Below are 144,179 nucleotides of genomic sequence, written 5' to 3'. Positions count from 1 at the left end.
GACTAGAAAAAAGGAAAGGCTTAATCCTCATAAAGAGACTTTTTCGGTCCCACTTTGTTTGGGGACCATAGATGTTAATTAGCCTTAATTCTTGTCCCTTCATGAGAACATCTAAAATCAGGCACCTCCCCATTTCTAATTCTATCATCCGTCAGCATTTTACCGGTGCGGTGAAAAGAACCGCCACACCGCTATATGGCTCAGCCGCAAGAGACCAGTAGGAGGGTCCACGTCACCAATCGCTCCTGGCTTTTACGACATCTGCCAAAAGTGACAGTCTGGTCTCTTGCAAAATCAAAACGTCAGCTTCAACTCGGCTGAGAAAATCAAAGGCTGCAAATTTAGCCATATCTGACTTAATGCTGGCGACATTAATGGAAGCCAGCGTCAACGGTGCGGGTACCGCCATCCTGGATGATAAAATTAGACGGCTTTCTTCTTCCCTCCCCTGTCATGATCTGAAGAGGACCCTCCAGACCCTTTCTCTTTAGTTCTTTTTTTGGAGGTAGTGGAGTCCATCTCCTCCTGGTGGACCTCCCCCCGCTCACTCACACTCCCATCCTGGTCCCCTTGTCCCAGGTTGACCCCTGCCCCAGAGGCCTTTGTACCTCTCGGGGGAAGGGGCCCAGCATCCCCTGAGACCCCTACCTCACCCTCCTCACTTTGCTGAGGAGCTGGAAGATCCATGAGGGCTTGGTAGCGGTTGGGGGAGAGCACCAAAGGGGTGCAGATTTTTCCTTTCATGGCTGAGGCTTGGCCAGATGACTTTGGCCCCCTCAAGATCTTATCCTGTGTCCCAGATGTTTTTTTAGGCTGTACCCTCTCTTCCTCACCAACATTTTCATATTGGTAGGATTGAGAGTCCTCAGCCACTTGCTCCCTCTGGATCATCCTGACCTCCTCATCCAGTTCAGCATCCCCAAGGGCATCCGTCTCCAGGGCAAGCTCCGGGTTCGGGCCAGAGGTCCCCCCAGTTACCTGGGATTCCCTCAGCTCCCTCTCCTTTTGCCTCTTCTCCAGCCTTCGATGGTAGGAAGGCTGGAGCCCTTTCCTTGATGACTTCACTTGCCCTTTTGCCCCGCCATCTCCGCATGCCTCCTCACCCACAGGAGCCAGCCCACTCTCTTCTCCTGCAGGCTTGGCGACCGCATTGACCACGGAGCGAGGACACCTACTGAATGGGTGACCTAAGTCACCACACAGGTGATACCTAATCTGGCCACACGATGTAGCTAGATGACCTACCCCCCACAATGAGCGCATTTCTGCACCGTGCAGGCCGCGCTCAAGTGTGAGGGGTCGCCACACCGGTGACACAGCATCGGCAGTCCCTGGTAGAAGACCAGGATGCGATCCCTGCCAAGGAAAGCAGAGGATGAAATGTGGGACACAGTTTGCCCCAGACGCTTAAGTTTCACCATAAACGTCCAGGCCCCCGACCAGATGCCAAACTCATCCAGATTTTTCCTGGGCATCTCCACTACCTCGCCAAACCGACTTAACCAGGTCATGATTTCAACACAAGAAAGTGACTCGTTACGGGTGAGAACGGTCACCTTCTTGAGACCATTCTGGCGGGATATCGCTTGTGCAGCAAAATCCCGCCAGCCGGGCTCGTCCTTCACCAGCTCATAATTCGCCTAGAAGACCTCCAGGCCTCCTGGTTGAACAAAGCTGATGTCAAACTCAGCTGAGCCATGAGGGTGTATCAGGGCAAAGATGTCACGTGCCCTGAAGCCCATCCCCAGCAGCAGCTCCACTACCGTCTTTCTGGGGGGACAGATCTCATTGCTGCGCCACCGGAGACGGACCACATTCCTCCTGACCACAGCCTGCCCGGTTGTCGGGAGTGACCACTGATCCACTCTTTTCTCTCGGAAGGCTTCCAACCCGTACCTGTCTGTCCAGAAAGATAGGTCCCTCTGCACACCCCCTACAGTTAGGGACTGCTTCCCCTCCCTTAAGGCCTGCAGGAGCCGCTGTTGCAAGTGACCTTCCCCAGGGCCAGAGGATGAGGATGGGTGGACTGGTGGTCCTCCCCCCACTATCCCAGCATAAGTCCTGCTTGGGGCACTGGGAAGAGGAGCACCAGGCCGCCCCACATCACCAGCTGATACATTCACCCGTGATCCTACCATTCTCTTGGCCAAGCCAGGTTCTTTATTTTTTTTATTTTCCGTTACCTTTCCTGCCCTGACACCAACCCCCACCTCTGCATCATCAGGTGCAGCTATGGAGGGGCCACCAGCTGACATAAGCGGCACCCCCACGCAACCCTCCGCGTCATCGGTGTCCATATCACTTGCCAGGGCAGGAAAAGACACTCCTTTATCTGCAATAATATTTTTTCCCATATCTTTATTTTTACTTTTACTTTCTTCATTAACTTTATCAGCGATTTTCCCTTTTGCAGGGCTGCTTTGCAGCGGCCGTTCTGCACTTATTCTTGCCAGGCCACTCCCCTCCTCCCCTCCAAAGTGGCTGGCTCCGCCCCTTGCAGAGACTCTGACTCCGCCCTTATCCGAGGCATCGGGTGCCTACAGACCTATCACGCTGGCCGGTCTCGGTGTGACAAGACCGGCCACGTTACAGGCACCCGACCCACGGGAACACGCTGCAGCCGACTTCCAGTCCGCCCCTCCTCCGATGAACGGCTCACACCGCTCACCGGTCTCCGGGGCTTGCCGTCCGCCGTGTCTGGGACCACGCCCCCTGCTGCACTCCGGCTGCCAGCGCCGCCCACTTCACAGTGAGCGGCGTCCGGCGCCATCTTGCCCGTCCTCACTTCAATCTTCCCGCTCTCCCGCCCCGACTCCACTGCAGAAGCCGGGGCTGGGGGTTTGCGGGACCTGCACTCTGGACCAGAATCTCTTCTGACCCGGAGTGCAGGGGAGACTCATGAACATATACGAGCCTCACCTCTTGTTTTAGCCATCTCTCCTCCCTCTCCTTCTGTCTCAGCTTCTTCCTCCTTCGCTTCTCTGCTGCCGCACCTCGCACTTCCTCCTCTGGGGGCAGATCCGAGCCAAAACTGAAGTTCTCCAAAGACACGGGGGACTCCTGATCCCGGATCCATGTTAGAATCCTGGGGGGATGCTCCCCCTCCGACCCGGAACTGGACTCTTTCAGGTGTGCCATGTTGGGAGAGATCTCCTCCCTCACCGTGAGCTCCCCTGACTCGCACGGTGCCTCTGAGTCTGATTCACTGTCATGGACGGGCACCGGCACGTCAAGGGTTTCTCCCACGGTGCTCTCCATGCTTGTCTCCATGCTGGTCTCAGCTGCCTCCTCCTGCTGCTTTCCCCCTCTCTGGCTTGCGTCAGCCATTGCCTGGAATCTGTCTTCATTCCTCAGTTTTTCGGCGAAGACTCTCCCTAGGGCCATTATCGTTACCCTCCACTCCTCCACCTCTTTCACTTCCCTTAGCAGGGCACGAACCTGTGCAGTGAACTTCGCCCGCCTGCTGCCTGATGACTTGGCTGCCCTCTGCCGGGCCACGGTCAGGTCACCGCGGATTTGCTGTAGGGACCTCCCCAGATCTTTGTACTCCTCCATGTGGGCCACCAGGTGGGAGCCAAATGTGGCGGCGTCTTCTCCTGGCCTCAGTGACCCCCACTCAGACGGGTCCCTGCAGCCTTGTTGATCCATTCCCGGTTGTCCTTCTCCTCCTCTCCTCGCGGCATGCTGCAATGCCCCAACCCTGGGAGAGGACGAGGCCACGCTGTTACTGCCTCGAAATGTCCTTCTCTCCCCCAGGGCTGGCTCCACTTTCCAAACCGGCTGGGATTTCCCTCCACCCCCCACCGGCCTTCTCCGGAGGGTGGAGGACCGGGACTCCATCTCCAGATGGAGCCCCCCCTCGGGGCACTCTGCTAGCCCAGGCATGTGTAGTAAACCTGGGCAGATGATAAAGCAGAGTCCCCGGGACAGCATATGCTCCAAGCACAGTGCACCACACCCAAAACACTCCTCTCTCCTCAGAGATCAAGCTCGTTCTGCCACTTGTCTTAGCCTGAATCCATTGCTACTGTCTACATTGCCTCAGGTACGCTTTCTGAACTATAGACATTGCATTGTACCTGTTTGGCCACCTGCTATCCCGCTACGCAGTACGGCCCAGTGGGTTCACACCCTGCACCGTGACAGTAATAGTCCCGTAATGAGACAAAATATTTATATTCAGTAAAGTTCTCATTTCTAAAAACTAACGGCACCCAAAAAAAAATACAATAAACACATGTCTTTTAATACACCTTATTAAACCCTTCTCGACATCTGCCGCAGATATGTCTGTGGCGGAAGTTGCTTGGGGAAGCAGGGAGTGGCTCACGGGCCGAGCCCGCTCCATAGAGCAAGTTTGTCAGCTCTATGTAAAGAAAAATCTGTAAAAACTACACATATTTGTTATCGCCGGGTCCATAACGACCCCAACTATAAAACTATTACATTATTTAACCCACACGGTGAACACTGTAAAAAATTCAATTAAAAACAATGCCAGAATTGTTTTTTATTTTGTTCATTGAGCCTTTCAAAAAATACGATAAAAAGCCATCAAAAAGTCGTATGTACACCAAAATTATAACAATAAAAACTACAAGTCATCCCACAAAAAAATAAGCCCTCATACAGCTACATCGGTGGACAAATAAAAAAATTTTACTCTTACAATTTAGTGACATAAAAACACATAATTTTGGAAAGAAAATGTTTTTATTGAGCAATAGTATTAAAACCTTAAGAACTATATACATTTGGTATTGCTGCAGTTGTAACTACCCGCTGAATAAAGTTATTATGTTATTTATACCACATGGTGAACGGCGAGAACTTAGGACTCAAAATAAATATGGCAACATTTCGCTTTTTTCCAATACCCCACAAAAATAGTTAATAAAGTTAATCAATAAATTATATATACCCCAAAATGGTACCATTAAAAAATACAACTTGCCCTGCAAAAAAACAAATTCTTATACAGCTATGTCGACAGAAAAAATAAAAAAGTTATAGCTCTTTGAATGCGACGATGGAAAAACAAAAAATAGTATTTGGTCATTAAGGCCTAAAATAGGTTAGTCAATATGGGGTTAATTAATCTGTAAAACGACACACAAAACTAATTTTGATTTACCTTTCCTATGCTGTGTTATTACGGAAAGATACATTAGCATGTGTACTTACTGTGCTGATTCTTTATTTACTGACAGTAGCAAATAAAAGTGAACCCGTGATAATTAAAAGCTGACAAGAGAGGTATAAAAAGACTGAACATTCTCGGCTTTAATATAGAGTGAAAAGAGAAATACTATACATTGTTTGTACTAAGCGAGATGTCTATTGTGTTAGTAATGCAGATCCAGCAATGGACATGGTATATAAAGACAGCTGTGTGTTTCATTCCACATCACTGAGGCCACATCACAGATTCTCTAAGCAAAATGGGCAAGGTAAAGTTTTGTTCATTTTCCACACAAAACAGTTTATTGTACTGGTCTATATTTTGTCTATATTTTTCCAGACAATCTGCATTCAAGGAGCAATGCTTTATTTTTACATTTTAAAAACGGCATGAACCGTTATAGAGCTAACCAGTACAGCAAATATCTTTATTCTTTAGATTTTATTCTACCATTTAAAATTAGGATTTTAGACTAAACCTAATATCGTCTAAATATAATGCATACATGTTAAAGACTACTGATTTATAAAAAACGGCTCAAGAAAATACATTGTTTTCATCAAAATTGAGGTACATTTGCTGAAAATGTGTACATAGAACCAAACTTAAGTGTCATTATAAAACAACACTTTTGTTCTTTTATTGTTGTGACATTTCTTTCTTTTCTTTTATTCCTTCTGCACAATTCCTATTGTTTTCATTAGCACATTTATACATTTTTTTCATGTTCTAGATCACTTTCTATGAGGATAGGAACTTCCAGGGCCGCTCTCATGAGTGCAGCTCTGACTGTTCTGACCTGAACTCATATTTCAGTCGCTGCAACTCTATCCGAGTAGAGAATGGAAACTGGATGCTGTATGAACGTCCCAACTATACTGGACTTCAGTACTTCTTGAGGAGGGGAGAATATCCTGACTTCCAGCAGTGGATGGGATTAAATGACTCCATAAGGTCTTGTCGCATTATTCCTCAGGTAGTTATTCTATCTTTTTAATTAGAAAATGAAGCCAAGGGGTCTCATGCTCAAAAATGTTTCTTAGCAGTCCGATTACAGCTTTGAGGCATGGTGAATGTTGTAAAAAAAAAAAAAATTGAAAAATGGCAGAATTGTTGCTTTTTGGTCACATTAGCCCCCACAAAAAAAATTGAATAAAAAGTTATCAAAAAGTTGCATGTTCCCCAACTTAGAACAAATAAAAACAACAGCTCACCGTGCTAAAAACAAGACCCCCACACCACTAAATCTACAAACAAATAAAAGGGTTACATAAAAAAAAACGATATTATTTTATTTTATTACATCACCGTAATCTTATCAACTCTCAGAATAAAGTTATAATTTTTCCCGCACAGTGATGAAAACAATGGAGGAATTGCTGTTTTTTTTCCAATTCCACCCTACGAAGATTTTACGTTTCCCAGTACATTATATGGTACATTAAATGGTGCCATTGAAAACTACAACTCGTTTTGAAAAAAAAAGTCCTCATATGGCTACATCAACAAAAAAATTAAAAAGTTATGGCTTGTGGAAGACAGAGAAGAAAAAAAACATAATAGAACAAATAAATTTTGCGGCGTCAAGGGATTAAGCTTCATTATTACTTTCTAAGGCTATGTTCACACGGAGTATTTTGGGGGAGGAATATCTGCCTCAAAGCTCCAAACGGAATTTTGAGGCAGATATTCCTCCCCCAAAATACTCCGTGTGAATAGCAATTATCGCGCCGTTTTTCGCCCGCGGCCATTGAGCGCCGCGGGCAGAAAACACGCTTTCTCCTGCCTCCCATTGAAGTCAATGGGAGGTCGGAGGCGGAAGCGCCCGAAGATAGGGCATGTCGCTTCTTTTCCCCGCGAGGCAGTTTTACTGCTCGCGGGAAAAAGACGCCGACGCCTCCCATTGAAATCAATGGGAGGCGTTCTCGGGCCGTTTCTGCCGAGTTTTGCGACGCGGTTTCCGCGTCAAAAAACTCGGCAAAAGACCCCGTGTGAACATAGCCTATTACTAAATAAAAGTGAATACAGATGCCATATACATACAGAAGTTTGTTATCAAGTACCATTATTATGCGACATACACTGTTAAATTTGACCTTGATTCTGATTAAGTCATGAATTGTTTAATTATTTACTTATTTCTCTATAGCACCGTGGATCCTCTAGACTGAGAATCTATGAAAGGGAAGAATTCAGAGGACAGATGATGGAGTTCACTGAAGATTGCCCTCAAGTCCATGAAGAATTCAATTATCAAGACATCCACTCCTGCAATGTTCTTGAAGGACACTGGATCTTCTATGAGCAGCCCAACTACAGAGGACGTCAGTATTACCTGAGACCTGGAGAATACAGGAGATACACCGAGTGGGGAGCTGTAACCCCTAGAGTTGGTTCTTTCAGGAGAGTTCAGGAATTATTTTAAGCGTATTTTATTTAAGGCACATTTCATTTGTTAATTAAAATAAATCAGAATAAAGTTTAAAACAAATACAAAATATACAGTTTCATTATTTATAAATATCAATAAAAAAATGTGCAAATCACGAAAGGTGGGTAAATCCAATAGATTACAATCCAGAAATTTATACTTTTATATAAAAAAAAATAAAAAAATAATAATAATAGAATAAAAATGTAACGTCCTCATTTCAGCCTCATTTTGGATATTCACATTTAGTTTATGTTAACTGCAAAATATACATTTTCAATGCTGCCTGTTCTACAACCATAAATGGAGCCCAGGTAATTCCATGGTAGCTGCCATTGTCTTCAGTTATACCACTATGAATGTTTACGTTTAGGCCTGATCTTCCTACAATAATCTTTTCTTAACATTCTCCATTTACGTACCTCTCATCCTTAACCCGTTAGTGACTACCCCATAGTGTTTTTACGGCGGCCACTAATGGGCTTTATTCCGATGCAATAGCTTTTTTACGGCGCTGCATCGGAATAAATAAACAGAGCAGGGAGCTCAAACGTGTAGATCAAAATTAGTATCGATCTCACCCGTTTAACACCTGAGATGCGGCGCTTAATAGCGAGCGCCGCATCTGAGTTGTTATGGAGGGAGGGAGTTCCCTCTCATCCCACTGACACCCGGCGATAAGATCGCCAAGTGTCTGTGTCTCCGATGGCAGCCGGGGGCCTAATAAAGGCCTCCAGGTCTGCCTGTAGTGAATGCCTGCTAGGTCATGCCTCTGGCATGACCTAGCAGATGCCTGTCCGTTTTACACAGACAGGCATAATACACTGGAATACAGAAGTATTGCAGTGTATTATAAATGCGATCATATGATCGCATATTGAAGTCCCCTAGTGAGACTAGTAAAAAAGTAAAAAAAAGTTTAATAAAAAGTGAAAAAAAATATGAAAAACCCACTTTTTCCCCTTACAAACTGCTTTATTATTAAAAAAATAATAATAAAGTTAAAAAGTTACACATATTTGGTATTGCCGCATCTGTAATGACCCCAACTATAAACTTATTACATCATTTAACCCGCACGGTGAACGTCGTAAAATTAAAATAAAAAAACTTGTAATAAAAAGTGATCAAAAAGTCGCAAAAATAAATAATTTTGAAAAAAAAGTGTTTTCCCTGTGTAAAAGTAGTAAAACATACAACATCTATATAAATTTGGTATTGTTGCAATCGCAACAACCCGCTAAATAAAGTTATTATTTTATATATAACACACGGTAAACGGCGTAAATTTAGGATGCAAAAAAGTGTGGCGAAATTGCAGGTTTTTTTTGCACTCTGGCAAAAAAAATCAATCTGCACATATCATGCTTACTCACCAGCAATATTTCAGCAGTGTCATTTATTTCTTCCCAGATCAGTTGCATATATATTTTGAACCCTTTCATTATGGGCAGCTGTGTCATGTGATCTCAGTCTGACAACCAAAATAGAGCATGCTCTCATGCATAGACAGGAGGTCAAGTCTCTTCCCTGTGGCTGACTTTGTGTGAACTACAGGATTACATCCCCACCTATCAAATCCCCCCCTAGAAGCTCTCACTCACCCCCCCCCCCCCCAGCTCTACCCTTGTTATTCCTCTGTATATCCCCCATGCATATAGTGCTGCTGAAGAGATTATTTCTGACCTTTTTAAGAAAGCAGGAATGCAGCGATATAATTGGTGAGTCCGTACAATAATGAGCTGCAGAATTATGAAACTCCCCTGACTCACACTGTTTAAACTAAGGGCAAGTTTAGATATGGCGGAATTGCTGTTGAATTCTGCCACGGTCCTTAGTGGAAATCTGTAGCAGCCACTTTTTCATTGGTTTCTAAACCTTTTTAGTGTAACTTAGTTCAGACATTGCGGAAAATAACAGTGCGGAATTTAGGCTGCAGTGCAGAATTTTCACTCCACAGCATGCACATTCTGTTGTGGAGAAGCAGCAGAATTTCACTGCGGATTTCAGCCTTTGCAATGCATCGGCTGAAATCTGTGGCAAGTCTGCTGTAATATCCGCAACATCTGAATTATCTGCAAATGCTGCTGCAGATTAGTTGCGTAATTGCCGCGAGTTTATAGCACCTTTTGCAGCAAAAATTCTGCCACATTTGAACATGCCCTAACTGGGATATTACTGTGTGTGAGAGACCAGTGTTTTTCTATGTGATGCAGCTTTCCACTTCTCTCCCCTTTCCCCTGCTTGTAAGGGCTGGCATGGAGACAGGCTAAATCTGCATCACGTAGGAATACACTGAAACTCTGCAGTGTGAGGACTGCAGTTCTATGTCACTGATCTTTCACTTGCTGCATTTAGATAAAACTCAGATAAGAGCAAGTGCAGAGTGATGAGACCATAGGCATCATGGAAAATATGGGCTGCATTAGGGGAACCATTTAAAAGGGGGAAAGTAGACAAGATTTCAGACAACTTATAAATGGCATATCAAATAAAACAGGTATATACAAGGAATACACATGAGCCTCTATATTATTTTTTAACCCCTTCCCGCACCTTGGCGTAACTGTACGTCCAGATGAGCAGTAACTTCGCGCACCTGGGCGTACAGTTACGTCCGCGCTTTAACAGTTAACCGCCGCGCGGCGCTACACCGCAGCGGCGGTTAACTGTGCACGGTGTCAGCCCTGCTCTCCCCGTTGCCAATCAGCGGCCTGTCACCGCTGAAATCGGCAATTAACCCCTTCGATGCGGTGGTTGATTGCGATCACCACATCGAAGAGGTATACAGTGGATCGGCAGCCCCCCACATGTATTTGCGGGGGCTGGCGATGCTTATCATGGCAACCAGAGGCCAGACAATGACCTCCGGGTTGCCATGTATGGAAGCCTTGGAGGATCAGCCTCCGACCGGTCCTCCGATGATTCCTGTCAGTGTGACAGTTACGTCACAATGACAGTTAGAACACATTACACTATGTGTGTAGTGTAATGTATTCCAGCAGCGATCAGAGCTGCCAGTCTAAGTGTCACCTAGTGGGACAAGTGAAAAAAGTTAAAAAAAGATAATAAAAATGTTTTGAAAAAGTGTAAAAATCAAAGTTAGAAAGTGACATAAACAAAGAATGCTTTTTTTCCTATAATAAGACTTTTATTATAGGAAAAAAATTAACACGTTAAAAAAAGTACACATATTTGGTATCACCGCGTTAGTAACGACCCCAACTATAAAACTGTAATATTATTTTTCCTTCACGGTGAACACCGCGAAAAAAATAAACGAAAAACAGTGCCCGAATCACAATTTTTTTGGTTACCAACCCTCCCAAAATATACAATAAAAAGTGATTAAAAAGTTGCATGTACTCCAAAATGGTACCAATACAAACTACATCCCGTCCCGCAAAAAACAAGCCCTTACACTGCTTTTTTGACTGAAAAATAAAAACGTTATGGCTCTCAGAATATGGTGACACAAAAATTTATTTATTTTATAAATAAGTGATTTTATTGCACAAACGCTGCAAAACATAAAAAAATTATATACCTCTGATATCGCCGTAATCGTATCGACCTGCAGAATAAAGTATAATGGTCATTTATAGCCCAGGGTGAAGGCCATAAAAAAACAAATAAAAAACATTGTCAGAATTGATGGTTTTTGGTCACCTTGCTTGCCAAAAAATGGAATAAAACGTGATCAAAAAAATGTCTTGGTACCCCAAAATGGGGTAATATTTTGAGGTATTTGTCTTCAGTGGCACAAACTGGGCATAACATATAGTGCACTAAAATGGCATATGAGTGGAAAATTGTAATTTTCACTCCGCACCATGCGCTGCGCATTAACCCCTGCGCGCACCACGACATAGCATGTCGTAGTGTGGGGGGTGATGTATGGAGTGTCTCACGTAAAAAATAAAGAATTTAGAACGACAAAATCGCTGGTTTTTTGGTCACCTTGGCTCTACTTAAAAATGTAATAAAAAGTGCTCAAAAAGTTGTATGTACCAAAAAGTGGCACCAATAAAAACGACCGCTCGTCCCTCAATAAATAAGCCCTCATACCGCTCTTTTGAGTGAAAAATAAAAAAGTTGTGGCTCTTGGAACGCGGGGAGGAAAAAACTAAGAAGGAAAAGAAAAAAATGGATCACTCCAGAAAGGGTTAATTACTTTCTAATGAAAAACCATTTATGACCACACGTGGGGTATTGCCGTACTCGGGAGAAATTGCTTTACAAATGTTGGGCAGCTTTTTCCCCCTTTATCCTTTGTGAAATTGAAAAAAATGCAACATTTTAGTGGAAGAAATGTCGATATTCATTTTCACTGCCTGATTCTAATAAATCCTGCAAAAGACTTGTGGGGTCTAAATGCCCACTATATCCCTAGATAGATTCTTTAAGTGGTGTAATTTCCACTTTTGGGGGATTTTCCCTGTTTTGGCCTCTCAGGGGCTTTGCAAATGCGACATGGCATCCAAAAACCATTTCAGCTAGATTTGAGCTCCAAAAGCCAAATAGCGCTCTTTCCCTTCTAAGCCTTGCTGTGGGTCCAAACAGCAGTTTATTACTACATATGGCATATTTCCGTAATCGGGAGAAATTGTTTCACAAATGTTGGGGTGCTTTTTCTCCTTTATTCCTTGTAAAAATTTAAAATGGCTACCTTTTTTCAGAAAAAAAGTCGATTTTTACCTTTACAGAATAATTCCAATGAATTCAGCAAAACAACCGTGGGGTTAAAATGCTAACTTTACCCCTAGAAAAATTCCTTGAGGGGTGTAGTTTCCAAAATGGGGTCACTTTCCGGGGGTTTCCACTATTTTGTTCCCTCCAGTGCATTTCAAACGCGACATGGCACTGAAAACCATTCCAGCAAAATCAGAATTTCAAAATCCAGATGGTGCTCCTTTCCTTCTGAGTCCTGCTGTGGGTCCAAACAGCGGTTTATTACCACATATGGGGTATTGCTATAATCAGGAGAAATTGCTTTACATATGTTAGGGTGTTTTTTCTCTTTTATACCTTGAAAAAATTAAAAATGTCTACGTTTTTTCAGAAAAAAAGTAGATTTTCATCTTCACAAACTAATTCAAATAAATTTAGCAAAAAAACTGTGGGTTCAAAATGCTAACTATACCCCTAGATAAATTCCCTGAGAGGTGTAGTTTCCAAAATGAGGTCACTTTTGGGGGTCTTTATTGTTTTGGCCCCACAAGACCTCTTCAAACCTGACATGGTACCTAAAATATATGCTAAAAAAAGGAGGCCCCAAAATCCACTAGGTGCTCCTTTGCTTCTGAGGCCTGTGTTTCAGTCCATGACCGCACTAGGGCCACATGTGGGGTATTTCTAAAAACTGCAGAATCTGGGCAATAAATAATAAGTTACATTTCTTGGGAAAAACCTTCTGTGGTATAGAAAAAATGTATTACAAATGAATTTTGTATAAAAAAAATGAAATTTGTAACTTTCACCTCTACTTTGCTTTAATTCCTGTGAAACGCCTAAAGGGTTAATACACTTTCTGAATGCTGTTTTGAATACTTTGAGGGGTGCAGTTTTCAAAATGGGGTGATTTATTGGGACTTTCTAATATATAAGACTCTCAAAGCCATTTCAGAACTGAACTTGTCCTTGTAAAAATCGCCTTTTGAAATTTTCTTGAAAATATGAGAAATCGCTGCTAAAGTTCTAAGCCTTGTAACGTCCTAGAAAAATAAAAGAATGTTCAAAAAACGATGCCAAACTAAAGTAGACATATGGGAAATGTTAACTAGTAACTATTTTGTGTGGTATTACTATCGGTTTTACAAGCAGATACATTTAAATTTAGAAAAATGCTAATTTTTGCAATTTTTCGCTAAATTTTGGTGTTTTTCACAATTAAATACTGAATCTATCGGGCAAATTTTGCCAGTAACATAAAGTCCAATGTGTCACGAGAAAACAATCTCATAATCGCTTGGATAGGTAAAAGCATTCCGAAGTTATTACCACATAAAGTGACACATGTCAGATTTTAAAAATCGGCTTCGTCCTGAAGGCCAAAACAGGCTCAGTCCTGAAGGGGTTAATAATAGCCTATGCTGCAGTATATAAACAAAAACATTACTGGAGTACTTCTTTAAATTCAAGGGGGGGAGTGGGAATCTGGCTTATTGCCCATTACTACCTTTTCTTCTATTTTTGTAATTGCTTTGTCTTCAGAGATACTTAACATTTGTCAAACATCTGATCTATGGTATATAGTCTTACCAAAGCCTTTTCCTTGTTATTAGAAATATTGAAAATCCACCAACCTGCAAACCAACGATTACTGGCAGTGACAACTGAGTGCCAGGGAATCATACAGCAGATAAATGACAAAAATCACTTTTGTGTGACGTGTTGTATTTTTGTTGTTCGGGGTATTTTCTTTTTCTGTATTATTTTTCAGTGCTAAAATTTAAATTTATATATATTTTCTTAAATTAAAATATTAAACAAATCAAATTCTGCAATTTTTTTAGCACTTTTTTTATGTTTTAAACTTATTATAAGGGTTGTAAAGGTTAAAGATGTGTATATATATATATATATATATATATATATATATATATATATATATATATATATATATATATATATAAAATGTATTTATTTTTGTGTATATTGTGACTTTTATTTAATAAACTCAGTTTTTATAAAAAATAATCATGCTTATTCTTAATTTTTCATGAGCATGTTTTCTTATAATTAAAAATAAATGTTATTCAATTTAATAAAAAATAAAATTGTTAATCTTTTATTTTACAATTTATTTTTTTCATTATAATGCATCAGAATACCTTTGTGTTCCAACCAGCTCTGCACCATCCATGAGGCAAATGAATAAAAAAATCCCAACATATACCGTATGCCGTGTATATTTTGACAAACACCCCAAATTTGCTGCAATTTGCACAGAACGACATTGTTTCTGACATGGTTCTACGTAAATTGTTGAGGAGCCAAAGACATCTGAGGGTCAAATTCTGCAGAGAGGAGTCGTGGCGAGGAGAAGTTGTCATGGAGGACTGACCTGGATCAAGAAGAAAAGAGAACTCCAATCAAAGAAGATATCACATGTTAGATTGGTACTGGATTCACTGTATGGTCTGCAGCGAGATGATGTGTAGTACCATTCTTGTTTGTGAAGCAATAACCCCTAGCATATTCTAAGCATTGTTCAGACTATACTGGGAGTTGTAGTTTCATATGATAGAATTATGAGCATTACATACTATAGCAGGGGTAACGGTGACTTCATAATAGTTCTCTCTACTGATATTTGTTCTGCTACCATATTTATCAACTGCGCTTGGATCTGATACAGTATTTATGTATTGAGCTTAGCTCTGGTACTGTATTTATGTACTGCACTTAGTTTTGATATTGTATCAATGTACTGAGTCATTGAGTGCCACGGACAAAAAACGCAGCAAAATACGCTTTCTCTGCCTCCCATTGATTTCAATGGGAGGTCAGAGGCAAAGCCGCAGCATGAAACAGCATGCCGCTTTTTTTTTACAGCGATTGGCTAAAAACCGCCATGGAAAAAAACACCTTAGGCCCATTTCACACCGAATTTTTACGCTGATTTTGACACAGAAATCGAGTCGGAATCTGCGACAAAAAAAAAGTCTGAAACCACCACCCATTGATTTCATTGGGAGGCAGAGGCATTTTTTCCCAAGGCGGTTTTTAGCCACTTGCGGTAAAACAAAGCAGCATGGTCTTCCAAAGCGTTTTTTCACTTTTGGTCCGATTTTCCCAGAAGTTTCGGATTCACGACGCATGACGCATAATGCACGACGCTACATCATCCCTTCGGTAAATCAGCGGAGGTGATAAGTATTTATTTTTTTATTTTGTGGAATCATAAGTGCACTGATTGCCACATTTGACTCTCTGATGTATTCTAGGACAGCATCCCACTTGGATACAGTCCTAAAAGACATCAGATAGCCTGACAGGCTACACATGTCAGGAGAGCTGATGGGTCCCTCTTTAATTGTTATGTATTCCACGAGTGACTGTGTCTGATTAGTGTTGTATTCTCTTGTGTAGCCTGCAGCGTGATGACACACTGCAGACCACCATCTATCTATCTATCTATCTATCAAAGAAAATTCCAAAGCAGCACAGTGGAAAATATGTAAAAGTAACAAATTTTAGGGTGCACGCCACAGGAGTTTGGCCAGAGTCCTATGTCAATATGCTCAAATAAGATTCTGTTTAAATGGTGGTCGACACTACGGTACTCTGTTTTCTGCGTGGTGCTTGAGGAAGGGAATATATCCCTAATTGTATAGGGAATGAAAGATCCCGGCAATCACCAACACAGAGTACTAACCACTATACGATCACGCCTCTGTTCAGCCTATGTTCAAATAAGAGGCAGCACTCCAAAAAAAGAAAATAAATGGAGGGTTTATTCCATACGCTACGTTTCGGTTCCTAATCTGGAGCCATTCTCAAGCAAGTTTATTGTGCAAATGGTGAGTATGCATAGAGAAACAACAATCATGCAATGCATCAATCAATATATAACCAATTAAATAGAAAACAGTATATATGTAAAGGATCTGCCAGACACAGCTTCTGTGTCGACGCCCGTGGTTAATCAGTCTGCATCTGTGCCTAGGTCTGATAGAGTGACTCCATCTGCCACCACTCAGGCTGGGAGGCTGAGGAGTGGGAGAACCTATCACAGCCTGGCCAGACAGTTCTAGCTCCCGCCCTCGGTCTATTTATACCTTCAGTTGTTGCTTGTCCTTTGCCTGTGATTTTCTTGTTTTTCCTGGCTCTGCCGCTCCTGCTATTATTATTGACCTTGCTTCATTTCGACCCTGGCTTTACTGACTACGCTCCTGCTCTGCATTTGGTACCTCGTACACTCCTGGTTTGACTCGGCTCGTTCACTACTCCTGTTGCTCGCGGTGTTGCCGTGGGCAACTGCCCCATTTCCCTTAGCTTCTGTGTACCCTTGTCTGTTTGTCTGTCGTGCACATATTGAGCGTAGGGACTGTCGCCCAGTTGTACGCCGTCGCCTAGGACGGGCCGTGCAAGTAGGCAGGGACTGAGTGGCAGGTAGATTAGGGCTCACCTGTCTGTCTCCCTACCCCGTCATTACAATATAAGACATATTCTATAGTAGTATAAATACCACTACCATGGAATGTCTTATTTACTGTTTTCTAGCCTAGTGGCTGTGAAATTTCTTGTACCACACCATTAGTTATTCAAGGAACCCCTCAACTGGTCAGTTATGGAATGACAGAGTAAACCAGAATTGTATGATCTTTAGTTGGAAAGAAAGTTCACACGATAATTTCCTACAAATAGGGAAACCATGGATCTTCTTCAACAATGACCTTGTTGCCCCCCCCCCTTCCCCTCCTGTGGAAAAGGTTGTAAGATAGGTGGAGTAATAGCCAAAGATTTAGCAGTTAGTAGGTCATTAGTGACTTTGACGAGGACAGTATCTGTTGAATAGTTTGCTTAGGGGTTAGATCAGACAGCTGTGATTGTGGTTTAAGCCTGATCATCTAAGTTTTTTATTTAATGTATGTATATGGCAGGTTTCCAGAGTAGATAGAGTGGATAGTAGCTGAAGGCAGCAGTAGGGATTTAAATAGATTGGAAACTTGTTTGGGTTTACGAGATTGAGAGGATATGAGAGAGAAGTAGGAGTGATGATGACAAGGTATTCCTAAAATCAAGTAGGACTTGCTGGTATGTGAGAAAGTCATCTATAATCTTGGCTTTCCACCACTGTTCAGGAATTCTTGAAGCACGCTTCAGTTTAGCCAGTTGTGTATGCCAAGGTTACCTGACAGCACTACTGGTAAATATTTTTCTGGGAAATGACAGAAACCAGTGTAGACGTTATTATGCTATGCTGTCCCAGGCTCATTAACAGAGGACACAGCAAGGAGGGGTTGTAAAGTTTCATAGAGTAGCTGAATATCTTGGTTTTGGAGGGTTCATGCGCAATTGTGTTTGTTTCTGCTCAGGAGGCAATTCTGATTAGGCACAGAGAAGAATGTTACAAAGTTAAATAGTTAATGGGTTGAAAAATACCTAAATCCAAGTTCATTCTTTAGTACTTGCCATCCCTAGCTGATCTAGTGGAAGGCCAAAGCCACCATTAAATAGCAGAGACTAATTTGTAATACATTGGGGGAAAAAAAATCCTTCCAGACCCCTACTGGCAATTGCACAGATCCCTGGATCAATATTCTAAATGAATACCAGCTAACCTGTATATAGTGTTTTTGAAGGAAATTGTCTAACTCTTTCCTAAATCTATCCAAATTTTAGCCATTACCACATCTGGTGGGAGTATGTTCCGTAATGTTACAGTTTGAACAGTAAAATATTGCTTTAGAATTCCTTTATCCACGAGCAGTGACCCTGCGCTCTCTGTAGGGTCACAAAAAGTATAACTTACCGTATTTATTTTTAAACAGAATAGAAGTCATGCCTAGAAAGCCTTGTCTTTCTTAATAGATGACAATATGCTGTTAGCGTTTTATGCAGCAGCTTGCATTACATGCTATAATTTAGTTTATCGATAACTACACCTTTATCCTTTTCCATTATAGACACCTTCAATAGTGATCCACTCAGGCTATAAATACATGTAGCTTGCTTATTTATATTCCCAAAAATGTATAACCATATACTATTCATATTTACATTGAAGCTCATCTGCCATTTTTAGTGACTAGTTATCCAGTTTATCCTGTAAAATATCTATAATAATACAGAGCATTGTGCCATCTGCAAATGCAGAGAAGGTGCTATGAACTCCAACTTCTGTATCATTTATAACTAGGTTAGGCAGTAATGGTCCCAGTATAGATCCCTGGGGTATCCCACTTATAAGTTTAGTTCAATTTGAATATGATGCATTTTTGACGACTCTTTGAATATGTAATTTAGCCAATTTTTTATCCAATCACAAATTATATTATCTCAAACAATGGACCTTAACTTATACAATTAACGCTTGGGAAAACAACAGTTTCATATGCTGTAGAAAAATTGTAGTATATTACATCTACTGACAGTCCCTTGTCTAGGTTCCTGCTTACTACTTCATAAAAAGCAAATAAATGGTTTTGACAGGGCCTCTTTTACAGAAAACATGCTGGTTGTTGATTAATTATAACATTATCTAAAATATGCTGTTCAATATGATCAGTACCAGTCCGTTGCTACCTAAACAGTAGGTAGGGAATCCTAAAAGGGATTTTCCCAACAGGAAAAACTTCTGCCAGATCCACTGGTTATGCCATATATGTGTGATAGACAAGTCCAAGTACCTATTAACCAACCACCAACCGGTTGTCTCTGCAGTATGTGCATAGATTAATCTGCTGTTTGTGAATATACCCTTAACCCTTTCATGACCAAGGGTCATTGATACCCCTGTGTCCATGTCAAATTTTCAATTTCTAATATGCATTTATTTAAACAATAATATCTTTGCAACTGCTTTGAATATCCTAACTATTTTTATTTAGTTTTTTTACAAGACTTATGAGGCTTTAATTTTCTAGATTATTTTAATTAATTCCATGTTTGAAATTTTTATTTTGAGCAGACAAATCACTAAAAATGGGGAAAAAAACACTTCTGTAATTTTTTTAAATATATTTATATATTATTTATCTGTGAGTGTGTATATATATATATATATATATATATATATAGAGATATATATATATATATATATATATATATATATATATACATATATATATATATACATATATATATATATATCTATATATATATATATATATATATATATATAGAAAAACGAAAAAGATCCAGCAGCACCGGTTAAAGGATGTGGGTGCAGGCCCCAGGGAGCAGACCAAGCTCTCAATATCAACAGAGATCCAAAAAAAATAGGCAGCACACCATAGAAATTAGTGAAAAAGAGGGTACTTTATAAACCCAAGTGCGACGTTTCAGCTCTATCCACTTGAGCCTTTCTCAAGCCTATTTTTTTGGATCTCTATATATATATATATATATATATATATATATATATCAGCTCTGTAACTGTTAGCTTTCTTCACTCTCCCCTCACAGGGGATCCAGGAGAGAGAAGAAGAATAAAGAATTAAAACAAACTGTCAGTACCTTATCTGCCCAGATAACGAGCACACTGGCTCCGTTATCTCTGGGCAGAAGCCGTGGACGGAGGGAGGAGAGGGGAAGTGTCGACACACTGGGAGAGAGAAAAGTGCAGACTGCTTCATTGTGAGCAGAGATGCACTTGTAAGTTAAAGAGGCTCTGTCACCACATTATAAGTGCCCTATCCCCTACATAAGGAGATGGGCGCTGTAATGTAGGTGACAGCAGTGCTTTTTATTTGGAAAAAATATCTATTTTTACCACGTTAGGAACAATATTTAGCTTTATGCTAATGACTTTCTTAATGCCCAACTGGGCGTGTTTTTACTTTAGACCAAGTGGGCGTTGTACAGAGGAGTGTATGACGCTGACCAATCATCGTCATGCACTTCTCTCCATTCATTTAGTCAGTGCATAGTGACACTGCGTTATTCACTATGTGCTGTGGGACATTCCTTCCAGCCAGGATGGGATGACTATTTCACAATCCCGACACTTCCGTAATGTTTCTGTGGTACTTACAGCAGAGCAAAGCGTAATCTGGCTGTAACCTGTCATTTACAGCATGATCTCGCGAAATTACACTTGCTCTGCTGTAAGTACCACAGAAACGTTACCGAAGTATCGGAATTGTGAATAGAGATCCTGTCCTGGCTGGAAGGAATGTCTATTTACTGTCTAAACACTTCAGTAACGTTAATGTGTCAGTATAAGACAGTACATACTAATCTAGCAGGATCCCTATGAGCTGACTAAATGAATGGAGTGAAGTGTATGACGCTGATTGGTCAGCGTCATACACTCCACTGTGCAATGCCCACTTTGTCTAAAGTAAAAACACGCCCAGTTGGGCATTAAGAAAGTAATTAGCATAAAGCTAAAATCACTAATAACGTGGTAAAAATATTATCGTTTTCCTAAATAAAAAGCACTGCTGTCACCTACATTACAGCGCCCATCTCCTTATGTAGGAGATAGGACACTTATAATGTGGTGACAGAGCCTCTTTAAGTTTATGAAACTAAGTCAAAGAGGTGTCGGCGAACTTGTAGAGAGAGCCAACACATAGATTAGTGCAGAGCTGCTCACGCTGAAACAGCTTCTGCACTCATTAAACCCTGATGCACGCTGCAAACGTCTATATATGTGCTAACTGCACGGGGCTTCGGCAGGTGGAATGTATATAGCCGCATGGCAGTCGTGAAGGGGTTAAAGTTTTAGTCATTTATGTACAGATAAAGCAGTGTAAAAACAGGAAAATTTTACAAAAAGTAATAGTTTTGTGACAAACACAGAGTTATGATTACTAAAACGCAGATGGCTTAAAGAGCCATATTTTTTTTGCTTTTTTTTTTTAATTCTTAAAACACTGTTGTCAGAAAAAGAAAATAAGATAGCATTAAGTAAAATATTTTTGGAGAGCATTTTATTGACAGTCAAAATAGATAACATAATTGTTTGTCATTAATGCAGATCCTGAACTCTTCTGAAGGAGCCAACCCTTGGGCTCACAGCTCCCCACTCGGTGTATCTCCTGTACTCTCCAGGTCTCAGGTAATACTGACGTCCTTTATAACTGGGTGATTCATAAAAGATCCAATGTCCCTCAAGCACATTGCAGGAATGGATGTCATGATATTTAAATTCTTCATAAACTTGTGGGCAATCTTCAGTGATTTCCACCGTGTGACCCCTGAAGTCTTCTTTCTCATAAATTCTAATGCGGAAAGTTCCACGATGCTAAAAATACAAATGATAGCCTCATTACAAATGTCTATCATTGCCTTTCTAATGACTGAAGAAGTAAAAATTTTGAAATTATTAAAACATTTAAAAATACATTTTCATTGGTTTATCTGTGTTCCACTTTTTTTCCTTCTTGTGTAGATGCTGTGGCTTACATATTTAAGGGAGTGGTAAGGGGCATGACCAAACAGAACAATTTGTCAAGTTAATATGTTTACTATTAAATAATATTGCCTTATTAAATAATGAAATAGTTAAATAAGTAATTTGAAAAAATATTCATGCCCACTGAACAGTTTTGGCTTTGGATTTAAATTACTTTTCTATTTAGATTTTTTACGTTAATTTTTGATTTTACAATTAAATTTGCTTTTAAAATGTGTTTAAATCTCTTTTATTAGCAAGTATGGTAGTTTACAAATGCTTCTTTGGGGGCAGTAGGTTCTTTTAGACTCCATTTGCATAATCTAAGACAACAAAATATATTATTCCGGCCCAGTGCAAATAATATAAAATATTCCAGCATATAGGAAATGTGTGCTGGAGTCAGCATGTAGTTGATTTAAAACATTGGTGAATGTAAGGATACATCATTGAGGAATTGAAAAATAAATTGAATACAATACTTCAATAGAAAAAATAAATAGCAATGCACTAAAGTATGGTACATCGGCTGGAATGGACATTTCTATTTTTTTATTACAATGTTTTAAATAAAATGCGGAGATTATATGCTGAGGTGCTGAAAATGGAACAAACTTGTTTGAAGTCTACTGTACCAGTTTTGAACTCTTGGACTGTATCAGCTAGTATGTGTCAGTTCACAAAGTAAAGCCTTTTAGAAGAAGAACTTTAATGATAATTTGCTTAAAATGTTAAGTCAGATTTCTAGGAAAAGAAATCTCACATCAGTACCAAAGTTGTTTGTGCTTTCTATAGATGCCTTTAATTCTGGAAATAGGTGGTGGTCTGAGGTTCACTGTGCTTTTACACGTAGGTCTTGTTCATAGCAGGTTTCTACAGTACATTTAGTGTATATGTCAAAAAAAGCTCCTTTTGGCTGTGACGGATTCATCAACAGTGACATACGTCACCCATAGACTATTATGGCATTCATTTAAAGTATACATCATGAGCTTTTCATGATGTATACATTAAACCAATACTAATATAGCCTATGGTTGACAGATGCCACAGTTAGGCATTCGTTACAGACATCCATCACCCATAGGCTAATATGGCATTCGTTAAACGTATAGGTCATGAAAAGCTATTGAAAAGCCCATGACGTATACGTTTAACAGATGCCTGTGACGTTTGTCATACAGTGGCATTCGTCACCCATAGGCTCTCACGTTAAAAAATGCGGCATCCCATTGTATGTAATAGCCATGCCTTAAAAAACAGGCATACCAGCCTGACAGAAGCCAAAAGGACACTCTTTTTGGCCTCCAGTTGGCCAATAGAGCCCTATGGACATATTTGGCATGTACATCTGGAACTTTCTTGGCATGGACGCTAAACATAGGGCAAAAATGTGACGTAAATAAGGCCTTATCTATAAAACAGAAGATCACATGGCTGGATTTTGCTTTTAATGTCTTTTGATGCGCCAAATGACATATCAGACACTTATGGCAACCACTTAAAGGGGTTTTTCCACAATTAAACATTACATTTCACTCTAAGTTGATGCAAAACATACCAATTTTTGAGTTGGGATCTTTTTTTAAAATGTTTAGTAATTGCTGTTACATTCTTTACAACAATCTAATTTTCATTTGCACATATTTTTATTTTTTTTGCTAAAGTTATAACTTACCTGAGGAATGATACGACAAGAGTTGATGGAGTCATTGAATCCCATCCAGTGCTGTAAGTCAGGATATTCTCCCCTTTTTAAGAAGTACTGGTGCCCCTGATTGTTGGTACGTTCATACACCATCCAGTTTCCATTTTCCACTTTGATAGAGTTGCAGCGGCTGAAATGGGAGTGAAGATCTATGTTGTCAGAGTTGCTCTCATAGGAGCGACCTTGGAAGTTCTTGTCTTCATAGAAGATGATCTGTAAGAACAACTCTCATATTCAATACTAAAAATATGACGTTTAGCATCCAAAGACAGACAGAATACATACATTTTATTTTTAATTTTGTGAAACATATGTAAAAAATATGTTTTATGTATGTGAGAATGTGTAAGGTGATACAATAACTTGCCAACTTTTTCTCGTGTCTTAGGGTTTGTGCTTCCAATACAGAGTAAAATGCAAATAACAAAGAAATTCAATTAACAGGCATAAAACATTTTTTTATAATATATGCAGATGTTCTATTTAGAAAAAGAAAAAATAATTAACATTAACAGTACCTTTCCCATTGTGTCTGTAGTATATGTACACACTGGATCTGAGATAAAACAGTCCAGCTCCTATTTATATATGTCATTTAAACTGGTGCTGCAACTGCTTAACAAAAGACATTTAAAAAGGGTGTGCATAGCTCTTTTTACTCTATTTACAGTGGTGCTGGGTAACGTTCATTCCTTTCATAGGGCTGCGCTGCTTTGTATACTACTATCTGTAGCATTTTTTTTTCTTTTGTTTACATTTTCTACTAATAGGCTTTTTTTAGGAATGAGATATATATCTGTGTCACATATGTGAAACTCTTAAACTAAATTATAGAATATTTAACCGCAATAAAAATAAAAAAAAGTTCAGTAAAAAAATCTGTGTGAAACACAGCAGAGACGTAGGTTGGAAAAGGTGTAATGTCTGTGCATTTTGGTGTCCATATAAGGTGGAAAAGATAGCTAAATCAGGAACAACTTGTACATCTGTCACCACAGGGGAAAAAAAACTGTTAAAATATTACAATTATGAATCACTGAAATAAATAATTTCAAGGTAATATCATATGAACGGAATCATTGGTTTATCTGTGTGTTGTTTACTTTCCTCCTAAATGCATTAAAAGTTACTGGGTCTCTCTCACATTCTGGCTAAATAAAGTATAAACTATAACACTAGAAACCAAACAATACTAGACATTTAACAATATCATATTATATAGCAAGTCTGCTCTTTCATTGCATCCTCAGGGTATGTTCACAGGGAAAACAGCTCCTGATTTTCAGACGTTTCTTAATCGAAGTCGCGTTTTTCGCAGCGTTTTTAACGGATGTTTTTGGAGCTGTTTTTCTATAGAGTCTATGAAAAACGGCTCCAAAAACGGCTCAAGAAGTGCCATGTACTCCTTTTCCGCGGCCGTTTTTTTATGCGACCATTTTTCAAAGAGCATTGGGGCAGACTTGCTAAAGTTAATCATAAAGTTGAAAGGCTTTATCAAAGCGGTTAAAAATCTGTAAAATGGATGTAATGGCACATCTAGGACTAGTCATTTGTACAAGTAGTCGTCAGTGAAACTGCCGTGATGTGAGTGAAGTTCCCCACTTTTCATCCTTGCATATCAGGTGTTTACTTAATTTTTTGGATTCGTTTCTGGTATTAGAGAAGGAGGCAATGGACAAAACTGCGATATCTTATTTTTTATATGAAATAAGTTTGATAGTATTCTGTTGACTCAGGCATATGGTTCTGTATAAAGGGAGAAAATTGACAAGAAGGACTAAAGTAATCTAGGATTTATCATAAAGTAGATTGCATTAATAAGTCATTTGGAAATAAGACCACTTGCTTCAGGCAAACTAGTTCCCCCAGTTAATTACTTCTTCTGTCATCATTTTTGAGCAAGTTATGAACAATTTTAGATTTATGCTAATTAGTTCTTAATGACTAACTGGGCGGTTTTAACTTTTTACCAAGTGGGCATAGTAAAGAGGTGTATGACGCTGACCAATCAGCATCATACACTTCTCTTCATTCATGCACAGTTTGTTTCATGCACAGTGTGGACTTCCTCCAACAGGTTCTTCATCGGAGCCATGGAAGACTGAACAGACATCGCCTCCAGCCGCTGCAGATTTGGATAAACGTCCTGGCACGGCTGGAGGCGATGTCTGTTTACTCTTCCATCGCTCCGGTGAAGGACCTGTGGGAGGAAGTCCCGTCACTGTGTGATCTTGCGAGATTACACTGTGCAGTGAAACAAGCTGTGCATAAATGGAGAGAAGTGTATGATGCTGATTAGTCAGCGTAATACACTTATCTTTACAACGCCCACTTGGTGAAAAACGACCGCGTAAAAAAACGGCCGCGAAAAAGAAGTGCAGGTCACTTCTTGGGACGTTTTAGAGCCATTTATCATAGACTCTATAGAAAACAGCTCCAAAAACGGCCGTAAAAAACGCAGTGAAAAAGCAGCGAAAATCGCGAATGGCTTAAAAAAACGTCTGAAAATCAGGAGCTGTTTTCCCTTGAAAACAGCTCCGTATTTTCAGACGTTTTTGACTCAGCGTGTGAACATACTCTTTTGTGTATTCTAAGGTAGAGATTTGTGAGCAAATTAATCCTCTTTCGTAGTTGTGTTTTTCAACCGAATTTCCAAAATTATTGAATCAGGGACATCTTGGGTGTCAATGTGGAGAAAAAACTCTGAGATTAATTGGTGTATTGTTTTCATAAGGTAAGGGTTTTCTAGTAAAGTTTTGTTAAGGACCCAGGTACGGAACAATTTAGGGTAGAACTGAAGAATGATCGTTAGTGATACTGGAGCATGATCCAATGCACTAATTTTTCCATTTTTGGCACAACTTACTGTTGCGATATACATTTCTGTGATAAAACTGGTGTTTATGAAAGAAAAATGTGTAACGTTTCATTAATGGGTTCAATACACACCAAATGTGTCTGAGATGCAGAGGTCAAAGCCAACCTCAACTGTCTTACTAATTTGTGTGGGAGAGGCTGAGCTCTTTGGAAGAGTTTAGATTTCGGTCTAGAACAGAATTTATCTCTTGTCTTAGGTTGGACACTTTATACAAAACTCTTAATAACCAGGCAACCAGAAAAGAGTTAGGTTCATAAACATTATCAAAAGTGGCTAGCGTGTTGTAGAGTGTTGGTGATGGTGTCTTTAAGGAAAAGTTAATATCTATCTGGAACATGCAGAAAGTTAAGCAACTTGAAAGGTATTTGACGCTTAAAAGCAATACTCACTCCACTGGGGAACTGGCATTGGACAGGGAGAAAATAATGTAATAATAATAATGTAATAATGTAATATCAAAAGTAGGTCTCATGTACAAAGACTCCATCTGAGTGCTTTTCTGAGTAGGGAAAATATTGAAATCCTTTTTTATGTGGTGTTCAGTCCTTGCACATTACATATTGGTGGATAGTTTGTATCAAAGGTAACAAACTAAGTGATCCTTTGGCTATGCCATTGAAAGAACAATAAAGACAACTTTGTACAAAAAGTAATAAATATAAAGGTATAATACTGTATAAACAGTTTTGCTGTATGCGTTGATGTGAAGACCCATTTGGCCATATACAAAAGGGAAAATACCCATTCGATGTTGCAAAATAACCAGCATGTGTACAATAAGGTTAGTGGTAAGAACCAACTAGCCTCTCTCTAGAAGCAGATGTATAGTAAAGATTGTCACGAGCAAGCGTGGTGCCAGTATAGATTTTTAAAGGAAGGAAGAAATGATCCAAGTACTAGAGTGTGATGATCCCATGTCAAGCCATGGTTTAGGCTGAGACCATTGCAAATAAAGAACAGTTGTCAGCTTTTCTCAGGTAGTTTAAGAAGTCGCTATTAAAGAAATAGAGAGGAGTGAATTCCCCGAAATCTGTTTGGGTTTTGATTTGATCTAATCGACCATCTGCTTCAATTCGGTTTAAAAACGTGTGCCTGACTCACTGATGTCTTATAGAACGGTATCCAACCCCTTTCAATCTCTTTAACACCAATCCTGTATTAGTTATGTCACCTAACTACAATATACCCCTCATGATTGACTGTGCTAAAGGGAGGGATAACCGCAGTGCATTTTTGGAAGGACACCTGCAAGGCATTATGGAAAAGAACATCTGAGGTCATGTCTTTTTTTAATTCAGATTTTTATTCAAAGCACAATTTTTTTTATTGATTTAGACAACGAATAGACCATTTACAATGTAAACAGGTTGCATGGATGGCCTACGTAGAAGCTAATGACAAACAAGATAATCGGTGATTACGGACAAAGTATCAATATATGTGTAATGGAATCACTAGTTTAGCAATTCTCCAGAGTGCAAGTTATGGAATTGCTCTGTAAGCGATTTTCCAAAGGCAGCTGGAAACTGTCAGAAAATAAGCGTGCATATAATCCGCTACCTCAAGTCCGTCACTACTCTGATCAGCAGAGTCTATGGCTACTCTATGGTCTTCACCAGGGCCAACCACAAGGCATGTTGGATTTGGCTACATAGAACCCAGGTTGCATTAACATAATACAGTGTTGGACAGGAGGTGCAATGCAGGCAATACCAGAATGGAAAACCAGACAGCCAGAGGGTTAACAGCAAACAGAGTTCACAACCAGGAGAAAATGCAAGTCCAAATCAGAAAACAGAAGAATTCCAGGAGTTGCAGAGGTCAAAACCAGCAGAGAGCAGAATGTCCAAATCAGTAAGCAAAAGGGTTAATCTAAAGACAGAGCTGAGGTCCAGTTCCAATAATCCAAATAGTCAGGTGATACAGGGTGTAACCAGGAGCTTGATCAGAAACTGCATACATAGAAAAATTCACAAGCAACAAGGAAAGAACTCACCAAACTTAAATACTCCACCCTAGAATCTGGTAGGAGGAAAACAGAGAAATGAGATTGGCTCTGCAACTCAAACCAGAGCCACCCAGAAGCTAAGCTAGTAGTCATGACAACCTTAAAGAAACGGTTGTTTTCTAACAATATCAGTTAGGGTACAGTAACACTCAGCAGATTTTGTTACAAAAAATTTTGAGACTGAAAATCAGCTCCATTCATCTGAATGGGGTTGTTTCTGCAGCAGGTGCATGGATTTCGGCACATTCTATTCAACAATCAGCCGCGTCTGACTGCACCCACAAAGATAGTCATGAAGTAGACTCGCCACCATGTATTCATGGAATAAGAAGAATAACGCCAAAAGAACAAATCAAAACAAACAATGATCAAATAGATCAAAATATGCTATGATAACCGTTTAAGGTCTTAATAATTGAGCGATTTTGATTTTTGCCTTTCAAAAGCCATAACTTTTTTTGGTATATTAAAATTAAAATGCCACAATTTAGGGGTACTTATAATTTACTGATTAACTTGAACTTTTTTGGAGGGTAATGGTGAAAACCAGAAACATTTTCACCATTCGTTTTTGCGTCTTAAATTTACACCATTTACCATGTAATATAATTAACAAAATGACTGTTGTGCCCGCAGTCGCTGACCGCCGGCACATTATACTCACTGGCAGCCACGACCGCAGGACACTTGGAGTTTGCCGGCGTCTCCCTCCCTGGAGAAGCCAGCACATGCGGCTGCACTGCTCCACAGCGCGCCTGTAAAATGGTCCCTACCCAATCCCAATACACCTTGGTCTATAAAAAGGACCCTGCCTTCTTCCTCCTTGCCTGAGCGTTGTTGAGTCTTCCCATGTTTGTTTGCAAATGGTCCCTTAGTTGGATCTTGTATTCCCATATCCTGTATCCCGTATCACATATTCAGTAGTTGTCTTTGCTCCAGTGCGAAGTCTAGTGTTGGAGTTGAGTTCACCATCTGTGCCAGGTGCCATCTGTGCCAAGTGTTTGCTACGCCAAGTGTCTGCCAAATCTTCTATCCAGGTACTCTTGTCTGTCACTGACTATTGTTTGGCCAACTTTATTCTACAGGTCGTTATGATAATGGTGATACTAAATTTACATAATTTTTTTATGTTTTACTACTTTTTTAAAGAATTTGTTTTTGTGTCACTATATTCTAAGAGTTTTTTTTATATTTCCGTCGACATAGATGTATAAGTGACTATTTTTTGTGGGACAACTTGTAGTTTTTATTGGTACCATTTTAGGGTACATACAACTTTTTGATTTATTTTTGATGCACTCTTTGAAAGGCAGGATAAACAAAAAATTCTTGTATTGTTTTTTATTTTATTTTTTAAGGCGTTCACCGTGCGGCTTAAATAACAATATCTTTTTCACTTGGGTTATTTTTATGAAACTATTTTGTGCTTTTTAATCGCTTTATAATGCTTTGTGGTAAATCTGTATTGCAATGTATTATGCCTGTCAGGGTAAGACTGACAGGCTGTAATGTCCGTGGCTGCGGGCTGTCAGCTCTGTTCCTCCCCTGACAGCTGCAGCCACGAGTCGGCAAGCGCTGGCCCCAGCCTCCTCCTCAGGAGAAGCCAGTGCTCGTGTCTACTCACCAATGCCAGACCCCGTAGTGTGCACGCGCACGCTCGTGCCCGCTCTCAAAGGGGCAGCGCGCGCAGCGGACCTCGTTCCTGACCTTTGACCTGTGAGTACTCTGGACTATAAGAGGGGTCCAGCCCCCTAGTTCTATGCCTGAGCTTTGTTGTTGTTTCCCTAGTCTGTCTTGCAAATGGCCCCCTAGTGTTTCCTGCTCCCAGTGGTTTCCTGTTCCTGTTTCCTGATCCTGTTTCCTGTTCCTGAATCTAGTGTTATGCTTGCTGTAGTCGTGCTGTGCTATATTCCACGCCTGACCTGCCTCTCCACACCTGACATCCACCTGCTGCCAAGTTACTGCCTAGCCTGCCTCGCTACTGTCCGAGCTGCCACAGGTACCCTATATGAACTATAGACTTTGACCTGCGTCCTGTTGGCCAGCTGCCATACCGCCAAGACGGTATGGCCAAGTGGGTTCACGAACCCTTCGCGACACAGACATTCTCTTAGGACCTGCCTAAAATACCCCTGTATAGAGAAAGAAAGAAAAAGAGGAAGAAGAGAAAAAAATCCCTAAAAACAATATAAAGGGGGAATTAGGGATATGTTCTGCCACCATTCTCAAGAAGACCACTCTGTAATAGCGACAGTGGAGAGAAAAAAAAGGAGGGGGAGAACAAATTAGAGGGAAAGAAAAAAAAGAGAGCAGGAAAAGGAAGAGAAAGCAGAGCTATAAATGAAGCAAAAAAAATCCAATAACAACTGTGTGTTGTGAGGCCCTAATATAGGGAGTCACAAAAACACAGGACCTAAGTGAGGGAACGTAGAATGGTACAGCAACTATAAGGCCCGGAGATTCCAGAATATTATAGAAAGTCAGGAGGTACAGATGTAGCAATACTTATCTTGACTGATAACTTGCTGCAGAGTGATAACTTATCACTTAAGCCATACCTCCAAACAGTCCCGGATTCAGCGGGACAGTCCCGGATTCCGGGCGGTGTCCCGCTGCCCCGGGCGGCCGGGGGTATGTCCCGCTGTCAAACTAATTCTGAAGCAGGGAACGATCAGCTCCCTGCTTCAGAATTAGTTCATAGCGGAGGAGCAGAGGGATCTCCTTCGCTCGCCGAGGGCTCCCCGGGCACAGTGCTTTTGTAAGCGCTGTGCTCGGGGAAGCCATTGACGGTACTGTCCATTAATGAGCGGAATCCCCGGCCAGAGTCGTCAATGGGGATTCCGCTCATATATGGACAGTACTGTCAATGGCTTCCCCGAGCACAGCGCTTAAAGTAGTGTTGTGTCCTGGGAGCAGGGTTGCCAACTGTCTCCGACTGTTGTGACCTCAGTCAGAGACACACAGACCGTCATTGGGTCGGTGCCGGGACCAGTAACGTGTGAGTCACCTGGTCCTGACCTCATTTCCAGAGACCAGGCGGGGGGGTGCGGGTGGGGGTGGATTGAGTGTTCGACTCACTAGTCACAGCCCCGCTTGAAGCTTTCCCGTGCTAATTAGCTAATTAGCTTCTAGAGGGAGTCTCAATGGCGCTCTCTACAGGGTTGGGGTAGCGCTATCTACAGGGGGTGGCACTATCAACATGGAAACTGTGGCACTCTATAGGGGCACTATCTACATGGGCACTGTGGCCCTATCAAGAGGGCACTGGCACTTTATATATGGGCAATGGCACTAGGGGCAGCTTTTGGGGTATTATACTGTATGGAGCAGCTATGGGTCATTATACTGTATCTGGAGGCTATTGGGGCATTATGCTGTAGGGGGGCTGTACGCTGTATGGGGGCAGCTATGGGGCTTCATACTGTATAGGGCAGCTATGAGGGCATTATACTGTATGGGGCATCTGTATGGGCATTTTACTGTATGGGGCAGCTATGGGGGCATTATGCTGCATGGGGCAGCTATGGGGCATTATGCTGTATGGGGGAATTTGTTTGGCCATTATACTGCATGTAGGCGTCTGTGTGGGCGTTATACAGCATGGGAGAAGCTATGTGGACATTCTACTGTATGGGAGCATTTGTGTTGGCAGCAAGAGGGCAATACTGTATGGTGGCAGCACGAGGGCAATATAATGTGGCACTACCTACATGGGCACTGTCACTATCTACAAGGGCACTGGAACTAGGGGCAGCTAAGGGGGCATTATACTGTATGGGGCAGCTATGGGGGCATTATGCTATATGGGGGAAGCTATGGGGGCATTATGCTTTATGGGGAAATTAGTTTGGGCATTATACTGCATGGGGGCATCTGTATGGGCATTATACTGCATGGGAGAATATGTGTGGGCATTATACTGTTTGGGGCCTTCTGTGTTGGCTTTATACTGTATGGTGGCAGCTATGGGGGCATTATACTGTATGGTGGCAGCTAAAGGGCATTATACTGTGTAGGGCCAGCTATTTGGTATTATACTGTGTGGGAGACACTATGGGAGCATGATACTGTGTGAGCTGCATCGGGTGTGTATGGGCGGGGATTGGGTGGGATTAGAGGTGTGGCTTAAAAAAATTGTCCCTCTTTGTGATACTTGAAAGTTGGGAGGTATGCTTAAGCCATTGGAAGCCATTTAAAAAGTCAAGTTAAAGTTTCTTGCCACTGTGTATTTAAAGCGTTAAAAGTCAAGTTGACGATCACTATATCCCTAATAGAAAACCTGTAAATGACATATCGAACATACTAAAAGAAGCATAGCCGCCCCAGTGCCCGACCATCGCTACAGATGGTCGGGTACAGGATCGTACTCGACTCTTCCTGGTACCCCTGGTGGCGGTGGGTACTTGGGTAATAATGGGCGTTAGTGTTAGCCTCTTCATGTCGAACATTAAGCCCTGCCTTAGTAATGGATGTTGTCAATCAGCCAGCAGCCATTACTAAGGCAGTAGTAATAAAGTTTAGAAAAATACAAAGACATAGAAAAAATATTTAATTTAAATAACTATCCCACACACAACCCTCGTTATCCATTTTATTGAGTATAAAAAAAACACCATCATCAAAGTTGTCCTCGAATTCGACAAAGTCCAACAACCAAACCTGTAGAAAAACACAAACACACAAAAATAATCAGTAACACATAAAAAAACAAAACAATTCTTATACTTACCTTTCCTGGGTCCAGCGCTGGAGCCGCAATGTCAGTGATCTGGGCCCTATATCTAATCCTATCATGTGTGATACTGTCTGCTAAGCCACTGTATCTGATCCTATCCATAGCTATAGGGTCAGAGTGCTATAGATATGCTGTCTCCTAAACATACATGTACATACACGCACACACATTTTTTGGGGGGGTATTTGTATTGGGGCTATTTCCCCTGGCTGGTAGTGCTGCATTGTTGGGTCACTTAGGAGACCCAGAGATGCAGCTGAAAGCTGCGGGCCGTCAGCCATGAGAAGTTTGGGGGCCCAAGAAAAACTTTTGCATCGGGGCCCATGAGCCTTTATATACACCCCTGGTAGCCACGTTTGAGCAAAATTATATAGAATGGGTGGCCATAATGGTAGGAGTTTCCAGCCCATCTAGCAGCATGTGAGTCTGGGCCCTGATGCCAAGCGCAACGTCTCTAGGACAATAGGAGTCTTGTGATCTTTGACCTGCCGAGCAGTTCTATGGACCTATCTGCAGGGTAGTCTAATAACTTATTGAATATGGCCGTTACAGCGTCATGCAAGTCCTCTGTTGTAGTATTCTCAAGACGACCTTGCAGCTTAACAACAATACCATAACAGGCTCAGGAAGCAGAACGTCTTGAGAGCGTTGTTGTGAAGGCTGTGGGTGCAGGAACCTGCTGATAGACAGCTCATGGGACACACCCAGAGTTCCTGGTTTCCTTTCAACATTACAAACAAAGAGGAGTGAGTGAGCGACGTTACAGGCGATTGTCTGATGGTGTCCGGAGATCCAGGGAATTGCTGCCTTAAAGAGGCTCTGTAACCACATTATAAGTGCCCTGTCACGAAGCGGGTAGTGGACCCACTAGGCCATACCGCCGTAGCGGGGAGGCAGCTAGCCAAACAACAGGAAACCCCAGAAATACAATGTCCCGCACAAGGGTACCTGGATAGTCCAGACGGTGGCCGCAGCTCTGGCACAGATGGAGATTGATGCAGCAGACAGAGCCAAATGTGACAGATGACACTGGAGCCGCAAGTTGCACCAGACGTGGCGGATTCCTCCGGACGTGGCAGATGACACAGAACGTGGCGGATTCCGCCGGACGTGGCATATGACACAGGACATGACGGCTTCCTCCGGACGTGGCAGATGACACAGGACGTGGCGGATTTCTCCGGACTAAGCAGATGACACAGGACGTGGCGGATTCCTCCGGACGTGGCAGATGACACAGGACGTGGCACGAGTTTATACTAAGGAACAGCACGGGAAACAGGAACGGGGAACAAGGCACGGGTCACAGCAGGAACGGGGAACACTAAGGGACCAGGAAATCGTGGCAGTTGATGATGATGATGACTTCCTATTTGCGCGCGCTGGCCCTTTAAGGCCGGACACGAGCTTGCGCGTGCACCCTACGGGAAACAGCCGAACGGAGCGGAAGTGAGCGCTGGCGTCTCCTAGGAAGGAGATGGGGACCAGCGCTCACAGATCCATGGCTGCGGGCGTCGGGAGGTGAGTAAACCCGACGGCCCGCGGCCATGGACGCTACAGTATCCCCCCTCTTACTTTTTAATAAGAGCAGGAGCACTGAGGTTCTCCTCTGGCTTCCAGGACCTCTCTTCAGGACAAAACCCTCTCCAGTCCACCAAATAGAAAGTCCTTCCTCCTACCCTTTTGCAGTCCAGGATCTCTTTTACCTCGAATACATCAGAAGGACCGCTGGGAGCAACTGTGGAACTAGAAGTCTTGCTGTAGCGGTTCAGGACCACTGGTTTCAGGAGGGACACATGGAAGGAGTTAGGGATTCTGAGGGTAGGAGGCAGCCGCAGCTTATAGGAGACAGGGTTGATTTGTTGCAGGATCTCGAAAGAACCAAGGAACCTGGGAGCAAACTTGTATGAAGGCAACCTCAAGCGAATGTGAAACGGAGTGGAAGTGGTGGACTCACTTGTGTGGTTGTTGTATGAAAACTCGGCCTATGGAAGAAGCTTTACCCAGTTATCGTGCTGTGAAGAGATGAAGTGGCGGAGATAATTTTCCATGATCTGATTGATCCTTTCAACTTGCCCATTGGACTGGGGGTGATAGGCTGAGGAAAAGTCCAAACTCACATCCAGGAGTTTACAGAAGGCTCTCCAGAATTTAGAGGTAAACTGAACACCCCGATCTGACACGATGTGTAGAGGCAAGCCATGCAAGCGAAAGATGTGTAGAATGAAGAGACTCGCCAGACGAGGAGCAGAAGGTAGGCCGGTCAGTGGGATAAAATGAGCCATCTTAGGGAACCGGTCCACCACCACCCAGACAGTGTTGCATCCTGCTGAGGGGGGAAGGTCAGTGACAAAGTCCATCGCAATGTGCTGCCAAGGGGCACTGTGTACAGGTAGAGGTTGAAGCAGGCCGGCAGGCTTAGAGTGAGTAACTTTGTTAGAGGCACACACCGTGCAAGAAGAGACAAAGTCCAGAACATCTTTAGGTAGCGTGGGCCAACAGAAGTGACGAGCAATCAGGTCTCGGGTTTTACGGACACCAGCGTGCCCAGCAAGTTTAGAACTATGTCCCCAGCTGAGAATTCTTCTGCTGTCTGCCAACCAAACAAAATTCCTCCCAGGAGAGATGTCTCTTACCTGCAGAGTATTAGCAGTGACAATGCAGGACGGGTCTATGATAGTCTGAAGGGACTCCACCGTGTCTTCCGTCTCAAATGATTTGGACAGGGCATCGGCCCTCACATTCTTGTCCGCGGGACGGTAGTGGAGCACAAACTGGAAACGGGTGAAGAAACAGCGACCACCTGGCTTGACGGGGATTCAGTCGTTGTGCAGACTGAAGGTAGGTAAGGTTCTTGTGGTCGGTGAAGATCAGGATGGGGTGAGCAGCGCCCTCTAGAAGATGTCTCCACTCCTCCAGGGCCAATTTGATGGCCAGTAGCTCCCGATCTCCAATGGAGTAATTGCGCTCAGCAGAAGAAAACAGTCTTGAGTAGTAGCCAGATACTACTGCCTTTCCTTTTTAGCTCCTCTGGAACAGAAGTGCACCTGCACCAACAGAGGAAGCGTACACTTCTAGAGAGAACTGCCGAGATACGTCAGGATGATGGAGGATCGAGGCTGAAGTGAAGGCTTTCTTGAGGCTATTAAATGCGGACTCTGCCTCTGGAGTCCACACTTTGGCGTTCACACCTTTCTTGGTAATGGTAAAGATGGGAGCTGTCAGAGAAGAGAAGTTAGGAATAAACTGCCGGTAGAAATTGGCGAATCCCAGGAACCGCTGTATGGCCCTTAAGCCTTGAGGACGTGGCCACTCCAGGACAGCCTTCACTTTCTCAGGATCAATCTTGAGGCCTTGATCCGAGATGATGTAGCCCAGGAAGGGCAGAGAATTCCTTTCAAAGACGCACTTCTTCAGCTTGGCGTATCAATGATTCTCCCTCAATCGTAGTAGAACCTGACGGACATGCCTCCGATGAGTCGTCGGATCTGGGGAGAAAATCAAAATATCATCGAGATAAACAACAACACAGACATAGAGTAGATCCCTGAAGATATCGTTAACGAACTCCTGAAACACTGCGGGAGCGTTACACAGTCCGAAGGGCATTACTAGGTATTCGTAGTGGCCGTCACGGGTGTTTAATGCTGTTTTCCATTCATCACCCCGGCGAATCCGTACTAGATTGTGAGCCCCTCGCAGGTCTAGCTTAGAAAAATTTTTGGTTCCTCGTATGCGATCAAACAGCTCAGAAATGAGTGGCAACGGGTATTTGTTCTTGACTGTGATCAGGTTGAGGCCCCGGTAGTCAATGCAGGGACGAAGGGATCCGTCCTTCTTTTTAACGAAGAAGAATCCAGCCCCGGCTGGGGAGGAAGACTTTCATATGAAACCCCTCTCCAGATTCTCCTTGATATAGGCCGACATGGATAGAGACTAAGGCAAGGAGAGAGGATATACCCGTCCACGGGGGAGAGAGGCATTAGGAACCAGTTCAATGGGGCAGTCATAGGTCCGATGTGGAGGTAGTGTCTCAGCCTCCCTTTTGCTGAAAACATCTGCATACTGAGCAAATTGGGGAGGCAGAGGAGGCTTGACAGGATGGATCTGCAACAGACAACGACCATGGCACTTGGTGCCCCATTGGAGAACCTCTCCAGGATTCCAGTCCAGGACTGGGGCATGTAGTCGAAGCCAAGGCAGACCCAGCAGAACAGGATTGATGGCCTTGGGCAAAACAAGGAAAGAAATTAATTAAAAATGCGGGACTCCAACTTGGAGCTTCAACGGCTTGGTTTTTGAAACGATGGGATCAGGCAGAGGCAGTCCATTAACTGAGGCAACAGGGGAACTGTGGGCAACTGAAGATGATCCACTAGCTGTTTCTGGATGAAGTTAGCAGCAGAGCCAGAGTCAAGATAGGCAGAAACTTGATGCGTCCTGTCGCTGATACTAGGGTCACAGGAATAGTCAACTTGGAACAGAATGCTCCACCTAGGGTTGTCTCTCCAACCAATCCTAGGCAATGGGGTCTCTCTGGCCTCTGGGGAAACAGACGCACAATATGGCATCTGAGGCCGCAATACAGACAAAGTCCAGAAGTGCGTCTGCGTTGTTTCTCCTGGGTAGACAATTTGACATAATTACTCTGCATCGGATTCTCTGGTGGGACGACTGAGGAGGATTGCTGGAAAGTAGAATCCAGCCTAGGAAGTACTCTCTCCCGGAGAACCTCTTGGGAACGCTCCCGGACCCTCATGTCAACCCGGGAGGCGAGTAGGATAAGATCGTCCAGGGTAGATGGCAGATCGCGAGCAGCCAGCTCATCCTTGATCCCTGAAGATAGTCCCTGCCAGAAGGTAGCCACCAAAGCCTCATTGTTCCAGGTCAATTCAGCAGCCAGGATACGGAACTGGATGGCATACTCGCCCACGTAGAGGTCTCCCCGGTGTAGGATCAGCAAGGATGCAGCAGCCGAAGAAACTCTCCCAGGTTCCTCAAACATCGAGCGGAAGGTCCGCAAGAAGCACTGCAAGTCCCGGTTCTCTGGTCCCTGATGTTCCCACAGAGGATTAGCCCCTGCCAGGGCTTTGCCAGTAAGGAGAGAGAAGATTAAGGCGATCCTGACTTCATCCGAACAGAAGGACCCGGCATCTAGTCTGAAATGGATCAGGCACTGATTCAAAAATCCCCTGCAGGACCTCGGATCTCCGTCATAGCGTGGAGGTAGAAACACAGGGGGTTGGCACCGGTACATTGAGGAATTGTAGCAGGAGGAACCGCAGGAACGGGTGCGGTGACGACTGTGGTTGGAGCAAGCATCCGATGGGCTATGGCGTTCACCGACAGGAGGAGCTGGTCTTGCCGTGACTGGAGATCCTCCATCTCGATCACCATGGCTTGTGTCTTCAAAGTCTCAGGTTGATCAGCGGGGTCCATGGCCTGAGCGTACTGTCACGAAGCGGGTAGTGGACCCACTAGGCCGTACCACCGTAGCGGGGAGGCAGCTGGCCAAACAACCGGAAACCCCAGAAATACAATGTCCCGCACAAGGGTACCTGGATAGTCCAGATGGTGGCCGCAGCTCTGGCACAGATGGAGATGGATGCAGCAGACAGTGCCAAACGTGGCGGATGACAAAGGAGCCGTAAGTTGCATCAGACGTGGCGGATTCCTCCAGACGTGGCAGATGACACAGAACGTGGCGGATTCCTCCGGACGTGGCAGATGACACAGGACGTGGCGGATTCCTCCGGACGTGGCAGATGACATAGGACGTGGCGGATTCCTCCGGATGAGGCAGATGACACAGGACGTGGCGGATTCCTCCGGACGTGGCAGATGACACAGGACGTGGCGGATACCTCCGGACGTGGCAGATGACACAGGACGTGGCACGACTTGATACTAAGGAACAGCACGGGAAACAGGAACGGGGAACAAGGCACGGGTCACAGCAGGAACGTGAAACACTAAGGGACCATTTGCAAGACAGACTGGGAAAACTAGTTGATGATGATGACTTCCTCCTATTTGCGAGCGCTGGCCCTTTAAGGCCGGGCACGAGCGTGCGCACCCTACGGGACACAGCCGAACGGAGCGGAAGTGAGCGCTGGCGTCTCCTAGGAAGGAGATGGGGACCAGCGCTCACAGATCCATGGCTGCTGGCGTCGGGAGGTGAGTAAACCCGACGCCCCGCGGCCATGGACGCTACATGCCCTATCTCCTACATAATGTGATCGGCGCTGTAATGTAGATAACAGCAGTGGTTTTTATTTCGAAAAACGATCAATTTTGACCAAGTTATGACCTACTTTAGATTTATGCTAATGACTTTCTTAATAGATAACTGGGCGTGTTTTTACTTTTTGACCAAGTGGGCGTTGTAAAGAGAAGTGTATGACGCTGACCAATTAGCGTCATACACGTCTCTCAATTCATGTACTCAGACATCGTGATCTTGCGAGATCACGATTTGCTGTCACTTACTCACACATTAACTTTACTGAAGTGTCTTGAGAGTGAATAGACATCGCTTCCAGCCAGGACACGATGTCTATTCACAATCCCGACACTTCGGTAACGTTTGTGTGGGACTTACAGCACATCGAGATCACGCTGTGCTGTCATTTACTATAGCCATGCCCCCATGTGATCCTTTTTCTAATCTGTAAAATGGTGGCCAGTTGGCAACGATTGATGCGCAGCGAACACAAAAAGCTTAAGATTTCATCAAATCAGACATTTTTGGATATTCGGACTGAATTTGATTCATGCCAAATTGTTTCATTAATCTCTAGTCTTCTATCATATTTTTGGCTTTGGTTAACCTCCATTTTGCCTGGGTGCCCACGGAAGCAACTTCAGGAGGTGCACCAGACCAAAGGGATATAGTCATCTGTTGTAGAGGGTGTCCATTTGTTTTGCAAATGGGGAGGCCATTAGATCAGCTTCATTCTTTATATGGACTTTGATATGATTTTCTGGCTTTTTTTGAGACGTGCGGCTGTGTGGACGTAGTTCAGATGCCCACATATGACGTATTTGGGAGGACCAGATTCTGATGGTTTAGATCAGAGAACTCTATGAATTTGCTCTATGATGACCTCCACAACCAAAACAGTGAGAAGAAAATTATGTGCGCAGCAACAGCTGGATCCTCAGTGGCCACACCTAGGCCCCTAATGTGTATGTTTTTGAGCCTTGAAAACCATAAGGTTTCATTATTCATTACTAGACAAGCTTCACTTGCTGTAACGATAATAACCCTTTAACTGCTACTAAGTAGAAACAAACCACACTTTTTTTTAAATAATTTTGCTATCCCTCTTACCAAAAATGCCTCTGCCTCCATTGGTCGTGGTGGTCACATGACTGATCACTGCTGCCAGTGACAGCAAGAACTGCAACAAAATACGGCACATGTGAATACCCCCAAGTCTATGACAGCCCCAATAGTGACAATTGTCACTGTAACAGGACTAATTTCCCCTGTAACTAGAGATGTTATGGCAGCCCCAATTACAATGTAAAAGTATAGTTTAACAGTAGATAGTTTGATTTTGGTGGACATATAAGATAAAACGAAAAAGAGGGAGGATAAATAATAAAGTAAAATTTTGTGTCGATACCAAACCATAACAGTAACTTTGTCTCAATTACTTTTGTGATAAACAGTATTAAGTGAAAAGAAAAATCTGTTTGAAGAATTAATTTTAGCATAACTTTTTTCTTATGTGTTTTGTTTTTGCACAGTACAGTACAAGGTCAATGCATTACTTTGGTAGCATCCAAATTTGTAGGATAGCAAACAATAGTGGTGTGACAAAGTAGGAGCATACATGTAAAATGTTTACTGCTTTTATGTACAACCGACTCAACTGACTAAACCACAAAGCTCACAAGTAAAATAGTGGTGTATTGACTAACATAAAAAAAACAAACTGTGATAAAAGTCTCTGCAACAGCTATTATTGCCGTTAGAGTATAGAGCAAACACTGAGATGAACATAAAATTATTAACATTTCTCTGAAAATCTCTGAGCATGTTGACCCGTGTGCTTCCACTATGATTCCAACTGGCTACAGTGTCATAGATTAAAAGCTTTTGTCTGCTGTACCGTGGATGTATTCAGTTACGAGTTTTTGTTAACTTGCTTTGTTACAGTATCATGTGGATCTCGTGACATGCCTGTGTTATTACTTAGCTGAATGCATTCACAAGCAGCCATTGTCCTGAAATCATTTCTAGAACAGTTTAAAGAGAAATGCCATTTAATAGGGGCTTAAAAAGACAACAGCACATTAATACCCTTGCTACTTTTTAGTAATATACTGTATTTAATTATATAAGGTTAATGTAGCAGTTCTTATGCGTACACCTTCAACACAAAAAAAGGGGCAGGTTTACTAATAGTGTCTTAAATTCAGACAGATTAGAACAAGAATAGATGCGCCAAATTTATAATATGTGACGCCTACTGGATTATAAATTTGGCGCATCTTTAGACACTTTTGTCTCATTTTAAACCACCATTTGTTTGGCTTACTTTAAAACACTTTTTTGTGCCAAAATGTTTGCGTAATTTGGCGCGTCCTAAGCCATGCCCCTTTTCTACTAAGCCACACGTGTGTGTGTGTGTGTGTGTGTGTGTGTGTGTGTGTGTGTGTGTGTGTGTGTGTGTGTGTGTGTTCTATTTTGCATTCTTTTCTACTTTGATCCATTATTTATCAAGATAAATTATATTATCAGGATAAAACCTAAAGTGAAATGTAAAATATTCAAATATTGATTTGAATTTCTAAATTTTTGGGTATTTGGTTTGTCCCTTTTTGCTTTAATGGCAGGACTCCACAAGCTTGCACAAAACCTGATCACCCAAGTTATCCTCTGATATAAGAAAATTCCAATGAATGCTCGGTTTCTAGGTACCCAACTTCCTGTACTGTTTCTTCTTGAAATCCTAGATTCAGTTCTTTTTCATTATGTACACTGGCCAAAAGTCTCCTATTTTTATGGACTGTCTAGTAATTCCCGGATAGCGGCAACCTTGCTTTTCTTTCTAGCTAGTCAAGTTTTAGGCGGAAGCTGCTCACTATTTCACCTGATGTCTAAAAATTATTTATTGTTGCCCCTGTAAAACTTCATCAACATCAACTGTGACAGCTCTATGATGGTGGAAATATGCAATGAACCTTGAACATCCAAAATATTTGGTGCTGAATGTCAGGGTATTTATTAACTTGTCCCCATTTTAATTCCAACAATATTTTTGCAAATATGTACGTGTCTTTAAATTAAGTCACAGTTATGAGCTATTATCAATAAAAGAATATATGTTCAACATATATACTGTACCTCTCCACCTCTTTTATGTATAGGCACAGACCTACCATGTCTTCGTAGTGGGGTCCAAGATGTCTAATTTAATGCACAATCTCACCTTACTGCAAATTTCATCTTAAATGTTGCATAATACACAGAGGCATATGCCAATAGTGTAAATAAATTATATAATATTACATATCTTTAATTACCCCCTCTGCATATGTACTTATAGTTTAATGAATGCCCATTCGCACAATGTGCTGTGTGCTGAAGAGATTTTCCCCTACCAAAACCACCCTCTACTCCTCTCCTCCTTTCTAGAATGCTGACATAGGACCTGCATCTCTATATGTGTAAAGAGCAGGGATAAAATCATTTTTCTGACACAAATCATCAGGCACAGAAAATAGGCTATTACTATATATATATATATATATATATATATATATATATATATATACTATCGTTCAAATGTTTAGGGTCACTTAGAAATGTCCTTATTTTTGAAAGAAAAGCACAGTTTTTTTCAATGAAGATAATATTAAATTAATCAGAAATACACTCTATACATTGTTAATGTGCTAAATGACTATTCTAGCTGCAAACATCTGGTTTTAAATGCAATATCTACATAGGTGTATAGAGGCCCATTTCCAGCAACCATCACTCCAGTGTTCTAATGGTACATTGTGTTTGCTAACTGTGTTAGAAGGCTAATGGTTGATTAGAAAACACTTGAAAACCCTTGTGCAATTATGTTAGCACCGCTGTAAACAGTTTTGCTGTTTGAGGAGCTATAAAACTGACCTTCCTTTGAGCTAGTTGAGAATCTGGAGCATTACATTTGTGGGTTCGATTAAACTTCCAAAATGGTTAGAAAAATAGAGCTTTCATGTGAAACTCGACAGTCTATTCTTGTTCTTAGAAATGAAGGCTATTCCATTCGAGAAATTGCCAAGAAACTGAAGATTTCCTACTACGGTGTGTACTACTCCCTTCAGAGGACAGCACACACAGGCTCTAACCAGAGTAGAAAGAGAAGTGGGAGGCCACGCTGCACAACTGAGCAACAAGACAAGTACATTAGAGTCTCTAGTTTGAGAAATAGACGCCTCACAGGTCCTCAACTGGCAGCTTCAGTAAATAGTACCTGCAAAACGCCAGTGTCAATGTCTACAGTGAAGAGGCGACTCCGGGATGCTGGCCTTCAGGGCAGAGTGGCAAAGAAAGAGCCATATCTGAGACTGGCTAATAAAAGGGAAAGATTAACCCCTTAACGCACCATGACGTAACTGTACGTCAAGGTGAGCAGTAAGTTCGCGCACCTTGACGTACAGTTACGTCAGTGCTTTGACAGTTAACCGCCGCGCGGCGCTACACCGCAAGTGGCGGTTAACTGTGCAGGGTGTCAGCCCTGCTCTCCCCATTGCCGATCAGCGGCCTGTCGCTGCTGATATCGGCAGTTAACCCCTTAATTGCGGCGCTCGATTTTGAACGCCACAATTAAGGTCTTTAGCGCCGATCGGCAGCCCCCATGTGAAATCACGGGGGCTGGCGATGGTACCCATGGCAACCAGACGCCAGACAATGGCTTCCGGGTTGCCATGTACAGAAGCCTATGAGGACCACCCCGAGGGTGGTCGTCGTAGGCTTCCTGTCAGTGTGACTGTCACGTCACAATGACAGTTGGAATGCATTACACTACGTGTGTAGTGTAATGTATTCCAGCAGCGATCAGAGCTGCAAGTCTAAGTGTCCTCTAGTGGGACAAGTGAAAAAAGTAAAAAAAAGGATAAAAATGTTTTAAAAAAAGTGTAAAAATAAAAGTTATAAGTGATATAAACATGAACTGCTTTTTTTCCTATTATCTTTTATTATAGGAAAAAAAATGAATACGTAAAAAAACAGTACACATATTTGGTATCACCGCGTTCGTAACGACCCCAACTATAAAACTATAATATTATTTTTCCCGCACGGTAAACACCGCAAAAAAAATAAACGAAAAACAATGCCAGAATCACTATTTTTTGGTCACCACCCCTCCCAAAATATACAATAAAAAGTGATCAAAAAGTCGCATGTACGCCAAAATAGTACCGATAAAAACTACAACCCGTCCCGCAAAAAAACAAGCCCTTACACAGCTTTTTTGACTGAAAAATAAAAAAGTTACGGCTCTCAGAATATGGTGACACAGAAAATAAATTATTTTCTAAATAAGTTATTTTATTGCGCAAACGCTGCAAAACATAAAAAAACGTATATACATATGGTATCGCTGTAATTGTACCAACCCGCAGAATAAAGTATAATAGTCATTTATAGCCCAGGGTAAACGCCGTCAAAAATAAATAAAAATCATTGTCAGAATTGATGGTTTTTGGTCACCTGGCTTGCCGAAAAATTGAATAAAAAGTGATCAACAAAATCTCATGTACCCCAAAATGGTACCAATAAAAACTACGGCTCGTGCCGCAAAACATATGCCCTCACACCACTCTATTGACAGAAAAATAAAAAAGTAGTGGCTCTCGGAAAGCGGGGAGGAAAAACGAAAAAGCAAAACATGAATCAGTTCGTAAAGGGTTAATTACTTTCGAATGAAAAAACTTTTATGACCACATGTGGGGTATAGCCGTACTTGGGAGAAATTTCTTTACAAATGTTGGGGTGCATTTTCTCCTTTATCCTTTGTGAAATTGAAAAAAATCAACATTTTAGTGGAAATAATGTTGATATTAATTTTCACGCCCTAATTCTAATAAATTCTGCAAAAGACGTGTGGGGCCTAAATGCTCACTATACCCCTAGATAGATTCCTTAAGTGGTGTAGTTTCCCAAATGGGGTTACTTTTGGGGGGCTTCCACTGTTTCGGTCTCTCAGGGGCTTTGCAAATTCGACATGACACCCAAAAACTATTCCAGCTAAATTTGAGCTCCAAAAGCCAAATAGCGCTCCTTCCCTTCTAAGCCCCGGTGTGGGTCCAAACAGCAGTTTATTACCACATATGGGGTATTTACGTAATCAGGAGAAATTGTTTTACAAATGTTGCGGTGCTTTTTCTCCTTTATTCCTTGTAAAATTAAAAATGGCTACCTTTTTTCAGAAAAAAAGTAGATTTTTACCTTTACAGACTAATTCCAATGAATTCAGCAAAACAACTGTGGGGTCAAAATGCTAACTTTACCCCTAGAAAAATGCCCTGAGGGGTGTAGCTTCCAAAATGGGGTCACTATTGGGGGGTTTCCATGGTTTTCATCCCTCCAGTGCATTGCAAACGCGACACGGCACTGAAAACTATTCCAACAAAATCAGAAATCCAAAATCCAAATGGTGCTCCTTCTCTTCTGAGGCCTGCTGTGGGTCCAAACAGCAGTTTGTTACCACATATGGGGTATTGCTATAATCGGAAGAAATTGTTTTACATATGTTGGGGTGTTTTTTCTACTTTATTCCTTGTAAAAATTTAAAATTTCTACGTTTTTTCACAAAAAAAGTAGATTTTCACCTTCACATACTAATTCAAATAAATTTAGCAAAAAAACTGTGGGTTCAAAATGCTAACTATACCCATAGATAAATTCATTGAGGGGTATAGTTTCCAAAATGGGGTCACTTTTGGGGGGTTTCCACTGTTTTGGCAGCACAAGACCTCCTCAAACCTGACATGGTACCTAAAATATATTCTAAAAAAAGGAGGCCCAAAATCCACTAGGTGCTCCTTTGCTTCTGAGGCCTGTGTTTCAGTCCATTAGCATACTAGGGCCACATGTGGGATATTTCTAAAAACTGCAGAATCTGGGCAATAAATATTGAGTTGCATTTCTTGGGTAAAACCTTCTGCGGTACATAAAAAATTTATTAGAAATGAATTTTTGAAGAAAAAAATTAAATTTGTAAATTTCACCTCTACTTTGCTTTAATTCCTGTGAAACGCCTAAAGGGCTAAAACACTTTCTGAATGCTGTTTTGAATACTTTGATGGGTGCAGTTTTCAAAATGGGGTGACTTCTGAGGACTTTCTAATATATAAGGCCCTCGAAGCCACTCCAGAACTGAACTGGTCCCTGAAAAAATAGCCTTTTGAAATTTTCTTAAAAATATGAGAAATTGCTGCTAAAGTTCTAAGCCTCGTAACGTCCCAGAAAAATAAAAGAATGTTCAAAAAACGACGCAAACATAAAGTAGACATATGGGAAATATAAACTAGTAAGTATTTTGTGTGGTATTACTATCTGTTTTACAAGTAAATACATTAAAATTTAGAAAAATGCTAATTTTTGCTAATTTTCTCTAAATCTTGGCGTTTCTTACAAATAAATATTGAATTTAACGACAAAATTTTTTCAGTATCATAAAGTACAACATGTCACGAGAAAACAATCCCAGAATCGCTTGGATAGGTAAAAGCATTCTGGAGTTATTACCACATAAAGTGACACATGTCAGATTTGCAAAAATGGGGCTGGTCCTGAAGGCCAAAACAGGCTTAGACACTAAGGGGTTAATATGGGCAAGAGCACACAGATATTGGACAGAGGAAGATTGGAAAAACGTGTTATGGACAGACGAATCGATGTTTGAGGTGTTTGGATCACACAGAAGAACATATGTGAGATGCAGAACAACTGAAAAGATGCTGGAAGAGTGCCTGACGCCATCTGTCAAGAATGGTGCAGGTAATGTGATGGTCTGGGGTTGCTTTGGTGCTGGTAAAGTGGGAGATTTGTACAAGGTAAAAGGGATTTTGAATAAGGAAGGCTATCACTCCATTTTGCAACACCATGCCATACCCTGTGGACAGCGCTTGATTGGAGCCAATTTCATCCTACAACAGGACAATGACCCAAAGCACACCTCCAAATTAAGCAAGAACTATTTAGGGAAGAAGCAGGCAGCTTGTATACTATCTGTAATGGAGTGGCCAGCACAGTCACCAGATCTCAACCCCATAGAGCTGTTGTGGGAGCAGCTTGACCGAATGGTACGCAAGAAGTGCCCATCAAGCCAATCCAACTTGTGGGAGGGGCTTCTGGAAGCATGAGGTGAAATTTCTCCCGATTACCTCACCAAATTAACAGCTAGAATGCCAAAGGTCTGCAATGCTGTAATTGCTGCAAATGGAGCATTCTTTAAGGAAAGCAAAGTTTGAAGGAGAAAATTATTATTTGAAATAAAAATCATTATTTCTAACCTTGTCAATGTCTTGACTATATTTTCTAGTCATTTTGCAACTCATTTGATAAATATAAGTGTGAGTTTTCATGGAAAACGCAAAATTGTCTGGGTGACCCCAAACTTTTGAACGGTAGTGTATATATATATATATATATATATATCTATATATATACATAAACAGACCCTTCTACTCCGCTGACAGGATAGCTGGGCAATTAAAAGTATAATTTAACAATTAATAAAAATATATTAGGGAGTTCTGATACTGCTATTCCTTGTTATATGAGGCAACACAACCAATGCCCATTCAATTCATAATTTATATGGAAATATTCACTCCCGACTTCAGGCTATAGGGTTTATTGTGGCAATTTGAAGTAATTTTCAAACGTGAGGAATTAATTTACCAATTGTCTCCGTCGTAGGCTTATTCCGTCAGTGAAATAAGCAACATTTCTGTGCATTGAAGGTCAACTGCAGTAAGGGATAGGGCTAGATTGGTCTGTATGTGGATCAGGATTCTATTCCATTATTTGTAATGGTACAATATTTTAAAATGCATGTTAATCCACAGACAATGTAAAAAGTCTACTAGGATCTTTGATAAAACATCATGAAGTTTCCTTGACTATATGTAATCTTTGGTACGTGTGCACAGATTCATTCTCTGGGCCCATAAGACTACATAGGTAAATATACATTTACCAATCACTTACTTGAGACATTACTTTTAAAGGGTTAACCAATCTCTATTTCAATGTATGTTAAGTCCAGGGAAGAATCTCTGTCTCATTTCCAATAGAGCTTTTGCCAATGTTTCTGATGGCATGGTGCCAAATGTAATGTCAAGTTGACTAAACATTTAGTGGATCTGACAGTCCAGTGAAAGCTGCATTAGAGAGAAAGACAGAAGAGTAAATCATCTTACTAAACAGAAACAAACTGCCTTTTGTTCTCATTTTCTGCAGATACAGCACAGGCGCTAACAAATATAAATGCTTCCTTTCTAGCCACACATCTGAGGAGTTATATCAAGCAACGACTGTACAATGGGAAAGGTATTCGCAGCACTGATATGACTAATATAGTACCTGTTTGTATGAACAGGTTGGGTACATTACGACAAGGCAAAGTATTTCATAACCTATCTGTGATTTTGATGTTAATTTTAAATAACCCACAATTACAATATAACTAACTACCGGTAATTCAAGCAATGTTGAGTTACCGTATCATTATATATAATATTTATGTAAAAAAACATGATTGTAAATTATTTTAATTTTAGATAAAATTTTATGAGGATAGGAACTTCCAGGGTCGTTCCTATGAGTGCAGCAGTGATAATCCTGAACTGCAACCTCACTTCAATGCTTGTAATTCTGTCCGAGTGGAGAATGGCTGCTGGATGCTGTACGAACGCCCCAATTACATGGGGCACCAATATTTCCTGAAGAGGGGAGAGTATCCTGATTATCAGCAGTGGCAAGGACTCAATGACTCCATCAGATCTTGCCGATTAATCTCAGAAGTGAGTTACATACTAAATGATTTCCACTTTATTTGCTGTTTTATAATTGGATGTATTAACAAAATATTTTTCTTGATAACTTAACAAAAATGAACATTAAAAAATGTATTAACTTATATTGTACTACTTTTATGCTTCTATACAGTATGATGTATATCGCTAATAAAATGTAATCTTCAAGTTTTATTAATACTGTATACTGCATCATTTATAAGGTTAATGTGTCCCCTGCATAATGTGTCATATACATGACAGAGTATTGTGCATGGGACCTGTAGTGAGTGACACAGAGTTCTTGTGGCACTCTACTACTGAGCTGTTGGCCCTCCACGTACCTGTAAGGTACCATATAATAGAAATATTCTACTTTATAAGCAATGCTTCAAGGGGAGAATATCTCTGTAATATGTACATTTAAGTACAGACTTTTGAAACTATTTATTATTAATTTTGCACAAATGTAATTGATACAAAAATATTCTTAACTGCAATGTTTTGTACCAATGGTGTATGTAAATAATCATATTAATTTCATTGCTCTTTGCCTTCGCAGCATTTGGGAACTGGCATTCATAAAATTAAAGTTTATGAAAGAGATGACTGCAAAGGAGAAATGATGGAATTTATGGAAGATTGTCCAAATGTGTATGATCGTTTCTGCTCCCATGAAATCCATTCTTGTAATGTATTGGATGGCCATTGGATTTTCTATGAACTTCCTAACTACAGAGGCAAACAGTACTTGCTAAGACCCGGTGAATACAAGAAGTTTACTGACTGGGGCTCCTTAACTGCCAAGATTGGCTCTTTCCGACGTGTGTTAGAACTTTATTAAAAGTTCCACATATGCTCCTAACATAATAAAAGTATGAAAAACTGCTATTATAGTGATCTATATGTTACTAAGAATTAATTCAGTACTATGTTATCTGAATTAAAGTAGAGGGATATTTTGGGGAATATTTATGTAAATGGTTAACAAAATGAACCAACAATTAGAAAGTAAAAGTCTGATTTCTGCTGAATAAAGCAAGTTGGTCACTGATATTAACATGTTTTCCGGTAGTTAAAACCTTAAAGGTTATGTACACCTTTGAAATGATTTTTTTAATAATAAGGTCAGTCAGTGTGTTTGGAGAAACTTTATAAATAGTTTTTATTAAAAATTATTTTTACTTTTTGAGAAACAGCTGCTCTGTATTCTCTATACAGAGCAGCTGTATCGTTCGCTAAGACCAATTTGTCAGTCCCGCGGACCTGACGGGTTCAGTGTCAGCGTGTCCTGCGTGTCTGCAGGATCCACCTGTAATTTATCACATCTAAGTTATGATATGATGGATAACTGGTAGATCCTGCATGTCAGAGACATGCAGGACCTGCTTTCACTGAACCCGTCAGTACTGCGGCAGGATTTAGCCAACGATACATTTACTCTGTATAGGGAATACAGTGCAGTTGTATCTCAAATAGTAAAAATAATTTTTAATAAAAACTAATTATAAAGTTGCACCAATCACACTAATTGACCTGTTTATTTAAAAAATGCCATTCAAAGGTTTACATAGCCTTTAGGCAATAACACCAAAAGAACAGAACGAATATGAACAGAATAGAATACAAGACAATACTCCACATAAGTGACTCTTTCTATACAATCGGCAATGTCCTATTCTGCTTCATCATTGAGACTAGTGTTTCTGACCTACAATGCAGTGCTCCAACTGATCAAAAAAGTTCACCTCAGAAAGTGACATTTCTGTGTGCTTACAACTACAATAGTCAACACAATCTAGTATGTGGAATGCTGCAAAAAAAATGTATATGTTTTTTTTAGACTTTTAAACACATTCTATTCTCAGAAGACTGTTTGAGTAATCTTGGGACATTTTAGGGCTGATTTACTAAAACTGGCTTATTATACGCCAGTCTTAGCTATCTGCCCCGATGAAGTAAGATGCAATGGATTTATTAAAGGGAATGTGTTGCCAGAAAAACATGTTTTTTTTTTAAAAATTAAACATTTAGTGTGTGGGTGATTAAACATTGTTCAAATTTTTTTATTTTTTTTGGCACGAGCCAGGAAATATTATCAATTATTTCTAATTTATAATATTACCCATTTTTGGTCACTAGATGGGGCTGTTCCCAAAATTGCAGCATTGCAACATTGGGTTAAAAGCCCTCGCTCTAGTGAGCTCTCAGCATCCCCCCCTCCTTTATCCTGGCTAGTGCCGGGATAAACGAGGGGTTTGAAAGGTTTAACCTCCTACACTGTGTGTCGCCATTTTTTGAGGTAACCCACAGTGTAGTAGGTTTACATACAGTAGTAAACACACACAAACACTAACATACATTGAAATCTCTTACCTGCTCCTGCCGCCGCGGCTCCCTCCGGCCCGTCCGCTCCGTTTGCTGCCGCTGTTCCATGTGCACAAGTCCGGAAGCCGCGACCGGAAGTAGTAATATTACTGTCCGGCCGCGACTTCCGGTCCACAGGAAAATGGCGCCGGACGGTGCCAATTTCGAATAGGACTGTGTGGGAGCGGCGCATGCGCAGTTCCCACACAGACGCCGTACACGGCAGTCAATGGGACGGGAGCCGTTCGCAGTCCCTATGGGACTGTGGCTGCCGTATTCCATGTCTGTGTGTGTCGTTAATCGACACACACAGAAATGGAACAAAAAATGGCAGCCCCCATAGGGAAGAAAAAGTGTAAAAATAAGAAAAAGTAAAACACAAACACACAAATGAATATAAACGTTTTTATTAAAGCACTAACATCTTTAACATATAAAAAAATTATTTGCGATGACACTGTTCCTTTAAGGGGGTTTTCCCATAAATGTCAGATTTATGACACCTCTGGGACCCGCACCTATCTCTAGAACTGGGTCCCCTAAACCCCTTTTTAGTCTTTTGTGCTCACGCTGCCCCCCAGCCACTTGCTAATTACATGGTCGGGCATTACGGAAACAGCGTAACTCACTAAGCTACACTGTTTCCGTAACTCCCATAGAACTGAATAGTAATTATGGAAACAGTGGAGCTCGCATGCTACGCTGCTTCCGTAACTGCCATTCACTACTATGGGAGTTACGGAAAGAGTGTAGCTTAACTCCTGACTATGTCCCGACCATGTAATCAGGTAGTGGCCGGGAGTCAGCGTGAGCAAAAAAAGCTAGAATGGGGATTAGGGGGCCCCGTTCTAGAGATAGGTGCGGGTACCGCATCTTTTTGATATTTATGACATATTCTGTGGGGGGGCAGAGGGGGCGCTGCGTGGGGCAGGGCAAGGCAGCACTTATCTACCAGACATGCAGCAGAATAGGTGCACGTCTGCTAGAACACTCCTCCTCTCTGACGCTACACGCAGCACACACCACCAGAGAGGAGCAGAAGCAGGTCAGCAAGAGGAGCAGAGAGGCCTGTAATTTAAAAGCTGAGGGTGACAGAGGGCTGCTTACTTTACTCAGCCTCCTGCCCCCACTAATTTAAAAGTGATCGGCCGACAGGAGGTGGGGGAGGTTAATAATGCAATGGGTGGTCTAAGCATCTTGCTGACAGCAGAGGGCTCTGTGGGGGAGAATAATGCCCCCATAGAGCCCCCAGTAGTTACTATAGTGCAAATGGGGCGGGGATATGACAGAATGCAGAGGGCTCTGTCAGGGAATAATTTCCCCCTATAGAGCCTTCAGCAGTTAATTAGATACTCAGACAGGCCCCCTTGCAGTATAGTAACTACTGAGGGCTCTATCGGGGGATTATTCTTCCCCAAAGAGTCCTCTGCTGTCAGCAAGATGCTCAGATCCCCCCCTTGCAATATAATTCCCCCCAGCGTCGTCCAATCACTTTTAAATTAGTGGGGGCAGGAGGCTGAGCGCATGATAATCCTTCCCTATAAAACCCTCAGAAAGTCAGACGCTCAGGCCTCCTTGCAATATAATCTCCCGAGCACTTCTGCCACTTCGATTTATCAATCGGTGAGGTCTCAGTGCTCAGACCCTCACCGACCAAAACTTTTGACATGTCACTATGACATCTCAGAAGTTTTTTAAGAGTTTAGTTACCCTTTAAAGGGAAGGTGTTATCATTTTTATTAGGAGTCCCTGCGTTAGCTTTTTTTGGTGCACAGGACCTCCCTGATGTGCCAGAATTATTAATATCTATGTGCAACAATAGAAATTAGAATTCATTGACGTCTAGTTTCTATTGTGGCACAGGGGAGAAGAAAGAAGACAGAAGACTGCTGTGGGTGAGTATAAGTATTTTTTTTATTTTATCATATTGCTAATCTTTGTTTTGCAGATTCCCCCGGAGGGTTTGGACTACGTCGAAGATTCGTTGAACATCTTCAATGATTTATGCTTTATTCATTTATTTAAAAAAAATAAAATGGTCAAAGAGGGTTGTGCGAGGGAGTTTTTATTTCCATAAAACAAATTTTTTTATGCCTCTGTGGTTTTTTAAGTACCTTATTACCACCTTAATAATGGCAGTTGACTGTTTGACGACATCCATTACTAAGGAAGGGCTTAACATTAGCCAGTAAAAAGGCTAACACTAACCCCCCATTAATACCCCGTTACCCACCGCCACCAGGGGTACCGGGAAGTTCCGGCTATGATTCAACACCCGACCATCTGCAGTGATACTGAGTCAGGTACTGGGGCGGCCACAAGGTGGTATTATCAGGCTGGGAAGGGACAAAAACCATGTGCCTTCCCACTCTGGTAATACTAGGCTGTGGGTGCTTTATTGTATCTGGCTGGTTATGAAAAACGGGGGGGGGGGACCCACATAATTTTTTTTTTTAAATAAATAATTATTAAAAAAAATGACAAGGTGTCCCCCCATTTTTCATAACCAGCCAAATGCAATAAAGCAGAAGCAGGCTATAATTACCAGGTTGGGAAGGGCCACGGTTTTTGTACCTTCCCAGCCTGATAATACCAGCCTGCGGCCGCCCCAGTGGCCGCCAATCGCTACAGATGGTCGGGTACTGGATCCTACCCGGATCTTCCCGGTACCCATGGTGGCGATGTGTATCTGGGTAATAATGGGATGTTAGTGCTAGCCTTTTCACTGGCTAATATTAAGCCCTGCCTTAGTAATGGAACGTTGTCAATCAAACAGTGGCCATTACTAAGGCACTAATAAAGTATTAGAATAAGCACAGAGACATAAGAAAACAGTTTTTATTGAAATAAAAACTTCCTCATGCAACCCTCTTTCACCATTTTATAAAAAAAAAAAATGTAGCTCATTGATCTAGTCCAATGAATCTACGACTTAGTCCAAACGGTCCAGAGGTACCTATCAAAAAAAGAAGTTAGCAGTATGAATATTTTTATTTTTTTTACATAGTTTTAATTTTTGGGTTTTAATTTACCAGTGTGAATTATTCAATAGAGGTTGGCTATTTGGATTTCTTATGATTTTTTTACGGATGGGGGGGCGCCATTTAAATTTTCGTCTCAGGCAGCAGAAAAGCTAGAATTGGCCATGCCTTAGCCTCGCCTCATATCTCATTTTTGCATTACGTGCATATGCTGGGAAAATCACCTGACACATGCTCCAAAAATATGTTCCAACATATGCCACTTTATGCCATATAGTTGCATACTTCTTCCATTGAATCTGACTGTAAAACAAATGTATACCACGCCGTATATGGTTTTTTTTTGTGTTGAAAAGCTAAATTGACCATATATGCCAAATGGACATTCTTTTGCCTTATGATAGATAATTAAAAGCTATGGACGTTTTCTGTGCATTCCTCACATATAGGCTGAATGCAATTTAAAAACAAAAAGTAAACTAAGCCTTTAGCTAGTTACATTGAGCTAATCCACCACCTTCTATTACTTTATTTAGAGAAGAGGAGAATACTACTGATGCCAAACCTAACCCTATCTCAAGTTGTGCTAGGCTTTAACATCTATGCCCAAACAATCTGAGAGATTCAACTAAGTTACGTTAAAAATAATAAGGTGCCTAGTTGAAAACCCTGAGAAGCAACCCCAAACTATTATTTTACAGCAGACACTATGCATTGCGGTAGGTTACATTCAATTGGCATCCACCAAACCCTGTTTCGTTCATCAGACTGCCAGATTGTGAAACGTGATTTATCACTGTAGAGACCACATTTCGACTGTTGCAGAGTCGGCGACAGTGTGCACCGGGAACCGGGAGGTCAGCTGTCGCCGACAGCTGACACTCCACTCTTGCCGACCAGCGGTCCTTTGCCGCTGGTTTCAGCAAATTAACCTCTTAAATTCGGCGATCAGGTGCAATCGCCGAATTTTGGGGGTTTCTAACATATCGGCAGACCGCGGTCCGAAATCGCGGGGTTTGCCGATAGTTACTATGGCAAACGGAAGCCAAACAATGGCTTCCGGGTCTGCCATGGACAGAAGCCCATCAGGACCAACCTTCGGCTGGTCCTGATAGGCTTCCTGTCAGAGTGACAGGAAGTCACTGTGTCGTTCCCGATGGCACACTGTCGGCGACAGTGTGCATCGGGAACTTGGAGATCAGCTGTCCCTGACAGCTGACACTCCAGTGTTGCCGATCAGCGGCTCATCGCCGCTGATTTCGGCAATTAACCCGTTACATGCGGGGCTCGATTGCGATCTCCGCATGTAGCGGGTTTGTAGCGCATCAGCAGCCCCCATGCAATCGTGGGGGCTTCTGATGCTTGTGATGGCACCGGGGGGCCAGACAACGGCCCCAAGGTCTGCCATGTATGTCAGCCTATGAGGATCAGCCTCTGTGACGTCACATTGACAGTTGGAATACGTTACACTACCTAGGTAGTGTAATGTATTCTAGCAGCGATCAGAGCTGCAGGTCAAAAAAATAAAGTGTAAAAAGTAAAAGAAAAGTTAATAAACAAAAATATAAAGTGTAAAAAGTAAAAAAAAGTTAATAAAATGTTTTATAAAAGTGTAAAAATAAGTTATTTTTTTCCTATAATAAGTCATTTATTATAGGGAAAAAATGAAAACGTTAAAAAAAAAGTACACATATTTGGCATCACCGTGTTCGTAACGATCCAAACTATGAAACTATAATGTTAATTTTTCTGCACAGTGAACGCCGCAAACAAAATAAACGGAAAACTATGTCAGCATCGCTATTTCTTGGTCACCACCCCTCCCAAGATATAGAATAAAAAGTGATCAAAAAGTCGCATTTACCCCAAAATCGTACCAATAAAAACTACAACCCTTCCCGCAAAAAACAAGACCTCCCACAGCTTTTTTGCCGAAAAAATAAAAAGTTACGGCTGAGAATAGCGTGTCCCAGAAAATAAATTATTTTATAGAAACGTCATTTTATTGTGCAAACGCTGCAAAACTTTAAAAAAAACTATACACATATGGTATCGCCGTAATCGTACCAACCGGCAGAATAAAGTAAAATGTAATTTAATGCGCACGGTGAACGCTGTAAGAAATCAAGAATTGAAAGTGCCAAAATCGTTGTTTTTTGGTCACCTTATCTCTAAAAAAGATCCTGTGGGGTCAAAATGCTCACTATACCCCTAGAAAAATTCCTTGTGGGGTGTAGTTTCTAAAATGGGGTCACTTTTGGGGGTTTCCACTGTTTTGGTCTCTCCGGGGCGTTGCAAACCCGACATGGCACTAAAAACCAATAAAGGAAAATCTGCGCTCCAAAATCCAAAAGGCGCTCCCTCCCTTCTGAGCCCTGCTGTGGGTCCAAACATCAGTTTACGACCTCATATGGGGTATTGCCGTAATCGGGAGAAATTGCTTTACAAATTTTGGGGTGCTTTTTCTCCTTTATTCCTTGTAAAAATGAAAAAATTCTATGTTTCCACAGAAAAATAGGTGATTTTCATCTTCACAGACTAATTCCACTAAATTCTGCAAAAAAAACTGTGGGGTCAAAATGTTAACTATACCCCTAGTAAAATGCCTTGAGGGGTGTAGTTTCCAAAATGGGGTAACTTTTGGGGGGTTTCGACTGTTTTGGCACCACAAGACCTCCTCAAACTTGACATGGTGCCTAAAATATATTCCTAAAAAAAGGAGGCCCCAAAATCCCCTAGGTGCTCCTTTGCTTCTAAGGCCGGTGCTTCAGTCCATTAGGACAATAGGGCCACATGCGGGGTATTTCTAAAATCTGCAGAATCTGGGCAATAAATATTGTGTTGCGTTTCTCTGGTAAAACCTTCTGTGTTACAGATTTTTTTTTATTACAAATGAAGTGCGGCAAAAAAAATGAAATTTGTAAATTTCACCTCTACTTTGCCTTAATTCCTGTGAAACGCCTAAAGGGTTAAAATACTTTCTGAATGTGATTTTGAATACTTTGAGGGGTTCAGTTTTCAAAATGGGGTGATTTATTGGGGGATTCTAATATATAAGGCCCTCAAAACCACTTCAGAACTGAACTGGTTCCTGAAAAAATGGCCTATTGACATTTTCTTGAAAATATGAGAAATTGCTGCTAAAGTTCTAAGCCTTGTAACGTCCTAGAAAAATAAAAGTACGTGAAAAATGATGCAAACATAAAGTAGACATATGGAGCATGTTAACTAGTAACTATTTTGTGTGGTATTACTATCTGTTTTACAAGCAAACACATTTAAATTTAGAAAAATTGTAATTTTTGCACATTTTTGCTAAAATGTGAAGTTTTTCACAAATATATATTGAATTTATCGACCAAATTTTTTCACTAACATAAAGTACAATATGTCACGAGAAAACAATCTCAGAATCGCTTGGATAGGTAAAAGCGTTCCGGAGTTATTACCACATAAAGTGACACATGTCAGATTTGAAAAAATCGGCTGTGCCACAAGGCCAAAACAGGCTGCGTCCTAAAGGGGTTAAGCAGTAAAAAGAACATATATTGTTGTCACATCGTTGTCATTTTCAATCATAATTCATTACTAAACATAACTATTGGCGACGAGGATGAGATGCTGTGAGTAGTAAGAGTATACAGAGTTCAATTGATTAGAGAAAATATTGAATTCCGGTTACTAAACTGCTCAGCTTATACAATACTACAATTATAAAATGGCTACCATCGGTCAAATGGAGGAATGATGTCTCAAACCCATATTTATGGAATTCATATGCTGAAAGATTCATGTTTTACTTAGAAGCAAATAAAGTATCTGATGCTGTTCAGAAACAATAAGTGCTGCTGAGTGTCATAGGCCCCAAGACATTTGATATTGCCCGTTCTCTGGTGTCCCCTGCTAAACTGTCACAGCTGTGGGGCATGTGGACCCAATAGGCCGCTCCGCTGTAGCGAAGTAGCAGGTCACCTTGCAAATACTCGGCTTGGTAGACAGTAGACATAGCAGACACGTGGCGTAGCTGGCAATTGGCACCGATGACACTTGGCACAGACAACACTTGGCACAGATGCCACTTGCCACAAATGACACATGGCGTGGCAGAGGACACATGGCTCAGAGGATCAACTCGACTCCAACTCTAGACTTAGCTCAGGAGCAAACACGATTACTGGATATGGGATACAGGAAACAGAAAAACTGGGAACAGGACACAACTAAGGGACCATTTGCTTAACGAACATGGGTAGGCACAACAAGCCTCAGGCAAGGAGTGGAAGGGCAGAGCCCTTTTTATAATCCAGGGTGATCTAGGGATTGGTTAGGGTACATTTTACAGGTGTGCACGCTAGCCCTTTAAGGCCGGGGACGGGTGCGCGCACCTTAGGAAACACTGTGGAGCAGTACGGCCACGTGTGCTGACGTCTCCGGGGAAGGAGTAGCTGGCAGGAGCTCAAAGGTCTGCGGTCACAGCCGACGTATGGTGAGAGAAGCCGGTGGTCCGTGGCCGTTACAGAACCCCCCTTACGCCCCCTCTTCTTAGGTCCAGGGCGTGAGAGGAATTTTTTTAATGAGGGAAGGAGCATTAATGTTCCCTTCTGGCTCCCAAGACCTCTCCTCAGGACCAAAGACTTTCCAGTCCACTAGATAGAAAGTTTCCACCTACTCTCTTGTAGTCCAGAATTTACTACACCTCGAAGACACCAGCAGAACCACTGGGAGCAGAACCACTGCAGAACTAGGAGTTTTACAGTAGCGGTTCAGGACCACAGGCTTTAGGAGGGACACATGGAACGTGTTGGGAATCTTGAGAGTAGGAAGCAGCTGAAAGGACAGAGGAATTTGGGAGTTTATTTGTGAGAAGGAATCTAGAGACAAATGTTTCTTGAGGATAGCCAGAACTTCTCTCTTCCTATAGGCATGCCTTTTCATGCGATCAACTGCCTGAAGGATCACAGACTTGGTTTGCTGCCAGATGTGAAGGAAAGTTGCAAATTAAGAATTAGCTGCCGGTACTTGTGTCATGTCTGACACAGGAAGATGAGCTTATGGATGTTGACTGTAGACAATGTAGAATGGAGAAGAGGCAGTAGCCTCACTTATATGGTTATTATAAGAGAACTCAGCCCAAGGCAGAAGTTGCACCCAATTGTCAAATTGGGCAGAAACAAAATGATGAAGGTAATTCTCTAATATTTGATTGGTCCTCTCCACTTTACCATTAGACTGTGGTTGATAGACAGAAGAGGAAGCCAACTTCACATCTAGCAGATTGCACAGGGCTTTCCAGAGTTTGGACGTGTACTGTACACCCCGGTCCGAGACAATATGGAGAAGCAGTCCGTGAAGGCAAAAAATGTGCAGAATGAACAGATTTGCCAGATGATGAGTGGATGGAAGGCCAGTCAAAGGAACGAAATGTGCCATTTTAAAGAAACGGTCCACCACTACCCGGACAGTAGTACATCAAGCTGAAGGGGGAAGGTCTGTAATAAAGTCCATAGCGATATGTTGTCAAGGCACTGGCAGAGGTTGGAACAGACCAGCAGGCTTGGAATTGGTAGACTTGTTTAAGGCACAGTTCGTACAGGAGGAAACATGGTCCATAACATCTCTCGGCAGGGTGGGTCACCAGCAGTGATGAGATTTAAAGTCCTGTGTCTTACATACAACAAAGTGCCCAGCCAGTTTGGAATTGTGTGCCCAGAGGTGAATTCTCTTCCTGTCTGCAGGACGAACAAAAGTCTTTCCAGGGGGAATGTCTCTAATTTGCAGAGGGTTAACGGTAATAAGTCATAGTTTCAAACGACCGGTACAGGCCATTGGCCATCACATTTTTGTCTGCAGGACGGAAGTGGAGTAGGAACAGGAATCGGGCGAAAAACAGAGACCATCTGGCTTGACGAGGATTTAGTCGTTGTGTAGACTGTAGGCACATGTGGTTCTTGTGATCCATATAAATGATGATAGGATAAATAGCGCCCTCCAGCAGGTGTCTCCACTCCTTTAAGGCCAACTTTACGGCCAGTAACTCCCGATCCCCGATGGAGTAGTTGTGCTCTGCAGGAGAGAATAGTTTGGAGAAGAAGCCACAAGCCACTGTCTTACCCTTGGAGTATCTTTTAAACAGAAGTGTTCCAGCACCAACTGAAGAAGCATCAACCTCTAAAGAGAATTGTCGCGACACGTCAGGATGGTGAAGAACTAAGGCTGATTTGAAGGCGCTCTTGAGGCTGGTGAATGCCCTGCCTCCGGAGGCCAACCCTTGGCATTCGCCCACTTCTTAGTGAGAGCAGAGATTGGAGCAATCAAGGATGAGAAGTCCGGGATACACTGCCGGTAAAAATGTGCGAATCCCAGAAATCGCTACATAGTCTGAAGGCGCTGTGGAAGTGGCCAGTCTAAGATGGATTTCACCTTCTCTGGATCCATTTTGAGTCCACGATCGGAGATAAAGTAACCAAGGAAGGGCAGGGAGTTCTTCTCGAACATGCACTTTTCAAGTTTAGCATATAGGCGATTCACCCTTAAACCGCAACAGGACTTGGCAAACATGCCTCCGATGCTTCGTCAGATCTGGTGAGTAGATCATGATGTTCTCCAAATATACCACTGCACAGACATACAGAAGATCCTGGAAGATGTCATTCACAAATTCCTGAAATACAGCTGGAACGTTACACAGACCAAAGAGCATCACAAAATACTCGTAGTGACTGTCTCGGGTGTTGAATACGGTCTTCCATTCATCACCTTGACAGATCCGGATCAGGTTATAAGCCCCACATAGATCCAGCTTAGTAAAAATCTTGGCCCCACGAATTTGTTTGAAGAGGTCTGAGGTTAGCGGTAAATGGTACTCGTTTTTGACCGTGATTTGGTTCAAACATCAGTAATCGATACACGGTCGAAGAGATCAATCTTTCTTTTTAGCGAAGAAGAATCTGGCTCTGGCCGGAGAAGAAGACTTCCAGATGAACCCCCTCTCAAGGTTCTCCTTGACGTAAGCCGACATGGCTGGGGTCTCTGGCAAGGATAGACCCGTCCACCAAGGGGTGAGACGTCAGGGAGCAGTTCAATAGGACAATCGTAGGGACGATGGGGAGGAAGAAGCTCTGCCTCCTTTTTGCTAAAACCATCTGCAAAGCTGGCATAATGAGGGGGCAGGCCAGAGAGTGACTGATGCAGTGGAGGCAGAATAGGACGAACCTGTGGCAGGCAGCGGTGAAGACACTTGGATCCCCATTGGAGGACCTCTCCAGAACTCCAGTCGAGAACTGGAGCTTGTAAACTAAGCCAAGGCAGGCCCAAGAGAATAGATTTTATAGCTTTTGGCAAGACGTAGAAGGCAATCTGTTCTGAATCGAGGATTCTGACTTTTAGTCTCAGCGATTTAGTCATTAACAGAATAGGATCGGGCAGAGATTGCCTATTCACGGAGGCGACTGATAGAGGTTTCTCCAGTTGAACCGTGGGCAGGTGGAGACGATCTACTAGGTCCTGCGGAATTAAATTTGCAGCTGCCAGATAGGCAGAGACAGTGTGTGATTCCTCACCAGAGACAATGATTACTGGAATGGATAATTTGGGAGAGGATTTGGCATTTGGCGTCAATACATCTAGAGTTTTTTTTATTTTATCATTCTCAATATATAAGATTACAGAAAAAAAAATAACATAACATAGTTATATTACCCACCCACCGTAGAAGGAGAGGAGCACTAAAGAGGAGGAGGAAAAAATAACAGAAATACAAAAAAAACACATTAAATCATTTTGGTCCTGTATTCTGTTACAACTGCAGCCGCGGTCCGCCGCTGTTCTCCTTCGGCGAATGGCCGTGACCACAGCCTCCTGGCCGTTTGCCGGTATCCCCCATCCCAGAGACGCCAGGTGGCGCGGCCTTTCCGTCCTGGACTAGGGTGTGCGCTTGTCCCCAACCTTAAAGGGCCAGCGCGCACTCTCTAAAGTTTCCCTAACCTACCCCCAGATCACCCTGGACTATAAAAAGGGCTCAGCTCTTCCACTCCTTGCCTGAGCGTTGCTGTTGTCTACCCATGTTCGTAATGCAAATGCTCCCTTAGTGTTATCCTGCTCCCAGTGTTCCCATGCCCTGCTACCTGTATCCTGTATCCCGTGCTGTGTTTTGTTCCTGAGCCTCTCCAGTGTTGGAGTTGTGTTGTGTCACCTGCTGTTATACACCACGTCTGGTGTCATCCACCACATCTGGTGCTACCTGCTACATTTGCTGTTATACACCACGTCTGGTGTCATCCACCACATCTTGCGCCACCTGCTACATCTGCTGTTATACACCCCGTCTGGTGTCATCCGCCACGTCTTATGCTAACCCGCCACCCTAGCCCCATCTGTGCCAAAGCCTCTGCCACAGTCTGGACTATCTCAGATACAGAAATTGTATGTAGAAAAAACCTCCAGCTCACCTTCGGCAGAATCCCACTGCCAGCTGCGCCCGGATCCTCCACGTGTCGGCACACGGTGTATGTAGCAGGTAACAATACAGGGTAGGTTCCAGCACAGGAAATTTCGTAGAAAATAAATGGATTAAAATGGAAAATATTCCAATTTTATTTAGATAATAGTAAAACAGGGAGACATTATCCCACGGAGAGAGGTGGATGTAAATAATACACGCTGCCAACGCGTTTCAGACGGCTTCCGCGTCCTTAATCATGGCTGAAGTGAAAGTATGATAACAGAGTGAGAGTTTATATCCGGTCAGTAACAGGTGAAAATGTGATTGCGTTTCAAGGTAATCAACCTGGAACACAAAGGAAGGAACGTCAACTTCTCTCGTAACGGATGTTTGTGTACATCTGAACACCAGCCGAACACTAGGATCGTACTTGGTGAGTTTGATTTATCGTACTTGAATGCCTTTCAGTGAAGGTATCAATGTATAACAGTGTAAAGTATATTAGATTTGCTTTGTGACCAGGGACAAACCTCTTCTGGATACCGGAAGATGTACATGAAAAGCAGATACATTAATAGGAAAGCTTGAAGATATGTGATGTGTGTCTTAAAAATCTATAAAAGTTAAAAATAAACATAGACCCATATTGACATAGTTTTAAACACGATTTTTTGGGGGAGTATTGCATAATATGTAAATAGATAATGCATATTCAGAGGCATGTGACTATTATTAGGGCAAACGGAACACTTTGAAATTTGTCTTTGCACTAATGTCCTAGAAGGGACCTGATATTTATTATCAGTTTCAAGGAACTAACTTTTTAGCCTCCGGCGACCCTGTAATATTGTAGGTTTATAAATTAAAATTGTATTCAATGGGAAAACTACAGGGGTGGAGATGTCATTCTCCCGTTAATACAATAAAGTAATGGTTGTATACAAGCGAAGACGAAAAAGATGGCACTTGAAAAATATATGGATTATATGTTTATGTTACAGAGTATATTTATTTTAATAATGGAACATTAGCTCCTTTTTAAGATTTAATCCATGTGGATGTCGGGTTTTCAGGCGATAGATCCAATACGCTTCCCTTCCTAAAATCTTGTGCTTTAAATTTCCACCACGTTTTGGTACATAAACCTTTTCAATAGCATAACATTTAACCCCTTAGTGAACAGCCCATTTTAGGCCCTAATGACCAAGCTATTTTATTCGTTTTTCTATAGTCGCATTCAAACGGCTATAGCTTTTTTATTTTTTCGTCTACATAGCTGTATGAGGACTTGTTTTTTGCAGGATTAGTTGTACTTTTTAATAGCACCATTTTTGAGTACATATAATTTTTTTATTAACTTTTATTAACTTTTTTTGGGTCGATTATAAAAAAAAACTGAAATTCCGACATTGTTCTATGCGTTTTTAAATTGACGCCGTTCACTATGCGACGTAAATAACATGTTACCTTTATTCTATGGGTCGGTACGATTACGGCGATACCACATATGTAGAGGTTTTTTATGTTTTACGACTTTTGCACAATAAAAACTTTTGAACTAAAATTATTTGTTTTTGCATCATCGCTTTCCAAGAGCCGTAACTTTTTTATTTTTCCATCAATGTAGTGATTTTTTGGGCTTGTTTTCCGCGGGACGAGGCGTAGTTTTTACGGTGGTCACCTTGCGGTTTAAATTACATATTAACTTTATTAATGGAGTCATTACTGTCGCGGCGATACCATATATGTGTACTTTTATTTATTTTTTACACTTTTACTAAATAAAACCACTTTTTATGGAAAAAAATGGTTTTATTTATTTTTTTACTGTAACTTTTATTAATAATCTTTATTTCACATTTATTATTTATTTCACTAGTCCCACTAGGGGACTTTACTGTGCGATCTTTAGATCGCTGCTATAATGCTCTGGTATACTTCGTATACCAGAGCATTATTGCCTGTCAGTGTAACTCTGACAGACAATCTGTTAGGATGTGCCTCCGGCGCGTCCTAACAGGCATATGTCCAGGGCAGACCTGGGGGCTTTTATCAAGCCCCCGGCTGCCATGACACCCCATCGGAGACCCGCGATTGCATTCGCGGGCCGCCGATGGGTGACAAGAGGGAGCGCATTCCCTCTGTAAACAAAGTTAAATGCCGCGGCAGCATTTAACGGGTTAAACGGCCGCGATCGAAGTAAACTTCGATCGCGGGCGTTGGAGCAGGAGCTCAGCTATCATCAGACAGCTGAGCCCCGGCTTAGACTAGGCTCACGTGAAAAGGCGTCAGCCTAGCCTAAGGCTTAGTGACCAATGTAAAAAGGCGTATTGTGGTCACTAAGGGGTTAAAGGTATTTGTAGATCTATTGTGATGATTAATAAAGTGCTTGGCTGCACTGGATATATTGGTAATGTTAGGGTTTCTAATATAACTGAGGTGTTCTAATACCCTGATTTTAAATCTACGGCTTGTGCAGCCTATGTATTTTAAGTTGCAAGATGTACATTCCAAAATATAGACTACAGCTTCGCTATTACAATTAATGTAATTTTTGATGGCAAAGTTATTTGTGTCCATGGCATCTGTAAATACTTTTTTTGGGGAAACATAGGAACATAGGAACATATTTTGCACGGATGTGTACCGCATTTGAAAAAACCTTTTTCTTCCAGCCAAGTACTTTTACGCTTATCCGGCTGTAACATTGAAGGAGACAGGGAATTACCTATAGTTGGAGCTTTACGGGCTACAACCCTGCACCCGTCTTTTAGAATATTTTCCAAAATCCGGCCTTCCGTAAGGATTGGTAAGTGTTTGAAAATGATGTTTTTGATTTCCAAAAATTGGTTACTGTGTTGTAAAATTACCATTGGTTTATTTGTAGTGGGTAAAGTTAGATGTTTAGTATCAGAAAGCAGGTTAACTCTGCTCTTTTTTGAGGTAATTGAAATAGCTCGTTTGAGTGTCCAATCTGGATATCCCCGTTTTTGTCATCTTTTTGAGATTACTTCTTGTTCAGTTTCGTAACTAATTTAAGTATTGCAATTACGTTTTGCCCTATACATTTCACCTACCGGAATGGAATTAATTGTTGGTTTTGGATGGTTATTTTTTGCATGGAGGACAGTATTTCCCGAAATCGGTTTTCGATGTGTTTTAGTATATATTGTTTCTCCATCGATTCCCCTTAATTCCAAATCTAGGAAGATTGTATTGTTTGTATGGTAGGTGTGGGTGAAACGAAGATTATCAGGATTAGAATTTAGATGATTGATAAATGTGGGTATCTCTGAGATGTGACCTTTCCATATGAACAGAAGGTCGTCGATATAACGACTGTACCAATATATGTTTGTGTTTGATGGATTTTTATCTGAGAAGATGTATGTTTCTTCCCACCAAGCCATTACCAGGTTGGCAAAGGAAGACGAGAACTTGGGCCCCATTGAGACACTTTTGAGTTGTAAATAAAATTTGTTATTAAATTGAAAATAATTGTGCCTCATCAGAAACATAAGAACCTCTAAGATGTATGATTGGAGTTCCTGGCTATACAGACTGTGTTTTAATAAATGATATTTAAGTGCTTTGTGAGCTACATCATGTGGTATACTGGTGTACAATGAGATAACATCACAATTTAGCCAGATGTAGTGTTTAGACCACTTTTCATTTTGGAAAGATCTTAGTACATCTCGAGTGTCTCTGAGGAAGCCAGGGGTGTTCGCTGCCAGGGGCTGGAGGAGGGAGTCCAACCATTCTGAGAACTTCTCCAGAAGAGACCTTATACCCGACACGATTGGTCTCATTGGTGGAGGGTTGACACCCTTGTGTGTCTTCGGGAGGGCGTGTAGGATGGGAGTTATCAGATGTTCAACATCAATATAAATTGACTGCTTTCTGGTGAGCAAACCATTATTTAGACCTTCTTTGATTAATTTTTTGATCTGAATTTGGAAGTCCTTAGTTGGATTGTTACACAGGGTTTTATAGGTTGTTCCATCTGAGAGTAGTTTGTTGACTTCAGTTATATACATTGTTTTGTCCATGACTGTGATGCTTCCTCCCTTGTCGGACATTTTTATGATCAAGTCGTCGTTATCTTTTAATGATTGCATTGCTAAAGTTAACTTTTTGGACAGATTCCTAGGATATTTCCGTAACTTAGCACTATCCGAGAGATGTTGTAGATCTCTTTCGATTGCAGTCTGGAAGCGGTCCATGGATTCGGTTCTTGACCCTATCGGGTAAAATTTGGGGTTGGTGGTTTTGAGATCAACGGAAATGTTAACACGTTGTTCTTGAATCTCGGTATTAAGACTTTCCAGGTCTAGTATTGTTTTTTGCTCGTCAAAATGGAAGGCTCCAAGGTTCTGGACATCAAGGGGTACTGTTTTTTGTTCTTGCTTTTGTGCATCGTACTCCATATCTGGACAGTTCACGAAATGTCTTCTGACTGTAAGATTTCTTATGAATTTATTAACGTCAAGAAGGGTGTTGAAAGGGTCGAAATTGCATGTTGGGGCGAAGTTGAGGCCAAGTGAAAGAACTCTTTCTTGATCTGTAGTAAGACTGGCAGAAGAGATATTTATGATGTTAAATTGGGGTATTAGTTCTTCCGTTGTCTCAGGCGACGGCCCAGATCTTGGTCTATATGACTTGTGTTTTCGGCCGGCTCTCCGGCCCCGTTTTTTGACACATTGGATTTGCTGTTATCAGAGCCGTATTTGTGCATATATCTTGGCCTTGAATCGTCACTGTCAAAAACCTTCACAGAGTCTAGTTCTGTCGAACTGAAACTGACTCTAGAAACACAGTTTCCTTGTTTTCTTGTGCAACTACGCTTCTTTAGGATGGATTTGAATCTGTTAGGAGTTCTGTCTTCTTTAATCCATGTATAAACTTCGTTGTTTGCATAATCCCTTGAGTCGCGTAAGAATTTATTCTTTTTAACTTCCGCTATGGATTTATTTAATCTGTCAATGTACTGTGTAGTACGGGATTCCAACAGTGCAAAGTTGGGTGAGCTGGAGGCCGCCTGGATTTGCGTTTCAATTTTTTGGAGGTCTATTTCCAGGTTTAACAGCTTTTGTTCCTCCTGTTTAGTAATAAGCTCCATGAGTTTTAGGGAGCAATTAGTTAGAGTGAGGTTCCAATTGTCATAGAAATCGTCAGAATATTTGAAGGATGGGATCTTCTTAATACGTAGTCCCCTGGGGATCATTTGTTTTGAGATGTAGTTATTTAGGGTTGTCAGATCCCACCAGACTTTTGCTTCTTGTACTTTTAATTTTTCCACCTGATGGAATAAATCTTTGAGGGTGTGGTTGCCCTCTCCCAAATTTTCCGTGTTCCCAAAGACTTTGGCAGCCAATTCTGCTCCGGTATACTGAGCCTCATGCATCATAATCAAAGTGTGTTTAGTACTGTATAGGCAATTGGTGTTTGGCGTCAATATGAGTTCTTGCAGTTAAAAACACGAATTTTCAAGCCAAATTATATATCTTGAGTAATAAATATGGTAACTTTCATATCCATCCTATTATCATCTATACAGACCACAAGAACCTCATGTACCTACAGTCGGCTCAATGTTTAAATCCACGCCAAGCCAGATGGTCGTTGTTCTTCGCACGATTTCAGTTTTTGCTTCACTTCTGTCCTGCAGACAAGAATGTGAAGACTGACGCCCTTTCTAGTTCCTTCGAAACCAATGACTCTGAGGAAACTCCTCAATACCTGCCACATCTGCTGTCATACACCACATCTGGTGTCATCCGCCAATTCTGGAGCTCCCTGCTACATCTGCTGTTATACACCATGTCTGGTGTCATCCGCCATGTCTGCCGCTACCTGCCACGTCTAGCTACATTGGTGCAAAGCCTCTGCCACAGTCTGGACTATCTCAGGTACCCTTGTGCTATGAACTTTTGTATAGATCTTGCATAGACTGCGACTTGGCCAGCTGCCTCTCCGCTACGGTGGAACGGCCTAGTGGGTCCACATACCCCTAGATCGTGACATATTCGTCCTCAGTGAGAGGTTATAACTATGGATTCCAGCCAGACAACAAAAACAAAAAAACTGCTGATTTTTCTTTTTGTATATCCACCTCACTCTAAATATCACAAGATTAAATAGATCTTTCCAGGTTCCACCTAATAGAATATTATTTGACAACCAAAGTCATAGTCAAAATTTTTGCCACGAAGAAGGCATTAGTAGTAAATTTATTTTTATACACAGAGGTCCTCAATTCATAACTATCCCCGAATCTAAATAGTAGGCTGTAGAGACATCTGGTTATCTAACTTGTGCATATGTTTTAACTTTTCAATCACTTCGTTCCAATACAAACATATTTTTGAACATTTCCAAGGTATATGGTATAAATTAAACCTGTTATCAAAACCTTAGTTTATGTATCATAAGGATACATTTTAGAAAAATATAATCCTATGCATTTCTGAAAAGCATCACTCCAAGAAGCCCTTCCCTCCTCAGCCAGTTTTCGTATTTTCACTTTTGTTTTTTCCTTCCCACCTTCCAAAAGCTATAATTTTTTTATTTTTCTGTCTAAATAGCCATATGAGGGCTTGTTTTTGGCGGGACATGTTGTGGTTTTTCATAGCACCATTTATTGTACCGCATAATGTACTGGTAAGCTGAAAAGAAAATATTTGTGGCGTGAAATGGGCAAAAAACTGCGATTACGCCATTTTTTGGGGGGTTTTGTTTTTACGGCGTCCATCAGGCAGTAAAAGCTACATATTCACTTTATTATACAGGTTGATACTATTACGTTGATACCAAATTTATATGTTTTATGTTTTACAAAATTAAAAAAATAAGACTATTTGCTAAATTAAAAAAATCTTCTGTGTTGCCATATTCTGAGAGCCATAATTTTTTCATTTTTCCATCAATTAAGAGTTGTGCGGGCTTAAATTATAGCTCCTTGGGGTATATGCAACTTTTTGATCACTTTTGCTTTACGGCGTTCACCGAGCGGGTTAAGCAAAGCTATATTGTGACAGTTCAGAATTTTACGGACGCGGCGATACCAGTTATGTTAACTTTAATTTTTTTTAACATTGATTAAAGGAAAAAATTTGAAATGTGGGGTTTTTTGAACTTTTAATACTTTATTTTTTTTTGGAACATAAAAAAAACTTTATTTAACTGTTGTTTTTTTTTTTACTTTTTTTTTATTAGTCCCCCTAGTGGACTTGAACCAGCGATCGTTGGATCGCTTGCATGATATACTGCAATACTAATGTATTGCAGTATATCGTGATTCTGACAATCTCCTTTGAAGTCCTGCCGAAGGCAGAGTTTCAAAGGAGTACAAAGATGGCGGACCTGGGGGCCTTTGTTAGGCACCCAGGCTGCCATAACAACCGTTGTTACCGGCCTATCGTGCCATGAGGGGGCGAGATGGCTTGTTTGAGGGGCGCCCCCTGATTCTAACACTTTAAATGCCACAGTCGCGATTGACCACGGCATTTAAGGTGTTAAACGGGCAGAATCAAAGTTAACTTTGATTCCGCCCATTGCAGTGAGGTGTTGGCTGTATAACACAGCCATCACCCGCTGTGTATGGAGTGAACTCAGCCTGTGAGCTCGCTCCATACTTCCACTTAACCCTTATCACGTAACGTTACATGATAATGCGTTAAGGGGTTAAAAGAGGAACTATGCTTGCAGTATCAACATTTGTAGAAGAGAGTTCCTTGTGCTCCAATGTATCCTAAAGTTTCGAGGAAATTTCCTTAAAGTGTAGCTAAACGTTTGACAAACTTCTGACATGTCAGAAGTTTGGATCGATGGGGGTCTGAGCACTGAGACCCCCACCAATTGCTAAAACGAAGCAGCTGAAGCGATCGTGTGAGCGCTCAGCCGCTTTGTGTCTGTTTGGCTGTTTCCGAAAATAAATGTATCGGTGTACGGACTCAATAGAAAGACTATGAGCCCGCACTCCGATACATCGGCTTTCCGGAAAAAGCCGAACGGACACGAAGCAACTGAGCTCTCACATGAGCACTTCAATTTTAATTTGAACCCCTTAATGGCCGGCCTATTGTAGACCTTAATGACCAAGCTATTTTTTACGTTTTTCCATCGTCGCATTCCAAGAGGTATACATTTTTATTTTTGTATCGACATAGCTGTATACGGTCTTGTGTTTTGTGGGACAAGTTGTATTTTTTAATAGCATCATTTTCGGGTACATATAATTTATTGATTAACTTTTCTTATCTTTTTTTGGGGGGTAATGCAAAAAACAATAAAATTTCGCCACACTTTTTTGCATCTTAGATTTACGCCATTTACTGTGTGGTATAAATAACATAATACCTTCACTCAGTGGGTTATTACGATTGTGGCGGTACCAAATTTATATAGATTTTGTATGTTTTACTACTTTTACACAGTAAAAACACTTTTTCTTCAAAATTATTTGTTTTTGTGTTGCCATGTCTTAAGAGCCATAATTTTTTTCTTTTTCCGCCGATGCAGCTGTATGAGAGCTTGTTTTTTGTTTTTTCTAGTTTTTATTGGTACCATTTTGGAGTACATGCAACTTTTTGACCACTTTTTATCAACGTTTTTTTGAAGGCAGGATGAACAGAAAACAGCAATTCTGGCATTGTTTTTTATTTTATTTTTTACAGCGTTCACCGTGCGGGTTAAATAACATAATAGCATAATAGCTTCATACGTGGGGTCGTTACGGACACGACGATACCAAATATGTGTAATGTTTTAATATTTTTGGGGGTTTTTCATATTAAAGTATTTTATAAGGGAAAAGTGGGTTTTTCATTTTTTTTCATTTGGGATTTTTATTTATTTATTATAAACTTTATTAAACTTTTTGGTAACTTTATTTTTAGTCCCACTAGGGGACTTCACTATGTGATCTTCTGACCGCTTTTATAATACACTGCAATACTTCTGTATTACAGTGTATTTTTGCCTGTCAGTGTAAAACTGACAGGCACCTGCTCGTTCATGCCTCAGGCATTGCCTAGCAGGCATCCACTACATGCAGACCTGGGGGCCTATGTTAGGTCCCCGGCTGCCATAGAAGCCATTGGCACCCTGTGATTGCCATTGCAGGGTGCCGGTGGGGTGAGAGAGGGAGCTCCCTCCCTCCAAAACCACTTGGATGCGGCGCTCGCTATTGAGCGCCGCATCTAAGGGGTTAAACGGGTGAGATCGATATTGAAATCGATCCCGCCTGTTAGAGCAGATGCCCTGTCTTTAGACCGCCCGACACCCACTTTAGCCGGCACAGGACAAAGGCGGCGCTCTGGCATAAGTACCCTTAACGGCCGCCGTGAAAAGGCGTATTCGCGGTCGTTAAGGGGTTAAATAAAAAAAGTCGGTGTTGCATGTAACCTGTGTATTGTGAACCAATGAGATAGATTCCAAGACGCATTAAAAGTGATGTTTAAACAATTAGTCAATAATCTATCCCATGTAGTTTGTGAGATAGATCCTATATCTTTTTGCCAGTTTTCACGGGAAACAAAGAAGTGATCTATAAAGTGATGCTCTACTAGCATCTTGTAATGATGGGGGTAGGGAAACGGACAAGTGAGCCCTAATCTACCTGCCACTCTGTCCCTGCCTACTTGCAACGACCCGCCCTAGGCGATGGGGTACAACTGGGCGGCGGTCCCTACGCTCAGTAAGTGCACGAGACAAACAGACAAGGGTACACAAAGCAAAGGGAAATGGGGCAGTTGCCCACGGCAACACCGTAAGCAACAAGAGTGGTGAACGAGCCGAGTCAAACCAGGAGTGTACGAGGTACCAAACGCAGAGCAGGAGAGTAGTCAGTAAGCCAGGGTCAGTATGGAGCAGGATCAAATAGTTAGAAGCTGTAGCTGGGCCAGGAAACCACACAAGAAGAATCACAAGCAAAGGAGGAACAGGAAAGGCAGGTATAAATAGACAGAGCTAGCTCAGTCTGGCCAGGCTGCGATAGGCTCTCCCACTCCTAAGCCTGCCATCCTGAGTGGTGGAAGATGGAGTCAGTCTCAGAGACATAGACTCAGGTGCAGACTGATTACCTATGGGCGTATACACAGAAGTTGTGCCTGGCAGATCCTTTACACATCTAAAATATTTTAGATGTGACATTCTCCTTTTTACTTTTCTCCTCCACCATGTCCATGTGGCACTCCAAAATATCAAATTTTTGCAGCATAAAAATAAAATGTTTTGCTTAAGCATTTATAGCGTGTCTTAATTGAAGATATCTGAACATAGAACTGCTATAAAGGTTATATTCTAATTGTAAACTCTGAAAGGATTTTATACCTTCTGACTCCATGACCTGGACAACTCTATATATACCCTTCTTACACCAAAATTTCAACCCATCTTCAGACAACAAATGTTTAAATTGTATGTTATGTCATAAAAGTGTAAACCTTGTATATCCCTCAATTCTACATATATGCTTCACAGTTTTCCATACTTTATGTTGCATGTAATACGTGGGCAAATTCTTAAAAAGACCAAAAGATAAGAAACCCCCTTCCAATAATTAAATTATATTCATATCTATAGAGGAATGGAGCTGGTCAACCAAAAAACGATTGACTTGATTTAGTTCACAATCAAGATAATATTTCAACTGTGAAGCCAAAAAATGGAAAAATAAGTTAGGGACCTCCAAACCCCCCCTCACTTTCTTGGTTATTGTAAGTAAATAAGAGTTAGTGTAGACTTTTTACCCTGCCAAATAAGATTTATGATTAATTTATCTACAATCTTAAATACTTTTTACGGTATCCAGACCGGACTATTTGATAGAATAAAATTAAACTGTGTGTAACCATTGGTAACCATTTTTACCAATGCCAAACCAGAAGACATTGAAATTGGCAGCTTTTTACATATTTTAATCTTGGACCTTATCTTATGTATCATAGGAATAACATTTAAAGATATATATTCCTGCAACTTTCTGGGCAACATCATTCCCAGGTACCTGAAAGAGAAACCAGAATTAAGCACTCTTAAGAGGAACATCACTAGGGTGTCTGCCAGAGTCAACCAAAAAGAGAACAGATTTTTGCCAATTCATAATTAATCCAGAATATTTACCAAAAGTTTCTACTGTTTTCCTTATACTTATAGTGGCCGTCTTAGTATTACTAACATATGAGAATATCGTCTGCATATAGTGATACCTTACATTCATGCCTTCCCATACTGAAACGCACTGTCTCTTTCATTTCTCTAATAATAATAATGGCTAATGGCTCAGTAGCTAGAGCAAACAATAGAGGAGATAGGGGTGATCCCTGGCGACTCCCACTGCACAGGTAAAATGGCACAGATATTTCCCCATTTAACATCACCATAACAACTGGATTCATATAGAAAAGCAGATTCCATTAAATATATATATCCTCAAATCTGAACTTCCTCAATACCTGCCACAGATATCCCCATTCAATACAATCAAAGGCCTTAGAGGCATCTAATGAAAAGATAGAAAGGTCTCCTATATCATTTCCAGTTGCCTGAAGATTTAAGTAAAAATTTCTAAGGTTGTCCCCTACTGATTTATCAGGCATAAAACCACACCGATCTTTATTAATCAGTGTGCTAATAAAAGTATTCAACTTTGCCGACAGAACCATAGCGAGTATCTTAGCGTCACAATTTATAAGTGAGATTGGCTATCTAGGGTTGTCTCTCCAACCAACCCTAGGTGCTGGAGTTTCCCAGTTTTTTTTTACATTGACACACAAAATGGCCTTTGTGGTCGCAATACAGACACAACCCTGAAGCCCGCCTGCGCTGTTTCTTCTGGTCGGACAATTTGAGTCTGTCCACCTGCATGGGCTCATCAGGTGGAACTTTAGAAGGCAGTAGGGGTCTCTGGAACTTGGGTACCAGTCTATAGGACCTCCTGAGCATGTTCCTGGATCCTCATGTTGATCCAGGTTGCCAACAGGATAAGGGCATCCAGAATGGTTGGGAGGTCACGAGCTGCAAGCTCATCCTTGATGCGCGAAGACAGTCCTTGCCAGAAAGTAGACACAAAGGCCCCATTATTCCAAGCCAGATCCTCCCCCAGCGTACGGAAGGAGATGGGGTACTCCCCTACAGTTGACTCATCTTGTTTGAGGGTCAACAGAGAGGCAACTGCAGAGGACCCGGTTCCCCGAACACTCTACTGAAAGTCTCCAGAAACAGTGGTAGGTTAGAGTATTCCTGGCCCTCTTGTTCCAAGATGGGGTTCCCAGAGGCATAGCTAGGGGTTTAGCACAGGGGGGCTATCTGAGTGGTCCCCAACCCAGTGGGCCCTGCTAATGCATGTTTACAACTGAAGAGGCGCATTCTAATTATATACCAGCCATCATCCCTGTATATAACCCCCATCATCTCTGTATATAACCCCAATCATCCCTGAATATACCAGCCATCATCCCTGTATATATCCCCTATCATCCCTGTATATAACCCCTATCATCTCTGTATATACCAGCCTGGCTAGTATATACAGGTAAGATGGGGGTTATAAACAGGGATGATGGCTGGTATATACAGGGGTGATGGGGCTTATATAAAGGGATAATGGGGGTTATATAAGGGGATGATGGCTGGTAAACACAGGAATGATGGGGGTTAATGCAGGGATGATTATAATAGCACCATACACTATGTCCCCGCATATAGGCGCTGAATGTTCGGGCACGGAACGTTTATGCATGTAATTTTTATCTGCGTCCTATAGACACAGGTACAATTAGTGCAGGAGAGGTGGCGGCAGCTGGTTTCAGTTGCACCGCGTCCCCCTCAGACAGGCAGCAGACCACCCTGTGTGGCGTGGCCGTGGCGGGCTATGCTACTGGGGTTCATCCATGCAAGGGCTTTGCCAGCAAGGAGAGAAATAATAAATGCAACCATGGCCTCATCAGAGGGGAAGAGTACAGCACATAGCTTAAACTGGATCGTACATTGATTGATGAATCCTCTACAGGCCTTAGGAACCTTGTCGTAGTGAGGCGGTTGAGACAGCAAAATCATAGACCCAGGGCAGGCAGGAGGGGTAACAGGTAGTGGAACAACAGAAGCATCCAGAGGAGGTGCAGTATAATGATTCAAATGGGACATTATGGAGTTTACTGCCTGCAGAAGCTGAGCCGGGCGTGCATGGAGGTCACGCATGTCTGTTTGCATCATCTGGACCGCCGTCTTGGGTTGACCAGCGGGATCCATGGCCTGAGCATACTGTCACAGCTATGGGGTATGTGGACCCACTAGGCCGCTCTGCCATAGCGAAGTAGCAGCTGGCCAAACAACAGTCAGTAACAGTCTCTAGGACAAGTGTACCTGGATAGATGGTTTTGCAAACACTCAGCTTGGTAGACAGTAGACGACGCAGACACGTGGTGTAACAGGCAATTGGCACCAATGACACCTGGCACAGACGTCACTAGGCACAGATGACACTTGGCACAAATGAAATGTGGCATGGCATATGACACGGGGCACAGAGAATCCCGACTACAACTCTAGACTTAGCTCAGGAACAAACACGATTACTGGATACAACCAAAAAGAGAAGTATAGTAGTGATTACCCACCAAATACATGTAATATGTGTCAAAAAATAGTTTTGTTAGGGGGGTTGATCAAAAAAGTCAGTTTAGTATATATTTGCCTGCATCCAGACCAAATGACCAAACCAAAAACGAAAAAAAAGATGCAATGAGCAATTGTAAGGTATCAAATATAAAATATGAACTTTATTGAGGATACTAAAATAAAGCATATAAAAAAAGTCCACAGACACACTAAAAGGAGGACACACATCAAAAATTCATGCACATATAGTGATAAACAACATATGCATGGATCAGATAATGAAGTACATCATGCAAACACAGACGAGAATGTACAGATAATTGCATATAAAAACATGTTCAATAATAATCTGCATCAAACAAACAACAATGATCTGGAGAATAAATTACCATACTGACTCATAAAGTGCTAGAGCAATGGATAGACGTCCGACCCGACACGTGTTTCGGCGTACTTGCCTTCGTCTGGGGGTGGATACTGGATACTGGATACAGGATACAGGAAACTGGATACAGGAACACTGGTAACAGGATACAACAAAGGGATCATTTGCTTAACGAACGTGGGTAGACACAATAAGGCTCAGGCAAGGAGTGGAAGGGCAGAGCCCTTTTTATAGTTCAGGGTGATCTGGGGATTAGCGAATATTTTACAAGTGCGCGCTGACCTTCGGAAACACTGTGGAGCAGTACGGCCATGTGTGCTGGCATCTCCGGGGAAAGAGGTGCCGGCAGGAGCTCAAAGGTCTGCGGTCGCGGCCGCCAAATGTTGAGAGAGGCTGGTGGTCCGTGACCGTGGCCGTCACATAAACCCAGTGACTATTCTTTTGAGGAGACCATTATGGTATTGAAAAGTAATTTTGCTCCTACCCCATCTGAAACTGTGAACGTTTCCATTATAATAAAAGTAATCAGCTTCCAGGTGAAAGTATTGTGGCTTACATTGCTGAACTGCGCAGATTGTTAGAAAACTGCAGTTTTAACAACAGTTTAGAGTCCCTATTAAGAGACAGACTTGTGTGGGGTGTCAGAGATGAGGCGCTTCAGAGGAAATTACTAGCCAAGCCAAACTTAACCTTCACTATAGCTCAAGTGGAGGCACTGGTTTATGAGGCGGCATCATTCAAGAGAAATACAGACATGTTTTGGTAATGTACATAATCCAAATGTAAATATTCTGCATAATAGAGAGTGCAATGTTACATTACAGTCTGGACAAGGCAGCACATCAAGCCCACAAAAGGGTTATTGCTACAGCTGTGGTGGAAATCACAGACGCCACCAATGAAATTTTAAAAATGCTGTCTGCCACCAATGTAAATCAAGACCTTATGCAGCTATGTTGATTCAAAAATAAAGCTCTTTGAATACGATGATGGACAAAATAAAAAATAGCTTGGTTATTAAGGTTTAAAATAGGCTGGTCATTAAGGGGTTAATTGTTCAAAATACAGTGGTCCCTCAAGTTAAAATGGCCTCAGGTTACAATATTTTCAACATACAATGGTATTTCCTGGGCCATTGTAACTTGAAACCACATTCAACATACAATGCCACAAAAGGTCTGGATCTTGGGCGGGTGTGATTGGCTGAAAGATGCAGACAATCAGCATGGGTATTTTACTGGTAAAACACCTGCTGTAATGCAGAGCATGCCCTGATTGCCTGTCTAGAAGCGCATCTCTACAGTACAGTACTACATATCCTGTACTGCTCTTTACCTGCGCCAGGAGGAGTTCACTAAAACAGTGTATTAGAGTGTTTTGTGCAACTTTGAAATACATTTTTATTTAAAATTATTTTAACTTTATCAGATACAGCTTCTATGTACCCTGGATACATAGATGCTGTATCGTGGTATTCATAATGGCCGTCTTGGGTGTTAAATGCGGTTTTCCACTCGTCACCTTTGTGGATACGGATCAAGTTATAAGCTCCGCATAGATCTTTGTGAACACCTTGGCCCCACGAATTCTATTAAAAAGTTCTGAGATAAGCGGCAGGGAATACTTATTCTTAACCGTAATTTGATTCCGACCACGGTAGTCGATACATGGACGAAGAGGTCAGTCTTTCTTCACGAAGAAGAATCCGGCTCTTGCCGGAGAGGAGGACTTCCGAGGACTTCCCTCTCTCTCGGTTCTCTTTAACGTAGGCGGACATAGCTAGGGTCTCAGGCAGGGAGAGAGGATAAATTCGACCTCGAGGTGGCGAGGCTTCAGGAAGTAATTCAACAGGGCAGTCGTAGATGCGATGAGGAGCAAAAGTCTCTGCTTCCTTCTTACTGAAGACGTCTGCAAAACTAATATAATGTGACGGTAGATCGGAGAGAGACTGAGGCAGTGAAGTACATGGGGCTATACAACTTTATCCGAAAGCTACTGTATGCTGTTTAAAGTACTAGTGCCTTCTCTAACTATGCTGACGGATACATTATACAGGGGTTTCATTTGTCAAAGCAATAAATAAAATCCTCATGCTTACAAAAAGCAACTACAGTGATAGAATACAAAGAATTTTCAATCACAATCAAAATAAAACAGATAGACAAAAGCATTGGCTTAATTGCTGCAAATCAAAAAATGCAGGTTTTTTTCCAGTTCTAAAAATGCAGCAGTAGAATGATATATAAGGGATGTAAAGTTTTTCAGGACTGTTCAGGTATTCTATCCATAAGAGACACAATGGGAAAGGTAAGAGAACAAAGTTTGTTAATACGTCTTCTTGTTTTTCAATGTATTAGTGAAAGCGTCATCTTACAAGAACAATCCTTGTCCCTTGTCCTGTTAGGACATATGGATATCATAGGGAGAAGTCCCCTGCTCAGGACCCCCCACCCCTTACCTCTATGAGCCATAACAGAGGACCACTTTGTAAGAACAGAGGATGTGGCGCTACATTATGGCCGCTGAAGGGGAAATATATGGCTAGACATGGCTTCCCGAGGCGATAACATGACAGCATTTGATCGCCTAGGGTTAGTGGAGCTGAACCCACTGTAATCATCTGATCTTTGGGCCAACTTCTTTTTTAAAGGTGTTGTCTTCTAGAGTTAAATCCTTTCATTTAATAGATATGCCCCTTCCCAAACTGCCCAATATGCAGTAACTTCACAATTTGATCATAGCATGGCAGTAAAATTTAAAGGCGTCATCCAACTTGTACATATTTTTTTACAAACACCTTCAATTATTATAAAACAAAAAACAAAAACAAAAAATAATCAGTGCTTACTTCAATTTCGCCCCCAAAGATCCATTCTTGCAGTCCTCCCGGTCTTTGTTTGCCAGCATGTAACCGCTGTAGCTAAATTAGACACCTCATATTCAAGACATCACCACTCAGAGATGGAAGCAATGATTCCAGGAATATGTGACCTCTGAGGCCTATGATTGGCTACAACGGTCACATGCTGGCCACTTGCAAACAAAGATCGAGAATACCGCAGGGGCGTCAGTGCTGGATTGCCGGGGAAAGAAGATACAAATACTAATTATTTTTATGTTAAATAACATATGCAACTGTTTATAAAAATAAATGTAAAAGTTGGATAAATGCTTTAATTACAGTATTTTATAGATAGGCACTAGTGGTTGAGGTAACTAAGATTATGTTTATCAATTATGCCTTCTATCCTTCAGGACATCTGTCTGTAGTCAGATATGTATTTCAAAAAGTACTATTTTTCCCCATTAAATTAAATGGTTAACTTTTTTGGGACGAAAGATGAGTAAACTATACTCTCAATTTACCTCTTAGGGTACTTCACACATGGTGTTTTCATACAAAAACACACACAAAAAGAAGTACTACTTATGTCTACTTATCTACATATGTCTAAATTAGATAGAAATAAATTGATGTGTCATAAGTAAAACATGATGGAATACTTTCTTCATAGATCATCTTTTTTGAAGACAAGAACTTCCAGGGCCGCTCCTATGAGTGCAGCTCTGACTGTTCTGATCTTCATTCTTTCTTCAACCGCTGCAACTCGATCCGTGTAGTGAATGGAAATTGGATGCTGTATGAACGCCCCAACTTCACTGGACATCAGTACTTCTTGAGAAAGGGAGAATATCCTGACTTCCAGCAGTGGTTGGGATTTAATGACTCCATCAGGTCCTGCCGACTTATCTCATCAGTAAGTTATCTTGAATGAAACAGTACAAAACAATAGGTATTCATTTTTTTACACTTTCTTCAATTCAGCCAATCTTCTTTTAACTTCCGATGTGGGGGTACTGTGGTTGAGACTTAAGGAGGTCACTGTGGCTTGCACTTAAGGAGGCACTATTGCTGGCATTTCTACAGTAGGGGCACCGGCTGTCTCTTATGGAAGTTTCATGGGTGTCACCATTATAGGGGAACTGTGGAGAAAAAGAGCATTTTAAAAATGTACACATTGTAAATATAGGAGGCAGATTTACGTATTTTTCTATTTCAGAATGTTTAAGAGTGTGCTTTATGTGAACCTAGACCTATATGACCCCTTTGCACTACAGACTTCTTCCTCCTGGCCATCATGGCACAGTACAATACAACCCAGTAAGACAGACCTTAAACTTGACACCTTATGGAGCCACACTATTGAGTCAAAGGGGAACGATGAGATAGTCGTGTCTTCATTCACTGTTTTTACAATAGAATAAGGTGCATAAATTGAATTCTAGACTATATGTGGGGCTCTAGTCTAATGGCGAATATCACCTTATATTACCTTTTCTTAAGAAACAGAGTGATATAGAACACTTCTCCCACGAAGGGGACAATGGAATATGATTCCGTGTTAATATTGCTATGGGAATTTTTTTTGTAACTGGCTCTCTGTGTGAAAGAGTACAACCTTAATCATAGAAATACAAGCCACAGCACATTTTATAAATATATGCATCACCCTTATTCTAGTTACCCGCAAGACAATCCTTTGTTCTCCACAAAAAGATAGTGCCCACAGCTCGTGACCCAAATAATGCTCCTACATAGTAGTGCTTACTGCTGACTGTCTCCACACTGGGGCTACATAGGCCCAGCATAGTAGTTCCATCTTACAGATATTCCTCACTGTTGTGTCCATGAAGCAGTGTAGTTAACATTGTGGCAGCACACTAATAACGTCAACATAGAATTACCCACACCATTGTGCCTACTATATAGAATTAACTATGCACATGCAAAAGACGAACAACAGTCGCTTATATGTAGCTATTCCTTCCTGTACCAATCTGTGCAGTCAGAGATCAGGACTGAAGAAGTCAAGCAGAACAATCAATGTGTTGTGTTCCAGGACAGTGGCAGGAATCAGGGACTTAACATTCAGCCTATTGTGTTCTATTTGCCAGTGTAAGAACTGTAATATCTAACAATGTATTTTCATCTGGATAGCTTCTATAAAACAAAATAAAACAATAGTATCACCAAAATTATTTGAAAAATATTTTTTTCCTACAACATTTTTAAATAGAACGTAATTTTCTGATGATTCCTTTTGAATTATTAATATGCAGCACACAGCAACATGTACCAACATGTACATATAACAGGTACCAACCTAATTGGGTTTTTTTTCTTTCTAAATTTATAGTACAGAGGAACTCACAAGATCCGGATCTATGAAAGAGAAGACTTCCGAGGTGAAATGCTGGAGATCACTGAAGATTGCCCAATTCTATTTGAACAGTTCAACTATCATGAAGTTCACTCTTGCAACATCCTGGAAGGATCTTGGATTTTCTACGAGTTGCCCAACTACAGAGGAAGGCAATATTACCTCAAGCCAGGAGAATACAAAAGATTCACTGAATGGGGATCACAAAACAACAAAGTAGGGTCTCTGAGACGCATCATGGACAGTTATTAAATTGTGTGTCTGGAAAACAAACATCACTGATAATAAAAAATATAAAGATCAATGATATCATAATTATTTAAACAAGAAGACCGTATGGCAAAAGAGGGGGGGGAGAAATCCTCCAGCTCATCGTTTGTAGACTTTATCCAAATAGCGCTCAGATCACCGCACGGCCAGCAGTCACTAGCAGAGAAAAGGAAGAGACTGTGATCCAGCGCTTGTGCGTAAATAAAAGGAATCAAAGTTCCAATTTTATTGAAAATCAAGTTAAAACTATAAATATATTCATCATGGCATATGTAGATATGCCATGATGAAGGACACTGCACGTGTCTGACACTGCACGTGTCTGAAACGCGTAGGTGAAATATAATTGCGATACACCCTTCAGCACTTTGAATTTATAGTTTTAACTTGATTTTCAATGAAATTTAAACTTTGATTCCTTTTATTTATGCACAAGCGCTGGATCATAGTCTCTTATTTTTCTCATCATAATTATTTATCACTGAATTTTTGTTTGACTGTCGTAACACTTAATCAATAAATACAATAGATAATATTACTGGTAAGGCTCTGTTCACATCTGCATTGGAGGCTCCGTCGCAGATGACATCAGAGTTGACAAGAAGAATAATGTTGTATAAAATAAGTTTTTCTAGTACATCCCATAGATGCTCAATTGGATTTGGCAAATTTGGAGGCCAAGTCAACACTTTGAACACTTTGTTATGTTTCTCAAACGGTACCTGCAAAATGTTTGCTGTTTGGTAGGGCGCAGTATTCAGCTGAAAGAGGCCACTGCCATTAGTAAATACTTTTGCCATAAATGGGTGTATTTGGTCTGCAACAATGTTAAGGAATGTGGTACGCATCAAAGTAACAGCCATATAAATGCCAGAACCCAAAGTTTCCCAGCAGAATATTGCCCATAGCATCACACAGCCTCCACCTAGTTGCCTTTTTACCGTAGTGTGCATCCTGGTGCGATCTCTTCTCCAGGTAAGTGACGCACACATACACGGTTGTCCAAATGAAGTAGAAGAAAATTTAATTAATCAGATCAGTCAACCTTCTTCCATTGCTCCCTGGTCCATTTCTTTTATTTATTTTTATTTTTTCAAAATATTTTTTTGTTTTGTTTCACAAATTCTCATTTCACATATTATACCATATACAAAAATACAGCACTGAAGATTGAGTAAACTACTCCAGAACTGTCAAGAGATATATTACAAAAAAACATTACTTAAATCTAACCCCCCCCCCCCCCCCCCCCAACCCCTGAAACCCGACCAAGAGGAATGCTAAATAAAATTGTTAAAAAAATTTAATTTAAGAGGTATATTTGACAATTTCCCCCAAGTGTTATCCCACTTCTTCATCTTCCCCTTATTCCTATACTGGATGTGTTAATATTCTTTACATTTATTGCTCAAGTTCATCCATTCCTTGATGTCGGGAGGATCCGGGGATATCCACTTCCTTACAATAATCAATCTGGCAAAAAATAGAAGCCTTGCAATCACACCCTTAAGCTCATTAGAGCTTTCCATATCTTCTGTACACCCCAATATTGCATACAGTGATGCATAGGGTACTACAATACCTAACCTCCTTTCCATAATCTGATATATAATTTTTGTCAGCTCCAAACAGTATGCAGTAAATCTGCCTTACCATAGGAGCACCTGTTACATACGGCATTAGCTCTGAGGCCCTTCTTTTCTAAGAGATCTGGGGTATAATATAGTCTATAAACTAAATTAACTTCTTCATTTTTTTCAGCCTAACCATGGTCTGTTTCACTTGCATTGAGAGCTCCTTTGACCTCATGTTGTGGGTTCACAGCAACAGCTTCCAAATACAAATGCCACACTTGGAATCAACTCCAGACCTTTTACCTGCTTAATTGATGATGAATTAACGAGGGAATAGCCCATGCAGCTCATTAAATAGCTTTTGAGATAATTGTGCAATTAACTTTGGTCCCTTGAAAAAGAGACAGCTACATATTAAAAAGCTGGAATTCCTAAACCCTTTCTCAAAATTAGGATGTGAATACCCTCAAATTAAAGCTGAGAGTCTGCTCTTTAAGCCCATATTGATTATATAACTGTATATTCAATATGTTTTGGTAAACAGCTAAAATGCCAAAACTTGTGTCACTGTCCAAATAATTCTGGACCTAACTGTATACCCACCAAGCCAGCTCACAACACATCACTTCCTTCATGGGCTACACGCTGCTGACATTGAAAGTAGGAGGTGGTCATAATAATGTGACTCGACTGTGTATATCTTTCTTCCTTGTCGATAGCAGAAGATACTTTCTTAAAACCAATATTTTTATGCATCAAAACACTTATTTCTCTGGCATAAGTAGAGTAATCTGAGTGGTATTCCTGGCCAGACCATTTTTTTTAACCCATCCTAACTTCTCCCGTGTCAAATGAATTTCATTAAGGGCAATTATCGCCGGAAGATGTAAGATGTTTGTTCACTAGATCAAATACTATACATCATTTTGCTTTATCCCCTAGTCCTCTCACATTCCAAGTTAGAACTTTCACTTCCATTTATCTTGGAAAAAAACCTAAATCCCCTCTCTTGGCCAGTATATCCCTCCCGCCTTAGCCCTCTACATGACCTGAAAGGCATATCTTGCATGCAGCTCTCTTCCAATTCAAGCCACTCCCTCCCCCACCTACAACCCCCTTACAGAATCACACCCATAACTCTAATCATCTATTCTATTGCATATTAGTGACTTAATCAAATCCCCTTTGCATCCAGACATTCCACCGCCTGTTCTGGGGAGGAAAAGAAACTAGTGTGATCTTAGTAAATAGCAATTTTGATGGAAAAAGTAGTGCATAGCTAATATTGTCCGGTGCCAGTCTTCTTTTGATCTCCATAAAGTCTCGACTTTCTTTATGTGTAACTGTCACGATCTGTGGGTATGTGGACCCACTGGGTGTACCGCCATAGCAGGATAGCAGCTGTCCAAACACTGGGAATAGGAAAACACTAAGGGACCATTTGCTAGGCTGACACGGGAAAACACAACAACGCTCAGGCAACGAGTGAAGGGGCAGGGCCCTTCTTATTGTCCAGGGTGATTAGACAATTCTAAACATGTGTATGCGCTGGTCCTTTAAGGCCAGGACTGAGCTCGCGCGCGCACCCTTGTGGTCACTGTAGGCCAGGATGGCCGCATGTGCTGGCATCTCCAGGAAGGGAGGCGTCGGCAGGATGAGAGGCGTCTGCGGTCTGTGGCCGTAGACGTTACATTAACTTTGAATATCAGAAGTAACGAAGAAAAAAGCGGATATTTCTCTTGCGCAGCCGGTTTGTGGAAGATCCACGGTTAGAATTGTCCGTTCATCCCAGTCACGTAGACAAGGTAAGTAGAAAAAGGTTTTTATTTCGTACAAAGAACAACAACAAAGTGTTTAGAAACCGAGGAAGAAACCAGTTCGGTTCAAATATAGAGGCTTCTTCCAGTTCTCGAATCGGATGTCAGGCTGCTCCCAGACCAAAGTGACAACATCCCAGAGGAATACTGGAATTGACTACACTGGATGTTATGCTCCCATCATAACTTCACAAGGTTAGCACAACTTGAACCCAGTACACACGAAATTTGTTTATCGTTTCATGCACTATGCGCGGTTTGTTGCTTTTTTTCTTTGTCTAGTTACAGTAACTTTGGAATAGTCAGGATAAATTGAGATTTTCGCATTTTCATTTACTAAATTATGTTTGTACGTAACTGACAATCGACCTCACAGGAGTCATGCAGACCAAAATGCAGAAAATATGAATGTAAAAATACCTTTTATTAAATATATTTTAAAAATAAACATTGTATCATACCAATAGGCAGCCAAATAAAGGCATGAATCCTCACATGAAAAAAGTGCTTAGCAATATAAAGCAAGTATCATTTACTGGCATTTATAAGAGGGTCATTATGTAAACAGAGGTTAGCTCATCTAGATATAAATCCAAATGGTGTGATCTGCCGCCTCGACACGCGTTTCTCATTAGTATTCCTAAGGATAGTTAAAGGTAGGGGGCAGGAGTTTAATAAAGGGAACTACAGCCAATAGCATTGTACAGAGACCATCATGTGATGTAACTAACTATTTACTCTAAGTGATCTCATATGGAGAGAAAGGTGTCAGGTGGTCAATCACATGATTACAAATTGACCACATCTCCCCAGTTGTACAATAGCGAAAGCGAGTGTTACTTGGTTGCCTAAACGTCAATATCTCTCCTCCAATCATGTGACCGAGCATGACGCAAAGGCGCATGCCCGGATGCCCCCGCTATGATGGGAATGACGAATCCCTGTTCCGCCAACCAGTGTGTGCTACGCTAAAATCACAGCAGAGGGGGCATCACCAACTGACATACCTCTATGTGGCGGAACAGCGAAATGCTAAAGGAAGGAACACACCAAGCATGCACACAACCATGCCCGGCAAGGCGACCACAGGAGAGGCAGAAGCAAAGTCTCCACTTAGAGTAAATAGTTAGTTATATCACATGATGGTCTATGTACAATGCTATTGGCTGTAGTTCCCTTTATTAACCTCCTGCCCCCTTGCTTTAACTATGCCTCCTGATGAATACTAATGAGAAACGCGCGTTGAAGCGGCCGATCACACCATTTGGATTTATATCTAGATGAGCTCTGTTTACATAATGAGCCTCTTATAAATGGCAGTAAATTATACTTGCTTTATACTGCTAAGCACTTTTTTCATGTGAGGATTCATGCCTTTATTTGGCTGCTTATTGGTATGATACAATAAGTGTATTTAAAGTTAGGTCTAGAATTATTTGGACAATGATACAATGTTCATGATTTGGGCTCTGCATGCCACCACATTGGATTTGAAATGAAACAACGGAGATGCAATTGAAATGTAGACTTTCAGGTTTAATTTAAGGGGTTGTACAAAAATATCTTTAGGAATTGCAACCATTTGCAACCATTTTTCTACACAACCTCCTCATTTCAGGGGCTCAAAAGTAATTGGACAAATTAACATTACCATAAATAAAATGGTTTTTTTTAATACTTTGTAGAGAATCCTTTGCAGGCAATGACTGCCTGAAGTCTGGAACCCATGGACATCACCAAACGCCGGGTTTCCTCCTTTATGGGGGTTAAATGTGGTTAAATGTTAAAAGGGGTTAAATGTGATGATGGAAAAAACCAAAAAATTGCTTGGACTCTAGGGACAAGAATAGGCTGATCTGGAAGGGTTAAACAAAATATTCTAATACTTCCACAGATACAGCAAGACAGAATTAGCTTGCCAAACGCTGGAACAAATTTTTCAGCTTTCTCAGGTGGGCCATTGGCATTGTTGTATTCAACAATAGCTAAACAAGCTATACAACTGATTGTATTCAGTGTAAACAGGAAAACTGAGGAAAATAAAACAACTTGCTTGAGTTAGTGATTTTGTTGTGTTACAGTCCCATGACTAGAGCAGTGCTGACATTGTCAATCTGATGTACATTTATTCATTGTTATGCAAAGCACATTGTGAGCAGTTTGTATAAATTGGAAGGGTTCATTAGTCTACCCATAGCACTTCATTAACATTCACCATGGGAAAGGTAACGTGACTGCTACATTCATTTGCATATATTAATAGTACATTGTAATAATATTAATTATTTCAGAATAACAAGAAAGATTGTTGTCATTTACTTGTTAAATTTATCATTTCTCTATAATTATCTGTCATCATGTTTCACTGAGCAACAGTACATTATATCCATGTGGCGGCAATGTTTGTTTTCTGATCATTTCCACTTCTATCAGCTGATATTATTATTGAATAGATATAATCAGCATCTTAAATGACTATTATCTTATTCACTCAATGCAAATATCTGCTAGCCTAGACAAGGTATTTTCCTAGTAGAGGAGCATGGGCATAGCTACCAAAGTAGAAGTCCGAGCAACCACTATGGGGCGCAGTAGTTTAGGGGGCCCATCTATATAATTAAATGGAGCCTCAAACGTGATAGGTGGTTAGCGATTAGTGTGGGAGATATAGAAAGACAGATAGAATAAATGTGTAGATGAATGTGAAAGAACAGAGAAGGGATGAAAAGATCCATCCATGAATATCATAACAATAACATCCTTTCCAAATACATTTTCTTTTATTTGTGTTCATGGCAGAATGGGGTCACGTGGTGCCTTGTTACACCCCAGAATTCATAGATTACATTCCCTTTCATTGGTTTGTGACGATGACTCCAGCTTTTTTATGTTCTTAAAGCTAATACTATTAGCAATCCGAGCTGCATATAAGAAAGTTCATGACATGTAACCGTCATAGTCCTTGCTACGAAACACCTTCATTGTTCAGATCATGTGATATGTCTGGGTGGAGCGTCACTTTTTAATACGCACTAATATATTTGTTATTTGCACATATTAACACTGATTTTATAATCATCTACTTATAAATCTTACTTTTTTTGTTTATATATGGTGTATAAAAAGCACACGCATAACCTAACTTTGCTCTATAGCACTTAAAACTAACAATATGATATAATCACTGTATTTACTGTACACTTCATTACTTATCTGAAATAAAAATAACATGCATTTGTAATTTTCTTGTGGATTATAAAAGAAGATGCAGATAATTTTCTGGGAGCATTTATAGTGCTTTATACACATTTGTTTTATAGCTAAACATGCAATAAAATTAAAATTTTGAAAATTATTTTCCAGATTACATTCTACGAGGACAGGAACTACCAGGGTCGATCCCATGAAAGCAGCAGCGACTGTTCAGAACTGAATTCTTACTTCAGTCAATGTAACTCTATCCGAGTAGAGAATGGAAACTGGATGATCTATGAGCGTCCAAATTACACTGGTCAACAGTACTTTGTAAAAAGGGGAGAGTACCCAGATTGTCAGCACTGGTCTGGTCTGAGTGACTCCATCAGGTCCTGCCGTTTAATCCCTCAGGTAAGAAGGACTCCCTGGAGGAATTTCTGGGAGACAATAAGGTGCAGTTCTATAAAACATACTAATAGACAAAAATACAACCACAACTGATAATAATAAAATTGCATCCCTATTTGCTCCAAATCCCAATTATATTAATGCTAGCAGGTAAAGCCGGTGGATATTCTTTTAGGCCCATGTCATCTCCTCTTGAAATTAATATGTGTGTTATTCTGTTTTCACTGTAAAGCACCGCGGCTCCTTCAGAATCAGGGTCTATGAAAGAGAAGACTTCAGGGGTCAAATGATGGAGTTCACTGAAGATTGTCCTCATGTTAATGAAGAATTCAATTATCATGACATCCACTCCTGCAATGTCTTAGAAGGACACTGGATCTTCTTTGAACAACCAAACTACAGAGGACGTCAGTATTACCTGAAGCCTGGAGAATATAGAAGATTTACAGACTGGGGTGCCATGAATGCTAGGGTTGGCTCTTTTAGACGCATTAGTGATTTGTACTAAAATGCTGCATTTTTTCCATTTGCTTAAATTTATTACAATATACCTTATACATTCATTTTCCCTCAAAATTAAAACTCTGCATTCAGATTGTGTGCACGTTATTTGATTAGATAAATATGGATTGACACATCTACAAGCAACAAAATACAGAAAAGTACTAATGACTAATTTAAAGTCAACTAATTAACCAGTACCAGGAAAGTAAGCTCTATGTGGAGAATTTATTAAGACTAGCGTTTCATACGCCAGACTTAAAAAAGTTGGAGTAAACTCTGACACATTTATTAAGAGGCAAATGTGTCGCATTTTTCGTGGTGCAACGACCATTATCATGCGCCATACATTCCTCCACCTTGGTAATAAAATAAAAAAACACCCATACACATCTCAGCACTCCACTTCTCCTCCTCAGGCTCCCTCATAATTTTAGCGCCATTCATACAATGTCCTGACGCTGAGCAGTGTCAGGGCCTTATAAGCGCCGCAGCACTTCATTCATCAGTACTGCATCGCATACAATGTCCTGAAGCTGCCCGACTTCATTATTTTCATTATGAGCTGCGCTAGAGAGATGAGGGAGCCAGGGGGATAAGTGGAGTAGAGAGGTGAGAACAATACATGTAGTACAGGTAAATTACATTAAAGTACATGTAGTACAGGTAGATAGGCGTGTAGTCAGGCCCCTTTTTGCCACTAGGCACTGGGGGTGCAATAGCTAGGGCGTCCAGCAGGCGGGGGGCAGCTACAGGATAGTTTATTTTTGTATGTGTATATGTTCCAATATGTGTGTATATGTGTCTCTGTGCGTGTAATTGTGTGCCTAAGTGCCTATATATGTGTCTGTATGTGTATATGTTTCTGTGTGTGTGCATCTACTACATGATCTGTACTCCGAGAGTGATCACTGTGTGTTATCTGTGGTGTAACATAGGACTGCAGGTAACACTACTACATTATCTGTGCTCAGGGAGTTATCAGTGCATGTTATCTGTGGTGTTACATAGGACTGCAGGTAACATCTACTACATTATCTGTACTCAGAGAGTTATCACCGTGTGTTATCTGCGGTGTTACATAGGACTGCAGGTAACAGCTATTACATTATCTGCACTCAGGGACGCAAATACAGTTGAAAGCACAGGCGATGCAAGGGAACCATCAGTTCCCTTCCTCGACATTCGGCGCTTTTTTGTGTGGCACAGGCGGCGCAATGAAGTTATCGCGCCATCTGGCATCGTTCTGGGGCAGGCCCAATCAGAAGAGACCAGGCCTGCATCAACGGCAAGAGTAAATGGTGATCCCGGACCAATGCTAGTAACTCCTATCGCGGGGATTCCTTTGTATCGAAAGGAGTCCGGCATTAGATTCATAGTGGCACACGCACCCAAGATGCGCCAAAATTCTGGTGCATCACAGGTGATCCTGTGCCACTTACAAGGCTCAGTAAACTAAGCAGTGACAGCTCTAAGCTGTCATTGGTTAATTTACATCACGTGGTGGCCGTTTCCTAAGTTCATTGGTCTACTTTTAACAGTAGGCCAATGAACTGAGGTAACCTGGGACCAGGTGATGTAAACGAACCAATGACAGCTTAGAGCTGTCACTGTTTACTTAACTGTCACGTACCCAGTAAGGTAAGTATGATTATTGTTTTGCTGTTTTGTGTTTTTTTATAGGTTTGGTTGTTGGACTACTTCAGATTCGAGGACTACTTCAATGGGGGTTTTTATTTTTATAATATGTGTTGGTGCTTTTTTTTTAAATTATTACTACCGCCTTAGTAATGGCCACTGTCTGATAGACAGCTTTAGTTACTAAGGCGGGGCTTAGTGTTGGCCAATGAAAAGGCTAGCAGTAACCCCCCTTTATTACCCCGGTACCCACTGCCACCAGGTGTACCAGGAAGAGACTATACAGTACCCCACCATCTGCAGAGCTGGGTGGGCACTGGGGCAGTTGCAGGCTGGTTGTTAGGCAAACAACTATGACGCCTTCTCTATCTTCTGGGCGGTTTTTCCTTTGCCTTGAGCCTATCTCTTTTCCCTGTCCGTCTGCCAATCAGCAGTGGGGTTGTATTTATACATGTCTTTTCCAGCTGTCCTTTGCTTGTGAAGTTCCTCCTTTGGTGTCTGATCAAGCTTCTGACATCACCTGCACTTCTGATTCTGCACCTTGTGTACACTGACCTCGGATTGCCTCCCATTTATTCTCTGCTTACTGATTTTGGTTATCCGCTCCCGGCCGCTTTTGACCTTTTGCTATTCCTGTTATCCGCTTGCCTTCTGTTTTGAACTTTCAGTTACCCTCTGGCTGTCTGGTTTTCAGCTCAAGTTTACCTGCATTGCACCTCTTGTCCCTGACTGCACTCTGCTAAGACAACATGGGTTCTGAGCAGCAAAGTCCATCCCACCTTGCGTCGGCTCTGGCGAACACCTCAGAATAGCCTTAGATGCTGTCGATCAAAGTGGTTGCGGATTTGGTGTTCCGGTTTACGTGCAGGCTCTCTCCCAGCAGACTCCAGCAGCCTTGAGGTAATCGCTAACATTACACTGGTATTACTAGGCTGGAAAAGCCCAAACACCATAAGTCTTCCCACCCTGTTAATGCTAGCCTGCTGCTGCTATGCTTTTTCTGGCTGGTTATGGAAAATAGAGGGGACCCAAAGTCGTTTAAAAAAAATATATTTTTTAAAAAAAACTACATGGGGTGCACCCCATTTTTCATAACCAGCTAGACACAGCATACCAACAGCAAGCTAGCATTACCAGGGTGGGAAAGGCCACGGTTTTTGGGCTTTCCCAGTCTAATAATACCAGCCTACGGCGACCCAAGTGCCCAACCATCTGTGCAGATGGTCGGCTACTGGATCATCTGCCCCGCCTTAGTAATGGACACTGTCAATCAGAGAGCGGCCATTACTAAGGTAGTAGTAATAAAGTTAAAACAGAAACACAGAAAAAATTGTTTACTAAAATGAAAAACCTACACAACCCTCGTTAACAATTTTCTTGAAAATAAAAAATGCAGTAATCGAAGTAGTCCTCGAATCCTAAGTAGTCTAAAAACCAAACCTGTAAAAAAATCACAAACCAGCACCAAAAAAAACCATTAGTAACACATAAAAAAGCAAAACAATTATTATACTTAACTTTCCTGGGTCCAGTGCTGGAGCCGCAATGCCAGCGAGCTACGCTGTTTCTATAACTTCGGGAGTTATGGGGGGCTTCAGCACTAATAGTGTCTAAGGTACCATCAACTCTAAATACGGCACAGGTAGACGGTAGTACAGTACATGTAGTGCAGGTAGAGAGTAGTACAGGTACATAGCTGTACAATGGTATGTGTAGAACAGGTAGATAGCCATACAGTACACAAAGATAACAGAATAGTAAATGTACAGGTAGATATCAGTAGAATACATGTAATACAGGAAGAGAGCCTTACAGTACATGTAGGCAGTAGAACAGTTCATGAAATAAAGAAAGATAGCAGTACAATACATGTAGCAGAGGTAACTAGCAGTACAGTACATATAGTTGTAATGTCCCTGGCAGCGGGCCGTCAGCTCATATCCTCCCCTGATAGCCGCAGACACGAGTCGGCAAGCGCTGGCCCCAGCCTCCTCCTCAGGAGACACCAGCCCTCGCTTTCACTCACCTCAGCCGGATCCCGCTCTTAAAGGGGCAGTGCGCATACAGGACTTTTGATGAACTTTGACCCGTAAGTACCCTGGACTATAAGAGGGGTCCAGCCCCCTGCTTCTATGCCTGAGCGTTGTTGATGTTTCCTAAGTTTGTCTATGTGATGGCCTCCTAGTGTGTTTCCTGTTCCTGCTTTCCATACTATCCTGGTCGAGCTCTGTGCTGTGCCAAAGTGGTGTAGTGCTGTATCCACTTCTGACCTACTTCACCTCGCCTGACGTCTACCTGCTGCCTAATCCCAGCCAAGCCTGTCTTGCTGCTGTCTGAGCTGTCACAGCTATACGAACTATAGACATTTACCTGCGCCCTGTTGGCCAGCTGTCTTACCGCCAAGGCGGTATGGCCCAGTGGGTCCACAGACCCTTCGTGACAATAGTAAAGGTAGGTATCCATGCAGTACATGTAGACAGCAGAAACGTTCATGTAGTAAAGGTAGGTAATGTAACAGTAAATGTACAGGTAACTATCAGTAGAATACATGTAATACAGGTAGAGTGCCTTACCACATAGTGACTGAATAATACCCCCATACTGTTACTGAATAAAAAACACTATACAAAAACCAACATTACCACTATGTAGTGACCATATAGTGGTAGATGGCAGTTATACACAGGAGCTCTGCAGACTATATAAGTGATTACAGCAATTTTATATCTAGTGACTCACAGGTGATGTTTTCTCTGATTAGAGTCGTTAACGTTCCCTTTTTTTTCTCCATCAGGCGCAGACCACTGTGACGACTCATTACAGCCATGACTCGTCTCTGCAGAATATGACACACAGTCATGTTGGTTTCTTGCCTTTCAAGCACCCTCCACACCTATACCCCATTCTCTAAATAAACTCCTAATCCACGGTGCCCCAGATGGTAACAATGATCCCTGAGTGTCGACACAATAAAAATGCTCCATCAGTAACCGTGCCCCCTTTGTACCCCCACATTAATAATGCGCTCTGTATATAGAGCCACAGCAGTCCCTGTAGATACTGCCACACATAGCCCACTGTAGATAGCGCCACACAGCCCTCCCCCTGTATTTAGTGCCATACAGCCCCCCTAGTAGATAGTCAAAAACAGCCCCTTTTTTTCTGTAAATAACTTTGCTAACTTGATTTCATTTTTACATTTCCTATTCAGATCTTTGTAAGCCCGGAATACTTTTTCTGAGCCCTCAGCCTTCAATGTTTTGAATGCTTCTGTTTTTGTCTTATTATATTCAGTAATTCTCTATTCATCCATATTGGTCTTCTTTTATTTCTAGACATTTTGTTACCGGAGGGTATAAACTTACTACACAATTCATGTAATATATCTTTTAAGGCCTTGTTCACATGGCGCTAAATAAAAACGACGTGTAAAGGCGTCACAAAAGGCAGGTGTTTTTGCAAAGCGCTTTTTAATGTACAGGTGTTTTTTACACATTTTTTTCCGGGTTTTTTATGCATTTTCGGTGCGTTCTTGGCATGTTTTTGGGCGCATAATTAGGACTCCCATTGACTATAGAATTAGACAAGTTTTCGTTGCATTTTTGTTAAGAATTTACCTGATGCTTCTTTTTTTACACGTATGCACTGCAATGCATTTTTCCATTGAGGTCAATGGGAAGCTAAAAGCATTTGTTTTAGACGCATTTTTCGGCACATAAAATGTGTGTGAACAAGGCCTAAAACTCTCCATTTATCTTCAGTATCCCTATTTACCATTACAAGATCCGAGTCAACATAACTAATTGCTTTGCTCAGTCTATTGAATTTTGCTTTCCTGAAATTCCAGATTTTTTGAGTTCCCCTTAGTACTGTTTCATTGAATTTCATAGTACATGCAGAGATCAGTACAGTACATGTAGTATAGGTATAGGCAGTGGCGTAACTACCACTATAGCAGCCGTAGCGGCTGCTACGGGGCCCACGTAACGCCACTTAACACTACGGCAGAGCAGGGAGGTATCTCCCCGCTCTGCCATTAAACAAAAGAAATGTATCCCCTCTCCACAGGACAGGGGATACATGTGTGATCGCTGGCAGCGATAGGGAGAACGGGGGACTGAAAGTCCCCTGAAGTTCTCCAGCACAAACCTCGGACTTCCGGGGTCTGTGTCGGCAGCTCCGTAGAAATGAATGGAGCGCCGGTCGCGCTTGTGCGCATGCGTGACCAACGCACCTTTCATTTCTATTGAGCTGCGCAGACGCCGGAAGTCCGAGGTTTGTCATGGAGAACTTCGGGGGGACTTTCGGTCCCCAGTTCTCCCATCGCTGCCAGCGATCACACATGTATCCCCTATCCTGTGGATAGGGGATACATGTCTTTTGTAGGACACGCAGTAGGTCGCATTTTTTGGGGAGGGGGGGCTGTATGGCGTTCCCTGCAGGGGGGGGCTGTACGGCATTCCCTAGAGGGGGGGCTGTATGGCGTTCCCTACTGGGGGGGCTGTATGGCGTTCCCTACAGGGGGGCTGTATGGCGTTATCTACAGGGGGGGCTGTATGGTGTTATCTACAGAGGGGGGGCTGTATGGCGTTCCCTACAGGGGGGGCTGTATGGCGTTCCCTACAGTGGGGGCTGTATGGCGTTCCCTACAGGGGGGGCTGTATGGCCATACAGCCCCCTGTAGATAGTGTCATACATCCCCCTGTAGATAACGCCATACAGCCCCCCTGTAGAGAACGCCATACAGCCCCCCTGTAGATAACGCCATACAGACCCCCCTGTAGATAACGCCATACAGCCCCCACTGTAGAGAACGGCATACAGAGTCCCCCCTGTAGATAACGCCATACAGACCCCACTGTGGATAACGCCATACAGCCCCCACTGTAGATAACGCCATACAGCCCCCTCTGTAGAGAACGCCATACAGAGTCCCCCCTGTAGATAACGCCATACAGCCCCCTTTGTAGATAACGCCATACAGACTCCTCTGTAGATATCTACAATGGGGGCTGTATGGCGTTATCTACAGGGGGGGCTGTATGGCGTTATCCACAGGGGGATGTACGGCGCTATGTACAGAGGGGGCTGTATGGCGTTATCTACAGGGGGGGCTGTAAAAAATGCACTATCTACAAGGGGGGGTTGTGGGACACCCAGGGGAGGGGGGGCCCCAGTCAAAAGTTTGCTATGGGGCCCAGTCTTTCCTAGTTACGCCCCTGGGTATAGGGTAGTACGGTATATATAATACAGCTAGATAGCAGTACTGTACATGTAGTACAGGTAAAGGGAAGTACAGTGCAAGTAGACAGTACAGTTCATGAAGTGAACAAAAATATCAATAGAGTACATGGAGCAGAGAGAAGTTCCCTTCTACTTGCTGTTGCCACCAGTTACCGAACCTTGAAATGTTTGACAAATCTCCTACTTTCCGTTTTATTCTTGTTGTTCTCATCCCAAAATTTAAGCCTTGGCTTAAAGGAACAGTGTTACCACAATTTTTTTTTTAATATGTTAAAGATGTTAGTGCTTTATTAAAAACGTTTGGATTAATTTGTGTGTTTGTGTGTTACTTTTTCTTATTTTACACTTTTTCTTCCCTATGGGGGCTGCCATTTTTTTTTCCATTTCTGTATGTGTCGATTAACGACACATACAGACATGGAATACGGCAGCCACAGTCCCATAGGGACTGCGAACGGGTCCCGTCCCATCCACTTCTGTCTACGCCGTCTGTGTGGGAACTGCGCATGCGCCGCTCCCACACAGTCCAATTTGAAATGCGCGCCGTCCGGCGCCATTTTCCTTTGGACCGGAAGTCGCGGCCGGACAGTAAGATTACTACTTCCGGTCGCGGCTTCCGGACTTGTGCACTTGGACCAGCGGCAGCAGACGGAGCGGACGGGCCGGAGGGAGCCGCGGCGGCAGGAGCAGGTAAGAGATTTCTATGTATGTTCGTGTTTGTGTGTGTTTACTACTGTATGTAAACCTACTACACTGTGTGTTAGCTCAAAAAATGGCGACACACAGTGTAGGAGGTTAGACCGTTCAAACCCCTCGTTTATCCCGGCACTAGCAAGGATAAAGGAGGGGGGGATTCTCAGAGCTCACTAGAGCGAGTGCTTTTTACCCAATTTTGCAGCAAAAAGCAATGTGGTTGCTTTACCACATGCAATGCTGCAATTTTGGGAATAGCTCCATCTAGTGACCAGCAATGGGAAATATTATAAATTAGAATCTAATTTATAATATTTCCTGACTCGTGAAAAAAAAAAAAAAAAAATTGAACAATGTTTAAACACCTACACACTAAATGTTTAATTAAAAAAAAAAAAAACATGTTTTGCTGGCAACACATTCCCTTTAACCCTGACCTGCATCTGCCTTATCCTCATGTTTTTGTCGCCCCTTGTACTGATACCCAGTAGAAACTTATTTCTTACTCCTGTTACACCTAATTGCTCTACCTTCTCGAACTGCCAGTCGGTGGCTAATCTGGGAACTGCAACCTGGAGATTCCCTGCACCCAAGTCGACATCTCTGTATGGAGGTTAAAGGGTGAAAAGCAGGGATCCCTTAGACTCTACACCCCAGTTTAGCTAGCGACAAGATGACTGCAGTTTTTTCAATTGACAGGGGAGATAATAATTACACTGATAAAATATATTTTGAAAGGGAAAAGCACTTGTATCTCACTACAAAAGTGAAATAGATTTAAAACTTAGGCGGGAATGTTAATTCCTGAAATTATGTTTTATAACATCGCATGTGTACCAAGATAAATATGTAAATGGCTCTGAGATTATAAGAAACATACTGACCCAGAATGGGAACAAGGACTAGTCAACAATATTAAAAAGGTAGGTTTACTACATGCTAGACAAATTCACCACTCCATACTGGCACTGGCTACTGGCTACATGGAAAAATGTAGTTTGACACTGTAGACCACCAACTCCTACTCAATATGGTCCACTCTATTAGCCTTAAGGCCACTGCTCACTCTCTTTTTTTTCCTATCTCTCTGACCGCTTGTGTAGTGTATTATTTGCCTCCTCCTACTTCTTCTCCTTGTCTCCTTGCAGTTGGGGTTACTCAGAGATCAGTCCTAGGTCTTTTCCTCTATTCTCTATATTGAGCCCATATTGACAAACTATCTATCAGCAGATTTGGCTTCCAGTACCATCTCAACGCTGATGACACAGAATTTATGCCTCTTCCCCTGAAATAACCCCCCCCCCCCCCTCTAATACAAACACCAGTTATCTGCTGTCTCTAACATCATGTCCTCTTTCTATCTGAAACTGAATCTTTCAAAACTGAGCTCCTTGTGTTTGCACCATCTACTAACCTACCTAAACCTGATGCATCTATCTATCTATCTATCTATCTATCTATCTATCTATCTATCTATCCTTAATGCTGCAGCCAGGTTCATGTTTCTGATCAACCACCACACCACCAATGCCTCTACCCTGTGCCAGTCGCTGCACTGGTTGCCCATTCACTTTAGAATGCAGCCACAGAACTCCCCACAGTGCTGCATGTTCTTACATCTCCTCCCTCATCTCTGTCTACCACCCTACCAGTGCTCTACATTCTGCCAGTGATCTAAAATTATCATCCTTCATAATACAAACCTCCCACTCCCGTCTCCAAGACTTTTCTCATGCTGCACCAGTCCTCTGGAATGCACTGCCCCGGACAATCAGATTAGTTCCCAACATTCACAGTTTTAAAAACACAAACAGAAAAAATGGGACATAAATATCAAAACCACAAAAAAGGCCATACTCACTAGGTAGGTGGGTGGGTGAAAACCCGTTCCCATCAGGACGCAGACGGGTCAAAGAATGCTGCAGAAGGAGTGTGCATTAAATAGTGATAGCCCCTCCCACTAGTCTTGAGGGGAGTGGCGGACTAAGTGCTCAAAGGTGTGCGATAAATGAGTGTCAGTGTAGTGCTAGGGTGTGAATGGATGGTAAGAAATAAATATGTATGTATGAAAGTGTCAGAACTGTGAAATAATGTAATAAAAATAAATAAATAAAATAAATGTGATGAATAGGGGTCAGTGCTGTGAATAGTACATGGGGTGTCAGTACTATGTGTAATACGTGGAGGGATAATGTGCTGGTCGTCAGGCATGGCATATCATGCCGAATAACAGCCTATTTGTAACGCCGCCAGTGTTAGCTAAAGCGGGCTGCTCTGCATTCCAAACCAAACGCCAGCACATCATGCCCTCCCAGCATATAAGACCCGGCTGCGTCCTGAAAAAAGTGTAGTATACGTAGTAAGAAATATCCATGAAACATGGGGTATTAGTTGTTATTTTGGCCAAAATACGCAAAGCTCGCAACCCAACGTCAAGGGTCCCCAGTGCCTTGCGAGTCCCTAACCAGAACTTTTCGTTCCTAATTTAAAAACACAAACAGAAAAAATGGGACATAAATATCAAAACCACAAAAAAGGCCATACTCACTAGGTAGGTGGGTGGGTGAAAACCCGTTCCCATCAGGACGCAGACGGGTCAAAGAATGCTGCAGAAGGAGTGTGCATTAAATAGTGATAGCCCCTCCCACTAGTCTTGAGGGGAGTGGCGGACTAAGTGCTCAAAGGTGTGCGATAAATGAGTGTCAGTGTAGTGCTAGGGTGTGAATGGATGGTAAGAAATAAATATGTATGTATGAAAGTGTCAGAACTGTGAAATAATGTAATAAAAATAAATAAATAAAATAAATGTGATGAATAGGGGTCAGTGCTGTGAATAGTACATGGGGTGTCAGTACTATGTGTAATACGTGGAGGGATAATGTGCTGGTCGTCAGGCATGGCATATCATGCCGAATAACAGCCTATTTGTAACGCCGCCAGTGTTAGCTAAAGCGGGCTGCTCTGCATTCCAAACCAAACGCCAGCACATCATGCCCTCCCAGCATATAAGACCCGGCTGCGTCCTGAAAAAAGTGTAGTATACGTAGTAAGAAATATCCATGAAACATGGGGTATTAGTTGTTATTTTGGCCAAAATACGCAAAGCTCGCAACCCAACGTCAAGGGTCCCCAGTGCCTTGCGAGTCCCTAACCAGAACTTTTCGTTCCTAATTTAAAAACACAAACAGAAAAAATGGGACATAAATATCAAAACCACAAAAAAGGCCATACTCACTAGGTAGGTGGGTGGGTGAAAACCCGTTCCCATCAGGACGCAGACGGGTCAAAGAATGCTGCAGAAGGAGTGTGCATTAAATAGTGATAGCCCCTCCCACTAGTCTTGAGGGGAGTGGCGGACTAAGTGCTCAAAGGTGTGCGATAAATGAGTGTCAGTGTAGTGCTAGGGTGTGAATGGATGGTAAGAAATAAATATGTATGTATGAAAGTGTCAGAACTGTGAAATAATGTAATAAAAATAAATAAATAAAATAAATGTGATGAATAGGGATCAGTGCTGTGAATAGTACATGGGGTGTCAGTACTATGTGTAATACGTGGAGGGATAATGTGCTGGTCGTCAGGCATGGCATATCATGCCGAATAACAGCCTATTTGTAACGCCGCCAGTGTTAGCTAAAGCGGGCTGCTCTGCATTCCAAACCAAACGCCAGCACATCATGCCCTCCCAGCATATAAGACCCGGCTGCGTCCTGAAAAAAGTGTAGTATACGTAGTAAGAAATATCCATGAAACATGGGGTATTAGTTGTTATTTTGGCCAAAATACGCAAAGCTCGCAACCCAACGTCAAGGGTCCCCAGTGCCTTGCGAGTCCCTAACCAGAACTTTTCGTTCCTAATTTAAAAACACAAACAGAAAAAATGGGACATAAATATCAAAACCACAAAAAAGGCCATACTCACTAGGTAGGTGGGTGGGTGAAAACCCGTTCCCATCAGGACGCAGACGGGTCAAAGAATGCTGCAGAAGGAGTGTGCATTAAATAGTGATAGCCCCTCCCACTAGTCTTGAGGGGAGTGGCGGACTAAGTGCTCAAAGGTGTGCGATAAATGAGTGTCAGTGTAGTGCTAGGGTGTGAATGGATGGTAAGAAATAAATATGTATGTATGAAAGTGTCAGAACTGTGAAATAATGTAATAAAAATAAATAAATAAAATAAATGTGATGAATAGGGGTCAGTGCTGTGAATAGTACATGGGGTGTCAGTACTATGTGTAATACGTGGAGGGATAATGTGCTGGTCGTCAGGCATGGCATATCATGCCGAATAACAGCCTATTTGTAACGCCGCCAGTGTTAGCTAAAGCGGGCTGCTCTGCATTCCAAACCAAACGCCAGCACATCATGCCCTCCCAGCATATAAGACCCGGCTGCGTCCTGAAAAAAGTGTAGTATACGTAGTAAGAAATATCCATGAAACATGGGGTATTAGTTGTTATTTTGGCCAAAATACGCAAAGCTCGCAACCCAACGTCAAGGGTCCCCAGTGCCTTGCGAGTCCCTAACCAGAACTTTTCGTTCCTAATTTAAAAACACAAACAGAAAAAATGGGACATAAATATCAAAACCACAAAAAAGGCCATACTCACTAGGTAGGTGGGTGGGTGAAAACCCGTTCCCATCAGGACGCAGACGGGTCAAAGAATGCTGCAGAAGGAGTGTGCATTAAATTGTGATAGCCCCTCCCACTAGTCTTGAGGGGAGTGGCGGACTAAGTGCTCAAAGGTGTGCGATAAATGAGTGTCAGTGTAGTGCTAGGGTGTGAATGGATGGTAAGAAATAAATATGTATGTATGAAAGTGTCAGAACTGTGAAATAATGTAATAAAAATAAATAAATAAAATAAATGTGATGAATAGGGGTCAGTGCTGTGAATAGTACATGGGGTGTCAGTACTATGTGTAATACGTGGAGGGATAATGTGCTGGTCGTCAGGCATGGCATATCATGCCGAATAACAGCCTATTTGTAACGCCGCCAGTGTTAGCTAAAGCGGGCTGCTCTGCATTCCAAACCAAACGCCAGCACATCATGCCCTCCCAGCATATAAGACCCGGCTGCGTCCTGAAAAAAGTGTAGTATACGTAGTAAGAAATATCCATGAAACATGGGGTATTAGTTGTTATTTTGGCCAAAATACGCAAAGCTCGCAACCCAACGTCAAGGGTCCCCAGTGCCTTGCGAGTCCCTAACCAGAACTTTACGTTCCTAATTTAAAAACACAAACAGAAAAAATGGGACATAAATATCAAAACCACAAAAAAGGCCATACTCACTAGGTAGGTGGGTGGGTGAAAACCCGTTCCCATCAGGACGCAGACGGGTCAAAGAATGCTGCAGAAGGAGTGTGCATTAAATAGTGATAGCCCCTCCCACTAGTCTTGAGGGGAGTGGCGGACTAAGTGCTCAAAGGTGTGCGATAAATGAGTGTCAGTGTAGTGCTAGGGTGTGAATGGATGGTAAGAAATAAATATGTATGTATGAAAGTGTCAGAACTGTGAAATAATGTAATAAAAATAAATAAATAAAATAAATGTGATGAATAGGGGTCAGTGCTGTGAATAGTACCTCCCACTCCCGTCTCCAAGACTTTTCTCATGCTGCACCAGTCCTCTGGAATGCACTGCCCCGGACAATCAGATTAGTTCCCAACATTCACAGTTTTAAGCGTGCCCTGAAAATACATCTTTTTAAACAGGGCTATAACATTCCCTAACCTGACTCTAATCATTCCTTTGCCCTCTTATTACATTAGTCCTCAGATACTGACATCTTCATTCAACAGTACTCCCCACAATGCACCCTAATACACTACAGATACTGGCTGGTGACTGACTCATGCAGCTTTATGTGTAATATTTTGTACCATTCTACTAAACAATCACTTTTTACATTTTGTGTCACCTCTTTTTCCTCATAGATTGTAAGTTCTTGCGAGCAGGCCCCTCACTCCTCTTGTTTGAATTGTTAATTAGTTTTGTCAGTATGTAAAGTCTAATATTGTCTGATCATGTTCCCTGTGAATTGTAAAGTGCTGCGGAAGATGGCGCTATATGAAAAAAAAAACGATTTTTATTTATTATTATTATTAGAATTATTATTATTATTGTTTCAGAATTAAATATAGCTTGCTTATACATTCTGAAAAATTTACCATTGGATGCACATCCAGGGCTAAAGTGGAAGATTCCTCTAAAGGTACTGGAGATGTAAAAACATAACCAGCATAATACCACCTCAGATTTATTTAACACAAACTAGAAAGTATTTAATTTTTACATACTTCAACAAAGACATCAAATTCTAGTTTCCCATGAAATTCTATATTGCCAACTAACTATCAACTTAACCCCTTAAGGACGCAGCCTAGTTTGGGCTTTAAGGCTCAGCGCCCATTTTTCAAATCTGATATATTTCACTTTATGTGGTAATAACTTCGGAATGCTTAGGGTATGTTCACACGATGAGAGGCATTTACGTGTGAAAAGACAGACTGTTAACAGCTGCCTCGTTTCACACGTAAATGCTCCTCCTCGCATTTTGCGAGCCGTCTGAGACGCTCGTAAATCTTGAGCTGTGCTTCATTGAGTTCAATGAAGAACAGCTCAAATTACGTGGCAAAGAAGTGCCCTGCACTTCTTTGCCGAGGCAGTCCATTTACGCATCGTCGTTTGAAAGCTGTCAAACGACGACGCGTAAATTACAGGTCGTCTGCACAATACGTCGGCAAACCCATTCAAATGAATGGGCAGATGTTTGCCGACGTATTGGAGCCCTATTTTCAGACGTAAAACGAGGCATAATACGCCTCGTTTACGTCTGAAAATAGGTCGTGTGAACCCAGCCTTAACATATCCAAGAGATTCTGAGACTGTTTTCTTGTGAGACATTGGGCTTTATGTTAGTGGTAACATTTGGTGTTGAGATATTCAATGTTTATTTAATTTGAAAAAAATAGCATTTTTTTTAAGTGGCTTTGAGGGGCCTATATATTAAAAACCCCCATAAAACACCCCATTTTAGAAACTAGACCCATCAAAGTATTCAAAACAGCATTTAGAAACTTTATTAACCCTTTAGGTGTTTCACAGGAATTTAAAGCATAGTAGAGGTGAAATTTACAAATTTTATTTTGTTTTGTCAGAAAATCCTGTTTATTCAATTTTCTTCTGTAAAACAGAAATTTTTACCAGAGAAACGCAACTCAATCCTTATTGCCCAGATTCTTCAGTTTTGAGAAATATCTCACATGTGGCCCTAGTGCGCTAATGGACTGAAACACAGGCCTCCGAACAAAGGAGCGCCTAGTGAGGCCTCCTTTTTATTAAGCACCATGTCCGGTTTGAAGGTCTTGTGGTGCCAAAACAGTGGAAACCCCAAAAGTGGCAAACTACACCCCTCAAGGAACTTATCGAGGGGTATCCACTATACCCCTCGATATGTTCCTTGAGGGGTGTAGTTTGCCACTTTTGGGGGTTTCCACTGTTTTGGCACCACAAGATCCCACAGGATCCCGCATTTAGATCCCACAGGTTTTTTTGCTGAATTTTGTGGAATTAGGCTGTGCATTTGAAAATCATATTTTTCCAATAAAAGGTATGTGTAAAGGATCTGCCAGACACAACTTCTGTGTCGACGCCCATAGGTAATCAGTCTACACCTACTTCTATGTCTGTGAGACTGACTCCATCTTCCACCACTCAGGATGGCAGTCTTAGGAGTGGGAGAGCCTATCACAGCCTGGCCAGACGGAGCTAGCTCCCGCCCTCTGTCTATTTATACCTGCCTTTCCTGTTCCTCCTTTGCTTGTGATTCTTCTCTGCTGGTTTCCTGGCCCTGCTGCAGCTTCTTGAACTACTGATCCTCTGCTTGTGTTTGACCTTGGCTTTACTGACCACTCTTCTGCTCTGCGTTTTTGTACCTCGCTCATCTCCTGGTTTGACTCGGCTCGTTCACTTCGCTTGTTGCTCACGGCGTCCCCGTGGGCAACTTCCCAATTTCCCTGGCTTCTTTGTACCCTTGTTTGTTTGTCTGTCGTGCACCTAATGAGTGTAGGGACCGTCGCCCAGGTGTACCCGGTCGCCTAGGGCGGGTCGTTGCAAGTAGGCAGGGACTGAGTGGCGGGTAGATTAGGGCTCACTTGTCTGTCTCCCTACCGCGACATTACAGTATGAATTTGAAATTTTGACAAGGAATAAAGGAGAAAAAGCACCCCAACATTTGTAAAGCAATTTCTCCCGATCTACGGCAATACCACATATGTGGTCATAAACTGCAGGTTGGACAAACGGCAGGGCTCTGAAAGGCAGGAGCGCTATTCGGCATGTAGATTTTCCGTTTCCATCACCATTGATTTCAATGGTGACGGAGCCAGTGCCCGTGGTTTCCTTTTGTGTCTGTTGTGCACCGTACCCATCGTTTTGCCGGAAGCAATAGGGTAGTCGACTACGCTATTGCTTCTCTATTGTTTCCTGCAAAACGACGGGTCCGGTGCACAAGAATGACAAATGGAAACCACAGGCACCGGGAACAGAAACCACAGGTGTCAGTTTGTGTCTGCTCAGGGTCCCGTTCTGACGGAAACCTCCGACAGAACGTCAGAACGGGGCCCCAACACAGATGTGAACGAAGCCTTTCTTATAAAACTTTTATTTTTTTATTTTTACACAACTTTTTTTTTACTTTTATTACTTTGTCCCACTAGGGGACATGAGGAAATGGCCGTTCCTCCCGCGACGTACTATTCCGTCACTGAGAGCAAACGATGCACTCAGCACAACGGAATAGTACGTCGTGGAGCGCAAAGGGGTTACTATAGAACAAAAGGGCTATCTTTTCTTATTCAGGCTTTGACATATTATTAATATTAGAAAGGTTAAATATATCTAACTTGTACACTGACAGATGACGACAAAGTACATACACAATATATACAATGGTAGCGAGATTTAATACCTCAAATTTAATTCTAGACATCAAATATAGAATTTTATCAGGGCTTAGGGTGATGAGAGAAACTATCGGTTTGAGAACTGGAAATATATCTTTAAGGATCATCCATCGAGCTTAATTTTGCTTTCAATATATCATCAGGTAGATATTTGGGGCTTATGAAAGAAAGTATCTAAAGCGCTCAGATAGGGATGCTAACATTGGCGTGTATGGAATAAGGCTGTAACACTTGCTACAAGTGTGCTAGCAATTCACAGTGTGAGCAGATAAGGAATGAAGGGGAAGCAGCGCTCGTCGGACCCCGACCGATCAGATATTGATGGCCTATCCTGAGGATAGGCCATCAATTTCTTTGGACTGGAAAGAGTATAAGGAAAGGGGGTAAATGTGTTTTTTCTAGGTAACTATCTTGGAGCATAATTACACCATTCAAATATTGGGAGTGAGATGTAGAACTGTACTTATTTCCTAGTAATTTATCATAAGGTGGATTTAACTCTTCCCGCCCTGCGTCATAATAGTACGTCGCAGTTTGGTAATGCGAGCTGCTGTACTATTATAACGCTGTGATAGCACAGGCTCAGGTGCTTGTAGATAGCTCTGATATCGACGGTTTAATTCCTGAGTTGCCGCTGGCTCCCTCTGTCACCCCATTGGCAGCCTGTAAATGTAATTGCAGGGTTCCTAAAGAGTTTTTATGGCAGCTGGGAGCCTAAAAATGGTCTCTAGCTCTGCCATACCTGAAGCCTATTAGGCAAAGGTGATGTATTGGGACACCTACACATTACACATACAGGGGCATTTAAGAATTCCAGTTCCTAATCCATAGGCATTAATATGAACTTGGTCCCCCCCCCCCCCCTTTGCAGATAAAACAGCTTCTACTGTTATGGGAAGGCTATCTACAAGATTTTGGAGTGTGTCTGTGGGAATTTTTGCCCATTCATCCAGAATAGCATTTGTGAGGTTAGACACTTACGTTGGATGAGAGGGCCTGGCTCACAATCCCCATTCTAGTTCATCCCAAAGGTGTTCGATGGGGTTCAGGTCAGGGATCTGTGCGGGCCCAATGAAGTTCTTCGACACCAAACTCACTCAACCATGCCTTTATGGACCTAGCTTTGTGCACTTGGGCACAGCCATGCTGGAGCAGAAAAGGGCCTTCCGTAAACAGTTCTCACAAAGTTGGAATCATACAATTGTCCAAAATGTCTTGGTATGCTGAAGCATTAGGATTTCCCTTCACTAAATAAAAAGGAGCCTAGGCCAACCACTGAAAAGCAACCCTATAGCATTATCCCTCCTCCACCAAATACCAGATAGAGAAGCGTGATTCATCACTCCACATAACACATTTCCACTGCTCCAGAGTCTAGTCGCAGCGAGCTTTACACCACAACATTTGACGCTTGACATTGTGCTTGGTAATGTAAGGCTTGCAAGCAGCTGCTCCGCCATGGAATCCCATGCTATGAAACTTCTGGCACACAGTTTATGTGCAGATGTTAATGCCAGAGTAGGTTTGTAATGCTGCAGTTATTGAGTTAGCAGAGCGTTGGTGACTTTTATGTACTATGCGCCTCAGCACTCGACGACCGCGCTCTCTGTAACTTCACGGGGGCTGCCACTCCATTGCCCAGTTGCCGTCAGGGGTGCGATCCGGCTGGTTCGCCCCGGTTTTCCCGAAATGGATGTTAAAATTACAGTCGGTTCGCGAAACTAGGGTGAAGCAGGAAACCGGAACCTGTCCCCTGCACGCAATTGTATCCACGTCCTTAGGACATGGATACAATTGGGTTGCCTAGCACTGCCCTGGCGAGGCACAGAATGCCTCGCCAATTGGCGCTTTAACAATGATGATGTCCGCGCGATTACGTCATCGCGCCGCTCGTCGTCACGCCGCTGCATCGTTCCAATGGAGTAGGACTGGCATCGCTGAAGGATGGCGCGGGAACGGGACAGGTAAGCATATAATTTCTTTCCCTTTTACTATGTGCAGTGTTGGGGGACTTATCTATAGGGGATGCTAACTATAGGGGGCACTAACTACAGGGGACTATATAGGGGACACTAACTACAGGGGACTATTTAGGGGACACTAACTACAGGGGACTAAATAGGGAACACTAACTACAGGGGACTATCTATGGTCCATACAGCGTTTTTTGGGATTTGCCAACTTCTACCGACAGTTTATCCCAAACTTCTCATTACTGACGGCTCCCATCTCTACCCTTAGGATGTGAACGCCAAGGTGTGGACTCCAGTGGCAGAATTTAATAGCCTCAAGAATGCCTTTACCTCAGCCTCAATCCTCCATCATCCTGACGTCTCTTGACAGTTCTCGTTGAAGGTGGACGCTTCCTCTGTTGGTGCAGGTGCACTTCTGTTCCAGAGAAGCTTCAAAGGAAAGGCAGTGTTGTGTGGCTATTGCTCAAGACATTTTTTCCTCCGCTGAGCGCAATTACTCTATTGGGGATCGGGAGTTATTGGCCATCAAATTGGCGCTGGAGGAGTGGAGACATCTGCTATAGGGCACATCTCATTCCACCCTGATATACACCGACCGCAAGGACCTCACGTATCCCCAGTCGGCTCAATGGCTAAACCCCCATCAAGCCAGGTGGTCGCTGTTTTTTACCCGTTTCCAATTTGTGCTGCACTACAGTCCTGCTGACGAAAATGTGAGGACCGATGCCCTATCCAGGTTATTTGAAACAAAGGACATTATGGAGTCCCTGCAATGTATCGTAAACCCGTCCTGCATTATTATGGCTAATCCCCTGCAAGTTACAGATATCCCTCCGGGGAGGACTTTTGTTCGGTTGGCAGACAGGAGGAGAATCCCTCGCTGGGGACACAGCTCCAAACTGGCTGGACACGCGGGTGTAAGACTTGAGACCTGATAACTTGTCATTTCTGGTGGCCCATGCTGCCCAAAGATGTTGTGGACTTTGTCTCTTCCTGCACTGTGTGTGCTTCCAACAAGGTTGCTCACTGTAAGCCTGCCGGTCTGCTCCAACCTCTGCCTGTGCCCAATGCCCCCTGGCAGCATATTGCTATGGACTTTGTCACAGACCTTCTTCCCTCAGTGGGATGCAATACGGTCTGGGTGGTGGATCGGTTCTCCAAGATGGCTCATTTTGTTCCACTGACTGGCCTGCCTTCTGCTCCTCGACTGGCTAATCTCTTCATTCAGCACATATTCCGCTTGCATGGCTTTCCCCTTCATATCGTGTCTGATCGGGGGGTTCAGTTCACCTCAAAATTCTGGAGAGCCCTCTGTGAAACTCCTAGATGTGAAATTGGACTTTTCCTCAGCTTATCATCCCTAGTCCAATGGCCAAGTCGAGAGTATTAACCAAATCATGGAGAATTATCTTTGCCACTTCATCTCCATGCAGCGTGATGACTGGGTACAGCTCCTTCCATGGGCCGAGTTCTCATACAACAACCACACAAGTGAGTCCACTGCTTCCACACCGTTCTTCATTGTCTACGGCCAACATCCACAAATCCCTCTTCCTGTTCCGGCTACTTCTCAGGTACCTGCAGCTGACTCTGCATTTAGGGACTTCCTACAAATCTGGCAACAGACTCGGTCCTCTATTCTGCTGGCAGTCGATCGCATGAAGCGAAAAGCGGATACACGAAGAAGAGAGCCGCCTCAGTTTTTTCCGGGTACCAAAGTCTGGCTGTCCTCAAGGAACATTCGTTTGAAGGTACCCTTGTAAAAATTTGCTAACAGGTTCCTCTGACCCTTTGAGATCCTACAATAGATAAACCCTGTCTCCTATAAGCTTCGGCTGCCTCCTACCCTCAGAATACACAACTCCTTTCATGTGACCCTCCTGAAACCTGTGGTCCTGAACCGCTACAGTAAAACTCCTAGTCCCGCAGTTGCTCCCAGCGGTTCATCGGCTCAGCGGATGTGTTTGAGGTAAAGGGGATTCTGGACTGCAAGAGGGTAGGAGGAAGGACTGTCTATTTGGTGCACTGGAGAGGGTTTTGTCCTGAGGAGAGGTCCAGGGAGCCAGAAGAGAACCTTAATGCCCCTACCCTCATTAGGAAATTCCTCTCTAACTCTGGTTCTAAGAAGAGGGGGCATAAGAGGGGGATACTGTACAGTCCACGGCTGCGGTCCGTCGTTCCTACTCACCCCTCGATGGCCGCGGCCATGGATCTGTAAGTGCCGGCCTGTGTCTCCTTCCTAGGAGAGGCCAGCACTCACTTCCGCTCTGCTCTGCAGTCTCCCGTAGGGTGTGCGCGCACGCTCGTGCCCAGCCTTAAAGGGCCAGCGCACGCACCTGTAAAATGTTCTAATTAGCCCATGATCACCCTGGACTATAAAAAGGGCTCTGCCCTTTCACTCATTGTCTGAGCGTTGTTTGTATTTCTCTGTTAGTCTTTCAAATGGTCCCATAGTCGTATCCTGTTCCCTGTGTTCCCTTGCCCTGCTACCCGTATCCTGTATCCCATTTTGTACTTGTTCTTGTGCTATCTCTAGTGTGGAGTCGCGTTGTGCTGTCTATTACACTATTAAACCTGCTGTGTTACACCACATCTGGTGTCCTCCGCCACGTCTTGCATCACCTGCTGCCAAAGATCCCGCCTGTGCCTGCCTTTACTACTCTCTGGACTATCAAAAGTACCCTTGTGCTTGGACTAGATATATTGACTTGGTACACTGTAGTTTGGCCAGCTGCTATCCCGCTACTGCGGTGCGACCCAGTGGGTTCACACACCCACAGATCGTGACACTTACCTACATACAGCATCAGAACCAAGCTCAGTACATATATTCAACTCCATAACCAAGCTCAGTACAAATATACAGCATAACAACCAATCTCAAAACATATATACATGTACTGGGCTTGGTTTTGGTTCTGTATTTATGTACTGAGCATTGTTCTGGGGCTGAATATATGTACTGAGCTTGGTTCTGGTGCTGTATTTATGCACTTTGCTTAGTTCTGGTGTTGTATTTATGTACTGAGCTTGGTTCTGGTGCTGTATATATTGTCACGGTCTGTGGGTATGTGGACCCACTAAGCCGCACCGCCATATCGGGGAGGCAGCTGGACAAACAACAGAGCACCCCAGCAATACAAAAGCCAGCACTAGGGTAACTGAATAGTCCAAACAGTGGCCAAGGCTTTGGCATGGATGGAGGTGGGTTTAGCAGGTTACGCCAGACGTGGCGGATGACAGCAGGTGCAGCAGATTGTGCTAGATGTGGTGGATCACAGTGGAAATGGAAGATGACACTGGACGTGGCAGATGACACTGGATGTGGCAGACGACAGCAGATGCAGTGGGACACGACTCCAACACTAACAGGCTCAGGAACAAGAACACAGCACGGGATACAGGATACAGGTAACAGGGCACGGGTAACAACAGGAACGGGATAACACTAAGGGACCATTTGCAAGACTGACATGAGAACACTAACAACGCTCAGGCAAGGATCAGAAGGGCAGGGCCCTTTTTATAGTCCAGGCAATCATGGGCAGTTGATGATGATGATTCCATTTGTGCGCGTGCTGGCCCTTTAAGGCCGGGCACGAGCGTGTGTGTGCACCCTACGGGACACAGCGGACTGGAGCGGAAGTGAGCGCTGGCATCTCCTTGGAAGGAGATTGCTAGCCAGCGCTCATAGATCCATGGCTGTGGCCGAAAGGGGGGTGAGTAAACCCGACGGTTCGCGGCCATGGACGCTTCATATATGTACTGAACTTTGTTCTGGTGTTGTATGTATGCACTGAGCTTAGTTATGGTGTTGTATTTATGTACTGAGCTTCGCTCTGGTGTTTTATTTATGTACTGAGCTTGGTTCTGGTGCTGTATATATGTACTGAGCTTGCTTCTGGTGCTGTATATATATATACTGAGTTTGGTTCTGGCACCGTATCTGTGCATTAGCCGAAAGAGTTGTCGCGGCTTACTGCGCACGCCGCACTGTCCTCCACCCTCCTCAAAGTTGACTGCCTAACTAAATGGGCTCATCACTCTTAGGATATTGATTGTGTGCATATAGGTCTATACGTAATGACTGAGTTTAATATAATGAGTGTGGGTAGGTAGGTATGTACGCTTATGTAATTATATGCATAATGTGGAAATCCAGTTAAACATTCTGGACAGGGAATTTCTTTATTTAGAATCCACTTTAATATAGGGTGTATTTGACATACCATAATTGTTTTATTTTATTATTAAAATAGCAATACATCGCAAAACACAGAGACCCCCCCCCCTCCCTCCTCCAGCACATATGTGAACCTGTTGTTCAAAATTTTAATCCCACCCCTGGTTGCCGTGATTGCTAGACGCTTCCACTTTACAATAGTAACACTCACAGTTGATTGTGGAATATCTAAGAGGGAAGAAATTTAATGAACTGACTTGCTCCAGCAGTGGAATCCTATTTGAAATAAGAGATTTAAGATTTTACTGCACAGAGTTGCCAGACGTCCTCCTTTTTTTCTGGATATCGTACCTTGGATTCCACCCTATTGTTACCTGCAATTCACTGCGGATGGAGGTGGCTGGCATCTGCCTGTTTCATTTCTCCACTTTCCCAGAAATGACAGCAGCCTTATCTTATTCAGTAACATTAACAGCAGCCCCCCCCCCCCCCCCAGCTCTCCTACAAGTAGTTAAACAAGCCTCCTCAGCCTCCATCCTAAATGTCAAAGCAAGGCCTCTCTAGATCACCTCTAATGCCACTTTTTTCCAAGATAAACACTTTTTCCAGTCTATCATTGTAGCAGAGACATTCCATCCAATTTATTAAACTAGTTGCCGACCGCAAACTTTCAACATTTTTCATTATAAGCAGGATGTTTTTGCAGCATAGAAAGGGGTTTAATATGGTACCAAAACAGGGGTTGATTAAATTTATCTGTTAGGTCAGGCAAAATATAACCATTTTTAAATGAAATCATTTAAAAAAAAAAAAAAGGCTCCTATATTCAGTTATTGCTGTTACATACGTGTTACAGTGCCCCCTGGTGTTTTTTTTTATTCCCTCTCAGAATGTCCATCTAATGTGCTCAATGTGGTATGTGATGCTAGCACTTCTATGGCGGCTCTGCTAAAAACGGCTGAACCTGTCAATTTTATGGGGCAGTGTGTTTGCCAAAGTTACGTTGGCAGTGTTACTGCAACTGTTAACTGGGCACTGTGGCTGCCACTTGGGAACAGAGAAATACTAAAACTGCTAATAAAAAGTAGATCAATATTGAGTGGTAGGAAAAATAGCCTTTAACCACTTCCCGACTGCCCCCAGTAAATTCACATCGGCGCTTGCTGGGCTCTGTGCAGCGCCGATGTGAATTCACGGTGGGTGATTCAGGTCCCGCTCATGTGTTCACAGGGAAAGTTGGTTGTAGCAACAAACTGGAAGGTTTATTGCTATAACAAACTGGTAAGTTTGTTGCTAGAACAAACTTTCCCGGGGAACAATTGCGGGTGCTGCCGTCGGTTGTCACGGTAAAACCGGAGGCCATACAACGGCCTCCGGGTCTGTCATGCATGGAAGCCTATGAAGACCAGAGGCTGGTGCTCATAGGCTTCCTGTCAGTGTGACTCTAAGGGTATGTGCACACACACTAATTACGTCCGTAATTGACGGACGTATTTCGGCCGCAAGTACCGGACCGAACACAGTGCAGGGAGCCGGGCTCCTAGCATCATACTTATGTACGATGCTAGGAGTCCCTGCCTCGCTGCAGGACAACTGTCCCGTACTGAAAACATGATTACAGTACGGGACGGTTGTCCTGCAGCGAGGCAGGGACTCCTAGCATCGTACATAAGTATGATGCTAGGAGCCCGGCTCCCTGCTCTGTGTTCGGTCCGGTACTTGCGGCCGAAATACGTCCGTCAATTACGGACGTAATTAGTGTGTGTGCACATACCCTAAGGGTATCTGCACACACAAAATAAAAAACGTCTGAAAATACGGAGCTGATTTCAAGCGAAAACAGCTCCTGATTTTCAGACGTTTTTTAATCAAAGTCGCGTTTTTCACAGCATTTTTAACGTCCGTTTATGGAGCTATTTTCCTATTGAGTCTGTAAAGAATACACTCCAAAAACAGCTGAAGAAGTGACATGGACTTCTTGTTCGCGGCCGTTTTTTTACGCGGTCGTTTTTAAACGCCCCGTCGGAACAGAATGCCGTTTTTCCCATTGAAATCAATCGGCAGATGTTTAGAAGCGCTCTGCTTCCGATTTTTCAGCCGGTTTTCGGGATGTTTACAGCCCAAAAAACTGATGAAAACAATCCGTGTTAACATATCCTCAGCGTCACACTGACTGTTTATAATACATTACACTACCTAGGTAGTGTAATGTATTATAGCAGCTATCAGTGCTGCAGGTCTTCAAGTAATAAAAGTTTTTTAAAAAAATTTAATAAAAATGTATTAGAGAAATGTAAAAATAAGTTATAAGTTACAAAAACAAAAAATGCTTTTTTTCCTATAAGTCTTTTATTATAGGAAAAAAATGAAAACTTTAAAAAAGTACACATATTTGGTATCACCGCGTTCGTAACGACCCAAACTATATTTTTCCCGCACGATGAACACCGCAAAAAAAAACAATGCCAGAATCACTATTTTTTTTGGTCACCACCCCTTCCAAAATACAGAATAAAAAGTGATCAAAAAATCGCACGTACCCCAAAATAGTACCAATAAAAATTACAACCCGTTCCGCAAAAAACAAGTACTTACACAGCTTCTTTGACTGAAAAATAAAAAAGTTATGGCCCTCAGAATATGGTGACACAAAAAAGAAATAATTTTATAGAAAAGTGATTTTATTGCACAAACGCCACAAAGCGTAAAAAATAACCTATATACATATGGTAGAATAAAGAAAAATGTCATTTATAGCGCATGGTGAACGCTGTAAAAAAAAAAGGACAAAAAACATTGTCAGAATTCATGTTTTTTTGTCACGTTGCACCATGTACCCTAAAATTCTACCAATGAAAACTACAGATTGTAACGCAACAAATAAGCCCTCACACAGCTCCTGTGGAGAAAAAATAAAAAAGTTCTGGCTCTCAGAATATAGCGACAGAAATTGTGCAGAGCGTTTCAAAAGGGGATAAGATCACGCACCATTTTTCAGTGCGACACCGGCCACATGTTATTTATTTACTGCATTATTATACCCTATTATTATACCCTGATGTACTACGCACAGATTACATACGCACCCACATTATAAATTGAAATACCAGCAAAACCCCAAACAGAACTATTATCAAGCAAAATCTGCGCTTCAAAAACAAACTGGTGCTCCCTCGCTTCTGAGCCCTACAGCGTGCCCAAACACCAGCTTACGTCCACATAGATGACATTTTATACCCCGGAGAACCCGCTCAACATTGCATGAGGTATTTGTCTTCAGTGGCACAAACTGGGCACAATATATTGTGCATTAAAATGGCATATCAGTGAAAAATTTACATTTTCACTTTGCATCATGCGCTGCACATTAGCCCCTTTGCGCACCATGACTTAATAGCATGCCATGGTGCGGGGGTTATATATGGAGCGGGCTCATGCGCTGAGCCCACTCCATATGCTGCAGGTGTCAGCTGTGTATTACAACTGATACCCAGGACTAACGGACAGGAACAGCGATCGTGTTGTTACAGGAGCCTGTAAAAATGACATTATGTTGCAATACATTAGTATTGCAGTGTATTGTGACAGCGATCTAATGATCGCTGGTTAAAGTCCCATAGGGGGACTAATACAATGGGTAAAATAAAAAAGTAGATAAAGTTATTATTAGTGAAAAAAATCTATAATACATTTAAAGTCCCAAAAAAAAACCTTGCCCTTTTTTCCTCTAAAGTAATGTAAAAAATAAACAAAACTGCTATGCTGCATCCATAAAAAGTCCAAACTATTACAATTAGAGATGAGCGAACTTTTCAAAAGTTCGGTTCGGCTAGTTCGCCGAATTTCACAAAAAAGTTTGATTCGGACCGAACTAGTTCGGACCGAACCTGTCACTTCCGTGTGCCGAGCATGCTACTGTCCAGGGTGCTGATAGAGTTAATGGGCTGCACAAACTCTTTCAGCAACCTTGACAGTACATGCTCGGCGCGCGGAAAATAAAATTTTAATGTAATAAAAAAATAAAAATAATATGTTCGTACTTACTTTCCTCCTGTCCGGCCTCCAGCGATGACGTTTCATCCCTTTCGCCAATCACAGGCTGTAGTGGCGGTCACGCACGTCAGGATGACGCTTCATCCCATGTGACCGCCTCTGCAGCCAATCACAGGCTGCAGCGGCGACATGGATGAAACGTCATCGCTGGAGGCCGGACAGGAGGAAAGTAAGTATGAACGTATTATTATTTTTTTTTGGGCATGTATGTATGTTGTCATGTATGTATGTATGTATGTATGTATATATGAGCATGTATGTTTGCATGTATGTTGGCATGTATGTATATATGTGCATGTGTGTATGTATATTTGCATGTATATATTTGCATGTATGTATGTTTGCATGTATGTATGTTTGCATGAATGTATGTTTGTATGTATGTATGTTTGCATGTATGTATGTATGTTTGCATGAATGTATGTTTGCATGTATGTATGTTGTCATGTATGTATGTTGTCATATATGTATGTATGTATGTATGTTGTCATGTATGTATGTATATATATGTGCATGTATGTTTGCATGTATGTTGGCATGTATGTATATATGTGCACGTTTGTATGTATATTTGCATGTATATATTTGCATGTATGTATGTATGTATGTTTGCATGTGTGTATGTTTGCATGTATGTATGTTTGCATGTATGTATGTTGTCATGTATGTATGTATGTTGGCATGTATGTATGTATATATGTGCATGTGTGTATGTATATTTGCATGTATATATTTGCATGTATGTTTGCATGAATGTATGTTTGTATGTATGTTTGCATTTATGTATGTTTGCATGTATGTATGTATGTTTGTTTGTTTGCATGTATGTATGTTGTCATGTATGTATGTATATATGTGCATGTATGTTTGCATGTATGTTGGCATGTATGTATATATGTGCATGTTTGTATGTATATTTGCATGTATATATTTGCATGTATGTATGTATGTTTGCATGTATGTATGTATGTATGTTGTCATGTATGTATGTATGTTTGCATGTTTTTATTTTTGCATGTATGTTTGCATGTATGTTTATATATATGTGCATGTATGTAATTATGTTTGCATGTATTTATGTTTGCATGTATATTTGTGCATGCTTGTATATATGTATGTATGTATCTTTGCATGTTTGTTTGTTTGTATGTATGTATGTATGTTTTCATGTGTGTGTGTATGCATGTATGTATGATAGTTTGCATGTATGTATGTATGTATATATGTGTGTATGTTTGCATGTATATATGTGTGTATGTTTGCATGTATATATGTGCATGCTTGTATGTTTGTATATATGTATGTATGTATGTATGTTTGTATATATGTATGTATGTATGTTTGCATGTATGTTTGTTTGTATATATGTCTGTATGGCCATATATGATACTGTCTGCTGGCGCCCTGTATCTAAGTCAACTTCGCGGCAGGCTTCTATACATGGTATAACAGTCAGTATCACACATTAAACTGAATCTAAGCCTACGACATGTTTTATTTAATTTTTTTATTTTTTTTACAGGTTTGGTGTTTGGACTACGTCGGTTTCGAGGACTACTTCGATGACGTTTTTTTTTTCTACAATAAAATGGTTAATGAGGGTTGTGTTGGGGGTGCTTTATTTCAATAAACTATTTTATCTATCTTTGTCTTTTCAAATTTTATTACTACCACTTTAGTAATGGCCATCCATTACTAAGGCGAGGCTTAGTGTTAGCCGGTGCAGAGGCTAACACTAACCACCACTATTACCCCGGTACCCACCACCACCAGGGGTGCCGGGAAGAGCCAGGTACGATCCAGTACCCGACCATCTGTCGTGATGGTCGGGCTCTGGGGTGGCCGCAGGCTGGTATTATGAGGCTGGGAAGGGCCAAAAACAGTGGACCTTCCCACCCTTGTAATGCTAGGCTGCTGCTGCTGTGTTTTATCTGGCTGGTTATAAAAGTGGGGGGGACCCCACGTCATTTTTTTTTATTATTTTTTTTTTTTTATTATTTTTTTAAAAGACATGGGGTTCCACCCAATTTATCATAACCAGCCACATACAACACAGTGTTATTAGCCTGGGAATGGACAAAACTAGTGGCCCTTCCCACCCATGTAATGCCAGACTGCTGCGGCCTTGTATATGGCTGGTTATTAAAAATGTGGGGGACCCAACGTCTATTGTTAAATTTGTTAAATTCAAAAAAAAAAACACGTGGGGTCCCCCCCCATTTTTATAACCAGCCCGATACAACACAGCAGCAGCAACCTAGCATTACAAGGGTGGGAAGGTCCACTGTTTTTGGCCCTTCCCAGCCTCATAATACCAGCCTACGGCCGCCTCAGTGCCCGACCATCACAACATATGGTCGGGTACTGGATTGTACCAAGCTCTTCCCGGCACCCCTGGTGGTGGTGGGTACCGGGGTAATAATGGGTGGTTAGTGCTAGCCTCTGCACCGGCTAACACTAAGTACCGCCTTAATAATGGACGCTGTCAATCAGCCAACTGCCATTATCTAGGCACTAATAAAGTTAAAAAAAAAACACAAAGACAATTCTTTTTTATTGAAATAAGAAATCCCCAACAAAACCCTCGTTAACCATTTTGTTAAAATTTGAAAAAAACGTAGATCTACGCAGTAGTCCAACGAATCGAAGATGTAGTCCAATCGGTACATCAAAATCTGCAACAACATAAAAAAACAGTTATCAATGTGAACAATACCAATACTTCTACTCACCTACACACATATATACACGCACACACAAACAAACAACCATACACAAACACACACATATACACAAACACACATATACACAAATACACACATATAAACAAACACACCCATATATACACAAACACACACATAAACACACACCCATATACACACATATACACAAACACACACATATACAAAAACACACACACACAACATATACACAAATACACCCATATATACACACACATATACACAAACACATATACACAAACACACCCATATATACACAAACACACACATAAACACACACCCATATACACACATATACACAAACACACACATATACAAAAACACACACACACAAACATCTACACACAAACATATACACATACACCCATATATACACACACATATACACAAACATATACACAAACACATATACACAAACACACCCATATATACACAAACACACATAAACACACATATACACAAACACACATATAAAAACAGACAAAGACACATACCCAAACACACACACTGTTTATTTTAAATGCTGCTGGGGATCCACTATATAAGGCTGCGCTATAGTGCAGCATTTAAAAGAAACAGGATCCTGACCTGTCCATAGAGTTTAAGGCAGCACAGAGCATTTCAGGAGATGAGCGTGCAGATTCAGTGCTGCAGTGAACTCTGCTCTTACCATTACGTAGCTCTCAGTCTGTTACCTCTCCTCCACTCCTGTCCTCAAGAACACCTTCACATGATTGGCAAGTCACCACGTAATGGTAAGAGCAGAGTTCACAGCAGCACAGAGTATTTCAGGAGATGAGCGTGCGGATCTTGTGCGGGGTGGTGACTTGCCAATCATGTGAAGGTGTTATTGAGGACAGGAGTGGAGGAGAGGTAATACCTTAGGGTATGTTCACACGCACTAATTATGGACGTAATTTGGGCGTTTTTGCCCCGAATTACGTCCGAAAATAGCGCCTCGATAGCGCTGACAAACATCTGCCCATTGAAAGCAATGGGCAGACGTTTGTCTGTTCACACGAGGCGTATATTTACGCGCCGCTGTCAAATGACGGCGCGTAAAGAGACGCCCGCGTCAAAGAAGTGACCTGTCACTTCTTTGGCCGTAATTGGAGCCGTTATTCATTGACTCCAATGAATAGCAGCGCCAATTACGTCCGTAATGGACGCGGCGTTCAAGTGCCTGCACATGCCGTAATGGCTGAAATTACGGGGATGTTTTCAGGTGGAAACATCCCCGCAATTTCAGCCGTAACGGACGCTGTCGTGTGATTATACCCTTATAATGACAGCACGGCTCGCAAAAGCGGCCGGCTGCCCGTGGCCGGCCGTGCTCGTAATTACGAGTCGTAATTACGAGCACGGCCCGTAAAATAAAAAAATAGAACATGTTCTATCTTTTTAACGACACGGGCACCTTCCCGTGAGAAAACGGGAAGGTACCCGTGGCTAACAGAAGTCTATGGGCCTGCTATTTCGGGTCGTAATTACGACCTGTAATAACGGGTGTTTTTACGGTCGTGTGCATGAGGCCCCGTAATGACGGGTGGCTACATGTGTGCACCCGTCATTACGGCAACGTTGCTAGGCGACGTCAGTAAATAGTCACTCTCCAGGGTGCTGAAAGAGTTAACTGATCGGTAGTAACTGTTTCAGCACCCTGGACAGTGACTACCGATCACAATATAGAGTACCTGTAAAAAAAAAAAAGACGTTCATACTTACCGGGAACTCCCTGCTTCCTCCAGTCCGGTCTCCTGGCCGTTGCCTTGGTGACGCGTCCCTCGCTACACCTGGCCTGACATTCCTTGATGACGATGCAGCCCATGTGAGCGCTGCAGCCAATCACGGGCTGCAGGGGCCTCTGCAGCCAATCACAGGCTGCAGAGGCCTCTGCAGCCAATCACAGGCTGCTGCGTCAGAAAAGAATGTCGGACTGGAGGAAGAAGAGGGACTCGTCACCAAGACAACGACCAGGTACGTATGAAATTCTTTTTATTTTATTTTTAATCAGCAGCCTCTTTTCTCTATCAGTGATTGATAGAGATAAATGGCTGCCGATTTGTATCATATTTTTGACCGGGTTCGGTCAAAACGGGTTCGGCCGAACCCGGTGAAGTTCGGATTCGCTGCGAACCGAACTTTTCCGGAAGTTCGGACCGAAACCGGGTTCGGTTGTCCCGGTTCACTGATCTCTAATTACAATATACCATTAATTAACTTGCACGGTGAATGCCGTAAAAAAATAAAGAATTAAAACCGCCAAAATTGCTGTTTTTTAGTCACTTTAGCTTTTTAGAAAAAACAGTAATAAAAAGTGATCAAAAAGTTGTATGTACCAAAAAAATGGTACCAATAAAAACTACAGCTTGTCCCGCAAAAAATAAGCCCTCACACTGCTAAATCGACCAAATTATATAAAAAGTTATGGCTCTCAAAATGTGGTGAAATAAAACGTTTGTTTTTTTTAACAAATAGTTTTTACTTTGTAAAAGTAGTAAAATATAAAAAAAACTGTATACATTTGGTATCACCTTAATCGTATTAAGTCTCAGAGAAAATTTAAGTTGTCGTTTTTACCGCACGGTGAAAGCCATAAAAACAAAACCCAAAAAACTATGGAGGAATCACAGCTTTTTCCAATTTCAGCCTGCAAAGAATTTTATTTTCAGTTTCCCAGTACATTAAATGGTACTTTAAATAGTGTCACTAGAAACTACAACTCCTCCCGCAAAAATAAGCCCTCACACTGCTCTACTGATAGAAAAATAAAAAAAAGTTATGGCTCTTGGAAAGCGAGAAGGAAAAAACTAAATGAAAAAGCAAAAAATGGATCAGTCCTGAAAGGGTTAATTAATTTCTAATGAAAAAAACCTTTATGACCATGTGGAGTATTGCCGCATTTGGGAGAAATTGCTTTACAAATGTTAGGGTGCTTTTTCTCCTTTTCTATCCGTTGTGAAAATGAAAAAAATTAAACATTTTTGTGGAAAAAATGTTGATATTCATTTTCATGGCCTAATTCTAATCAATTCTGCAAAGGACCTGTGGGGTCTAAATGCTCACTATACCCCTAAATAGATTGCTTAAGGAGTGTAGTTTCCCAAATGGGGTCAGTTTTGAGTTGTTTCCATTATTTTGGTACCTCAGGGGCTTTGCAAGTGCAACATGAAACCCAAAAACTATTCCAGCTAAATTTGAGCTCCAAAAGCCAAATATTGCTCCTTCCCTTCTAAGTCCTGCCGTGGGTCCAAAAAGCAGTTTACTACCACATATGGCATATTGCCGTAATCAGAAGAAATTGCTTTACAAATATTGGAGTTCTTTTTCTCCTTTATTCATTGTAAAAATTAAACATTTCTTAGTTTTTTTGAGAAAAAGATTTTCATTTTCACGGTCTAATTCCACTAAATTCAGCAAATAAAACTGTGGGGTCAAAATGCTTACTATACCCCTAGAAAAATTCCTTAAGGGGTGTAGTTTCCAAAATGGGGTCACTTTTGGGGGGTTTACACTGTTTTGGTCCCTCCAGGGCATTGCAAACGCGACATGGCACTGAAAACCAAGCTAGCAAAATCTGCGCTTCAAAATCCAAATGGATCCCTTCTAAGCTCTGCCGTGGGTCCAAACAGCAGTTTATTACCACATATGGGATTTTGCCGTAATCGGGAGAAATAGCTTTAGAAGTTTTTGAGTGCTTTTTATTCTTTATTACTTGTAAAAATTAAAAAAAATTATATTTTTTCAGAAGACAAGATGTGCGGTCAAGATGCTAACTATACCCCTAGATAAATTCCTTGAGCGGTGTAGTTTACAAAACCGTGTCACTTTTGGGGAGTTTCCACTGTTTTGGCACCACAAGACCTCTTCAAACCCGACATGGTGCCTAAAATATATTCTAAAAAAAGGAGGCCCCAAAATCCTCTAAGTGCTCCTTTGCTTCTGAGGCCTGTGTTTCAGTCCATTACCACACTAGAGCCACATGTGTGATATTTCTAAAAACTGCAGAACCTGGGCAATAAATATTGAGTTGTGTTTCTCTGGTAAAACCGTCTGTGCTACAGAATTTTTTTTATTACAAATGAATATCGGCAAAAAAAATAAAATTTTTACATTTCCCTTCTACTTTGTTGTAATTACTGTGAAACGCCTAAAGGGTTAAGAAACTTTCTGAATGCTGTTTTGAATACTTTGAGGGGTGCAGTTTTTAAAATGGGGTGATTTGTGGGGTCTCTCTAGTACATAAGGCCCTCAATGCCACTTCAGAACTGAACTGGTCCTTGAAAAATAGCCTTTTGAAATTTTCTTGAAAATTTGAGAAATTGCTGCTAAAGTTCTAAGCCTTGTAACGTCGTAGGAAAAAAAATAATATTCAAAAAACTATGCAAATATAAAGTAGACATATGGAATATGTGAAATAGTAACTATTTTGTGTGGTATTATTATCTGTTTTACAAGCAAATACATTTAAATTTAGAAAAATCTTAATTTTTTCAAATTTTATTAACATTTTGGTGCTTTCACAAATAAGCAATGAATTTATTGACCAAATTTTCCGCTAACATAAAGTACAATATGTCACAAGAAAACAATCTCAGAATTGCTTGGATAGGCAAAAGCATTCCAGAGTTATTGCCACATAAAATGACACATGTCAGATCTGAAAAAATGGGGCTGGTCCTGAAGGCCAAAATTAGCTCGGTCCTGAAAGGGTTAAGTGAATGTTGACCCCTGAATACCATTTTGGTTTTTTTACCTAAACAGGTCCAAAAGTCTGTGCTGATTAACTTCTTAATACAGTGAAGGAAATAAGTATTTGATCCCTTGCTGATTTTGTAAGTTTGCCCACTGTCAAAGACATGAACAGTCTAGAATTTTTAGGCTAGGTTAATTTTACCAGTGAGAGATAGATTATATAAAAAAAAAAAAAGAACATCACATTGTCAAAATTATATATATTTATTTGCATTGTGCACAGATAAATAAGTATTTGATCCCTTTGGCAAACAAGACTTAATACTTTGTGGCAAAACCCTTGTTGGCAAGCACAGCAGTCAGACGTTTTTTGTAGTTGATGATGAGGTTTGCACACATGTTAGATGGAATTTTGGCCCACTCCTCTTTGCAGATCATCTGTAAATCATTAAGATTTCGAGGCTGTCGCTTGGCAACTCGGATCTTCAGCTCCCTCCATAAGTTTTCAATAAGATTAAGGTCTGGAGACTGGCTAGGCCACTCCATGACCTTAATGTGCTTCTTTTTGAGCCACTCCTTTGTTGCCTTGGCTGTATGTTTCGGGTCATTGTCATGCTGGAAGACCCAGCCACGAGCCATTTTTAATGTCATGGTGGAGGGAAGGAGGTTGTCACTCAGGATTTGACGGTACATGGCTCCATCCATTCTCCTATTGATGCGGTGAAGTAGTCCTGTGCCCTTAGCAGAGAAACACCCCCAAAACATAATGTTTGCACCTCCATGCTTGACAGTGGGGACGGTGTTCTTTGGATCATAGGCAGCATTTCTCTTCCTTCAAACACGGCGAGTTGAGTTAATGCCAAAGAGCTCAATTTTAGTCTCATCTGACCACAGCACCTTCTCCCAATCACTCTCAGAATCATCCAGATGTTCATTTGCAAACTTCAGACGGGCCTGTACATGTGCCTTCTTGAGCAGGGGGACTTGCGGGCACTGCAGGATTTTAATCCATTACGGCGTAATGTGTTACCAATGGTTTTCTTGGTGACTGTGGTCCCAGCTGCCTTGAGATCATTAACAAGTATGTTACTGTATGTTTTCATCATGTGCATCTAAGTCCCCTTTGATGCACCCAATGATCTTATTTGTCTTGGCAACAGCTGCCTGGCACTGGTTGCTACAGTTAAGTTTACTGTCAACTAAAATTCCTAAGTCCTTATACATGTCAGTTTTACCCATTTTTTTTTCACATTTAGTATGTAATGGTCACATGTATTTTCCCTTTTCAAGTACATAACTTTACATTTATTGTTACATTTAGTGTTAAACCTCATTTGCCACTTCTCTGCCAAAGCCTCCAACTTCTTTGGATTCATTTATAGCATAATACTGTCCTCAGGGGCGTAGCTAAAGGCTCATGGGCCCGGGTGCAAGAATTCAGCTTGAGCCCCCCTACCCCTCCCCAACACCACCATCATCAGACCCCTGCGCGCGCCTATGCCCAGACGCCTTGCCCAAAATCCCCCATAGTATAATGCTCCCACACAGTATAATGCTCCCATAGCTGCCCCCACACAGTATAATTCCCCATAACGTATAATGCCCCCCCATAACAGCCCCATACCGTATAATGCTCCCCATATCAGCCCCCACAGTATTATGCCCCACATAGCTGCCTCCATACATTATAGTGCCCCCATATCAGCCCCCATACAGTATAGTGCCCCCATATCAGCTCCCCATATAGTAAAATGCCCCCATGTCAGCTCCCCATACAGTACAATTCCCCCCATATGAAGTATAATGCCCTCCCCCCCCCCCGCAATATCAGCCCCCATACATTATAATACCCCAGATGTGCATAATAGAAAAATAGCATAATTACTTACCTATCCCCGTTCCTTCGCCTCCTCCGGTGTGTGCTATGAGTGACTCAGCGCAGGCAGGCGCGATGATGTCACTACATCCCTCCAGCCTTCGTCGAACCGCTCAGGGCACAGTGAATGCTGGATCAAGGAGAAGTCAGCTCCTTGCTCCAGCATTGAATGGAACCGGGATCTCGGTGAGTGACTCGCGACCCCCCGGAGGTCTTCACACGAATCCCCAGGGGGACGCGACCCACACTGTATAATGTATTGTGTTGTATTGTTCAGTTTGCGGTGGAGAGAGGAGGGGGGGCTGTCATTTAACGGGCCCCCAGTCTCCACTGCAAACAGCACAATACAACACAATACATTACAAGGCAACACAATACATTACAAGCCAATACAATACATTACATTACATTACAAGACAACACAACACAATACATTACAATACAGACTCTGCAGCTCACCTGGAGTCCTCCGCATCGGCTCTTCCACTGCACTGGCTGGAAGACGTGGTTCGTGAAAACACGCTCACATGGTACACTAAGCGTAACATGTGACCGTAACCAGGAAGTGCCGGCTTCATGGCACAGAAAATTAATTTTTAACAAGCATGCTGTATGGCAATGGATGCCCGTAGGCCCCCCAGGCTTAGGGACCATGTCGCAACTGCGACCGCTGCAACCCCTATAGCTACGCCACTGACTGTCCTCCTTATTGTTAGTAACTTTACACAGTTTAGTATCATGTGTAAACTTTGAAATTTTACTGTGCAATCCCTCTACAAAGTCATTAATAAAAATATTAAACAGCATAGAGCCGTATACTGATATCACCACTAGTAACGGTCACGATCTGTGGGTATGTGGACCCACTAGACCGCACCTCGGTAGCGGAGTAGCAGCTGGCCAAACAACAGTGTACCAAGCCTATACAAGGGTACCAGACAGTAGCAGCAGCTTAGGCACAGATGGTACTTTGACGACAGGTGATGCAAAACGTGTAACTACTGTTCAGTTCTATGGGAGTTACGGAAACAGCGTAGCTCAGCGAGTTACGCTGTTTCAATAACTCCACATGCGATCAAGTGGCCGGGAGAGCACAGAAAGCTAGAACGGGCTTTAGGGGGCCCCGTTCTAGAGATAGGTGCGGGTCCCAGAGGTGAGACCTGCATCTATCTGACATTTATGACATATCCAAAGGATTATTGACCGCGGCATTTAACTAGTTAAAGGCGTTTGCCATAAAACACATGAAGCCCCTATCCACAGGATCGGGGCTACATGTGAGATCTCTGGGGGTCTGACCGCTGGGACCCCCAGCGATAAGGAGAACAGGGGACCGAAAGTCACCCAAGGCGCTACATGAGAAGCCTGGACTTCCGGGTTCTGTGTCCGGCTTATCTGTTCCGTAGCTCCATAGAGATCAATGGAGAGCCGCTCGCGCATGCGCAGAAGAATCCCATTGATCTCTATGAAGCTGCCGGACACAGAACGCGGAAGTCACAGCTTCTCATGCAGCGCTCTTGGTAACTTTTGGTCCCCGTTCTCCTTATCGATCACACATGTATCCCCTAACCTGTGGATAGGGGATACATAGGTTTTATGGCACAACCCCTTTAAACTGCCAGGAACAGCGAAATTGCTGCTCCTGGCTGTTAGAACAGCGTGTCAGAAGCTGACACCTGCAGCCTATGGAGCGGGCTCCATACATCATCCCCCCCCCCACCGCTCCATGATGTGCCGGCACGTCATGGGTCGGGATGGGATTAAGTAATGATGCAGTCATGGGGCCCGGCGATGCTGGGTCCCTTGACTGCGGACTATTAGACGCAGGGACTTTTTAGCAAGATTTATTCTTGCTAAAAACTGCGTCTTATAGTCTGAAAAATACGGTAGTATAGTACTTGTGGATCAATAGCTTAAGGGGTTAGTTTTATCTCCAATTGAAATTATTGTAAGGAAAGTTTTTCTCTGGGAAAAAATGTCTGATGTCTTCTCGGACTGTATCCACCCCTTTCAAGCTCTTTAATACCAAGCCAGCATTATTAATGTCATCTATCTATACCCAGTGTTGGACTGGGGTTGCTTGGGCCCACCAGAGTAGATGATTCTGAGGCCCACCCTTCATCTATATAGAACATGTCCACTTTTCATTTCATTATAATCCTTGTTGTTATTGTACACACAAGATATATCTTCAATAAGGTCGAATAGGTAATTTGTGAGTCACCCCATAAGAAATAGACCCTAGTGGCAAGTGATTAGCTCCTAAGAGCTCCAAATGGGGTTGTCTTCTGCTGAATCTTTATGACCCATTATTGTGTTAGAGCCAGTCCAACCCTGTCTATATCCCTTATGATTGACTGTGCTAGAAGAGGAATAACCGCAGTATATTTAGGGAAGGCTGCCTGCAAGGCATTATGGGGAAGCCTGCCTGAATTCATGAGATTATTTTTATAATCTATAATATGGCAACCACCGTTTTGCCGCAATTAGTGTCCTGCGAACCTCAAACGTTTCAGATGTTGCCGAATCCCAAACTTTTTGGAAATTCGGGCCAAATTTGATTAGTGTAGAATTGATTCCTTAATCTCTAGCCCTAAGAAATGACCACTGCACATAATCCGTAATTGTTACCAGTATTATTTTGAATGATTTATTATAGATCTTTATACAGTATTCATATTACAATATTTATTCTGTACCACATTAAATTGTAGAACTTTATTGAGAATATGAACTTTATCATCACACATATGCTGCTTTCTAACTTTTCAGCATTTTATAATTTTCACCCTCTATCAGATGTGATCAGTGTCTGCCTCAGCAGAGAATGTGCTGACATGCTTCATTCCACTGGCCACATTCAAAGACTTCAATAATAGAAAAGCAAATTCAGCAAATAACATATCTTGAGTGATTACAGAAACAATGAAAATGTGAACAAAGCCTGTCTACAGCCATTAATCTGTTGCCCCAAATAAAAAATAAAAAAATTCCTGATTAAATAAAAAGTTATATGCAGAGTGTGGAGTTTCTAAATAGGCTATTTAAAGGGTAGAACATCATTTTGCCAGTGGCTACTGCAGCGTTCATCGTTCGATTGGTTTCAGGATGGGGAAGGTAAACCTCCACATTATGTATCACTCATATAGCTTCATTATAATATGTTAATGAGTCTAAATATTACAAAATATTACAAATGTAGTGTGTATGTGCAGTGTTTATCTGCTTAAGATATAAAAGTATCAGTGCAGTACAAAAAAAACTTTATACAGCTGTCAAATTTAATTTTTTTTTATTATTACACAGCCTTAATTATGTACTCACAATCACAATCTAAAGATGCAATTCTTATATAAGGGGTATTCCGGTTATAGCTAATTTATTTTGTTTTTGTATAATGAAAAGTTATGCAATTTTCCAATATACTTTCTGTATTAATTACTCATGGTTTCTAAGATCTCTGCTTGCAGTTATTTAATAGCAACTTTCATATTTTACTCCCCGTGGATAAAAACACAGGTGTTGAGCCTGTTATAAGACACAGCTCCGATTACAGTTACACCTGATTCACACGAACGCTGCGCATCTCGGATGTGAAAAACTGCAGTTTTTCACGTCCGAGGTGCATCCGTAATCAGCGCTGCGGGACGCGATGTCACGCAATCACCATAGTTGAGAGTCTATGGAGGGATGCGTGATACGTGAAAAGATAGGACATGTCCTATTTTCGCACGGACCCTTCACACGGTCCATTGAAACAACGGCTGTGTGAACGGCCACATTGTATTACATAGGTCCGTGGGACGGCCGCTGTTTCAACAGCCGTCCCACAGACGTTTAACACGTTCGTGTGAATCAGGCCTTAGACTGGATTTACACACATCCTTTTGCTGCTGTTTTGTGCATTCTTCATGGCGTTTTTAATTGGGTTTTTTGTGCCGTTTTTTGTGCCATGTTTTTTTGGCGCTTTCTGGCGTTTTAGATGTTACATTAAAGTCTTTGGTAAAATATAAAATGCACTACACAGTACTATGTTTTGGTTTGTGGCATTTGTGAGGCAATTTTGTAATCAGTGACGCTTTTTTCCAAATGCTTTATGTTCCGGGTATAGTATTTTTCCAGGTGTTTTTCCCATAAGCTACTCTATAGGACTTTAAAAAAGGCAGAAAAAAAGCATATACAAAGTGACACCAAATAAAAAACGCCACCAAAAATGCCACTAAAATCTCCTTAAAAAAACACATTACATTTTAAAGCTAGCGTTTTCAGAAGCATTTTTGATGTAGTTTAAATTGTCAGAAGAATTCTGTGTGTGAAGGAGGCCTACACGAGCATATTGATAAGCTATAAGGTCACACTGCAGTATTTTGGATGAGTATTTGTAAGCCAAAACCAGAAGTAGGTACAAAACACTTAAGAAGTGAAAATATTTCCATTATACTTTTTCTTTGTGTGGCCTTTCTCACACAGTGCAGATTTGTTGCAGATTCTGCATGCATTTTTTGAGCTAAAACCAGAATTGGATCTAGGAGATCAGACCTTTAAGGCCTTCCTTTATATATTTGTTCTGTTTAAGTTCCATTCCTGGTTTTGGCTTAAGAAATACACACACCGCGTTCCAAATTATTATGCAAATGTTATTTTTCACTGATTTTCCTAAATAGTCGATGCAAGTCAGTATAATCTTCAAGCCATCAACCGTTGGAGTATAATGCGAATATTATTGAACAAATCTCCTAATGATAACAGATTTTTTTTTAGAAGTAAAAAACTCAAAATGCACGGTTTCAAATTATTATGCACAACAGAGATCAAAACATTTTAACCCTTTCAAGACCGAGCTCATTTTGGCCTTCAGGACCAGCCCCATTTTTTTCAAATCTGACATGTGTTACTTTATGTGGTAATAACTACGGAATGCTTTTGCCTATCCAAGCGATTCTGAGAATGTTCTCTCGTGACATATTGTACATTATATTAGTGGAAAAATTTGGTCAATAAATTCATTGCTTATTTGTGAAAAACACCAAAATTTTGAGAAAATTTGCAAAATTATGATTTTTCTCATTTTAAATGTATCTGCTTGTAAAACAGATAGTAATACCACACAAAATAGTTACTATTTCACATATTCCATATGCCTACTTTATATTTGCATAGTTTTTTTGTACATTATTTTATTTTTCTAGGACGTTACAAGGCTTAGAACTTTACCAGCAATTTCTCACATTTTCAAGAAAATTTCAAAAGACGATTTTTACAGGGACCAGTTCAGTTCTAAAGCGGCTTTGAGGACCTTATGTACTAGATAGACCCCAAAAATCACCCAATATTAAAAACTGCAACCCTCAAAGTATTCAAAACAGCATTCAGAAAGTTTCTTAACCCTTTAGGCGTTTCACAGGAATTAAAGCAATGTAGAGGGGAAATTGACAAATTTAATTTTTTTTGCTGCAATTCATTTGTAATACATTTTTTTCTGTAACACAGAAGGTTTTACCAGAGAAACGCAACACAATATTTATTGCCCAGATTCTGCAGTTTTTAGAAATATCCCACATGTGGCCCTAGTGTGATAATGGACTGAAATACCGGCCTCAGAAGCAAAGGAGCACCTAGTGGATTTTGTGGCCTCCTTTTTTTAGAATATATTTTAGGCACCATGTCGGGTTTGAAGAGGTCTTGTAGTGCCAAAACAGTGGAAATCCCCCAAAAGTGACACGGTTTAGGAAACTACACCCCTCAAGGAATTTATCTAGGGGTATAGTTAGCATCTTGACCCCACAGGTCTTCTGCTATTTATTGGAGTTTGCCTGTGAAAGTGAAAATCTACTTTTTTTTCTGAAAAAATATTTAAAAAAAAAATATTTGCAAGGAATAAAGAATAAAAAGCACCCCAAAACTTGTAAAGCTACTTCTCCCGATTACAGCAATACCCCATATGTGGTACTAAACTGCTGTTTGGACCCACGGCAGAGCTCAGAATGGAAGGAGCGCCATTTGGATTTTTAAGCGCAGATTTTGCTGGATTGGTTTTCAGTGCCATGTCGCGTTTGCAACGCCCTGGAGGGAGCAAAACGGTGGAAACCCCCCAAAAGTTACCCCATTTTGTAGACTACACCCCTCAAGGAATTTTTCTAGGGGTATAGTTAGCATTTTGACCCCACAGTTTTTTTGCTGAATTTTGTGGAATTAGGCCGTGAAAATGAAAATCTACTTTTTTCTGAAAAAACATAGAAATGTTTAATTTTTACAATGAATAAAGGAGAAAAATCACCCCAAAATTTGTAAAGCAATTTGTCCTGATTACAGAAATATGCCATATGGGGTAATAAACTGCTGCTTGGACCCACGGCAAGACTCATAAGGGAAGGAACAATATTTGGCTTTTGGAGCTCAAATTTAGCTGGAATGGTTTTCGGGTGTCATGTCGCATTTGCAAAGCCCCTGAGGTACCAAAACAGTGGAAACCTCCCAAAAGTCCCTTTAGGGGACTGGAACGAGCGATCATTAGGTCGCTGGTACAATACACTGCAGTACTAATGTATTGCAGTATAATATAATTTTTACAGGCTCCTGTAACAGCGCGATCGCTGTTCCTGTCCATTAGTCCCGGGTGTCAGCTGTAATACACAGCGGACACCTGTAGAATATAGCGCGGGTGCAGCGCATGAGCCCGCTCCATATATAACCCCCCGCACCACGACATGCTATTAAGTCGTGGTGCACGAAGGCGTTAATGCGCAGCGGATGGTGCAATGTGAAAATTAACATTTTCCACTGATATGCCATTTTAATGCACAATATGTTGTGCCCAGTTTGTGCCACTGAAGACAAATACCTCATACAATGTTGAGCGGGTTCTCCCAGATATAAAATATCATATATGTGGACGTAAGCTGGTGTTTGGGCACGCTGTGGGGCTCAGAAGGGAAAGAGCTCCATTTGGCTTTTGGAGCGCAGAGTTTGCTTGGTAACTGTTCTGTTTGGGGTTTTGCTGGTATTTTAGTTTATAATGTGGGGGTATGTGTAAATTTGGCAGAGTACATCAGGGCATAATAAGAGGGTATAATAATTCGGTAAATAAATAATAATCCGCAGATATGTGGCCAATGTCGCACTGATAAATGGCGCCCGATCTTATCAGCTTTTGGACACTGCACAATTTCTGTAGCTATATTCTGAGAGCCAGAACTTTTTTTATTTTTTCTTCACCGGAGCCGTGCGAGGACTTATTTGTTGCGGGACAATCTGTAGTATTCATTGGTACCATTTTAGGGTACATGTGATTTTTTTATCACTTTTTATTATATCTTTTCGGCAAGCAAAGTGACAAAAAAAACAAATTCTGACAATGTTTTTTGTCTTCTACACTTTTCACTGTGCTCCATAAATGACATTTTACTTTATTCTGCGGGTCGATACGATTACGGTGATACCAGATGTATATAGTTTTTTTATGTTTTGTGGCATTTGCGCAATAAAATCACTTTTCGATAAAATTATTTATTTTTTTGTGTCACCATATTCTGAGAGCCATAACTTTTTTATTTTTCAGTCAAAAAAGTTGTGTAAGCGCTTGTTTTTTGCAAGACGGGTTGTCGTTTTTATTGGTACTATTTTAGGGTACATGCGACTTTTTGATCACTTTTTATTCTATATTTTTGGAGGGTTGATGACCAAAAAAATAGTAATTCTGACATTGTTTTTTAATTATTTTTTTTGCGCTGTTCACCGTGCGGGAAAAATAATATTATAGTTTTATAGTTTTGGTCGCAACAAATGCGGTGATACCAAATATGTGTACTTTTTTTAACATTTTCATTTTTTTCCTATAATAAAAGACTTATTATAGGAAAAAAAGCATTTTTTGTTTTTGTAACTTTTATAACTTGTTTTTACACTTTTATAAAACATTTTTATTACTTTATTTTTTACTTTTTACTTGTTTTACTTGAAGACTGGCAGCACTGATGGCTGCTATAATACATTACAGCAGCCTCCGGCTGGTTCGCATAGGCTGCTGTGCATGGCAGACCCGGGGGCCGTTGTATGGCCTCCGGTTCTGCCTTATAACCGACTGCAGCATCCGCAATCGGTCCCCGGGAAAGTTTGTTGTAGCAACAAACTTTCCAGTTTGTTGTAGTAACAAACTTTCCAGTTCGTTGCTACAACAAACTTTCCCTGCGATCACATGACCGGGACCTGAACCCATTAGGTCCCGGTTATGCCTCCGGGACCAGAGGCAGGGGTTAACAGCGCGATCCGGGTGTCAGCGCTACTCTGAGACACCCGGATCGCGCTTTTAACACCCACCGTGAATTCACGTCGGCGCTGCACAGAGCCCTGCAAGCGCCGACGTGAATTTACTGTGGGCAGTCGGGATGCGGTTAATGTTTGTAAAGAGAACTAAAATGGTAATTTGTTGAATTTGCAGCATCAGGAGGTCATATTTACAGAAATCAAAAGCTCTTTCAATCCAAAAAAACTTAACAGGTCAAATTACATGTTAACACAGGACCCCTTCTTTGATATCACCTTCACAATTCTGGCATCCATTGAATTTGTGAGTATTTGGACAGTTTCTGCTTGAATATCTTTGCAGGATGTCAGAATAACCTCCCAGAGCTTCTGTTTTGATGTGAACTGCCTCCCACCCTCATAGATATTTTGCTTGAGGATGCTCCAAAGGTTCTCAATAGTGTTGAGATCAGGGGAACATTGGGGCCACACCATGAGTTTCTCTCCTTTTATGCCCATAGCAGCCAATGACACAGAGGTAATTTTTGCAGCATGAGATGGTGCATTGTCATGCATGAAGAAAATTTTGCTATGGAAGGCACGGTTCTTCTTTTTGTACCACGGAAGAAAGTGGTCAGTCATAAACGCTACGTACTTTGCAGAGGACATTTTCATGCCATCAGGGACCCTAAAGGAGCCTACCAGCTCTCTCCCCATGATACCAGCCCAAAACATGACTCCGCCACCTCCTTGCTGACATCGCAGCCTTGTTGGGACATGGTGGCCATTCACCAACCATCCACTACTCCATCCATCTGGACCATCCAGGGTTGCACGGCACTCATCAGTAAACAACACGGTTTGAAAATTAGTCTTCATGTATTTCTGAGCCCACTGCAACCGTTTCTGCTTGTGAGCATTGTTTAGGGGTGGCCAAATAATAGCTTTATGCACACTTGCAAACCTCTGAAGGTTCCTACACCTTGAGGTTCGTGGGACTCCAGAGGCACCAGCGGCTTCAAATACCTGTTTCCTGCTTTGCAATGGCATTTTAGCAGCTGCTCTCCTAATCCTATTAATTTGTCTGGCAGAAACCTTCCTCATTATGCCTTTATCTGATCGAACCCGTCTGTGCTCTGAATCAGCCACAAATCTTTTCACAGTACGATGATCACGCTTAAGTTTTCTTGAAATATCCAATGTTTTCATACCTTGTCCAAGGTATTGCACTATTTCATGTTTTTCGGCAGCAGAGAGATCCTTTTTCTTTCCCATATTGCTTGAAACCTGTGGCCTGCTTAATAATGTGGAACGTCCTTCTTAGGTAGTTTTCCTTTGATTAGGCACACCTGGCAAACTAATTATCACCGGTGTCGGAGATTGATTACAATGATCCAAAGAGTCCTAAGACACAATACCATCTATGAGTTTAATTGAAAAACTAATAATTAAATGTTTATGACAATTAAATCCAATGTGCATAATAATTTGAAACACGGTGTACAAGAAATCTGCAGCAAATCTGCACTGTGAGAACAAACCTGAAGGTTCTACTCCTACTTTTGGCTTCCAAATACTGATGCAAATGTTCGGATAACTGTTCGGAAACCTGTGCGGTCAATCAATTTGAAAATTCAGACGATTCATGGTAAAACCAAATCTCGTTGTGGCTTTCGGTCGCATTGGTCTCACCCCAATGTAAGACAATTTTAAAATCTGTCACATTTGTGGCAGATATTTGGTGTGGATTCCTCACTTAAAATTGGCAACAAATTACAATACTACAGTACACATGTGAATGAGGTTTTTAACCGGTTCAGGACCGGGCTATTTTGAGCCTTTAGGACCAGACACCGTTTAGCCATTTTTGGCACGTGTTAGTTAAACTGCTATGACTTTTTTATTTGTTGGGCTGGCGACGTGATTTTTGCGACATTTTATTTCGTAGACAATGCATGTTTCTTTCTTCATCATTTATATACACATCCCTTTTGCTTTTTTACTTTTCAGCTAATTTTTTTCTGGTAATAATATAGTTTTACCTTAAAATATACTTGTATTTGTGATCGTCATTGTCTACCATACATTTTAATATATTACATGTCTATTTTAGGGTAATTGGCTCAGGCCTATCTTTACGACAATGAACGGCGGGGGGAACAGTTTTTTTGGGTGGGTATTTTATGTGCATTTATTATTACGTTTATTTTTTACGTTTAAGTTTAACTTTAAATTTGTTTACTTTATTTTATTTTTTATTAATATGGCTTGACCCTCAAATGTCCTTAGACCTTAGGGGGACTTTATTTATCTATATATTTATTTATTTTCTCTCTTATGCCATGTTTTTCCACTGTAACTGGGCTGTATTATTGTCAATGTTAGGGCTGTGCTGGGTCTAGCAACAGTCTTTCACTAACAGGATCCTGGTGATCATGTGACGAGTCACATGATCACCGGGACCAATAGAGGCAGCAACGCTGCTGCTGCCTCTATTCTATACTCAGTGATCATTGAGCACTGTGTACAAGAAATCTAAGACAGAAGCGGTGGAAACCGCTTCTATCTACTCTACATGGTGCCCGGCAGTCACTGACTGCCGAACGCCTGACATTTAGCTGCCCAATATTTGCCCGTATATTTGCGGGAAGGTGTCCGGGCCATAGAAAGCCTCCGCAAAACATAGGACATGTCCTATCTTTTGCTTTTTACGGACCGTGCTCCCATACTTTATACTCGAGCACGGGCCGAAAATGCCGGTGGCTGTCCATGGGCGCTAGCCGCCGGCCGTACCCATAAACACGGCTTGTGATTATGGGCACGCCCCGTGTGCATAAGGCCTGAGAGTCCTTTAGGTGCTTTTTTGCAAACTCTAGGTGGCTTTCATGTGTTTTTTACTGAGGAGAGGCCACTCTGCCATAAAGCCCAGAAAGCTGCAGTGATGGTTGACCTTCTGGAAGTTTCTCCAATCTGCATACAGGATCTTTGGACAACAGCCAGAGTGACCATTGGGTTCTTTGTCACCTCTCTTACAAAGGACCTACTCTCCCGATTACTTAGTTTGTTGGGGAGGCCAGATCTAGGAGGCGCCCTGGTTGTTCCAAACTTCTTCCATTTAAGAATTATGGTGGCCACTGTGCTCTTGGGAACTTTTAGTCCAGCAGAAAAAAATTTGTACCCTTCTCCAGATCTGTACCTCCACACAATCCTGTCTATGAGCTGTACAGGTAGTTCTGTCCTCCTCGTAGCTTGGTTTTTGCTCTGATATGCCTTGGTAGCTGTGAGACCTTATATAGACAGGGGTGTGTCTTTCCAAGTCATGTCCAATCAAAATAATGTACCACAGGTGGACTCCAAGCAAGGTGTAGAAACATTTCAAAGATGATCTAGAGAAATGGCAGCCCGGAGCTAAATTTCAAGTGTCATAGCAAAGGGTCTGAATATTTATGTCTATACAAAATTTGAGTTTTTCATTTTTAATAAATTTGCAAACATTTCTAAAATTCTGTCTTTAATTTGTCATTATGGGGTATTGAGTGAACAATGATGGGGAAAAACGTAAATTTTTTTATTATTTTAGCACAAAGCCTCAACATAACAAAATGTGAGAAAAGTGGAAGGGTCTCAAGAGTTTCCGAATGCACTGTACCTTCTGTTAATGCCCCCTAACCCTCCCACACACTCATATTATATTCTATCGTACTGTGCACGAAAAAAACCATGTCTAATAATAAGTGCCATACAGTATAGTGTCCACATAACAGTGCAATACGTTGGCCAAATAACACTTCCATACAGTTGCCTAAATAACAGTGCTATACACAGATGCCATCACTATACTCTGCATAAATAATATACTATAGATTGCTTTAAGGTTTTTGACACTTTTGCACTGAATTTTTTTTTGTATTGTTCATTTGCTTCCTAAAAACAAAATCAAGTAGCTTTGTAAATAGTCTTAATTTAAAAATGTCCTACCAATTTATTGCTGTAGTTTGTGCAACTCTAAGGGCCTGTTCACACGGAGTATTTTGATGAGCTTTTTGGAGCGGAAACCGCTCCGCAAAACTCGTCAAAAACCGGATGAAAATGCCTCCCATTGATTTCCTACCGCGAGTGGTAAAACCGCCTTTGCGGGGGAAAGAAGGGGCATGCCCTATCTTCGCGCGGTTATGCCTCTGATCTCCCATTAACATCAATGGGAGGCAGAGAAAGCATATTTCACAGAGTTTTTTGCTCGTAGCACTCAATGGGTGGGAGCAAAAAATGCAGCGAAAAACGCGGCGAAAATCGCGGCAAACGACGTGCAGGAAAGACAAAATCTGCCTCAAAATCCCAAACGGAATTTTGAGGCAGAATTTTCCTCCTGCAAAAAACTCAGTGTGAACGCAGCCTTAGACTACGACAACGCTATTGATTCCGTCGGAAAACCGAAAACCTGCCGTAATGGTGACAAACGGAAACCATTAGCAATGTTTCCATCGTCATTGAGATCAATGGTGATTGAAACGGAAGCTGTGCTTTCACTTTCACTTTCTGTTGCGGGGTCCACCCGACGGAAACCTCCGACGGAACCCCGGAACGGAAATGAACGGTGATGTGAACAGGCCCCAACTTGTCATTTGTATCGCATGGGGAACACTGTAAAAAAAAAAAAAAAAAAAAACAATGGAGAAATTGCAGGTTTTTTCCAATACACCCCAATTTTTTATATGTACCCCAATTGTGCCATTAATAAATACAACTCACCCCGCAACAAATAAGCCCTTGTATGGCTATGTAAATAGTAAAAATAAAAAAGTTATGGCTTTGAAAATGTGGAGCTGAAAATATAATACAATTTTTTTTTTTTATCTATATTTTCTTACATCTAACAAAAGCTTTCCACATTACTTTTAGTTTACAATATGCTATAATATATGCTTTAAAAATATGCAACAATATTATATGTTACAGTATCTAACAATATCCAAATACAGAACCCAGACCTTTATAACAATTCTGGAACTATTTAATATGTAAATTTAAATTATAACCATTGCACCATCCTACAATATAATATTATATTATAATATATTGACAATAAATGGTTAAATGTTAACCACTTAAACACTATAGACCTCTAGGTATATTATATATTGACATGAATCACCATGTATAATTGTCACGTTGGGTACGTGGACCCACTGGGCCGTATCTCCTTGACGGTATGGCAGACGGGCAACAGGACACAGGACAAAGTCTATAGTTCAATAGGTGTACCAGTGGTAACTTTTCAGACAGTAGCTGGAAAGGCTCAGAGAGGACTTTGGCAGCAGGCATGCACCAGGCTTGGTGTAGCGGAACAGGAACAGCATGACTCCAATACCATACGGCACTTGGTTCTGGATAGCACGGGATGCAGGTTACAGGAAGCAGGAACGGGAACACTGGGAACTGGAAGACACTTAAGGGACCATTTGCATAGACGAACATAGGTAACGACAACAAAGCTCAGGCAAGGCAGAAACGGGCAGTGCCCTTCCTACAGTCCAGGATCATGGGCTAATTAACAACAGATTCAGGTGCGCACCCTACGGGACACAGCAGAGCAAAGCGGAAGTGAGCGATGGCGTCTCCTGAGGAGGAGATGTGGGCCAGCGCTCACAGGACCATGGCTGCGGCCGTCAGGGGGTGAGTAAACCTGACGGTCCGTGGCCATGGATGTTACAATAATGTATGTCAATACCCCTTCTTCTCCTTAGACCACCAGTGGTATTAGGTATTAACTTCTAAACAACTCTTGACCATGTTATGAATACTATCACTAACCCCTAAATCTACCCTATGTAAAAGTGTCTTATGTAATTTATATAGAAAGTTGCCAAAATCTGTATAATCGTGGGCAATTTGCTGTCTCTGTTGTGGGTACCAACGCATTTGGAGACCCCCCTTTAAAAATCTTGCGTTTGCCTATGCCTGCGTAGGTTCAGCTAGTAGGGAGTGTTTAAAACAATTCGTCGTGGGAAAAGGTATGCAAAATAATTCCTGAAGGAAGAAAACTGCATACAGATGGGTTTGGCTGATAACCTGTGTCATGCTTTAAGGCTCTTAAAAGGTTTGGACATTGACTTACATGGTAGGTCTAGAGAGACAGTTTCCATCCTTCTGGAGGAAAGCTATTTTGCAATCTTATTTTATCTATTTAATGTTCTATTTAATCTCATTTAAAAATTTTATTCAAGATTTAAAAATAAATTAGGCTCAAATCACATCACATTTTTGCCCCATATTTACTATGTATTTTGGGAAAGCTCCCTCGTGTACATTAAACCTGTTCATAGAGCTCCATTAGGTCGACAGAGGTCAAAAGGTGTGCTTTTCGCCTCCGTTGGCTGGAATTCATCGATATAGCTTTTATATGCATAGCAGGTAGCGCTATTCGATACCACGGGATTCCACAAAAGAAACATATATGAACTGTATACATTTTTTGGGCAGATACAGATGAACGTTGCGTTTTTGCGCGCGCAAACAACGCAGCGTTTTGCGCGCGCAAAAACCATTTGACAGCTGCGTGTGTCATCCTTGTATGATGCGCGTCTGCGTGATTTTCACGCTGTCGCCATCATAGAGATGAGGCTAGTCGACGCCTGTCCAAGGTGCTGAAAGAGCTAACTGATCGGCAGTAACTCTTTCAGCACCCTCGACAGTGAATGCCGAACACAATATACAGCAACCTGTTAAAAAAAAAGAAAAAGTTCGTACTTACCGAGAACTTCCCGGCCGTTGCCTTGGTGACGCGTCCTTGGTGACGCGTCCTTGGTGACGCGTCCTTGGTGACGCGTCTCTCTTGACATCGGGCCCCCCCCTCCCTGGATGTCGCGGCAGTCCATGTGACCGCTGCAGCCTGTGCTTGGCCTGTGATTGGCTGGAGCTGTCACTTGGACTGAATTGTCATCCCGGGAGGTCAGACTGGAGGAAGAAGCCGGGAGTTATCGGTAAGTCAGAACTTTGTTTTTTTTTACAGGTTCATGTTTATTGGGATCGGTAGTCACTGTCCATGGTGCTGAAACAGTTTAACTCTTTCAACACCCTGGACAGTGACTATCTCCGGACGTCGCGTACCGGAAATTTTTTTGCCGGGTTCGGCCAAAACGAGTTTGGCCGAACCCGGTGAAGTTCGGTTCGATTGTCCGGGTTCGCTCATCTCAAAGACACTCCATTTGGATGTTTGGAAACAGAAAAGCACGTGGTGCTTTTCTGTTAACATTCATCCTTTTGACAGCTGGTGCGCTGTTTCAGTCGGTTCGCACGGAAGTGCTTCCGTGCGAGCTGCGTGGTTTTCACGCACCCATTGACTTCAATGGGTGCGTGATGCGCGAAATACGCGGAGATATTGAACCTGTCGCGCTTTTTGCGCAGCTGACAAACGCTGCGCAAAAAGCACGGACTGTCTGTACTGCCCCATAGACTTGTATTGGTCTGTGCGTGGCGCGTGAAACCCACGCGGCCCGCACGGACCGAATACATGCTCGTGTGAATCCCCCCTTTATCATAGGAGCCTATGGTTAACTTATGCCACTGTATGCCATACGTTTAATATATACGTCATTGGCTTTTTAATAGCTTTTCATGACATATACAGTAAATGGATTCCATAATAGGCTATGATGGACCATAGGCTATAATAATATCTGTTTATTGTATACCTCATGAAAATGGTTATGAGAGTTAATGATGTATACATTTAACATATACCTTTATAGTCTATAGTAGACAGATGCCACTGTTAGTAATTTGTCAAAGCCTACATCTAACGTATACATTAAGAGCTTACCCCGGCGTATACGTTAAACGTAGGCCAAAAACGTGACATGAATGGGGTCTAATAAACATGCTTATTGAGCAAATAATAAGAACAAGAAAATACTATATAGAGGTCAATAAAGGGATCAATATACTAGAAAACAGGTAAAAACAAAAAAGGAGAAAGGAAGAGAGAGGTAAAGGTAAACCACCACCAATGTTCCCTCGAAGTCTTGGCAGCTCCTGAGCGGGGCAGTTAGGGAGCAGGGCAAGTCTCCATCAATGGTGGGAGATCTGATGACCAAAAGTAATACCCCCAGTAAACTCTAATATAACGACTAAATAAAAGAATAAGAAAACTTATTTTAAATTCGTTTTAATAAATTCTTTAAATACTATAACCCCTTAAGGACGCAGCCACTTTTGGACCTTATGACACAGCCTCATTTTTTAAATCTGATGTGTGTTACTATATGTGGCAATATTTTGGGAATGCTTTTACCTATCCAAACGATTCTGAGATTGTTTTCTCGTGACATATTGTACTTTAAGTTAGTGCAAAAATTTGGTTGATATATTCAATATTTTTGTGTGAAAAACACCAAAATTTAGAGAAAATGTGCAAAAAAATTTGCATTTTCCAAATTCATATGTATCTGCTTGTAAGACAGATAGTTATACCACACAAAATATTTACTAGCTAACATTTCCCATATGTCTACTTTAGATTGGCATCATTTTTTGAACATCCTTTTATTTTTCTAGGACGTTACAAGGCTTATTATTTTAGCAGCAATTTCTCAAATTTTCAAGAAAATTTCAAAAGCCTATTTTTTAGGGACCAGTTCAGTTCTGAAGTGGCTTTGAGGGCCTTATATATTAGGAACCCCCACAAATCACACCATTTAAAAAAAAAAATGCACCCATTAAAGTATTCAAAACAGCATTTAGAAAGTTTCTTAACCCTTTATGCGTTTCACAGGAATTAAAGCAAAGTGGAAGGGAAATTTGCAAATTTCTTTTTTTTTTTTTTGGCAGAAATTCCATTTTAATCAATTTTTCCTGTAATACTGAAGGTTTTTACCAGAGAAACACAACTGAATATTTATTTCCCTGATTCTGAAGTTTTTAGAAATATCCCACATGTGGCCCTACTGCGCTACTGGACTGAAACAAAAGCCCCAGAAGCAAAGGAGCACCTAGAGGATTTTTGTGCCTTCCTTTTCATAAATTATATTTCAGGCACCATGTCAGGTTAGAAGAGGTCTTGTGGTGCAAAAATAAAGGAAACACCCCAAAAAAGACCCCATTTTGGAAACTACACAGCTTGAGGAATTCATCTATGGGTGTAGTGAGAATTTTGACCCCACAGGTGTTTCATAGATTTCATTAGAATTGGGCAGTGAAAATGAAAAACTACATTATTTTCCAATAAGATGTAGCTTTACCTCAAAATTTTTATTTTTTTCAAGAAATAAATGATGAAACGCACCCCAACATTTGTAAAGCAACTTTTCCAGAGTACGTAAATACCGAACATGTGGTCATAAACTTCTGTTTGGGCAAGCAGCAGGACTCAGAAGGGAAGGCACGCCATTTAGCTTTTGGAGTACAGATTTTGCTGGTTTGATTTCTCGGCACCATGTCGCATTTGTAAAGCTCCTAAGGTACCAGTAGAGTGGAAAAAAAGTGACTCCATTTGGCAAACTACACCCATTGAGGAGGAATTCATCTAGGGGTGTAGTGAGCATTTTGACCCCACAGGTGTCTCATATATTTTATTAGAAATGGGCAGTGAAAATGAAAAATTACATTATTTTCCAATAAGACGTAGCATTAGTTCAAAATTTTTCATTTTCTCAACAAATAAAGGAGAAAAAGCACTGTAACATTTGTAAAGCAACTTCTTCAGAGTAGGGAAATACCCCACACGTGGTCATAAACTACTATTTAGACACACAGCAAGGCTCTAAAGGGAAGGAGCGCCATTTAATATTTGGAGTGGAGATTTTATAAGATTCGTTTTTTGACACCATGTTGCATTGAGCTATAGTACCAGTACAGTGGTACCCCCGATAAATTACCCCATTTTGGAAACTAGATCCCTCAAAGAATTTATCTAGGGGTGTAGTGAGCATTTTGACCGCACAAGTGTTTTGCAAAAATTAGTAAACCATAGATGTTGCAGAATGAAAATTGCTGTTTTCCACAGATATGCCATTTCAGTGCCCAATGTGTTGTGCCCAGCTTGTACCA

The 144,179-nt window shown here is 41.8% G+C and overlaps 5 protein-coding genes across 8 annotated transcripts; 4 read left to right on the top strand and 1 right to left on the bottom strand.

Moving 5' to 3' along the window:
* Positions 1-5,441: 5,441 nt before the first annotated feature.
* On the top strand, positions 5,442-7,607 carry LOC142656331 (gamma-crystallin 1). 2 transcript variants are annotated; one of them, XM_075831228.1, is made up of 3 exons: positions 5,442-5,450; positions 5,916-6,158; positions 7,332-7,607. In XM_075831228.1, exons 1-3 carry the CDS (start codon positions 5,442-5,444, stop codon positions 7,605-7,607), a joined length of 528 nt encoding a protein of 175 aa, XP_075687343.1. The 2 variants fall into 2 exon arrangements, with proteins under 2 accessions (XP_075687343.1, XP_075687342.1); XM_075831227.1 differs by having other exon boundaries at positions 5,916-6,161.
* Positions 7,608-21,258: 13,651 nt separating this feature from the next.
* LOC142656329 (gamma-crystallin 1-like) lies at positions 21,259-23,919 on the bottom strand. Its single transcript, XM_075831226.1, has 3 exons — positions 23,911-23,919; positions 23,363-23,605; positions 21,259-21,534 (listed from the first exon to the last, which is right to left on the bottom strand). The coding sequence occupies exons 1-3, from the start codon at positions 23,917-23,919 to the stop codon at positions 21,259-21,261; spliced, it is 528 nt and encodes a 175-aa protein (XP_075687341.1).
* A 23,096-nt stretch (positions 23,920-47,015) lies between these two features.
* LOC142656328 (gamma-crystallin M1-1) lies at positions 47,016-49,889 on the top strand. Of its 2 annotated transcripts, none has more exons than XM_075831225.1 (3): positions 47,016-47,024; positions 48,812-49,054; positions 49,608-49,889. In XM_075831225.1, exons 1-3 carry the CDS (start codon positions 47,016-47,018, stop codon positions 49,887-49,889), a joined length of 534 nt encoding a protein of 177 aa, XP_075687340.1. The 2 variants fall into 2 exon arrangements, with proteins under 2 accessions (XP_075687340.1, XP_075687339.1); XM_075831224.1 differs by lacking the exon at positions 47,016-47,024 and adding an exon at positions 48,573-48,581.
* Positions 49,890-79,139: 29,250 nt separating this feature from the next.
* Positions 79,140-82,315, top strand: LOC142656327 (gamma-crystallin 2-like). 2 transcript variants are annotated; one of them, XM_075831222.1, is made up of 3 exons: positions 79,140-79,148; positions 80,357-80,599; positions 82,040-82,315. In XM_075831222.1, the coding sequence occupies exons 1-3, from the start codon at positions 79,140-79,142 to the stop codon at positions 82,313-82,315; spliced, it is 528 nt and encodes a 175-aa protein (XP_075687337.1). The 2 variants fall into 2 exon arrangements, with proteins under 2 accessions (XP_075687337.1, XP_075687338.1); XM_075831223.1 differs by having other exon boundaries at positions 80,357-80,603; positions 82,047-82,315.
* A 5,625-nt stretch (positions 82,316-87,940) lies between these two features.
* LOC142656326 (gamma-crystallin 1-like) lies at positions 87,941-89,835 on the top strand. Its single transcript, XM_075831221.1, has 3 exons — positions 87,941-87,949; positions 89,088-89,330; positions 89,560-89,835. The coding sequence occupies exons 1-3, from the start codon at positions 87,941-87,943 to the stop codon at positions 89,833-89,835; spliced, it is 528 nt and encodes a 175-aa protein (XP_075687336.1).
* The last annotated feature ends 54,344 nt before the right edge of the window (positions 89,836-144,179 follow it).

The sequence above is a fragment of the Rhinoderma darwinii genome, chromosome 6 (genome assembly GCF_050947455.1).
Source record: "Rhinoderma darwinii isolate aRhiDar2 chromosome 6, aRhiDar2.hap1, whole genome shotgun sequence".
Classification (NCBI taxonomy): domain Eukaryota; kingdom Metazoa; phylum Chordata; class Amphibia; order Anura; family Rhinodermatidae; genus Rhinoderma; species Rhinoderma darwinii.
The sequence above is the reverse complement of the archived record's forward strand: the minus strand, read 5'-3'. Positions and strand labels throughout refer to the sequence as shown.

Coding starts and splice junctions, on each gene's coding strand:
- LOC142656331 (XM_075831227.1), top strand. Junction 6,162..7,331: donor GTCGCATTATTCCTCAGGTA/GTTATTCTATCT, acceptor ATTTCTCTATAG/CACCGTGGATCCTCTAGACT.
- LOC142656329 (XM_075831226.1), bottom strand. Junction 21,535..23,362: donor CTTGTCGTATCATTCCTCAG/GTAAGTTATAAC, acceptor TTGTATTTTTAG/CATCGTGGAACTTTCCGCAT.
- LOC142656328 (XM_075831225.1), top strand. Junction 49,055..49,607: donor CTTGCCGATTAATCTCAGAA/GTGAGTTACATA, acceptor TTGCCTTCGCAG/CATTTGGGAACTGGCATTCA.
- LOC142656327 (XM_075831222.1), top strand. Junction 80,600..82,039: donor CCTGCCGACTTATCTCATCA/GTAAGTTATCTT, acceptor CTAAATTTATAG/TACAGAGGAACTCACAAGAT.
- LOC142656326 (XM_075831221.1), top strand. Junction 89,331..89,559: donor CCTGCCGTTTAATCCCTCAG/GTAAGAAGGACT, acceptor TTCACTGTAAAG/CACCGCGGCTCCTTCAGAAT.